Source organism: Cygnus atratus, chromosome 5, assembly GCF_013377495.2.
Source record: "Cygnus atratus isolate AKBS03 ecotype Queensland, Australia chromosome 5, CAtr_DNAZoo_HiC_assembly, whole genome shotgun sequence".
NCBI classification, from domain to species: domain Eukaryota; kingdom Metazoa; phylum Chordata; class Aves; order Anseriformes; family Anatidae; genus Cygnus; species Cygnus atratus.
The window spans coordinates 29,226,375-29,358,608 of record NC_066366.1 but is presented as its reverse complement, the minus strand read 5'-3'; the positions used below and the strand labels follow the sequence as shown (position 1 = coordinate 29,358,608).

The following is a 132,234-nucleotide window of genomic DNA, read 5'->3' as shown; positions in this document are numbered from 1 at the left end:
TCCATCAAGATGGGTGAAGTCTGCATCTTTCAGGTGAAAGGTCTCTGTTATGGGCTGTTTTTTGTGGGGGAAATATTTTAGAAAGTCTTCTGTAGCTAACTTGCTTTCTGCAGTCAAAAAATCTTATGATGATTAAGAGAGGGAAAGCTGAGAGCACTCTGGGATTGTCCTGGCTATTGCTTGTTTGTGAAGACTGATGTGATGTTCAGGAGATAGGCTGGCAGGCATTAAGGCAGGGTAGGGTTTAGAGAATGCATGGTCTGAAGGGGCAGATCCTTACCCTGGAAGGCGTGTTGCTGGATTTATGTGCAGGGCCTCATCTCCTCACTGTGATTTGAATGGCTTCAAATACCCCAGCTGACCCGAACTCTGTGGGGTAAGACCTGTTTCTCTTGTCTCCAAGAAAGAATGTATTTTTTGTTGTTGTTGTAAAAGAAAAGCACATTGCATGGTCTGGTCTGTAAGATGCCAAAAAAAAAAATCACATATGCAATATATGTATTCAAACAAAGAAAATCTGGTGTCTCAGTGCTTTACTTTTCTCTGTTCTTTGTTATTTTAGCAGGACATTGTTGATGCATATGAAGTTGTGTGTTTGCTCAGGGCTGTATTCCTGCCATCCGCAGGAGATAGAAGTGTTAGGCTGTTACACATGGTGTTCGTAAATCACAGAGTTTCGGAGCACTCAGGCCACCTGAAATCTTGCTTTGGCTTATCAGCTGCTCTACTGTAAAGAGAGGAGAAAACAGGAGGAACTTCAGGGACAGACTTGAGGTTTGGTGATCATATTTTGGCATTGGATGGCCTGTGCAGATGCGTGCAGTGACTTGCTTTGGCCTGCAAACCAGCTACGTCTGATCGCGTAAGGGCGGCTGTTCAGGCTGAATTTTGCAGGTGCAGCATGAAGCAGCTCGCTTGTCTGTGGCCTGCTCTGAACCTTTGGCTGGGGTGTACATGTAGAGCATGCACCTGTAGTAAGGTGGATGACTACAGCTTGATGCTGCTGTGTTACAGCCATCAGAATAAAGATACAGCAAGAAAAGGTCTGTCTGGGACAAATCGTCTCTCGTTAGCCCTTGACTGAATCTAGGTTCTCTGCAAGAGTGGAGTGTGTGGAACAGGCTAGGGAGGATGAGGAATTATAGAAAGGGGTAGTTATTTTTACTCTTTTCCCATTGAAGTAAGCAGAGAAAACATTTTTTTTTTCAGCTTTGGGATTTTGATGCTGTTCAGACATGATTGCCATCTGTTTTGCAGGCAGTTTATTAAATGATGGGGGGAGGATTATATCCAATGCCCAGACACTTCATTTGGCTTACTGAGCAGGAAAAGGCCTTTGTGGTGCATGCTATTCCTTTGGATTTCTTTTTCACAGTTATTTGAATAACTTTAATACCATGGCATTAACTTGGTGACTTTTCAGGAAATCAACATAGTTGTTCTTATGCAGAATTTAAACCAACTAGTGTAATCCTCAGGAGGTTACAACCCCACGCACTCCTGTGAGCTGTGGGTTGCATTTCTTTCTCTTAGCAGCTGGGCTGAGTTACCTAAACTTTCTCTGTTTTCCAAAGTCATCTCCTCCACTCAGTTTCTGTAGCATTGAGTTGTATCTTTAGCGTGAACACTGTATATGAATCTTCTGTCATTATCAAAAAAGTGAATTAAAAAAAAAAAAGGTAATGAGGACAGTGTGTACATGTAAATACTTACAGAGAATTTTAGCTTTTGTTACAAGATAATCCTGTGGGTTTGGGGAAAAAAAAAAAGTTGAAGTCTTGAAGCCAAACAAATAAGCATCCTAACTGTATAATTTGTAAGGTTTCTTTTAAGAACTCATTTGCCATTAGTGCTTACGACGGCTGAAACTCCTAAATCCCCATGTTTCCCTCTCATTCTCATCCATTCCCGCAACTTATTGTGAACTTATTGACCTGCTGAGGCCTGCATTTTCATATCCACAGTTTAAAGACAAATCCATCTAACTTGACTTCCTGTATGTTCCAGGCATTTCTGTCTCAGCAAGTTTCCTGAACTGTACGTGCTAAGAAGGTGTGTTTGATTTAGGCGTAACAGTGACAAAGAGCAGCCAGACGTGATTTGAAGATAGGGAGATGCACAACTTCTGGCACTTTTTAATTAAAATAAACTAAAAGGAAGTGTGTGGGAGGGAAAGGTGCCTTAGTTTCAGTTTGCCTTTAGGTTCCAGCAACTGGTTTGTTAGGTTGGTCTGTGCTAGATTAAAGAGGCCTCTAACAACTGATGGGTTCTCCCTGTGAGGGGATCTGTGTGTTGTAATTGCCTTACCTCCCAGATACGATTTTTAAGAATTGAAGCCAAGTGAGCCCTTTAAGATTCTCAGTATATTTTCTCTCTTGGACTGCTTGCTGAGGCCTTCTGCACCTTTTCTAGAGCAAGTAACTTAGTAATGGAACTGTGTCCCACAGGCTGTGGTCTCAAGGGAACATTTACGTGGAGAAGCCTAAAGGAGGACCTGAACTGTGCCCTTGTCCTTGGGGTTTTCTCCAGGACTAGCTTTAGGCAGAAGGATGCTGCACCCATGCTGCCTTCTCAGTATGCTTCCCCTTAGGAGCTCTGTTCTGCCACCCCGCATACAGCTGAGGGAGCCTCCCTGCCTTTCAAAGCTTCCTCGAAGACGGGCCCATGAGAGTGTGCACTGGTTTAAATGAAGAGCAGTGCTATGTGGACTTGAAACTTGGCTTTCCTTCTCAAATTCGAGAGCTTTTGTCCTTGCTGCTGCAGTTGTAACTGATTGTAGTGAACTTCACGGCAGAGAGAGCTGTGTCTATCTGCTGGCTGCTAAAACCAACTTTCCTAAGCCAGTGCTTTTACTAAAGGAGACTAGATTTCCTAAGTAAGCAGGATAATTATTCAAGTTGCCACGTGGTAATTGGCAATCTTTCACCAAGCTTTTGTGCTCTTGTTTGTGTGCAAAGTAAAACCTCTGTCGATGGGTGTTGTTTCTGCTTTCTCGCTCAATGCGCAGGTCTTCCAGCCACGCTTCCCTTTGGTAAAGTTCTCTTCCCTCTCGTCCCTCTCCATCACCTCTCAGCAGCCTAACATTTGTGCCTGTCTTGCATCTTTTGCCATGACACAAAAGCAATTGTCTTAGAAAAATTGCTGCTTTTGCTTTGTGTCAGCAAATACTGGTACTTGTTAATTCAGCAATGTCCCTTTAGGTGGGTAGAAGCTCTGTCAGATGCACTAGCAGATTTTGACTTGTGCTCTGAACTAACTGTCAGACTTGCTGTTACTCACTCCTTTTCTTTTCTCTCCCTTTTGGAAATGGCTGGTGGCACTTAGCTGTGTGACAGCCCTTGTTCTGACTGGTGCGTCAGGTGTTGGAGGACAGATCCCCAGAACGCCAGGCATGAGCAGGCTCTCATCTGATGTAGCTGAGGCTGTACAGTGAGAACAGTGACAGCCTTTGAGCACCTCGGGACTGAGCCCTGGGCTTCTGTGGATGCTACAAGTTCTTGCAGAGTATCAGTATTTTAAGCAGGGTACTCCACTCTCTGCAGCAATGGTGGCTGGATTCCAGTTTTGGGAATGTCACTGAGGACCTGTGGTGATGCCATGACAACACCATCTCTTGGAAGAGTGTTTGGGAGAGGCTTTGAGCAGACTGAGAAAAGAAGGGCTGAAGAAAACCTGTTTATTCTTATTCATAGTGAGTGTGGGAGGGAAGTGTTCTCTTAAAGAAAAGGAAATGGGATTTAAAAGAAGTGACAGCTGAACCTGGCTCAAGAGGACTCCTTGGGGTGGGGGACGTTGGGGACCAGTCAGAGCTGTTTAATTTAAACAGTGTTTTCTGGGAATGGAGAAGTAGCAGTGTAAGCTATAAGCCATGCAGCTTTTTCATCTTTGACACAGCTGCTTGCTTCAACTACTTTAATTCTAACTAGTAACAAGCACTTGATGAACCACTAGAAGTACTCTGGATGTTAATAACACCAATGCAAATAGACTGGACGCTCTGTCTCTTTGAAACACTTAAAATTTAGAGTTGATAGATGGTTTTCAAGGTATATTGCTGACATTAATTGAAGGACATTAAGCTGTTAAATTGGAAATAATCTAAATTAGGTGATGCTGTGGTTATTACACATTATTAGTGTAGGAGTAAACTTCTTATTTTGTATTTTTAATCTGTTTTTTAATTTAGAATGATTGAGATACTGGCAGTCTGATGTTAAATGTTGTTAGCATGAGGATTCCCAGGTGGAACTGAAGACTGTATGAAAGAAATCACGCAGTTAACAGGTAAAATATTTGCTAAGTGTCTCACTTAAATACTTAGACTGTATAGAAGTCTAAATGCAACACCATGAAATAGTGGGTTCACAGTTACCCAGATGGGTCTTTTGCATCTATTGCTTCTCAGCATGCTTTAATAAAGGTCAAAATCACTGAAATGATGAAACATGGAAGGAAAGGGGATAAGAGTTGTAGCTTTTAGGGCTTCTTTCCCTTCTCCCTTTTTTCTAAATACATCAAGTGTGATACAGAGTTTGGGAATATTGTTCAAAGATTTAATTACAGAAGGTGAGTAGTAATCCGTGATTACATAGATATTTTTCTCCTCCTACCGTGTAAATAATAGACTTCGGAAAGGTTTCTGCTTCATGCAGCTCTGCTTGTGCTCTGCCCCAGACTCCTGTGCGCTGATACACAAAAGGCATGCTGGTCACACACTAATGGCAAAGATAATCCTGTGGGCTGCAAAGTGCTCTTATGCAAGGGAAGTATTCACCTGATCCTGGCTCTGTCAGGGCAGTACGGGCAGGGAGCAGAAATCAGTAGAAAGTAAGGCCAGAAAGGGCGCAGAAGTCTCACAGAAAGAAGCAGGGAGGGCATCGGCATGACACGGGGCTTCTGAGGCCCAGCCGAGCTGTCCCCCGCCACGTGGCTGAACGGCAGCAGAAGTGCCACAAAAAGACAGTTTGTCTGCCAGCCTGGCACTTGCAGAGCACAGCTCTGCAAACAAACTTCAGTCTTGAGCCCTTGTTTTTCTTGTTTGATGTTTTCTTTTTTCCTAGCAGTGATACCAGCTTTGCCAGTTAGTTGTAAAATGCTGAGGAAGTGTTGCGCAGACAGTTTCAAGGAATCTGATCAATCTGTTAACTTTCTTCTAGTTGTAATTAAAAGGGAGTGTTTGAATCTCTACTGAAATTATACAGTGTGGTGGATTATGGGCTCTGCTGCATTTCACTCAGAGGTTGACACAGGTCTTCAGACATTCTTGCGTGAACGTTTAGACGTGCTGGGATGAGGAAGAAAAAAACCTTCCCATTCCATATTCAAGTTCTGCCTGCTCGGCAAGCCTTAATTAATCTCTCCTTGAAGTGCTAGTATGTCCTATTTTGGCTACTGAATTTGTTTGTGGTGTATAAATACTTCTAAAAATCCCAAACAGAGGATGTAAAAGCACTGATCAGCTGAATGAGAGCACACGGTTCTGAAGTTGTTGTATGAAGCTGAAAATAAAAACAAACACAACCAGCACAGGGACTTCTGTGGCTGTGGTAAAAAAGAAAAAAAAAAGTCAAAATGCTCCCTTCGGGGACACACTTTTCTTTGATACTTCTCTCTCCCTAATTGCTATTTTAAATGCAGGCATCAGAATAGGTATTCACGTTGCTGAAGGTGAACGCTGCAGTATGGAGATGTGGCCTAGATGTGAAAGGCACCAATGACAAATGATCGGCTGGAGAGGGAGAGAGGCATCCAACCCCGAGGACTCAACCACTACTGCTAAAGGGCCAGGTTTGGGCCACCTTGTTGCACTGTTCGCCTGTGGCTGGGTCAATGCCTTGTAACTAGCTGTGCTGCTTCTTTGAGAAGCAGGTCCTGCTTTCCCAACGTGCGGGTTTAGTTTTTGCATAAAGTCAATGTGCCCTTGATTTTGAAGTGGTTAGAGTTAAAGGGATTTGCTCTCAGCTGCTTGAACTGCCTGAAATTGGTTCTGACGTTAGTGATATTTAGCATTTTAGAGGTGAGATTGTACGCTGCCCTTTAGTAGGGGCAACCATTTCTGATGCAGAGCTTAACAACAGGGGATGCTTCGTCAAAAGAAAAGCGTCATTAAGTCTCTGTTCCTGCCACGCTTCTGCTGGGAGTGGGGGGAGCTGGAAGGAGGAGGGTGGCAGAGAGTTGTATCTCGTGCTTGTCAAACGCAGATCTATTTTAGGGCACCAAAGTGGAAACTGTTCTCTAAAACCTTACTTTGCTATGGCCTTCTAGTGTGTTTTCAGTGCCTAAAATACTTTGCTTTTTTGCTGGGCCTTCAGCAAAACAGATGCCACGTTTCTTTGCCTAATTCTGAAAGTTTCCTGCCTGTCATCAGCTCCTCCATACGCCGGGGAGACATAAGAACTTTTTCAAGCATGAATTGGAAACTTGCGACTAAATACAGGCTGATGCATCTTCTCTGAGTTTAGCTTTATTGTGTTAACCAGTTAGACAACTTGAGAGAGAAAAGTGGTTTTCCCCTGTGGACAAGAGATCTCTATTTGCCCTTGCTGCAAGGCAGAGAGGTAATTATCACCTATGGGACAGGGATGGGTTAGTAGGGGGAAAAGTCTATTGCGTCCCAAAGCTGTCTCCTTGAGAGTCTGATTCAGAGAGGGATTTGAATTGCTTGAATCGCCATTTAAAGTTATTCTGTATTTCTCCCTTATGGATTAAAACTCAGGTGTTTGAAACAGGAAGCTTGTTTTGCGAAACCACCAGTAATGGCATATTTCTGCCATTTAACAATTGCCCTGATGAATTATTTCAAATGTAAAGTATTTGGTTTAGCCCACAGAGTTTTCACGATGGCACTGGATACACCTTCATCTGAATCTATTTAGAAGCATGTAGTAGAGTAGGGCTGAAAAACTGATGTAATACTGTGTACCTGCAGCAGTTTCCCATCTATACAATCACTGCCTGCCTGTTAAGATATCTAATTACTGAGTGTTAGCGATTCATTAGCCATTCCCATTTCCTTGCTTCCCAAGATGGCAGTATTGAATCAGTGCAGTGTTCCTGGTTATGACCAGTGGCTAATCTAAATACATTTGATAGGTTGTGGTGTTTGTTTGTTTGTTTGTGATTTGAAATGGAGAAGAGTTAGAAAAATGTTCCTCCAAGTTGGGAAGCATGAATGCTAAGACCGTGGAGCAAGGAAGAATGAGGGATTAATGCAAATGAGATGTTGTCGCAGATGGTGAAAGAGATGAGTCAGACTCAGATGTGCTAATAGCTGTTATTGATGAAGGAACTCCTCAAGCAGTTGTTAGTATGGTTTAGGCTTATCATTTAGGGGCCTGTGTGTTTATCCCCAGACTTTAACAACACAGACTGTTCAAGAGCTCAGGGCTCATAGCTACTTGTTCACAGCTGCTTGTACACAGGACTATGGAGAGGGTGTCCAGCAAGATGTTCTCTGCCAGAATCAGTGACTGGCCGCATTGTTTTCCCCTGGCTAAGAGGATACATGTTGATTGTTGAAATAGCCTAAAAGAGCAGGAAGAGAAGGATGGAGAGCTTTAATATGTTACCAGCGTATCTTCAGCTTTGCAAACTCGCATAAAGGGCTGGTTATACATTCATAGCAGGAGGAAACTCCACCTGGCAGTGAAGTAATCTGTATTGAAGAGAGAGGATGTTCTTCCTGCCTTTCACTTCTTTCATTTTCTAAGCTGCAATTCACCTCTGTTTAGAAGAGGCTGCATTGATTGTGCTTCTTTCAGGATGATAATGAACTTTGTCATTGGAGGGACAAGCTCAGACTAGGGAACTAGGTCCAAATGTCATACAAATTCAAATAAACATGGCCAGACCAAGTGTTTGTTCAGAGTGGAGACTTTGAAAAGCTTATCTAAGTGGACAATGCCACAGCTGTCTAAGCAATAATTCATAGACGCCGGCTATGGTCTTTATTGATCTCTCTATGGCTCTGGTCTTTATTTGACTCCTTGCTCTTTTTTGACTTCCAGAGCTTCTGTTGAAGCCCTGCCCCGATACTGAATGGAAGGGACCTGCACAGAGATAGCTTTGCCTCTGGTCAGCTGTTGCAAAAGGTACATCAGATGCTTATGGGAGCTCAGGGAAAGGCACAACTGTCACACAGAAGTCCACACAAATCTGGCTACAATGGCACCCCTTAAATACTGAATCCTCAGAAGAGTCATCAATGTCAAGTATATTTAGGTGCTCTTTTGCCCATTGGTAGCACAGGCTATAAAAACCTACCTTGAAGATCTAGAGCTTTTGACGTCTTCTGAAGCCAAATTCCTACTCTGAAGACAAGACAAACAACCTTAGTTGGCCCTTTCATGAAACTCTGTTTTTATGACCTTAGAGGAGTAAATTTTTGTCTGGAATGGAAAAAAAAAACTTAGCTAGTAGAAAAGCTGCAGAAGGAATACACCCAGCTTTGCAAATGGCTCTCGATTATAACCCTTGCTATTACCAACACAAAGCTTTCTTGTGCATTCTGAAAGTTAATGGGGAAGTTTATTCAAACCTCTTGGATATTTGAACAACAATTTCCTGACAGGGAGACCTAGCGGTTGAACTAGCTAAGTGATACTTTCTGCTAGACTAGAGGCTTAACAGAAGGGAAAATTAAGCCATTAACTAGAAAACCTGCTAAGTGATTTTTATATTTTGAGCTTGCATGCAGTAACAGCTGAGTGTATTTTTAAGTCCCAATTATCACTTCTTGCTGTGCTTTTCTTTACTGAATTGCAACTTGACTGGTTGCTTAATAAAGAAATGAACTGAATTACTGAGCTGCGGGAATTCATATCGCAGTGAGGTACATCAGCGGAGAATTTGTTTTTCTGCTAAGGGGTGAATTCCTGTTTTGAACCCTGAGTATTTCTTCTATTACTGCCAAAACAAATGTGGTAGTTGAGGCACTTCTTGGGTAAAGTCTTCTTGTTATAAAGTGCTATTAAAAAGCCTATGTGAGAAGAGTCAGCAATCATCTAGGTAGAGTGCATATCATGCAAGTAACGAGGGGTAGAGTTGCTGCTGCTCTGTGTTGCTTTAGAGATCTTTCCAGTCCCAAGTTCCGGTTCCAGAGAGACTGGAACCAGTATTGGCTATTTCAGATGGACTCCACAGGAGGTGTTGAGGAGATGGTCTTCTTTATAAAAGTCTATAGTAGAGCTTAGTGATATGGTTTGATGGAGGACTTATTAGTGTGAGGTCAGAGGTTGGACTAGATGATCTTGGAGGTCTCTTCCAACCTAGATGATTCTGTGATTACCTTGTGTTCTGAAACATCAACATGCCTCTGGAAATCCTTCTCCTAAATACTGGTGTTGTTAGTACTGTCATAACCATGTTTATATACAAATACAAGTACGGCAAGTTTTGTAGGGAAATGTTAGTATCCTTTTATTTGGTTGGCTAATGGAATTAAGAACAGACAGGTGGGTCTGAGGATAGTTAGCATGCCGAGCTGCTGACTGTTTTCTACCATCTGTATCCATTAGTCAAATAAAAGATATCACCTTTCCGTATAAAATCTGCTTTTCTATGTAGTGGTATCACTTGAAATACCGATATCGTATCACTTTGTCTTCTCTACCAGTTCACTAGCATGTATTTTAAACAAAATACATCCAAGTACTAGAATTTGATGTATCTTGCTGTTGATCTTTCCTTACTGAGAGGAATTATTTTTTAATTGCTATTTTCCTGCTCTCAGTCATAGGTCAGAATGGTCAAGTTTTAATTCTTAAAGCTTAAACAATAATTATTACTTAACCATGAGGAGCCTTCCAAAAATAGAAGCTGGTCACTAGTTCTCTACTGTTTACTGTTTTGTTTGATACAATCAAGGAATTGTAATAGAGGTTGTTTTTAGTTTGCACTGTAATCCTGCAGGGGTGTCTTTGGAGTTCTGCTTTCCAGTAGCTATTCAGCTGATTTATTAAGAAGGTGAGCAAGGTCTAACTTGCTCAGATTACTATCTGAGCCTTTTAAAATTAGGTAAAACAAATTTGTTTTCCAATTCCTGAAAGAGAAGCAGGTCTTAATAAGGCTGCATGTTTCTCCTGTGTATTTCATCACCTGGAAGTTCAACATCCAGGCTTCATCCTCTGATGCTTGCAGTCCAGCCCCCTTTGGGTTGTTTATAGTAACTAACTTTGTGGAAAAAATAGGAATCTTTGATGTTACCTTCCAATTCGCAAAAATACTCAGTTCTTTTCTGCTACAGCAAGCAGTGTCTGTGTTGTCTCCTTGTCTCTTTCAAAGAGATGCCCCGATCTCACCCCTAGAGGTCCCTTGGCGATTGTTCCCTGAGCCATGTCTCTGCTTGTTCTGTGAGGTTTTCTTCTACTCTGTGCTGGTTCCCATGTTGTTTTTCCTGGCTCCTCTCTCACTCTTCTGCAACTGTGTACATACAGCCCTCTAACAAAAGCAATGTACACCTTATTCCCTTTTTTTAAAGTCCCTGGGCAGCCCCAGAAATGCCTTTTTTTTGGAGAGGCAATAATGTATGCTCAAGAAAGGAGTGGAGGCTGCTGAATTCTTTGAGATAGCTGCCTTAAATAGTAAGTCCTAGATTTTCTACTAGTTTCGATATGTGTTACGTTGATTTTGATAGGCTCTTACCTTTGCTATCAAGCTTCATGTCAACTAAACTTCTGATGAGCTTCAATGCATGGAGCTATCTTCAGGTGCTGATGTGCCTGGAAATGTGTTACTGAATGTAAAAGTTGTTCCAAAGTGAGACTTCTGGCCTGCCTTATGTAGGTGAGCTCTGCTAGAGAATCTTTGTTGTTCCACTCCACCATGGACTTCACTTGTAACTGGGTTTATGTGAATCTAACAAGCTCTAAAATTGTATAGCAGTCAAAGCCAACTCTTCAGAGATAGCCACAGTGAAAAGGATTCAGGAATTAGTGGTCTAATAACGTTTTAGTGAAGAAAGGGGAAGAGCTCCCAAAATTACAGGTAGTGGTTTTCCCTTGTGGACAATTTAATAAAGCAATAGCAACCCTGTAGTGTTGGGGAAATAATACGTGCATCCTTCAGAGGTAATTATTTCTTTGCAGAGCCAAGTAGGGCTGTTAGGGTTGTTCTAACAGTACCTTTCAATTTCCAGGTTGTTCCACTCCTATGTCTTGTTCAGAGTTGGAGGTCACTTAAGAAAATTGGCAGATAAAAGTTTTTATTGACAAAATGCCCTCTCCTTTCCTTGTCGTTTTCTTCTCCTCATTCAAAATCAACAGTTATGGCAACAGGGAGGTTGGAGGCAAATAAGCAGCAGGCAGTCTTCCTAACGGGCAGAAACACAGGCTGGAGTCTCTCCTGAATTGCGTGGCGCAGTGGTAGAATCACAGTAGAATTGCTGGCAGTGGCACAGAGTGCATGTGAGCTCGCAGGGTAGCTGGATTTAATGAGGTGAGATATTGCTCATGCTAAACCTTCTATGGGAGCTGAACAATGTGATGCATACAAATGCAGAAAATGTGGTCTACGGTTTTAAAATGGCTTTCCTTTTTATTTATTAATTTTATTTCCAGAACAAAATGAAGTTTTGCTGGACCGTCAGTCTGCAAACTCTGTATGTGATGTACCCATATATGCTTCAGTGCATTCTTTCTTTGTCTACTTAGAGTTTCCTTAGCCCGGACTGTTCCCAGTTACAGGACAAAAAAGTATTTTACAATCAATATGCCAATAAGGTGAGAATATTTGGTAACTGTTATCTTTATGCAGACCCAGATTTAGATTATACAGAAAGATTTTACCAGGTCTAATGGGACAAATTCATTTTTCATGTGATTGAAAGGCACTGAAAGGCTGAATATGTCCTTAGTATCTTTGAATGAAGGTGAAAACTCCTGATTTCAGATCTCAGTCCTATTCTTTCTCCTGAACTTTAAAGATGTTTTGATTGGAATTTCAGTCCAAACTTTGTTGCTTGGCTTTAACCACCTACTGGTTTGAAATTAACACCAAGTTGAAACACCCTCCACGCTTCGGGGAAGTTCAAATTTGAATTTCAAGGATGGGGAGGATCAGGAAGAACGGAGAAGGGGAACCAGCGGGGTTCCCTAATTACCAGCAATGTTTTAATTAAGTGGAACAGAACTGCATGAATTTGATAATCTGAGTTCCTCTTTAGAATATTTCTGTTTACAAGGAGATGCCTGTACTGGAAGAGGATCCTTCTCAGAGCATCACAGTTGTATGAGAGCCACTTTATCCTGTCACTTTTAATGAAAGTTAAACCAGGAGTGATAGTATTTGAAGTCTGTCACTTCTGGCTGACAACTACTACATCTCCATTTTCGTGCATCCAGCTCTATATGTAGAATTTTACCCTGCAAGGGTACAGCTTAAATATAAGGGCTTCTGCATGCCTGTACTGTGTACGGACAACTTGCAAAACCCATTTGTCTGAGAACTATTCAAAAGTCAATGTTTAGGTATGCAAGATACAATAGTGTGTGTCTGTGTCTATGTTTGGTGACAGACTTTGGATTTAATGCAAGAATACCCTCTGGGCCAAAGCTATAAACACGATTACTGTAAGCAGTCGTGGGTAAGGCCAGCTCAGCATGTGTCAAATTATGTGGTGGTATGTGTCAACAAAACAGCTCTTCTACGGTCACAACCTGTAGCACTGTTCTTGGCACTGAGGCATCCCTGAATACTGCAGCTGCTGCTGTCTGCACTATGTTCAGGGCTTCACTTTGGCCCCTGCTAGATTCTGCTCCTGGCATCTCTTATCTCTAAAGCCTGTTCTGCTCCATGTGTCTTTTGCATCTGCTCTTGCTTCCTGAAGTCAGCAGGGCTTCTGTCTGTAGTTTCAATGTATTAGGAGAATGACGTTGCCCTTAAAAAGCTAAGCAAAGAGTGAGAATTCTGAGCAGGAAAACAATTTTAAGGTGTGATTTGTTTTATGGCAAGGTGCTTTAGAGCTGAATGTAAAATTAAAAAAAAAAAATCCTAAAAGAAACTTTTCAACTACGAAAGGCAAAACAAACTTGGCACATTAAATAACGTGTTAATAAGCATCTATAAAATAGATGGTGGTTTCAATCTGATATGACATTTATTTTTCAGTCCTGTGGAGACAGCTGATGAATCATACATGGTTATGGCACTTGTGAATCGTAAGTCTCCTCACGACTGAAGGTAAATGTCAAAGATACCATGTGTTAGAACAGGATATTTTGCTTGGCAGGTATGGCTTATTCAGGAAATAGGCTTCTGTGTTATACGTATACACTGTACGTTGCTCAATTGAGTGTATCAATTCCTTGAGCACCATCCTGCAGCTGTCTCGTGTGGTTGAATACCTCCCCCTCATTTAGGTAAATAGCATTTTCTTTGGTACTGGAGAATTGAGAGGGTATGATCAGTAAATCCGTTCTCTTTGGCTCTCTTGTAGTAAGCAATAAGCAGAACACATCTGTCACCTATGCAGATCGGAGGCACAGCGTGAGCTGGGTTAGAACTGAGTTGCCAGAAGGCAAAACCTTTGTGGCTGTGTCCTCTGTTCTTGCTGACTGCGACTTCCTACCTGAGTGGGAGTGGGTTTGTCCTGTCAGGGCTCAGAGCTCCAGCCTGGCCTTTTTCCAGCAAACAGAAGATGTTTCAGCATTCAGGCTGAGTAAAGCTTTTATCCCCTGACCTTCCAGGGCTTTTCTGAGAGAGGTGAAAGCTTTCCTAGAGGACCTGGCTCTGTTATGGTTTCCTGGAGAGTTTTCACATCTCTTGGTCTCTTTTAGCCTCTCACTGCTACCAACACAGAGCTTATTCCTGGGATAAATCCAACAGCCATGACACTGATATTTGAGAGAGGAGCAGAGATAAATGGTGTCCCATCTTATCTGGGGCAGGAACAGTTGCAGCCTGCAAGCTTGGAAGTGAATATCGTTCATGCCAGGTAGTGTCCATGTGAATGTTGGCCAGTCAAAGGGAAAATGGGAAGAAGATGGAAAATAGCATCACCTCTATCAAGCTTCCAGCATTTCTAGATGAACGCTCTCCAGATAATATACTATATGCACCAGAAACAGGGCACAGAATTGTTCCTGGTGAGCCTCTGCTTCTTCTCCCTTCACATGAGCAACTAGTGTAACTCAATAAGAGTGTGGACTCAAGGTACATACCAAATGGACTGCCATAACGCTAAGACCTGTGTAACTCTGGTGTCTGAGTCTGTATGAAAGAAAAAGTATGCTTTGGGCCAGGCACCGTGGAAGGATGGGATTGGTGTGAATGAGCGTGAATGTACTGGTTTCATTGTAGCTTGGCCTTAGCAAGTCAGGCACTCGGTAGGGTGTGACCCTTGTTGAGTACATCTAAAGGTTAGATTACCAAAGTATTTTGTCTGTTCCAGTAAAACACGTATCAAGGAAAAGTGGAGCTTCAAGATGTGGCAGGTGTCTGCAGAAAGATGTGTCCCTAGTAGTCCTTAGTGGATGGAGGTAGATCTGCTGTGGATTCATTAGTTCCCCTGGGAATCATTGATCCCCTCATCCATTGTAGTCCCAGGGGAAGCGATCTGCTCTTTGGCCAGTGGTGAGTAATGCAGCAAGTATAAGGGGAAATGGGGATGCAGCCCGAATGAAAACTTAGTTGGAATGGAAGGTGGGGTTATTCCTGTGCTGGAGCACAGTGCACCCTGTGCACTGCACTGCATTTAGATATGCCCTGCATATCTAAAAGGCCTCATTTTAAAGTCTCCTTATTGCCAGCAAGGAGTTTCATAGATTCAAAATTCAGGTGTTCTGATTGTTCTGAGTTGTATAGTTGTTATGTGGGCAGATACAGCTGAATTGATGCAAAGGATATTGTTGGCTGTCTCTCGGCTGCTGGGATCAGGATATATTTCAGGGCTGAATGAGTTTGATTGAGTGGCAGAGGCAGGAGATACCACTAAGTAGATTTTAAGAAATTTCCTTTAAACCAACATTTTTTCAGAATCTGGCGTCTGAATCTCTCTTGTCATACCATGTACAAGAGATATGATTAGCAGAGAGATTTTGAAAGCAATGTAGTTCAAGATAATGGAAAACACCTGACCTGTATCTGATTCCATTTGGGATCTCAGTAACAGCTGCAAACAAGGCCAAGCTGAATTCCATCAGCATAGCAAGATCTCAAGAGCGCCTTTGGAATATGCCCGGAATACAAAATGCAGCTAACCCCCTTGTGTATATTAGCATGTCAGCTCTCTGAGTGAGAGAGATAGGGTGTGTATGTGTGGACTTGGTAGAGAAAGGTGGAGTTATGCTGCTTAAATTTGCAAGGATAGATTTGTTGAGGCCTCGCTGCTTGATGAGGCTGGGATGCTTTTAAGCTGGGAAAGGGGAAAGGTTGAGTGCCTGCTGGGATTCCATTTTGCAAGCAGTTCCTTCCTTTATAATGACAGGACTTGTTCTGCTGCAACGTGTTTTTAGTAAAAGCTGTTTTTTTCATTCAAAAGGCTGTTTTCTTTCTTAAGGAAACATTGATTTCCCTCTCCGTCTCAGTGGGATTTACCAAAAGAAGCAAATTCCCTTCTTCTCCATTCTTCCTGGGGAGACTTCTGGGATATAGAGTAAGGGGATTGTAGCACAGTGAGAAGAAAAATAATGCACTGAACTCCTGTCTAGAGCTGATTTTTTTTAATATGTATGTGAATCTGTATGTACATATGATTATATGCACCCCTTTATACTTAATATTATATATATATATATATATAAATATAATGAAACTCCTTTAAGGAAAAATTACAGAAAAATTTCAGTTTCATCAGAATTCCCTTTTCAGGATGAACTCTAGTGATCCTGGTTCCTTTAGGGATGGTCAAAATCTGCACCTGTGACTTCACTCTTCATTTGGCTTCAGGCTTTATGTTGGAGCCAATGCATCATGTAGCCCTCCTCTCCCTAATTTTTGAAGTGTTGGGCCTATAACCTTTGGATCCTAGTGTGCTAAAATTGGTGGTCTCGTGCATCTCAGAGGAACCTCCAAGCATTACAAATTCCAGAGCAGACTGGGAAGGCCTGAAGAATTCAAGCCATGTGCTTCTGCTTCATTACTCTCCACCCACCTAGTTCAGCCCAGCACACCTTCCCACTGTATCTTTTTTTCTTCTGCCTGCCTATTTAGGCTGTACCCTTGGCTTAGTCGCTCCATAGGGTTTCATTGTCAGGAGTGTGCCTTTGTGTCACAGCAGAGCCTTGCATGGATGAGCTCAGCTGGTTTGGCGCCGGGAAGAAGTGTCTCTGCTTTCTCATCCAGCTAGCAACATTTCTCCTTGGTGTAAATACATTAATTGCAGGTTCCATTGTTTCCCGCTTACAGAGGTGTGTGTCCCAGGCACTAGCTGGCTGGTGCGTCTGCGAGCCAAGGCTTTTTGCTAGTAGTGCTAAGGTGGCATAGCTATCATCTGTCACTTTGGCACATTTCAGCCAACAAAAGGTTTGCGCTGGTCTGTTACTGCCTGCCAGCCTATTTCATCTGTCTTATTTAATGGTGAGCCGTAAGTGATGTAGGACTTACCATTTAGGTCTTGGTATCCCATAAGGTTTTATTTTCATGAAGAATACAGGTGGTGTTGCTGCAGTGCTATAACTACACTTTTAGCTGTTGCAGAGGAAAGCTAGAAGCAGAAGATTTCCACTGATACTTTGACATGTTTTAGTTCCTAGATCAGTAAAGACTGCCCATTCAACTCGGTTGGTTTACAACCCAATCGATTTATCTTCCAGTCATTTGTTTTATCACATCTAAAAATAAAAAGAAATTTTGCCAGCAACCAGATCATTTCCCTGCCCATCATCAAATAATAGGTGTGACATGCTACAAGAATCACAGGTTTATCCTACTGGAGCAGATGAAAGAGCAGATGATTGCATAATTTTAGTACCCAGCTTCTTTAGACAAGATCTACTGCAGACTGAAGGGTAGTACCCTCATAGCATTGTAAAGCATGTCATAATCTTGGATTCAACACATGACAACCAAAATGTAAATCATAAAGCATGGAAGAAAAATTACACTATACAAGTAGCCATGTCAGATTTGAGAAGCTGGAGGATTTAGTTAGCTCAGTCTATTGTTGTCTTTCCAAATGCTCTCTTGTACTTACCCTGCCTCGGTCAGAATATGGATGTATATTGCTTTTCAATATGGAGTCATTTTCTAAGTAATGATCGTGTGGTAGCTTTAATTCTGGAAAGTCCTGTCCTTCAAAGTCACACCTTCGCCCTAGCTCAGAGCTGGGGATCCTTCCTTGCAGTTATTTTATACATGAGAGTTATTGTCTTAGAAGGTGACCGTGATTACTGCCGTGCAAAGATACAAGTAAGGGCAAAGCAGACACCATGTATTCTTCTTCTGAGACATGTAGAAAGATAAATGAAACCTCTTTGAGAGATACAATAACTGGAGACAGTAGGGGTGGGCACCAGGCAGTATACTAGACCTCATGTATGTTTTTGTGGGCCAGCAGGACTGTGCCTGCAGAACTCTTTTACTGATACCATCATTTTTTCCTAATAGAAACAGAGCTTGCTAGTATCAGAGTCCTATCTGCTCAGGCAGAGTGAGCAACAGGAAGAAGAAAGCTGCTATTTTGTATATTTATCTATTTATTTTATTTTGTTTCAGGGCTTTTACCAGAAACAAGTTAATATCGCTGTCTTGGTTAGGTTATGGCTGTAGGTCTGGATGTGTGTGCCTCAGTGTTCACGGCTCCTACAGTAAGGAACAGGCAGAACAGGCAAACTGTGATATATGTGCAAAGCAACACTGCCATTTTTATGTACTTATTCCGTTACTTCAAGCAAAGGTATGAGGTTGATCACTAATTCAAAAAAGTGGGCTCCTATCGACTATTAATTCCAGGCCTGACCTTGCAAAATTATATGCTTAGGCCTGTTGCCTGGAGTTTTTCAGTGACTGAGGGCTGGAGAAATCTATGCTAGCCACGGATCCAGATGCTAAGAACACCAAATTCACTTCATTAGTTCCCATAATAATGAGCTAGTCCATTAGCCTGCACTGCCACCTAGCCTCCTCATCCTTTGGAGAGCAGAAAGTACAGTGTGACTATTTAGAGCAAGATAACTAGGAAAATGTTCCTGTAATGATCCCTTTTCTCCTTTGTTTAAAGATATAATTTCATCTAATCAGAAGATTTTCATCAGCATTCTGAAAACTGTTGCCCCAGTATTAGCCAGTGGGGGGAAAGAGCAGGGAGAAATGGAGATGGTTTTCTTCAAAATGTTAGTTCCTTGCTCAGTGCAAGTATTACTCATAATTTGGTAAGGTCTGAGCTTGGTGAGGAAGCAGCCAAGCTGGTGCATGACTATTAAATATTTTAACAGTCTGATTCATCTCAAAGTGATTCAGAGACTATTGATAGTCGTCCTGTCAGGAGCTGCCATCTCTGTGGGGAGGTTGGAGCGGTTAGTGACACACCAGTAGTGCTTTGCGGCGTTTCACAGCATTCATGAGCTAAGGATATGGGGGAAAATGAAGGTGGCAAATGCAGCTCTGCTGGGACACTGATATTAGTGTTTCTATTACCAGAAGAAGTCATGTAACTTCTGACCCCCGCTGAGGGGAAAAATGACCCTAGGAAAGGGGAACCAAGGCTCTCCTGCTGAACCAGGGCTGCTGCTGTCCCTTTCCTTCTTCTCCAATTCTTCACTGGGTGGGAGGAAGTCAGGGTACTTGTGTGTGGAGACTAGCTACCACAAGATAACCATTTGGCTGTGTTTAGTGGGGAGCTGTTCCCCTGGAACTGGAGAAGACTGAGCCTTTAGCAAGGATGCAGGATGGGAACAGCAACTCAAAATCAGGTTGGATGCAGGAGGTTAGTGAAAGGTAAGAAACATGTCCTTACAGCTGTGAATTCCATCAACTTTGGAAGAGGCCTCTGTGCCTCTCCCAGCCTCTCTCTCCTACCTGTCAGCTGAACCTCTTTCATCACTGTTGCTAGACAGAATTGTTTTTTCCCCACCATTTGGGTGTCTGGGTTCGCATATTTTTACTTGCTATTCAGATGTTGATCTGACTTCCATCTTACAGGACTGTTAGTAGATGATGGGAAAAATACATTCAAATAATCAATTTCTGACCAATACAATTCCAGGACATCTGTGGTAGCTTCAGCCTTCCTAAATAACAAATGTATTTAATCTGAAGCTTTGGTTATCTGCAGCTCTGTGGAAACAAACACACAGCTTTTTGCTTTGGCACTGTTAACCTGTATTTAGGGTTGAAGGAGATTAGCACATCCGTCCTTTGTGAAAGACTGAAAATGGTGACTGGAGCTGGGGCTGCACTCATGATGCAAACAGAAATAGGCAGAAAGTGGAAATTGTGCACTGGCACAGTATGCCTGTGTGCCATGGACTCTTCCCATTACTTTGCTATTGCCAAGTAAGACCTCAAACTGAGCTCAGTGAATATGGGTGGAATGGGACACTATTACTGATTTTCTCTGATACAGATTTCAGCATACGTTATAGCAGTATTCAAAAACATTGGTAGCCAGATAATGTCAGGTGTACCACATCAGGCTTCTTCAAATTTGTGTGTGTGAGGAGTGAGAAACAAATTTACTTAGTTCCATCTCCAAGTCCTGCTAGATTTTCCTCCAACAGCAAATCTTCCTTCAGCGTTTGATGCTTTTATTAAATGTGAACAGTTTTGTCTGAGAAGGTACTGCAGTGATTTTTGGCTTGACTAAATAAAGGATCAGCTGAGTAGTGCACCCATGCCTAATGGTTAGCCATGGGACAAATCTGTATGTTTGTTCATACAGATAATGTGCAACAGCTTGTTAGAATGCCCAGGATATGTCTTACAGAGTATATTGGATTAAACAAAACCCATCGCTAAGCCTCGTAGATCAGTAAAATGCCATACATGTTAAGAAACCCTGTGAATGAACTTGAGGGTCTAGCAATGAGGCCATAGTCTTCTCTTGCTCTGAGGGAATGAGCTGCCCACTCTCTGTATTTGACTGAACAAGGGACGAGGTACTCCTGGGGTGATGGAGACCTAGCATCTCTGCTTAGGCTTACATCTATATCTCATTCTTTAAAATTAGCAGAGGATTTCGAGTGGTAGGGGTTAAAACTAGGAAAAAAATGAGGCGATTAAAGTTGGCATGGAGGTACCTATAGGTGGTGCTGGTCAGTAGAGCTTAGCAGTCAAACATATCAGAAGGCACTTCTAGATGCACTCACCATTCATTAGATGTGGGTTTTGGTGTATAATTCCGAAAGCTAGAAGGTTGCTGGTGTTGTTTGGATGCTATGATAGCTCCAGAGAATTCCAGCATGCTATTTTATCAGCTGGCTAATCATCCAACATGAGGCTATGGAAAGTAAAATAAGAAAAGGGAATTAAGTATTAATATTCTGAATAATAACCCACAAAACAACAACAAAACAAACGAACCCAAGCAATAACAACAACAAAACCCACAGCAACCGACAATAATTTGTAAAGAAATTAATGCAATCCAAATAAAGGCACTGGAGCAGTTATAGTTACTAACCACTGTTACCAAGCTGTAAGATTAGCTTACAAGTTGCATTTTATCCTACTTTGCACATAAAATAATAAAAAAAAAATCATTGGAAAAGTTGCAAATTAGGACTAATGTTGATCCACCTTTCAGTTTTGTTGTGATTTTTTTTTCACTTTCTTTATGTTCAGGTTCTGAAAGGACTGCAGAAAGAGGCTTAGATATAGAAAAAGGAATACCTAGATTCTATGAATAAGTTGTGATGCTTATATGCATCTTCTTAATCAATATCCTGTACCTCTACCTTTGGTAGCTTTACTAGGATGACCAACTGCAGCTATGATGCAGTTGCAGAATATGATACTCAGTCAGACAGAAAAAGAGACCTAATACCTGTGTATCTAATGCCTGGACACTAATCAATAGGCAGTCTGAAGGTGCTGTAACAACTTTGCTTAATGGCTAGTGAAAAGTCTAGGAGCAGGTGCCCAAGCATCCCCAGAAGGGTGCAAGGTGCCTACCCCAGCTCCGTAATCTGAAGTTCTGGGTGCTCTCCTCGTTGGAGTGAGCTTTAAATCTGCAGGAGCAAGAGCACCCCTATTTCCTGCTGTCTGTAATCTATCTGACTGGTGATATATGAAAAGTAGTCAGTGTCCCCAGCAGTGTGTTGTTTGAAGGAGCTTATCCTTTTCTTCTGAATTCTGTGTTCAGCTGGCAACATGTGGTAGATCAGAGCATGTCAGGCAGACTTCAGGTCAGTTCTCTTTGGTCCTGACTGTATGTACTGCAGATTTTCTGTCTGACTGAATTCTGGTCACTTTGATTCCCTGTACCTCTGTGATGTGGGGTTGATGGTGTATCTTTTCTCTTGCCATTTACCTGTGCCATCTCTTTAAACTGCCACCTTTCCTTGGGTAGGTGCAGTGTCTTCTTGTCTGTTCACATAGTTTTCAATAATCTGGGACCCTTCTTCCCCCCTGCAGCTTCTAAACATTATGCAGATAAATGATCTGAAGATGTGGTTGGTGAAAAACTCTGAAACTAAACCTGTTTAGCTCCCTAGGTATATTACACAAGTTACTGTTACTAATATTCCTCTTCACTGCATGCATTGGCTGCTCTTGAACCATTACTCAGTGCCATGAACTTGTATTAATAATATTCATAACTACTTGCCTAATCTTTAGTATCGGAATGAACATGGATGTTCAGCATTTCCGTCCCGGTTTCCAGGTTAAGTCTCTGTGTATATTGATTTGTCTATCAGCTGACAGCGTTGCTTTATGTAAACAGAAGTGATAGAGTCCAAACTGCCAGGGACCTGAGGCAGGAGAAGGCCCTAAAGATCCTGCCTCTCCTCTCCTGGGGCCTCTCCCAACCATGTCTGTGGCCCAGAAGCCCCATTTCAGCCCAGCCCAGAGTCATCAGCCTCTGCCCCAGCAATGCCTGCCCCTGTAGCTCAGGGGGAGGCTGTAACTCAGCTCCCTGTCCCTTCAGCAGAAGCCAGCCTTCAGCCCTGACAAACAACCTAATATTCAGACGTTGAGAAGTGTAGCTGCAATGAGATAGGAGACAAAATACAAAATCAAGAGTGGCTCAATGAGGAAATGAATGCAAATATTAACTTCGCTTCCTCCAGCTACTAACACACAGCTAGCTTTCAGCTATGGATCCCCACAGGCTTGGATAATTCCTTTAAATCCTTGACTTGACAGCTTATCCTGCCCTTTGTGGTGCAATCTGAAGTTAGTTATTTCACATATTGCTTTACAGAGGGCAAAGCACGGGCCCTTTGCCATTGCTGGAATCCTGTGCTGATTTCCTCTCTCTATTTTTTCCTCATATCCCATATTCAACAGCCAGACCAAATCAGTCAGCTCTGTCTTATATGCAAGTGTTTTGGGTGGAAGTGAGATAAAACTCTTTCAATCAAAATGCCTCCTGTGGCACTCCTGGAACAAGGCTACCCACCCAGGAGATGATTTATTGTAGATGGAGGAAGGGCAATGCAACTCCCTTTACATGCTAGAATATCCTCCACCATCCTTAGGGACTTGATAAAAACTATCTCCAGTTTGTAAAAAGGCCTTTTTATACTTCCTTTAAAAAGGATGGTCTTGGCTAATGTACTCAAAATGGGATAATAATGACAACTTGACGTGGGCAAAAGCACTATATACAATCCAAAATGACAAGTTGTCGAAAAGGATGATGGACAGCCAGGGGTGGTGTACCTGATGTGGAGATAAGACCATTATGTGTCTTGAAGTTTAAACTTGGCAGCCCAGCTGTGAAATGTGCCTGAAAGCCCCATTGTCTACTGGGTTGCTAAGGAGCCTTTGAAATTAAGGAAAAGTGTTAATTTGAACAAGAAATTCTGATTAGCAGCGCAAGTAGACAGGTACAACCATCATCTCTAATATATCCATGAGTGCTCTCTTGCACTGCTGTTCTTTCTGTTCTTGTCCCCAGTGGAATGTCATAGCACTATTTTCAGAGCCCAGCAGTGCCACTTTTGTCACTGGGAACCTGGAGGAGGTGGCTGAGGTGCTCCCAGCTACAGCCTTGGTCGTTGTGCCAGGTAATTACTGAAGGCTGTACCTGATTCTTGGTTTTCTATTTCATGTTTTTTGATGGCATTATTGTCTACTTTTAACCCTTTCACTGTAGTCTTTATTAATCTAAGAACACATGAAAGACCACATTGATTTACAGACAGTGATCCTTGAAGGTGCGTGCCCTTCTATGTCATGAATAGTAAGTATGGAAGGCCAAGGTTCAACACAAATGAATCCTTTCTAAGGGGGTCTAGGGATGTGGAGAATCTCAGAAAATCAGACCTTGCAGCAGGCTGTTTAAATGTGAATGAAAGTATTGTCTAGCCTTAGGCATATGTATGGGAAAATGCTTGGTTCTGCTGTTTCCTAAAATTAGCGTAAAAGGTTAAAAGAATTCAAAACAGATCCCAAAGCTAGTTCCAGCTGCTGTAATCAGTAGTAAGAATTTCCCTTTTCCTCTGTATTTACAAGTCATTTAAATGTTAATGCTTTTTAATGCTTTGATTATGGTGCCTATTAGCAGTGGAGCTATCTGCAGAATTGTACTCATGCACCTGAAATAGAACAGTTCTGCTTCTTGAGTGGAATCAGCCCGAGCTGTTGGTGAAACACTTTAACATAGCCCAAAGCAAGCCTTGTAAAGAGTCTATATGGCTGCTAAACAGCTTATATGGATGTTGGGACATTTGTATTCAGACTGATCCCTTCTATCAGGAGTTACAATAAGTCTCCTAGAATAGAATGGGGTGAAAAAAGGAATTTTCAAAGGATCACCTAAAAGGTGAGGCTGTGTCACTGTGTGGAACAGCTTCTTTCCATAAGCATATGAGGGAGCCTAGAGCAACTACATTCATAATGTAGCTCTTGCAGTTACATTTCAAGTTAGGTGGAGTGAATCCGGGTCTTCCTGCGCAAGTGACATTTACTGTATTTCCTACAGCAAAAGTCCTTTAAATAACAAATGCACATTTAGACTGGCTTTGATCTCCTAAAGCAAGGTGAATTTAAAGACAAGCTTTTAGCTTTAATTTTGTTTCTTCTTATATTTCTAAGTTTAAAAGTAGGATTTTGGTCTTACTCTTTCCTTGGGTGATTATTTTTGAAATGTTTTTTAGGACAAAACATCTAAGCTTGTGACTGTCACTTTTCTGAACTACTAAATATTTATAGATGTCTGTTGCTGGAGTGTGGGCCTGGCTTAAGTCTCTTCATTTATTTTAGAGAACTTTGGGCACAGCAGACATGGGAATTAATTCAGCAAGTAAGCATGTGGACAAGTGTGGGAAGAGCTTTTGTGCTGCTCTTCTCTTCCAATTACATCAGTTGGTCTAATATAAGCTATTCCCTCTCCTTTCCCTTTCTTGTGTTCTTAAAACATCACCACCACCAGAGCAGCAGAGATACCCCAAAGTAACAATCTCGGGATATCTCTGACAGTTAGCAGGAGCCCTGTGAGATTCAGTAGGAGGTTTGTTTTGCAAGTTTGGGCACAAATGATGGCGCTTAGCTCCTTATGGAGGGAGCCTTTCATTGCTTAGCAGTCTTTGAATGTTGCTGGGGGTTTAACCTGTCCTCTGGGCAGTGTCTGCATCTGCGGTGGCAGGGAGGAGGAGGCACCCTTTCCCACCGGTACCAGTACCGACTGTTTCTGCAGGCCTCAGACTGCTGCAGCCAGCTGGTTAAAGGCACCCAGCAGGGTAGCTGGGGTTGCTGGCTTGGAGGGCTGGGGGTGCCTGGAGTTGCCTAACCCACCCACGGGATAACTACCCCAAATACAGTTGCAGTGCTGGAGTGTCTGCCATGCTGCACGCCCAAGACGTGGCTTTCCCCTTTGAAAATGGAAGTGTGTACAGTTGGGGCAAAGCCAGCTCTCCTTTGGCACCGGCTGGGGGAAAAGTTTCCTGGCAGGCAGCTAGCAAGGCAGGACGTGGACGCGCTCTCCTTTCGTGCCGCCTGCCTCCACCACACGTCCCCCTGCACGCTGTGTAACAAGTCGCTGGCCAGGCTGCAGCTCTGTGGTCTGTCCTCCTGGCCCTGCCGAAGGGAGGTGAGCGTTTCTCCCCGCCGGGATGGGTGCCCTGCGGCCGGGGACAGCGCCGGGAAGGGCTGGGGCATGCTGGGCTTTGCTGATGTAACGGGCTCCCTGCGATTTTCATTCAGAGCTGGTTGGCTGAGAGCTGGCGGAGAGCCTCAGATACGCCTCCAGCTCAGATGAGGTCATCCCTGCTATTTATTTATTTATATAGATTTTTTTGGGCTGCTCCACAAAGTCTGCGGTGTCTGAACATCTAAGGTCACCGTGGTAATTTGCACGGCACCTCCAGTCCCTGCGTGCAGGAGCCCCCCCCCCTCTCCCCACGACTGCGCCCCTTCCCGGCTCCATCGCAGACCCTGCCCTCCCTTTAAAGAGAGAGGAGGAGCGAAGGGAAGATGAAATTACCGCAGTGGATTTTATAATTGACTCTCGCATCCAGGTCAGAGGGGAGCTTTTGCTGGCAAGCCACTGCAGAGCCGCCCGGCCGCGAGACGAGCGTAAAGTAGCTCCAGGACAGAAGAAACTCCGGCCCCCGCCGCTGACAGAAGTGCAACTCCGCGCCCTGCCCAGCGGCTTCGGCCCTTCCCCGCCCTCCCCCGTGCCGAGATGCAGCCAGCCACCACCAGAGGACGGGGTAGGACCCCCCGCCCGTCAGCCAGCAGGAGCTGCCCGGCCCGGGACGAGCCGGTCCCGAAATAAGAGCGGAGAGCCTACAGCTGGGGGGGCCCCGGCCCACCCGCAGCCCTCCTCCCTCCGGCCCCGTCGAGAGCCGCCCGCCGCCTCGGGCGCAGCCGCCAGGTCAACCCGCCGGGCCGGGGGCGCGATGGCCCTCACAGTACCCCGGCTTTGCCCCGGGGGCGGCCAGCCCCTTCCTCTTCTCCTTCCCACCGCCGAGCCCCGCGCCGGAGCCCCCCTGGCACAGCCTCTTCGCCGCGTCCTGCCGGGGGCCGAGAGCCCCCCTCCCCGGAGCGCCTGAGCCCCGGCCCCCGGATCAGGGGTCCCGGCCCCCCGATCAGGGATCCCAGCGGATCGGGGATCCCGGCCCTGCTCCGTGCCCGGCGTTCCTGCAGCCCTCAACACGCCGATCTGCCCAGAAGGACGCCGAGAGCTCATCTCCCCCCCCACACACACTCCCGCTGCTACCCCCGGAGCCAGAGGAGGGCTCGTCCCTGGGGCCGGAGGCTGTTCTCTGTGCATTGGGATTAACGGACCCGGACGGTGCCTGGCTACGGCCGTGCATGAGCCTACAGACCCCCGGGCGGCGAGCTACAGAGTTAGAAAGAAACCCCGTATCTGTCACGCTGTGGAGGGGTGAAATAAACCCTGTACAACCAGCAACACCAGCCCAAGCCTTCCTGCCTTCTTGCAACCAACTTTACCCCACTCCCCCCAGCCGTGAGATTTCCCTCCTTTCCTCCTCCCTCCGCTCTCCTTCCCTCGGAGGCTGCAGGATGAGGCTCTTCATTCTGTCTGCCTCAGGGTAAAAGCGTACCCTGGGGGCAGCACCACACATCTGGCAGGGACTTGAAAGGTTTTAATCCAGCCTCCAGCTGCAATCAACAATGGCCAATGAACCGGTGATCCTGAATGTCTATGATATGGTGAGTACGAAACAGTTTGGGTTATGGGGAGCAGAGGGATTGGGAGGGAGCTTGTGCTTGGAGGCAGGCATTGCACGAAGAGGAGCCAAGCACAGATCCCCAGAGAGGGTGATGTCCTCCCTCCTCTAGCAGTCTCCTCATCTAAATATGTCATGTTCTGGCTGACAGAGATGACACTGACCACTGTTTGCTTTTTTTTTTTTTTTTCTTTGGAATGTTTAGCACGTTGTGGCAGATTACAGGTAAAACCGTGCTGGATTCTCTGCAGGATTTTTCAGGAGCAGCAGTGGGTGAGGGGAGGACTTTTTAATTTCCAGTGTCCCAGTTAAGAAAGAAGATGTGATCACCTCTCTCTAGGAGCCAGTCGTCATTTAATTTTGAGTGATCAAGGACTGCCAGGCTGTGAGGAAGGGGTCAGGATATCATCCAGGGATGAGAAACATCTGTAGAATTGTATTAAGGATGTGGTTTCTAGGCTAATAATTTGGATCAGTCCCTCATATACATGAGATAGTAGTTAATCATTGTCTCTGAAGGTTAATTGGAACAGCAGGAGTAAAAACCAGTCTGAACAAATGAAGTTTCAGCACAGGGAGGAGCATAGGGACATGCTGCTTGGAAATGTTTCCTGGAAGTTCGTAGTGAAGCAAGTTGCTTCACTTGTCCTCCTTCTGCAAGGGGCAATGTCAGTGGAAACTCCCTGGTCTAACAAATCAGATGATCTCTGAATCCCATCCTTGGCGCAAGCCCGCAGAAAGAAGAAGGCTTGGCACAACCTGTTTGCTCTCTGGCCCGGCACAAGTTTAGGATAGACGTGTTAAGGTAAGGAACATTTTGATGGCAATGTATGAGCTAGTGATTTAAAAAAAAAAAAAAAAAACACTTTTCAAATCTTCCAAAGAATGGAGTGAACTTTATTGGGGAAAATATAACTTTATGTGGCCCATGTCCTGACTGGCTCTATACATCCAGCTCCATACTTTTAAGGTTATGGCATACATTTGCTTTTTGTCATCAAATGGTGACAACTTTCAATAGGAAGCCCACAGAGTAATGTGGGTTTCCCTGTTGGGAAAATCCAGAGAATAACCACCAAAGAGTGGGCTCTAGTAAATGCCAAACCTCTTCTTGTCACAAAGATTAAGTGATCTTTTGTTGGCTGAAACAGCTGGGTTATTTCCTGAGGGTAGAGGGAGTGGTAAGGACTCTTCAGGTAGGACTGTGTCTGTATTGAAGGACATTCTGGAAAGCACAACAAGAATAGCTTGACGCTGCCTCTTCCAGAGCTAGTATTGGCAAGGTTGACCAAGCTGGTGTAAACTCCTTCCCTAGACTTTGGTCTTGAGTATTTAACGGTCAGTTGCTTGGCAGCCTGAACTGTGAACTTCCCCAAGCTGTTCTTCAAGCATTAGGTCTGGAAACCCAAGCAGCTGGTGGCTAGTTCATGGTATCAAGAGGCTGACGTTGCACACGCACACTCAAGAGTTCCTAGCTAATAATTTGAAGGTAAAGGAGTTGCGTTGCCCTTTTGTTGTATGCACTGTCTTCCTTGCATTTTTTCACTTTGTTTTGCTGCAGGCTGTGGTCTGAACTTTCCTCTTGGTCACTGTTGAGCTGTCTCAAATCAGTTAATATTTTGGTACTGAGCTGAAGGGATCTGGACAGATTTGGTCTTTGCCTTCTCTTTAATGTCATTGACACCAAAGATGATGCCCAAAGGAAGCTGTGGAGAAGGGACTTGCTGTTCATGGTCACTGTGTGCTGAGACTCAGACACAGTGAACTGAATCAAGGTCATCAGTTTAATTCAGACTGAGTAATTTTTGCGTCCCAGCAAGCCATGCAAACCTTCCTGTGTCAGTACTAACTCCATGGGTTAACCACAAGTTAATGCTCTGTACATAGAAACCATTCTATTTTCATATAGCATCTGTTTGACTACCACTGAGTCACCTCTAGTTCAAATCCTACATTATGATTATTGAGGCTACATGCTTTTCCATTGCTGCTATGATTTTAACACCATGGAGTTTGGAATGCAGCCATGCAAAATCTGCACTTTGTTACACTGTGGTGGGGAATTGCGGGGGAACTGGGAAATGAGCACATTTGCTTGAATGACTGTTGGAAAACTAGTCTCAAAGAAAAAAAAAAAAAGACAGCTGGGGATAACAATTAACTGGATGTAAAGCTCTGCTTTCCTGACAAGGAACATGACCCCTGTATGGCATCTGGAAGCACTTACACTGCAGGAAAGCTTACCCTTCGGGCAGAAGTTCAATTATGGGCTTTGTGCAGCTATGAAATACCCATTCTGTGTAGTCTTGTGTATTCAAAGATTATAGCCATTTATCCTTTTACCCATTGGATATGTGCCATGCTTCTTTTAGGGAAAAAAAAAAAAAGCTTATGCTTAATGAGGTGTTTAGCACAAATATCTAAAGCAGGTAGATCTATTTATTAGACTTATTTTCTTCAGCGTTAAAGAATTGAGCAAAAATCACTTGTATTCCAAGTGTTCAGAATATCTTCATCAAATGCAATTTCCCTAACCCCCAGCATGCAGTGATTATATCCTGTTTTATCTGTTGCTAAAGAGCTTCTACACACCAGTACACACTTGCAAAAAAAGACAGGCAGGGAGGGAGAACTTTGCTGCTCAACAAGGATATTTTAAAGAGTATGCAGGATGCTGAAGTCTGATGTAAGCTGTGAATGTGAATACAGAATAACAACACGGATCAGGGGCTTGATTGTGGATGAATCTCTCCGAATCTGAATCCATCTCTTGCATGGACTTAACCTAAGCCAACAGCTGTTTGGAGACCTGCAGGAAATAACTCTCTCTATAAAATCTATGATAGAGTTTGCTCTGATTAGTCAGTTACCACTTTACCTTTGGAAAGATAAATCAATTTCCCCTTCATAACTTGCTGATCCCTTCCCTCCAAACCCCCTTAATAAGCTATTCATCGTGGATGAGATCTTACTTAGATCACAAGGTTGATTTTCTTCAGCCTGGATCACATTCTGTTTCCTTATTGCTTTAATTCTTTCTGTCTTACCTTAGAATAGGTAACTACATCATTGTAACATTAATAAATGTCACTTCCTGAAATCTGACATAAAGGTGACTGCAAATATTGCCTAGGTTTAAATCTTTAACAAGCTAGCTAAACACATTCAACTAAAAATAGTCAGTTTGGCAGAGATTCAAGCTGGGGGCTCCCATCATGTTTCAGCTTATTGCAAAGCACATTCGTGCTATTAAATTAAAAGAAAATATATTTACATCATTGCTGTCCCTTTTTATTGTAGGTATAGTTGTCCTGAATTTCCACTGTCTTTGCAGCTGATAACATACAAAGCTGTCATCTCGGTCTGCTGGTATTTTTGCTTGTACTTAATGCTGGTGAAAACGAGCCCCTGAGATGATCCTTCTCCCACCTTTATCCCATGGATTCCACTGACATTGCTTATCATCCTCTCTGGAGTGATGAGAGGTAAATAACATTTAGGTCACTGTAGGCACGCTAGCTCTGAGATTTCTCCCAATGATATCTACCTTTAGAGAGGTAGCCAAAAATGTAATTCTTTATAATTCCCAAACTCTTTTAGTTCTTTGTATCCTTTATGTCATTTGCCCTCTATAGGGCTGATGGGCAATTGCTGATAGCAAAGGGTGGCCCTGAAGATGACAGGTTGGGGTCTCTCTTGCTTCACTGATTAGTGGGTGACGGTGTTGTTTTGATTTCTCCATCGCACCACCGAGTGGATCAGCCAAGTAGCCCTGACAAAAAAATAAACACTGTACAGTTCCTGTCCCCACGGAAGTGGTAAAGGCCTCTGTTTTGTGTTTGTGGTATTACTGCTCGCAGCCTGTGTTGAAGTAGCAGTGGCATTTTGGCCAGAGGATCTAAAAGCGTGGTTATGTGTGTTGTTTCTAGGAGTTCCAGGAAACCTGAATCTCACTCCTGATTTTTATCAGTGTGGTGGAACTGAGCATCCTGGGAGGCTCTATCTGCACAGAAGGAAGCATTTCTGGGGAGGGAGGGAGGGAGGTGGTAGTACAAACTCACTGGGAGGGAAACCTCTACCTTTCACCAAAGTGGTGGACAGAAGGAAGTGCAGTGCAGCCAGCACTGAAATTGCTCTAGCTCCTCTCTCTCTCTTTTTAAATACTTGTGCGTTCATATTTGAGGGCCCAAACTTTCAATAATCGGCCTCAGAGATCACAAGTGTCTGTCTCTACTACTAAGGTAAGCTCCAAAGCTCCTTGCATTTTGCAAGTTGTCTCTTAGTTCTTTAGGAGCTGATGAGCCCAGAGGGGGAAATTACATTGAGTTCACTGTGACCACAGGGTGGGCTCCTGGCACCAGCCAGAGGGGCTGAGGAAACCCTGTGGAATGGCAAAGCAGCTCCCTCATTCTCTGTGAATGTCTCTGGCAAATGAGCTGTGGCTCTGGATAGTGACAGCGCAGTTGACCTCCACTGTCCTTTCTCTGGTGGTGATACCACGTCTCAGCAAGGCTGAGTATGCTGTAACAAGTCCGTCCTTCTCCCCGGGAGAGGAGAAGTAGTTTCAGCTGGGCCACCAGGAAACACGGCTCCTTGTAGCCAGGCAGCTTGTGGTCTCACAGCAGAAGCTGATCACAGCCTGCGAGTGGCTCAGGTGGGCAGAAAAGCTTTGAAGAGGTTGTTTCTTTCTGACTTTATAAATGCCTTCTGTGTGGAGCTGGCCTCAGGGAATAAGGCCTAGCAGTAGGATGTTGCTTCAAGGATGGGGAGTTACATGGAGCAGTCTGGCTTTCTTCACAGTCCCAGAAGAGAGGTAGGATTCTCAGATGAGCACGTTGTGGTGGGGAAACCTGCCTGTGGTATTCTGCAGCAGGCCCTGGGATAGGGTGAGAGTTGGGTGTTTATTTTATGTGCTCTGAGTAGAGGCTTGTGAGAGAGTCTCTTAGTAAAGAGGACAGGCCGGTGGTCTGTGAGGAAAGATGTAAAGCTAGAGGGTCTGTATGGCCACAGTATAAACACCCAATACTTTAGTGCTTTAAGCTAATTTTTCTGTCACAGAATAGTATTATGGAGATGGGAGCTCCTTTTCTTCCTGCTATTTTCAGCCTTATACTTGAACATGCATTGCTTGCATCTGATTTGGAGATGGTGACATATACAGGATTGAAAACCAGTGCAACCTTACCATTCTAGCATTCCTTTTTAGGCTTCCTATGCAGGTGGAACAGGCAGAGTGAGTCTCCTGACCACTATAATTATGTGCTTTGAGGCTTTAAGGAATTAGAGGTTCTTTGTTCCTCTAGCTTCAGTACATAAGGAGTCTTTAAATCTGCCTTAGAAGCAGCAGTAGGATTGCAAGCAGAACACTTCATTCTCTGGAGCAAATGTTTTAAGCGCTGACTAGATCATGGAACATCTTATTATCTCCCTGTTTGGAGGGAAGAGTGAGTCTAGTTACTCAGAAAAATGTCAACATGTTTGTGATTACTGCAAGTAGAGGTCTCGGATGCTCTCTGCTCACTTAGTCAGAAGGGAGAGGCGAGAAATCCTATTGCAGGTGGTGGTCCCCCTTCTGCACTACTCAGGAGTTGTTTGTGAGCTGCTATGTATAGAGAAATACTGCATCACCTGACCGCCTTTGGTATTCCGGGAAGCCAAATGGAAAGCAAAAGGACTCTTTCATCAACTAGCTTGATACCTGCGGAGTTTCCTGCTGTGATGAGCTGAAGTGATGCTTTATGTCGATACTGCAACTTGTGGTCTTGAAAGATGAAGTGATATAGAGAGTCACTGGGATCTCTTCTTTTTCTTTTCTCTTTCATACGTTGGCAAAACAATATATTTAACAAATGGAGAACAAAATGCAAAATATTGCTTTTGGGAGATTTTAATTAAATTCTGGCATCTCCTAATATATTTTTAAAAAATAGTTGTTCTGAAACAAAATCGCCACTTCTTAGAACACATTAAATGAAATGTTTTGACTCTTCCTAAAAATGTTTGCCAATCATCTCTGGCCAAAACTATTTGCCAAATCTGAATCACTTCATTTCTCAAAAACACACTGTTCACTGAAGTTTGCCGTATTCTTGGAAAAGCTTGGTAGGTGTATGATATCCTTATTTGTTCTGTGACCACTCTCAAAGCTTGTAAGAATTTCATGAATAAGCCCTGGCTGAGGAAGATCTCTGGTGTCTTATCTTCTTCACAGGCTTCTTGTGGGATGAGATTAAAGGTAGATCCTTAAATTGCTGAGTGACAAGGGGAAGATTATGGTCTCGGGATTTTACTTTGTCACTGACTCTTCATTTACACAGAACCTGACTCTGCTGCCTTCAGACCATATCCCGTACAGCATGCTGTGTAACAAAACAGACTGGTGAGATAGCAGTTGCCTGGTGTCTCGTAGTGGGTTTCCCCACAGTGCTGTAACATGTCCTACATAAGTGCTGAACTGCTTCTCTTTCTCTGAGCAACTGAACTTGCTGCTAGTCACAGGCGGTAGTGGGAAGGGAGGACTGGTAGATATCAAATGCTTGTTTTCTTTGTCTTCCTGGAGCGTTTAATTGGCCGCCTGTTGGCTTCTTGGTGAGATTGTTAAACTATGCTCATGCTGCATAGGTCTTGGAGTCACAGTAAGTCAAGTGAAAAAAAGGTCCCACTGCAAAATCTGTGATGGTAATATAATATTGTTATATGTTATGTATTATTACATGTTATTATGGATCCAGAGAAATCTCTGAGGAAAACTCTTCGTTAGAAGCCAGAGAGACTGGGTAGACCACTACTGCAAATGCGGGGAAGTAGGATAGTAGAGAAAGTTGCTCTACCAGGATGTCAGCAGAATCCTTAGCCCAAGGTATGAGAGGGCTATCCATGGCTTCACTTCTCTTGGATGCAACATCTCCCAGTGCAAGCGTTCATGGCTTTAAAAATAAATAAATAAGGTGTTATGGCAAATCTGCAAGCAGTACATCCAAATTTTCAAATAAATCAAAGCAGAAGCAAACCCTAGCTTCTCTTCTCTGAGTCTGCATCAATTCAATTGTAGTGACATCAGGCTGACCGCAGGCAGACCAGTCAGAGCAGCGTTGCTGCCTTGCTCTGCCTGAACGCAGGAGTGAAGGGAAGAGGAAAGCAGGTCAGTGATGCAGAGTGCTGTGGTGTAGTCAGTGCCTGAGTCAAGCCTGTGGGAAAATGGTGAAATGAAACTAGACATCCCTTCTTTCTTGCATCTTTGGAGAGAGGAAATCAATTGGAGGAAGAAGAGGTAAAGCAGCTAATACACTGAGCTGCAGCTGAGTCCATTATTTCAAGAAGCAGCAATCGGGATATGGCATCTGATCTAACCCAATTAAGAAGCTACAGAGTAAGTGGCATGGCCTGGGTTAATAAGCCCAGCGATGAAATGTGCCCATTTATGCATAATAAATGGTTTTTTTGTTGTCTTAGCAACAGCCTGGAGATGCATTTATCCGTCAGGAACAGTCTGGTTTGATGTTGTCAGGGTGACAAGCCGGCTACCTGTCCGCATTGCTGCTCATCTTCTCCAGCACCGCAGTTCTCTAGCTGACTACTCTAAGCTTGAGCATGAGATGTTCTATGATCTCTGTCTGCTGACTGTGCCTCCTGACTGTACACAGAGCGCTGCTCTCTCCAGCTACAGCGTTCACCCCATCAGCAGCTCGTTGAACCAGTGCTCTGCTGCCCCATGGGGTGACGTGAACTGGCTCAACCGGAGCACCGCGGGAATTCACACTTCCGTGAGTGCCACGTGTGCTAGGAAAGCTGCTCCACAACGCCCTCTCCTTCACATCAGCATCGGCAAATACACGAAACCTTGATGAATGAGGGAAAAGCTAACACAGTGCAATAAATGCATGAGCTCTGCTTCTGGAGCAAAGCCTCACAGGTCCCTTGTTAGCCCAGCTCCCACAGCAGTGCTCTTGAGTTGGCTCCTGCAGGTGCTAACCTCTTAGTGCCTCTAAAGGGCTTAGTGCAAGGCAGCCTGAATTTGTGGAGAGGCAGGAGTTGACTTGTTTATGGGCAGGATTGCAGATATACATCCAGGTTCTCAAGGCAAGGTCAGTTCTAACTTTACAGAAAACTTCTGTTGCTCCTGGGACTTGGCCTTTAACCTCATCTACAGGCAAAGTCACAACCCACTGACCTGTCTCTGAGCGTGGCTCTGAGGAGCTCTGAGAGAAATGGCGGTTTACTCTTGAAGCCGTGTGGAAGCTGACTTTCAGTGAATTTTCTCCAGTGCTTTTTGGGGCTTCCCCCAACACCAAGGCAGACTCCTTGTAGAATGTGACACTTTTGGCAGCAAGGTTTAGCCTATGGCACAGTAGGTTGTCAAGGTTCCTAACGTCACTCAGATTATTACTTTATTTTTTTTTCAAATCAATCTTAGTACTGATAGAAGTTGATGGGTTGACAGTACTGAAGACTGTCACTCTCTTAACCAAAAAGATCCATGCTGGCTGTAGCAAAGCAGATCCTTCTGCATTTTGTACTTCATCCCTGGTTTATGGGTTTGAGGCACTCTGGTGCCATGGCTCAGCTGGTCATCAAGCCTCCCAGCGAGGCAGCCCACAGGGACCACTTACACATGCAGGGGACTTCTGCTGCGGAGAGCTGAGCATCAGTGATAGAAACAAGGCCACTAAGTTGGAACAGCTGTCGGATCTATTTCTGAGCGTGGTGGTAGGCAGGTATACGCTTGTGCATTGGTGAGACGGACTGAATTTAAATGGGCGTCCTAGGACTGCAGGCTGCTTTAGTGACCTGGGTTGCCCTTATTTTGTGTTTCAGTCTCTGTTGTTCCTGTCATTGTGCCAAGATGACGTAGCTGAAGCTGGGGAGGGAGGCAGAGATCAATCAATATGCTAAATCTATATTTCTGCTGGGGAAGAAGAGAAACAAAATTCACAAGTCTGGTGAATCTTTCTCTTGCAAACTGACTCAAATTCCTTTGGGGTAAAAAAATTTTGATGCTGTTCTGGGTAAACACTGAAATGTTCTTGTGTGAGAGGTCTAGAGGAGTGAAAACATATTCCATTACTTCAGAGCTTTATCTAATAAGCACATGAATCAGTGAGATTTCTCATCTCAGAGCAAAATATGAGGCCATGTCCTAAGAGTGGAAAATTGTCTTAATTGGTAACTTAGTTTTTCAGCTTTGAATATTAAGGTGTCTGGAAAAGCAATGATAAGGGTAAGAGAAATGCTGTGGTTTACAATTGATCTTTGATAGACAGGGATGCTTATCTAAATAAACAAGTGCCAGGTGCTAGAAATGCTGAAAGCGTTTCAGCCTGTTTAGTAAGTGCCTTCATCATGTGGGTCAACACACAGGTCAGTATCTGTGTGGCTGCTGATAGATGCACATCTCTGGGAGATGGAGGACCTGGCACAGTGAAAGCTCTAATAACATGGTTTGCTGAACCTTCAGCCCTGGATCTGTTACTCTGCTTTACCTATAGTCTTACTTAAATCAACAAGGAACTACAGCCCTTTGGTGTTCTCTTCAATATCTTCTACTAGTGATTTATACTGGATATTGATGTAAGGAAAAAAGCTTTCCTGGTTGATGATTAGGCTGCTTGCATACCCTGGGGCAGCAGTGTTGCCTTCTAGAGTGAGCTACAGGCCGTGCCATCGGTTAGCTTTCCCTAGGTGCGTGGTGAGAGAAATCAGCTTGAGTTCTTCTAGACATCTCTTCTTGACTTGCCTGTGTGTCTTGCTCCATTTGGGGCAGGTGACTATAACTGCCCTATATTTGCCATCTCCCTCCAACTCTGGATTAGCCTGCTGAATGTGAGACGTGGCAGAAAGAGAGGATCAAGAGGTTAAGCATGGAACTAGTCCGAGAGGTTGTTCCCGCTTATTAACCTGCACTCTTGGGTGGTATGTAGGGCAGGAGCCTCAGCACGCTCCTGAGAAGAGGTTGCTGGTGTTTCCAGGCAGGGCTGAGGTGTTTTCTTAGCAAAGCCCTTAGCTGGAAAATGAAGGGTTCCATTTAGCTCCCTAAGCACAGACATCGGGGGCCATTTTAGGGTATCCATCTGATGTCTGGCTTCCTCTCAGTAAAGGCCCAGGTCTCCTTCCTTGTAGAACCTGTTTCATAGCTATCAACCTTGTAGAGATGTCTAGAGTATCCTGTGGTTTTGCAGATGGCATGACATGCCCAGAGGTTCTGACACGAGCACTGTTTATGTGTAGGGGGAGGAGCAGTGGTACTTCTACCACCTAGAGTGCTGATTCATCGAGAGTGACCTGGTTAAAATCCCCGAGGGACTCAAACAAATGCCCCTTCATGCAAGTCTGCCATAGAGGCAGACAGCAGGATGCTCTGGATTTGGTTGTTCTGGGCCTTTTATGTCAAAACATTTAATTTTTGTTTGGAAACATCCAATTGTCCACTATGAGAATATTTCAGTGGGTCCTGGCTGTTCCAGGAGGGTGTCCAGGCTGGAACCAGGCTATAGTGTTGTTCAAACTTGTTTTCTGGCCCACTGAACATGTATTTTTTTATAAGGAGTCCTTCCTTCACTTTATATAGAAGGAAACTGCTTTACCGTGAAGTGCTGAGAAGGCCTGACTCCATACAAGCTAATGAGAGCGTGGCCAGGTTGCCTCCCTCTGAAACAGGTGGAGAACCAAATCCCCTCTCGCAGACTGAGGAGGTTAGAAAGTTGGTCTGTCCTCTCCTGGACAAGTGTCTGAACTCCTCATTGTCAGGTACAAGCAGAAAGCACTTACTCTTCCTGGTAAATAGAAGTCAACCTTGCTCTTCTCTCCTCCTAGTGCTTTGTTTCCATTCAGGGCATTTTTAGACAGATGTCAGGCTTTGTTTGCCCTGAGAAGGATCTCTTCTGCCCTTTTCTCATTAGCTGGCTACAAAACCTGAAAAGTCAATTACTTGTGCAGCCTTTCTTCTGAGTCTGTCTCAGCACTAAGAGTGCACAGGCTAGTGCATCGTATGAAAGTACCCCTGTGACGAAGGCTCTGTGGGAAGGTGGGAAGGCAATGCTGGATGTTTCCAAATCTGCGGAGGCCAGAGCTGGAAGTACGTATCCCAAGCTGAAATCCACCCACTGGCTTTGGCTGATCTGTCTCCAGTTCTAACATCATTGTTCTTGATTGCAGTGTCATTTGGTATGCCCTTGTTCACTCTAATTTTTATGGCTGCTCATTATCCAAGGCAGCTGGCTGTCTCCTCTTTGGCAGATCTCTGGAACGTGGAGCCGACCTATTCTGCTGCTGGAGCACTGTGCCTTTTTGTGCTTGCTGCTGTGAGGATATTGGGGACAAATGCTTTGACGAATGGGTTTTACTGAACTAAACCAGAACAGAGTAATTCCAGTGTAAGCCAAGCAGAAACAGAACGGAGAGAGGCAAAATGAATGGATCCACTTCAAGCTCAGGTCTTCACGGGGCCAGAAGAAGGGAAGCACTATGAAACTTAACATTTTTGTATAGGTCTCATAAGCATAAGAGCTGTGGCTTGTCAAGAGCAAAAGGCTCTGTGAAGATAAACAAATGCAAACCATGTGGGTCCATGCAAATTTTGCTTGTTTTTACTGTCTGGGCCAAATTCTGGCTCTTCTCTTGGGCAGAGTGCTGCTGGCAGGTGACACCGCGTCATGGTAGCCAGAGGCATGGCAAAGCCTAGCCAAGCAGGCAGGATGCTCCATGGGGAGGAAGGGAGGACAGAAGGGCATCTGTCCCAGCACCTCGTTAATTGGACTGGGGACATGTCCTTCTGGCCTTGCAGCACCGCTGGGTGTCCTCTTCTGTCCCTTGTATTCAGACAGAGCTCACGGGAGGGAACATTTCTTCTGGGAATTGAGTCAGGAGGCAAGAGAAAAGGGGGCTGGAGAGGAAGATGCTCCTTATGCTTCTTTCCCTCACAGTATTTCTTCTTTAACCCCACGTGTCCAACCAGAACTCAAACTTTTTCAGCGTCCTTTACAACACACCCTATTTTTGAGAGGAAGGCAAGGAGGCAGGAAGCAGGCTGGAGTAAAACTGATCTCTTCCAAATCCTTCCCTGCAATGAAGTTATGCTAGGAGGCTAGCATGTCTATTTGTGTGTTTTTAAGTGCTGTTTTTTATATGGCATGTTATTGAAATGCTCCAAGGATTCCCTTTGTAATGTGTAATTACCGTGAGATATGCAGCTCAGTTCCTATTGCAGCTGTTGTTTTGGATAATCTCGATACAGTTAAAGCTGTTGCTGGATCAAACACGTTTATGCAGATAGAAATTTTTAAAGTTGTTGTAAAGAACAATTTAATAGTCTCTAACACATCAGGTGCTTAAAAATCCTGTACTTGGTGCATCTGAACTGAACTTGAATTCTGCTTCTCATACCCACAGGACTTTGAAGCACATTTCCAGCTGTCTGTTACCTCTCCTGAGGTCTCAGAGGTGTCTCATTAAAGCTGATGTTAAAGCCTATTAAATACACGAATGCAGCTTCTAAGGATGCATCTCATTTAGGTGAGTTGTCACCAGGAATTGGCAGAGATCGTTGCTGCTCTGATCCCCCAGTGACTAGGGTAGTGAAAGCTACCTCGAGAAGCACAGGATAATACCTTCTTATGTGTTGGGAGACAAAAGGAAAAGCGTCTGGATAAGGCTGCTAGCGTCCTAGGGGCACACCAACCTTGTCACCTTCTCGCCTTGCTGGCTCCCCTCCCTCCTCCTGCAAAGTGCAGCCTCAGCTCACGGAGCCTGCAGATGGGAGGCATCTGTCCTTGAGCTCTGTGTCTCCAGCCAGTTAATTATTAATCATCACAATATCCCTTATGTCAAGCTTCTGAACTGCCCGTGAAGCATGGAGAACCGTTTTATCAGTCGAGTCAGAAAGGTTTTGGTGCCCTGCCACTCATTATTTGTGAAGTTGTTGTTTTCTTAAGGACCGTAAGCACTCAGGAATGGACAAAGCCTCCCAGAAGTGATGGCCGTCTCGGCTGAGCCCCATGCCAGATGCCCTGGTGCTACCAGAAATGTGCCAGCAGGGGCAATGCATGTAGGAACAGGGAAACCAGAAGAGAAAGTTAGGCTTGTGTCCTGGATCCTGCAGCAGTCCTGGTGCTGTACCACTGGGTATATTTGGAAGTGTAGTGCTCCTGCAGTATAGCTATTTTGTCCTTCATGGGCACGTACTGGGACAAGCACTTAAATGTTTATCTCCCTTGAAAGGCACCTGAATGTCTCTTAAATCCCTGGGGGGCACAACTAATCGCCTGTCTCTGAGATGTGCTGCTGCTTACCATTGCTCTAGAAACAGTGGGGCATGTGAGCACACATGGGGCTCTAGGACGTGCCTGCTGTCTGTGTGCAGGTAGTTGGCTAGCCCGAAAGAGAGGGGCTGAACAGAGACAGACCTGAGAGCACATGTGAGAGGAGGAGGATTATCACTTGGCTTGCATCAAGATGTAAGGCATTTCTCAATGCTGGGAGTATTCAGATGTGAAAACCTGACCCCCCAGCTCCTTTAGCTGGAAATATTGGAAAGGGAATGACACCAGTATTTTATTTCTGTTTTAGTTTTGATGACATACATTGAAGCAGATCTGAAAACAAGCCCACATCCTGACTTCTTTCCATTCATTCATAGGGCGGTTTTTGCAAGCTTGTTTCTTTCTGCCTGCCTGCAGAAGAAGCATTTTAAATAATGTCATAGCGCCAGGGTCACCCAAATAAAACAACGGTCCTGCTGTCTGGTCCTGAGCAGTGTGGCACAAGGTACCTTTCCTAAACTCTCCTGAAGCCTTCAGCTGGTGCTAGTCTCAGTGGTAGCTCTACCTAAACGCTGCCAGCATCTGAACTCTTTGCAAAAGTGTTTTGGAGCACTCTGAGATTTCCCTTTGGTAAGAGCATGTTTCTAATAAGTTCCTTAAGCTGACAAGTGAAGGTAATGTTATACTTTCCTGCCACCATTTAAAATCCTACTGTGTGAATTCTTGGGTGATGCAACTGAATGGACCTACTAAAACAGACCTAACCTGTGCTCTTTACTGCCCCTGGGATATGACCGGGGCTCAGGTTCTCTGGGCCCTCCAGGTTCTCCCATCCTTCCTTCTAGCCCAGGATGCCTTCAAGCAGAATGAAAGAAATGATGTTGGGCCTTGCATGAAGCATTTTTTCTCTCAGTAAATTGGTGATGGATTGTCACTAATCAGCACAGATAGGGTTGAGTTCACTCATCTTTCATTCTCTCCTAAGACAGCGTGATAGTAGGAGACCAACTCGTATTTATGTGTAATAATAGATGGGGAGAGATGTTTTTTCCTCCTTTCAGTTCAAACATAACATCATGTTCAATGACACCACAATGTTTTTGTGAAAAGTACAAGTGCTTTGAACATGTGGGAATCCAAAGCTCTAAATAGATTGTGTAATGCTGCCAACGAAGCATGTCCTTGGACCCTCGCCGAGAACAACCAAACCTTCATTTTGAGTAAAGCACTGGATTTTGAGAAAGAAACACCGAAACTGTAGTCCTAGTTCCCCCCTCAGTCATACTTCTAGCAAGGCACTTAAATATTTTTGTCTTCTGTTGTCTCACCTGTACGAAGTGCTCTCATTGGGGTGGGTGGAGAGGCTTGTGGGATGCTGGAGGGGTTACAGCCCTAAGCACTGCTTGGTGTCTGAGGTGTAACTGCTTGGGATGGGCTGAAGGAAGGGCAGAGAGCAGCAGGGTGCCTGGTGGCAGCAGCCCTGTATCCTGCAGGTGGTATCAGCCTCGCCGTGTCAAGGTGGGTGCGCTCCCTGTTGTAGCCCTGCTGCTGCTGCCTTGGTGGCTGTCCTTGGCCTTTGTGTGGATGGGGAGGTCTCCTCGCTTCCTTCCCCCTGCCTGGGAAGGTTCTCTAAGTGATCAGCCGTGCACCTGCTCCTGGCCTTTGCTTTTACTGGCCTTTGACCGCATGTGGCAGATGAACTATTTAGAGGCAGCTGCTATTTCTGTCATTAGCACCCAGACTTCCTAGGAGAAAACTGCTGGCTTTGTGACAGCTGAAATCTGATTCAGAGGGAGCATTCCACTTTAGCATGCACAAGAGCAATGGGAGAGTGAGGTAAGGGGGAGGGAAAGGCAGCACAGAGTTTGCTATTTGTTTAATCCCGACAGGAAAGCCCCAGCAACCCAAGATGACGGTGTGCAAATCACAGACGTGCATGCTGCAGCACAGTGGATGTTGTTCGAGGGGTTGAGGGCGCAGAAGCGGTGGGTAAGAAAATAATGCAGTGCGAGGGGGCTGTGTGCCATGCATCTTGCCAAGATACATTAGCTCCCAGTGAGCAGCGCTCTGCTTCGGGGGCTGCTGCAGATACTTGCCAGCTTAAACCAAATTTGAATATCTCTGTGTTGTGCTGCCGTGGCAGGCACGATAACAGAAGGGTACTCGAGAGATCTGCTTAGCCTTTTTAACCCCAGCACGTGATCCTTGCTCAGTCTTCTCTCGTGTACTTCCCAGCACTTCCCTAGAGATGGAAAAAGCTGTTATTCTCATCCTCCAGCTGAGGAGCTGGCATGTGGAGAGACTGGCTCGTCTCGTTCTTAGGTGTCTTGTCGCTGTGCCGTCTCTTGGGTTTTCATTCGGAGTTATGTTTGTGAGACTGTTCTTCCTCTTGCCCAGCTGTGGCTGCTGAAAGTGCTCCAATTTTTTTTATTTTTTTAAGGACTGTGATGGATGTCTCTAAGCAAAGCATTTTATTGAGGCTTTCCAGTGTACCTGTGCTCTCCTTTGATGGAGTTCAAATAATTTCCAGCAGTGGAGGGGACTGTGGGTCAGAAGCACTCTTCCCATGTTCATTCTTCTTGAAATAATAGCAACAGAGAGCTTTCATGATTTCCAATTTGAAAGAACTCCTAGGATTTCATGTCATACCATGACACCAACAGGATCAGAGATGGCTCTTCCCAAACCAATTATCTTCCAGAACAGCTCTGGTAATATAATTCAAGAGGCTTTCTGAAAAAGATGTTACTTAATAAGCAGGGGTAGATGAGCTGGAGCTAGAAGAATTAATGCCCCTCTTGTTTCCTGTGCCTCTGTACAAGCCTTGGACTGCAGAGATGGGGAGAAACAGTCTGTCCTGGTTTTGGTCCAAGGCTAGGCAACAGGATTTGCTTGTATATCCATCTACCCAAATTCATCCTCTGCTTTAGAAGTGCAAAAAAATAAATTGGGCCAGCCTGAAGGCATGATGCTGGCCAGTTTATACAGATTATTGCTTAGCTTGATGGCTACTAGATTTGAAAGTTGTCTTATGTTTTCTCTGAGACTTGTCAAAACAGAATGCTGCCTAGGACTCGAGGGGGTTGGAAGAGTTACACTACACACTGGGGTTACTGGAGGGGATGTGGGTAGACACTGCGTGCACGTACATGCTCTGGGGACAGCTTGACAGGCTGCAGGCTTTTGGAGAGAACTTGTTCAGCAAAGGAGGGGAGAAAGCATCTGTCAGTAAATAGATGGGTAAAGATGCTCTGTGCTGCTCTTAAGAAGCACCAATCATCTTTATAACTTTGACAGGTGGCAATGGGGCAGGGAGGGGAGGAAGAGATTGAGAGAACTGTGTGGGTGGTGGAGAAATTAATCCTAATGAATTGGAAGAGCAAATCTACAGTGGGCAGAAAGCTTCGGATTTCTGCCCTGCAGGATATGGATAAACACAAGAGAATCCCTTTTACACGCAAGAGCTAATTGGGCAATTACCGTGTAATCTCAAAACCTTTGCTTAAACTGTATCCTGACTATCAAAGAGGGAGACAGATTCTCTTCTAGTAGCTCATAAGGCTTGCCCAGAGTCTTTCAGATAGAAGTTTGAAATAGGTCTCCTCTTTATCTTTCTTTTGGGAAATAAAACTCTGCTCCTTTTTAAAATCAGTGTTATGGTGGGAGAACAGGTTTCAGGGAGGCTTGCATCCTTTTAATGTTTTCACTGCTCTTCACACAGAAGAGAGCACATGAACATAAGAATGGCCAAACTGGCTCGGGCCAAGGGTCCCTCTAGTCCAATATTATTGTTCTTCCCCCAGTGTCTGCTGGTGGCCACTGCTGGAGATGGAGCAGGACAAGCCTATGATGTTTTTGTCTAACACTTTCCCTGCTTCCGGTTCAGGGGCCTCTCAGAGTTTGTAATCCCCAATGACTTGTCTTCCTTTCAGTTCTCTGTAGCAGATGCATCAATGTCCTTTGCTAGGAACTTGGTGGGTCTGCTACCTATTTGTGAAAAGCCTTCACTCTCCCCTGCCCTGAAATGACTTCTGCTGGCTTCCTTTGATGGGTCCTGTATCTGACAGTGAATAATTAATTCCTATCTACATTTTTTGTGCCACATATTATAGGACCTACGCTTACAGAAGTCATGTTGACCCTTATCCAGAAGATCATGAACTATCAATTAATGTTGTCCTTTATTATAGCTTCTGTTGGTTAATTCAGTCCAAATATCCAGTTTGCAGACTCGTAATTCCCTGTTTCTCATGTGGATCTTGTTTTTAAAGATTGGCAGTACAGTTGCTACCTTCAGGCGTTTGGGTCCAGAAGATGTTTTACATGAGAGGTTGCCCAAAATAATTACGCAGCTATTCTGTTCTTGTGGTTCCTCTGAAACTGTTGTGTGTGTATTGTTCTGGCCCTGGGATTCTTCACAGCTGATTCTGTCCATTCTGTCATAAACTCATCCACGTCAACTTTAAACAGAGCCTCTTATGATTTCCTCGCTCTTCCTACTACTTCTACAAAAATAAAAGTGGGAGGTTCAGGCATGGGACGCTCAACAGTTTTCCTTTGGTGGAAACAAGAAGGCTCTGCTGCAAAGATTTTATTTAGTTTCTCTGCAATAAACATGTCAGGTCTGAGTTCTCCTTTTACAGCTTTGCTAGCATTTGGCCCTACAGACTTTCCTTTTCTGACGTGTTGAAGGAAGGATTGATGGAATAGCTAGATGTTACTGGAGAGGCTATTCTTACCTTTTTCAGGTCTGTCTAGAAGTCTTAAGTGACAATGTCATTATCTGCTGTTGAAAGCCCACGCTCAGAGACAGTTTGAATGAGGAGTGATCCTTCAGAGAGCTCTGTCGGATATTTTGATATTTTCTCACCCCTATTTTGTGGATTTGTGCTGTCTAAATCTTTTACGTGATTGCACTTGATTAAAACCTGAGTGCTACAATGGCAAGTGATTCCACGTTCCACAGAATGCATTCGGGTGCTCCCAAAAGCTTGGGTGGTATTGGGACTTGAAAGCTCACTACTGACCCCTGTTTGCTTCAGCCATCTTCCAAAGGCTCACTTATGGCGTGAAGCGTGGTGTTCTCCATCCGATCTCTCTGAGCATAGTTGGTATTCTTTCTCATGGAGAGTGTTTTTCTTTAGAGCTGGCACCAGCGCAGTGATTCAGCCCTGGGCTGGTCTCGTGCGCATCCTTTGTCTATTGCTGTCTGATCAGACATGAAGAAGAACCCGTGCCTAGCTAGGACTGAGATGGAAGGGAAAGCAAAGAAGATGCTTGCAAACACAACTGCCCAAACCCCACTGGTGTTGGAGTGAGGTAACAACCATGGCTATAAGGCTGCCCAAAATAGAAATGCAGCTGACGTCACTTTTTTTTTTTTTTTTTTCCCAAAGAGGGGAAGATGATGCATTGATGGCTGGTGTATATATATATATATATACAGCAGTGTTTTCATGCTTGGTTGCCCAGAAGCTGCTGCTGCTGGAGGGAAGAAAACCAAGCTGTGTACTTGTTCTCATGGCTCACAATGTACAAACACACCAATGCATCTTTGGGAATGAAGTAAGCTGGGAGAGAGTTAAGAAAATGGCTTCTTTTGTGTTCCCTTGCTGACGGAGGCTGACCGTTTTGCAGGCTAAGTATTGACACAGCACAAGCATTTCCAGGGATTCACAGCACTCCTGTGCAAGTGACCATGTTGTGGAGAAGGTATAGTTAGGAGAAAATTGTTCCCATAAGGAGACTTGCCAAGGACAAATATATAGTGCTGCTCCTTTGGTGCAATATTGGGCCTGATTCTGGGCTTTATTACTAAAACATATGTGAAAAGAGGTTGGTTGTGAGTCTAGCTGTGGTTGGCTTTGAACACACTCTTAGGCATGTTTTCCTACCACCAGCAGAGCCCCTCATAAAAGCCAGAGTTAAAATGTTGCTGTTCTCTAATTCTTTGCTGTATAGGTGCAGACTGTATGTATGCTTGCATGTGTGATGCATGAGCAAATGTGTACAGTTTCTTGTGCAAGTTTTATCTATATTCTCATGTGGAATGAGTTAACGCTCTCCTGCTTACAGCATGCTGGTATCTGCCTTCTCCTGCTGTTAAGGAACTATTTGTGATAGTGACTGAGACCCAGCCATGAACTGGAATTCCAGTGTATTTCATGAAGACACTGTAAAAATCGGAACAAGAGAGTTCTGGCTCCCAAGAGATTGCAAGCTACTTGTCAACTAGATCTGGCTGCATGCATGCAAACAGGGACTGGTTTATAACCCCATCTGGCTACCCTAACCACTTGCAAGAGGAGAACTCTCAGATGCAAACATTCCTGTGGTCATAGTGTCCAGTCGGATAAAAATTTATTCCCACTGTGAAGTTCTATACTGATTTTTTTTTTGGTCTCTTTCACTGGAAGAGAGGCTGAGCAATATTTTGAGGTGTTAAAGGGAAGCACAGTAGAAGGAATTGTATAAATGATACCAAACTTACACTTCTTAGAGCAAATGAAAGTTTACCATAAGATGAAATACAGCAGCTGGGCTGCTGATCTTATTTGTTTGATGAATCTGTTTACCTCTTGCATGCATCCATCTAACTCAGGAGAAGGCAGATATATGGAGTGGGAACTGAATGGTCTCAGATCTATCCATTCATCACTTTCATGATCTCATTCCTGGAGTGTCCAGATACTTCCCTGCAATGTAGAATAAATATCTTTCTTTTCTCTTGGTCTGCGGGATAATTAGCTTAACTTATAGATTTTTGTCCACTTGCAGTCCCCAGCTTGCATGAGTGAACTTAAAGAAAAGCAAAGTGGAAGAAATGAGACCCACATCTGTCATACAAACCCCTTCATCTCTTGTGGGAGCCATGTCTGCACCTAGGTGAGGTCCAGTTGTATGGAGTTCTGCTCTTGTTCTCCTGCCTTACTGTCTGAACATTGCATAGAGCCAGTGGACCACTTCAGTAAGAGTGCAGTATTTTTTCAGGTCTCTGTCTCTCTGGGCAGCATATTTGGGTGAGCATGGAACTTGACTTTTATGGGTTTAGTGTCCTATTATTAAGAGCATGGGCTCTTATTTTTGGCAGTAATCGAAATGGGAGTCTGCTTGAAGTGTTCTTCCTCACTCCTAGAAATGAGTTAGCTTGCTTTTGAGAAAAGTGGTGGCCCATTGTCAGCTAGGACTAAGTGTGGTTTTTTTTTTTTTTTTTTTTCTGCAACACTTCTCTGGGCATCTAGAAGGTTCTTGAAAGTACTAAACTAAATAGGGATAATTTAATCTGAGAGCAGATGTCTTTGATGCTAGAGGATGTTGTGCGCTAGATGAGGCATTTATGGTGTTTACCTCTTTCTCCTATGTTAGCCTGGCCACAGTTCAGACTAGCTGTCTACCCTGCATGCAGGAGAATTTTTTGGCAGGCCTCTCAGGGATCTGGCAGATGGTACCCTTTGCATGCTGTGGTACAGATACACAACCATTTCCCTTTTAACTAAAATAAATAGGAGCCAAGATGCAGTTGCAGTATCTAATGGACTTTTATAGAGACAAAAAAAAGTTGGGGGTAGGGGATGTTCTTGGTGAAACCTATTATATATGGCAAATTCTTTTCCTTGATCTTTCTGAAGTATTTCCTTATTGCACCCTTCCCCTTCAGTCCCTGATCTTCTGGGTATGTGGCAGACATGGAGATTCAATAAGGTGCACGTCCATGAAGAAACCAGCTTGCTGAATCCCTGACGTCGTTTCAGGTCTGTTTTTAGGCACATGTGATACACAAGGGACTAGCACAGAAATTGTGTTTTGGCACAAGTCTAAAATAATTACTGTTACTGTGCCCAGCAGATGGGAATTACTTAGGGCAGCCTGAATGATATCCCAGCGCTGGTCTCATGCATGCTGTGCTGGTTTTGGGGTGGAGGGTAGGGTAGGTTTAATGTTTTCCCAATGGAGCTGCACATGTGGCATGGTTGTGCCTGTCCCTGTGCATGGGGGTGTGTGACTCTCGTGAGAAGCAAGCACAGAGGTTGTCCCATTGAAGGGCTACGCAAATACCCACCCTGTAATCTGAAATTATTTTCACCCAAAACAGTGTCTCCATATTACTAAATGCTGATGACTTGCTGCCAGGCTCTGCTGCTAGCCATAATCTCGGTCTTTCAGTAATGGATGGCCATTAAATGACGCCAGGTCTGCATGTCCAGTCCTTCTTGTTAAATAAAGACAGTGGGAATCCTTGAAAGAAAAATAAATCCCTCGTAGCCCCCAAACAAACAGGAGTACAGCGTGTTGCACTGGAGTCCTTAAGGTACTCCCACAGCTTTCCAAATCTTTCCCAGCCATCATAGCACATTGCACATGTTAATCATTCTGTTGCATCTTCATATGGGGCATAAAGTATCCTCAGAGCTGTTTGTCAGCATCCAATAGCTAAATGTCACTAACTAAAAATGATCACTCAGACTTCCAGCACTATTTGCGGTTATTACTGTTTTCAGCTATTTTATACAGTGTGGAAAATCAGACAGTGTGGAAGCCCTTTGAACATGGGTTATAAAGGACTATCTGAACTTTCCCGATCACAGTTTTTCTATCAGTTCTGTGCTTAGAAGAAGATAATTCTTCACAAACCAGTTTGGCATTGGGCTAGGTTCCAGGGCAACCCACTTTTTTTAGACAGTTTGATTCTCAAGGAACTGTTCCTTCCTCTACTCCTTTATTGCCTTAAGACCAGCAAAAACTGGCTTCTTGAGGGAAGGTGTATTTGAATCCCCATGGCACAGCAGCATTTCATCATTGCTATAGTTAAGTTCCTTGGCATCTGCTTTATCCCTTAAATTGTAATATGGAAACATCCCTGCAATGATGTAGTATCAGTAATTGTGCTGGAACAGCAGAGAGAGTGTGTATGACTCTGGCAAAAATGCACCAATATCCCTTTTTCTTGTAGGAAAACGTAATGCAGAGAGACGAGGCGCAGTGTGAAACTGGCACTGTTTTTGAAGAGTTATCCAGGACAGGACAAAGCACTGTAGGAAAAAAGGACAAGGCACAAACTGAGGGAATCTGTTTTTCACAGCATTTTCCTAAGCTAAGCTGGTTAGAAACACTGCCAGCTAGGCATGGCCCCTGGAATCTCTCCAGGAAAAATCTCAGCTCATGTTGTGAAAGGGTTTCCCCCGTCCATGCTGGAGAACAGAATCCCTTCTCAGAAGCTCCGAGATAAATATTGATTTTTGCAATAGCAAACTAATGTCAATGGCACCCAGCCAATTGCTATTGCAGGCACAGCAAGGTATTTTGAGCACGTGCCACTAAAGCCAGCATGAATATAGATTTCTTAGGTGCAAACAGCCCCCACCCCACTCTTTTTTTCCTGACACTGCTGCTGCTGGCTCCCAGGACAGGTGCAAATGTTCTTGGCAAGTGAGTGAGAAGGAGACAGGGAGTGAGGATTTATAGGTCTATATGACGTGTAAGCACTGGACTTGATTTTTGGCCTTGCATGGAACTTGCCCGGAGAGGAGATCTGGAGAGTGTTTTCCTTTTTTCTTTTTTTATATGATTATGGTATTGCCTGTAGAAGTCCAGATTTGCTGGTGGGTAGGCTTAACTCCTGGTTGTGAGGCGCTACTGCTGCCGTTGTGAACTCCGGGGTGAGGTCTGCATCCATGGACTTCCAGCAGCAAACAATCAGTGCTGGAAGGGAGAGGAGATCCTTATCTCTGTTGGAACTGTCTGAGTGTGGAGCCCATCTGTTTCAGCTGCAGTGGAGCAGGAGAGTCCGTTCAGGTTGCTGATGCTGTTGGCATTAGCCACTTCAGGGTAAACAGGAATTTGAAGAATTTGAAGGGTCAGTTTTGAATTTGAACGTGGTACTGTCCTGATGAAATCTTAGTTTTGACCTGGTCCAAAGTAAGTCTGTTGTATGCCCATAGCAAAGCAGGGAAAGTGAACCTCATGTGTCCTTGTTTCCTATCTACCTCTGGGACTGTCCATACAGTCCATCACTGGTTAGTCTATAGATCTCTGAATGTACTTCCCTCTCTGATTTGAAGCCAAAATATTTTTCCTATTTTCTTTTGAGCAATAATCTTATTTCTGTTCAAGTTGTTGTGCCTCTTCTTTTTCTTTTTCTGCTGAAGACATCACTATTTGTTTAATGAATTTGTCTGCTAAGCCTGCAGATTCATTTGAAGTTGTCGTCTGTCTCCCTTGGGTCTCTGTGCACAACGGGTCAAAAACAGTATGTTGTTGTGGTCTGTATTAATGGGATGGTACAAAAGGGCTTCTTACTCCACTGCCTGTGATGTTCTTGGTCCTTTGGTGACATCAAAAGAGACTTCTTGTCCCTTTGTGACAGCTGTAACTACTAGGACTTTGTTACCTCAGCCTTCTCCAAGTAGTTATCCACGCAGGAACCTGGCAGAATCAAAGTTGTTTTAACGAGTTTCTTACTCTTTGTTGGTGTGACAAGAGTAGATGTCTCTGCCTTGTATATCTAGAAGGCTGTTGTCCTGGGTGAAAATATTAATAAATTGAGTTGTAATGTAGAAATGAGTGAAGTGTTGTCAATAAGAGATTTCTAGCCTTAGCAGTCAACTCCTTCGGAGACAGTTAAAGCTGAAAAAAAAATACAGCTGAAACTTTTAAAAAGCCTCTTCCATGTTCTTTCATTCAGTTTGTCAGATAAAGTGCAAGCTCTTCAATAGGCTATAGTGCCTTTGGCAAACAAAGTCACTGCGATATCCCTTTTCAGAAGAGGAGATGCTGTGGGTCAGCCTCACTCCTTTCAACTTTAACAAACCTTGTGATAACCAGGTAGCCCACTTTTTTTTTTTTTGGTGGGCAGTATAGAAGCGTTGTTGGATTGTTTGAGCTGCTATCTTGAACTCATCTCTGCTCCTGATTCACTGCATAGTCAAAGCACAAGCTGTATTCTGGTATTTTTTGCCCCTACCTCTGAAATGAGGAGTGCTTTCCTGTTCCTCATAAATGCTGTGAGGCTTAACAATTCAATGCTTGTGAAGTGTTTTGAAATCCTAGGAAGAACTGCAAAATAGAGACGTAGAGTGTTGAATCACCTCTCCTAAGAGTGAGCATAACAACAACAAAGAAGCTCACCTTTGAGTAAATCTTTAAATTTATAGAAAGTGTATAAATCAATAGTTGCTTTCTCCACCATGCCTGTGAACAATCTTTGGCCTCTGGTTTCCAGAGCAGCAATTCCCGAGTGTTCTTCCCCTCCAGTGTTATGTCAGGGAGGCTCTTTTCTCTGAGGGGATAGGTGAACATCCAGATGATGATAAACCTGCACGTTGCTTCTTTGGTTCCTGGGCTGCTTTTTCTTTCTCTCTTTCTCTTTTGCTCCACACATCCATATTCCTGTTCCCCCCACCTCCATTCTTTTTTAATCCTTTCATGTTTCTAAATATTTCTAAATCTGAGTCAAGCTTACTACCTAATTCCTTCCACTAGGTAGTTTTTCCCCTCACCACAGTTATAACTCAGCGTAGGGTGCCTTCAGAGGGCAGTACTTAAGGGAATGTTCTTGCCAAAATAAAGTTGAAAGCGACCTGTGTGCAGCTGATCTAAATTATCAAGGGCATATCTCTGACAACAGGGGCTTTACTATTAGTCTGTTGCATCCCATCTCTACTGAATGGTTGCAGCTTGGCATTTTGGTGATGATTCTCCATTCTCTATGACATCTGACTAACGAGATATGGTCTGGAGAAAAGGCAGACCGATCTTGGCAGGTGAGCAAGGCTGATGTGAAATGGGGATGAGTATGTTGGTCTGGATCAGCTGGGAAGTCTAAGTAACTTGGCAGAGGATAACTGAAAGAAACACCATTCAGGAACAAGGCCAGACTTTCCAGTCCCCCCAGCAATGGATCCCTGCCCCATGTTAACAAGATGAGCAGACTTTTTGTCTTCATAGGTATTAACTTTCTCTCTCAAAGCCTCTGGCTAAATTGGATCCTGCTGAACTCTATTCCTGAACTAGTTATGAATGGAGAGTGTAGTGGAGGATAAGCAGTACTTCGTAGTTTGAAAGACATTAGTGTTTTTGATGTTCTCATTAGAAACTTGAGATCCCTAAAAATCTGCCTTACTTGATCAGACGTGGGCTGTTCATGTGCCTGAGCTAGCAAAAAAGTAAGTATTTGTGTTTCTGCCAGGCAGGTGCATCCTGACAGAGCAAGCCAGAGCAGAAGAATCAGTGTTGTATTAAGGCTTTGATACTATCAGGGAGAGATTCAGGTACCTGAGCAGGGCAGAGGGCAGGAGCCTCTGGTCAGAGAGTCTTAACTGCCTGTTTATGTGGTGGCATGGATCTCTCTCAATCTTTCCTGCTGGAGCTGTTTACTTGCACATGCATCACTTTGATGGAGAAGCTATAGTTAGTGATTAGGGTGTTCATCTTGGATGTGACAGGCTGAAGTTTAAATTCCTGCTACAAATCTGCCAGAGCAGAGAGATGAACTGTGCTTTTCAGCACTTTGGGGCCAAGCTACAGCTGTCAGGCAATTAGCTATTCTGTGGAGGGCTTGGGGTACGTGTCTCCTACAGTCCGATTCTCTGAACAAAGGCAGGTATTTTGGTCTAGGCAAGCTTAGTATGTAGACTGGAGTGCACATTTTCAAAGGATGCACAAAATGTCAATTTCCTCTTTGTACTGCTGGCTGTTGGGACAGGGCTAGTCTCCTCTTTGGAGAGAGAACCACAGAATTGGGTGATCTTGAGGATGTATCTGGTCTTGAGGAAAGCTGTTGCGTGGCAAGGTGAAGCACAGAGCCCTGAGACCATATTGCTTGGCTCTAGTTTGGCCCTCACTTGCCTGGTAGTTCCAGAGTCAGTGTCTACACTGTGCTTCAGATGTCTCCTTGTAAACTGGACCGTAGGGTATTTATGTCCCAGTGGTGCACAGGTCGCCCAAATGTCCTTTGGTAGGAAACCTGCTTTCTGACATGCTCCAGCAACTGAGCCGAGGGCTTACAATGCACACAGGTGTGCGGGGTCAAAATGTGTTCAACTGAGACTGTTAACAGCCTCCTAGATGTTAGCAGTGGAAAACACATCAGACCGTTCAATACTCTGTCATGGACAGGCACACTAAAGCTTTCCTGATGTAGCTTTCAGTCATATAAATGTTTCCTTGTGCTTTCTCACTGCCAAAGAACTTCTAAATGCTTAGCCTAAGTCTCTCTTCTTTTCAAACTGTTAACTCCTACTTGAATCCTTTTGTACCATTCTTCAGAAGTCTTCTCCCATAATTCATCAGCCCTTCAAATGTTTGCAAATTTGTCATCTGTAGCCATTACTTTGCTAAGTTCTTTTGAATTAATTCTCTTGTAATTCAGTCTCACCATTTCCGTGATCATTTTGCTGCCTTTCTTTTTGAATACCTCTCAATTTGTCATTGTGAACGCATCTAAGGCAAAGGTATTGGCACTTCCCTAAGTTCCTAACACACCTAAGTTTCCCAGCTGCATTTCCTACCTTTCTGCTCCTTGTAACCTCACTTTTCTTTGTCCAAGTGGAAAATAATGTCTAATTATCTGTGTGAATCATGCAGTAACTAATTCAGTCCTGCAACACAAGGATAATTCTACTGAACAAGTCCTGTGTACAGCTTGTATACAGCGTGTCTGGTATTTTACAGGAGAGTTCAGTTCCCTTTGAGCTGTACAAAAGGTTTGCACACAGAGCAAATGAGATGCATCCCAAAAGCAGAGGATTGCTGTGCATAGTAGCCTTATCAGGAAAACAGACCTAGTCCCAGCCGTACAGACCGTATCACTTGAAGCAGGATAAAAAAAACCTTACAAACACTATGGCATATTGGAAAAAAATATTAAGGCTAGTCTGGGAGCTAAAACACTTCAGTGTAATCCTGCAAATGGATGCTTTTTTTTTTTTCTGGCTCCATATACTTGAGATTACGATTGTACACAGAAATTGTCAAAACTAAGGAGATACAGCACATGAAATGGTGCGCAATAGCACCGCTTGTCCTTCTGCAAGGTTTTTTATGAGACCACTGTCTGGGTCAGGCTCTTAGCACTGGCACATGCTGTTCCCCTCTCCAGCAACGTCCCCCTTTAGTGGCTTCATTGGATGCCCCCAGTCCCGCCCCCAGTCCCACCCCTGCCTCTCCTTCAGGCACAGTCGGAGCTGAGGTTAAGGGAAGCAGGTGGAGGTTAGGAAAATGGCATATTGCTTCTCATATGGCACAAACAGTCTACTACAAATACCACGTTGTGTACACAGATGCCTGTGCTGGGCCATTAGTGTCATAACTGGTGTGACAGACCCTTGGGCTGGTGGATTAACTTCTGCCAGCTTCTTTGTGAACTTGCAAATGGAAGATATGGGGACGTTCATTCCACAGGAACAGAAAATAGTTGCTTAATCCAGCCAGCTAGTTGCCCTCTCTCTCCACTGATAAAGCAGGTCCTCACTCAAGCTCTGAAACACCAGTTGGGTGAACGTTTGCTCTCCTCAGCAGGAGCAGACTATATTTAGTGCAGAATATGCTACCTTCTAATAACAGGTTACAGATGTGTATGGTTGCAGGCAAAAGATACGCAGGGGCCAGCTTCCTCCCTGGCATGGCTGCAGGATAATGCCTGCCATCAGTGCAGTAGGGTAGAAAGCGGAATGGTGGTGGAGAAAGTAGATGGTTGTAAGAGACTTCAAGTGGTGTCATATTGAGCCAGGACTATGCCTGCCCTTTTGTAGGAGGAGGTGGTAAATGGCAACACTGAAGGTATCCCATTCTCACAGCTAAATCTTTTTTTCATAATTTAAAATGTAAAATAGTCAGAGCCCAGCCCAAAGTTAACTGCTGGAATGCATACTGTTTCCTTTCTGCAGCATGATTAATGTTCTTCTGTCCTGCTGTTCTTCCAGTAAAATTACATTACATCACAACACTGAAGCATAAGTAGATTTCCAACTCTCCCTCAGCAGCAGCAGTAGTTTTTAATCCACATGTGGTGTTTAGAAGCTGCAGAAATAAGCTCTTTGTTTCATGATTGCTAAGATTTTAGCATTGGCTCATGCGTCAGGCAATTCAGAAGTACATAATAATGTCTGAAAAAACACTGCAACTTCCAAAGAAATTCCTCCTGAGGAGATAGCTAAGGAGTGTATTTAACTAACTGGAGAGGAAAAGATCCTTTGCAGAGCAGAGCCTGGCTAAAAAGCAGAAGAGCTGCTGAGACAGGTGGCTCTCGAGGCCTATAGAGGCCTGGCCTGGCCTTCCTCTCAAGTTGGGTGCAGTTGGGTGTGACACAGGCCTCTCTGATGTGTTGGGTTGCTTTGTCTCTGAGCTTAGTGTTTATGGGGTTGTGTGAAGGAATACACTTAGCAGCATAAGCTGTAACACTTAGCAGAATAAGCTGTAAATTCAGGCTGTCATTGCCCAGGAAATTCCCAGTTTGAGGTGTATTGATGTGAATGATGGGGAACTGCCCTAGACAGCAGCTGAGAAGGGCTGGTCTGGGAGGTTAAAGCTCCTTCCATCCAAAATGCAGTGGAGCAGAGTCAGCTGCACACACAGATGCTTTGTCTTTCTTCCTTCTGTAATGTGACTACTCCATGGATGTCTCTTCTCCAGACAGTTCTTCTAAAATGTCCAAGTTTTAAGTGAGGTCCCCAAGTCCTGCCTTGTATGACCGCTCATCTCAGTGCTACATGGAGCTCTCTGGCTTTATTGAAGCTGCAGGCATCTCAGCACTTGGTTGCTCTCCTGTAGGAGACCCTGTGGTTCCCCAGGCGTTGATCACTTCTGCCAGTAGGGTTGCTCATGAAGGTGCCAGTGACCACTCTGGGAACTTTTCCTTGAGACTTGCCAGCTATTACCTTTTGCAACTGGAGACTGATCCTGTGGATTTGGTTTGTAAACAGAGAACTGCTTACTGCAGTATTACGTTTCTTTAGCATTATCTGGCATTTAAGTGAAAGTTAGCATAGCTGAGTAAAACAGGCACTTTTGGCTAATTGGATTTGGAGTGGCCTGATGGGCTGCCAGACCCTGGCCCATGAAGCAGAGGTCTTGCAGACTGATGCCTTTTGCCAGCAGCAAAAGAGCCTGGCATAGAAAGTGATCCTCCAGCTGGGAAGAGTCATGTTCTGCGTGTGCTGTAGGGTGAACACCTATCCAGACAGCTTTTCCCAGGTATGAAGTACCAAAGACAGGTCTTTGTCATCACTCCTCCTCTCAATATCCTGTTAGGCTGCTTGTTTTTTTATTAGTTGCTGTTCTGCCTGAATGCATTTAAATCCTTTCATGCTTAATCTGTATTCACAGTACATTAGGAAAATAGCATTTTAAACTTGGTTAATTTACAGACCTTGGAACTATGGAGAATTGAGTGTAAAAGAGACGCAGGTCACACTGAAATGAGCTTGGGTCTCATCCAATTGCTAAAGAAAACTTACTAACAGCAGCCGTGCTGTATAATTTGATGTCACTCCACGTGATAGTGAGTTTTTATTACTAGAGCTCTAGGCCAGGAGTGAACAGCAGAAGGATCAAGACACGTTGGCAGAACCGTGCACACGCTTAGGGCTGTGGGACACAAGTGAATACTGCTGCAATATGACTGAAACCCCTTGGCAAAGATCTATCGGAAGCCTGCTGTCCTGCATGTCTATAGTGAGATAATGCTTCCTTCACCACTACAAGCATTACTCATAGTCTGTGAGCTGTTTCGGGCTCTTTCCTTCCACCTATATGGGCCCAAGATCCAGGTTCAGAAAAATGTATTGGAGAAAGCGAAACTCTTCTGAAGTTGCTGAACATTTTCTACCTGACTGTACAGGGCTGAGATTTCACTGATGGATTTCCTGTAGTGATTTCTAACTTCACCTCTACGTTTGTTTTTTTTCTACTCTCATATTTCACATCTGGATCAACAAATCTCAGAAAATAATGCTGGATACTACTTTGATGCTTCCTGACTTGGTCTCTTGCATCAATCTGATGTTGCATTTAATACTGACTTCTGGTTTGAGCTTTAACGTTGCAGAGGATTTTTCTGGTGTTTGAGATGTGACTGATCAGTGCATTTATGACTACTCACACTCCTCTGCAAGTTTTCGTGAAGTTGCCTAGGTAAGTTAACAGCGGAGGCCAAGCACTGCAAAGGCCAAGACAAAGCCTTAAGGAAAAAAACATTTTGCATGAAGTTTGCATAGTGTATCAAAGGCAGAGGAGTGAAGGAAGGCTCCTTGTCAGTCCGACTAACTTCTTCAGGGAGCACACTAGTAGCAGCTGGAACCCTGAGTGTCCTCCCCTGGGATCTGTCAAGCCAAGGGTCTCTTCTGCAGTGAGCCAGCTCCCCCGTCCTGTGGACAGGAGATGTCACCTCTGCAAGGGAGGACTTGGTGTGATGGCATGTGACTTGGCTCTCAAAAAGGAGAGGATTAAACTCAAGCCCAGGAGTAAGGCAGATAGTCTGTGATGGGACTCGTGTTGTCAGGAGTGCTTCATGCTCTGAAGACTAGCGGAGTGTGAGGGGATCTGACCATTTCCTTCAGTCCCTTAACACTATACACATTAGTAGTGTCAGAATATTATCTGTAGCTCTGGTCCCCCATTACTGTTCTCTTGCTCCTAGAAGCAAAGTTTTGCCAGTTGATTCACAGGGAAAAGGAAGCAATCCTATTGAATTATATGCATATGGAGGAGGAGATTTGGTTATTTACTGGTTCATAACCTACAAGTATCACACTATCTGCTCCTCTATCCCAGACCTTCCAGCAGCATATCAATATAATGAAGCTTCTTAGTTTTTCTTCGAGTTTGGGATATGGTTCGCTGTCCCGGTAAGATTTTCACTTCTATCTCTGAGTATGAAAGATGAATAAATAAAGTGAATAACACAATAACTGACTCAGAGTATCCCCTAGCATCTAAACTCTCACTGGACACTTTGATCTCTGAACCAAACCAACTGTGAAATCGGAGATGGCTTGAATAAAAAACAGAAAACTTCAAATTCTACTTCATCAGGGACTTGCATGAAAAGCTCTTAACTGATATACTGCAAAATGAACAGAGCTTCCTCTCTGGGCTTAAATTTTGAGTCCTGGGCTCTCTCCGGCTTTTGTGAAGTCTGTCTAGCCTTCCTCTTTGCCTCTCTTCACTTCTGAGCTGTTCTCTGTCTTGGCTGAAGGTAGAAATAAGACAGATTGCTCCAAGTCCTTTCTGCAGGGTTTATGACACAATTTTGCAGGCAGCATGCAATGCAGCTATGAATCACGAGTCCCTTTAAGATACTGCTGAATTCAATTCCATAGCTCTTTCAGCTGGCTCAGAACAGGCTGTAGGTTTTTTTTTTTTTTTTTTTTTTTTAATCTAAGATACAGCCTATTTACTCAAGAGATGAGTATTTGCTGACTGTTGCTGCTATTCTTATGCTCAGAACTGCAAAGTCCTCGGAAAATGAGGCCAGCTCATGCATGTGTGTACAAACCTGGCTTCAAATCTGGCTTGGATTCTCTCTTCCAGCTCAGCAAGTGACTGACATGTTCGCTTCAGCACAGCTTCCTCCTGAGACAACCCGTGGGCTGTGCCAAAGTGCCGTGAAGCGTTCGTTGCGTGCTTGGTCACACACCAGCAGCAGATTCTGCAGCACCCTGGAGATGGGGGGTGAGATGAGGACAGCAGCAGCTGTGATTCAGAGCTGCTTTGCATTTTGGTTTTGCTAACAGTTCACTGCAAACAAAAATCCTCAGTATTATCTAAGATGCAAATCAGATCTCACTTCACTAACACCCCTGTGTTGTCAAGGTTATTTGAAAGGAAGCACTAAACCCATACAGCTTCTGTTCAGGTGAAATTCAGGTGTGGCTGAGGTTGTTACGGTTAGGTCCATAACAGTTTGTTAAAGGGATTCATACTGAAGAATGCAGCATATAAATATGGAGGAGTCCATGTGATGCTTGTAGTCCTGCAGTACCTGGTGCCAGCCAGAGAAATGCTGCTGTCCCTCTCTGGTGGGCAGAGGGTGGTTCTGGGGCTGTGGCTCTGCTGGGAACAGGAGCAGTGCCCGCAGGTAGGGGACAGAGGGCTTTGTGATCTGACAGCACTCTGCACACACGAGGCGGTCATGTTTAGTGTGTTATTTGTCCTGTTTTTCTACTTATTTGTTGTTTGGATGCCACAGAAGAAGGAAGAACTATAGCTGAAAGTGGCTTTCAGTTCAAGTTTCACGTTTGAAATACAAAGCCTGATGCTGATGAGCCCCGGCAGGTAGCCCTGACTTTGATAACTGGCAAGAATGATTCCAACTTAAAATAAATCTTGCTGTTAGTTACTCCTCTGAGCAAAGCAGCTGGTGTGACCTGGGCACGTTGTGGTTGGAATTTTCCTGTGAGACAGCAGCTCGGCCTGAGGGACGAAGGCAACCTCCTTACCTTGCCCTCTGGGAGCAGTTACAGCAGGACTTTCTGGAAACCAGTGCTTCTCTGAAGCTTACTGAGGCTATCTGAGAGTCTGAGGAGCTAACCCGTGAGACCTGAGGAGAACTGAAGAGAGAAAAGAAAGAAGTGGTCTGAGGGCTCTGTGCCCATGTGAGATGGGCTTTGGTCTTCTCAGGAGATGTGGCTGGTGGCGTGTGGGCTTCTCCATGCGGTCTCCATCTCTGTGTTGTCTTCCCCAGTCAGAATAGGGATGTCCGTGCTGCAGAGGACAGGCCAACAGAGGTTTGTGGGGAAGGGCAGCAAAAGGCAAGGGGACGTTTATCCCTAAATACCAGCTGTGGCCCTCAAAAAGAGGGTTCACTGCTAGTGCCAGTGCTCCATCTCAGCTGGCAGAGGTTGAGAGCTACTTGATCTAGCTCCAGTCCAGTGCTCTGATGTATCCAAAAACCCAAGAGTTTGTATAATTCAATGAAAAGATAAGTGGAGGTGATATGAGGGTTGAAAAGAGCAGTGGGCAGGGGTCTAGCCTGGGTCAGGAGGTTTGCTGGTGTCCTGCAGTAATGCATCGTTTATGATACCAAAACTCAAAGAACAAGGAGCATTACAGGATATCCTGAAGGGAAAGGAAACTGCTGTACTGCCAGAAGCGGGCATTTTGGGGGACACAGTTCAAGGTATCAGTACTGACCAACACCACGTCAAGTCAGGCTTGGGCCTTTGCTTTTCATGCCAAAACTACTGTGTTTTTCCCGAGTCGCAGTGGTCATGCAGAAACCATTTCCTGGTGATTTACAGAACTACTGCATTCAATGCAGTCATCAAAAATGCATAAGCAAGCAGAGTGAGGAGAGTAGATGGAGTATGCCAGACCTCTGCTTGCCTAGAGCGGGGGGTCCGTTCTCATACCGTGGCAGCTCAGTGTCGCCAGGCACCAGGGATGCTGCAGCCTATTCTGGCTCCACCAGAAGCTGTTGCCAGAGCCATAAGGGAATTTTAGCTTAATGAGCCTGTCGTGTTGTTGTACAGGGATAAGTGAACAACATTCACTTCCTTGCAATGCTTGATTACAATAGGAATTGTGCTGCTCAGAGTTACTAGAGATGCATTTTCACTGCCATAAGCGAACTGTAAATATACCAGGCGCTGGCAGTTTCCACTCATTGCCTGAAAACATCATTTCTGTGGCAGCACAGCTCTGCAGCTAACCTAATAAATGCTTGTGCAGAGCAGGGCTCGTTATCTCTAGTGCAGCACTGCCCTGGCATGGCTGTATGGCTTCCCACTCCAGAATTAGCTTAGCTGGGGTTTGCTTGGATGTCTGCACTGTCCTTCACGGTATGGTGGAAACAGGCCCTGAGCAGTGCTGGTGGAGGAGCGGTGCATGCGTGCTGTAGTATTCCTCTGCTCTATATTCAGTGAGGAGGAGATGGACTCCAGAACAACAAAGTCATTTAACAGCTCCTCTTGAAAATTTGTCTCACCCTTGGGTGAAGTTGTGGTCATCTTAGATATAATTTCGGAGCAGTGGACCTTTGTCTCTTCTGAAAACAGTGCTTGATACTGTAAGGTGCCTCTGAGCAAAATGTTGACTAGTATACTCAGAGCTTCTTTGTTTCTTTTCTCAGAGATCCTGTGTTTTTTGTTAGATGTCATATAGATAACTACTAAATGGTGCTTCTCTGACTAACACGAGGAATAGATTTGTCTCCGAGATCTCATTTCCTGAGTAAACATGCCTAAAAGTAACCGATTAAAAAGTAGATGTTGGGAGGTGTTGTATAACAGTGTACAGAAAATATTTGGGAATGCTTTAACTCAAGATCTTCAGTATCTTGAAAATAAGACAAGTAAATTGGAATGGAGGGGAAATGGTTAGCTAGTTAAGGGAAAAGAGAGATGAATAATCACATATCCTATAGAAGCTGGGTTTATGCAGGTTCAGGTCTAGTTGTATCTTAATATAGGAAAATGCCTTACATGGAAAGGATTAGATGAGCATTTTTTTGGAGATGTAATCCCAGCCAGCTGTATAAACACAGTGCCTACTTCTGTTGCTCTATAAGGAGCCTCAATTTGTCTCAGGAAAATTTCAGAATTATCATTGTCCTTAAGAGAAGCTGTCTTGAGGAAGGGAGATAGGGGTATATGCCCCAGGGCAAGATCGTTTTTTTTTTTTTTTTTCTTTTTTTCTGCTAATGCTCCCAAATGCACTTTTTTTTTTCTTACTGTAGTACTGGATAAATGAATACACCTCCACCTTGGGGATTGGTGTCTTCCACTCTGGCATCGAGATCTACGGCAGAGGTATGAAGTATTTCCTTTTCGTTACCTGTAGAACAGAGAGAAAATTGCATGGCTAGTCTGATACAGAAAATAATCCCAAATGTATAGCTTTTGGCAAGGAGTGAGAAACTCAGCCAGCTTTGTTTTAGAGTCCATTGTGGAGTCCAGCTGGAACTTGTGCAGTTCTGCCATGAATAAAGTAGTTCTTTGTATCTTCAGCATGTAATTGCAGCCTCTATAGCTTGTGCAGGTGTGTAGCAGGCTGGCAGATAGGGAGGGAGGACCAAACAACATTGGAAAGACCGGCAACAAAGGAGGAGGAGAGACTGGGGAGGGGGAAGAGAGATGCGGATCAGTGGCTGTCTTAAAACCTGCATAAGAATGTTTGTACTAATTCCATGCCAGAATAAACCAGCTTTGCAGTAATTCTTTATGAATGTCTGTGCTTTACAAGTCTTAAAATTTGCACCTCCAGATCTTGGAAGCTTTTATTTTAGAACAGCAGAATTGGAAAAAAAAATGTCTTGCAAGGCTTTTTGAAATGGTCTGGATGGGGTTGAAGTTGATTACAGCACCCAAGGGATGCAGTTAAGGTATCCAGAAAAACAGCTGTAGCACAGCGAAGCCAAAGGACAGGACATCATCACAGACTTTTTGTTTCCTTCTTCAGCTAGTGTTAAATGGGAATGACTGGGGTTACCTCACTTGTGGTATTTTTAGCTAGTGCCATGCAGCAGATAAAAATCGCTGGGGTGCTGTGTTCTGTCTTGAGCACAGCAGCTTTCACAGACCATGCAAGGTGGCCTGTATAACATGGAGGGGCCTCCAGGCTCAGCCCACATGCTAAGGCAGCAGTGTAATCTTTTTTTTTTTTTTTTTTTTCCTACAAACAATTCCCCGTAGTTGCCTGCCGTGCTGCCCTCTGGAAGAAGAGGATTGATTTCTCCCTACTTGAGAAAAGATTTTTTTCTAGCTCGGTGCCACCACTGACAGCCTCTCACAGTGTTTCCAGGTGCCTCCACCACAGAACTTTCCACTGGCCTTTATAGGCACAGAGACAGACCTGGAGAGCTTTCCTGGTGCTGAGGAGTAGATTAGCAGTACTAACTGCTAATTAGCTGTGCAACCACTAGTATTAGCATTGATGGAGCCTGCTCTGGAGCTGAGGCTGTGAGAGCATCGTCGGGCTGATAGGTACCTGGACAGAGAAACTGGCTTTTGGAGTCTGGCTGAGGCTGACTTTAGCAATAGCCCAGCCCCTGGTGCTGATGCTGAGCCATGCAGACAGCTGCCATAGACTTTTTCCTGACACAGCGTTCATTCCATTGCTCACAGTCTGTTTCTTTCCTTGTCAGAGTTTGCCTATGGAGGGCATCCCTACCCTTTCAGTGGGATTTTCGAGATCACACCTGGCAGCGCGGTAGAGCTTGGCGAGACCTTTAAATTCAAGTAAGGGCCCTTTTATACGTCTTCCCTGCTCCCCCTACAATGACAGTTACTAGAGGGAGAGGGGAAGTCCTCTCCTCTGGGTCCCCCTCTCCCTCTCATTAGCACCCTCACTGCCTCCTTTACATGATCCTGGTTCAAAGGCAGCCCTGCGGGGGTTCTGAAGGCAGATTAAAGGGTGTACAGCAGACAGGGAGCAGTGCTGAACTGTGTTTGGCAGAGTTTAAATGTATACAAATGCCTTACAAATGAATGTAGTTCTCTCTTCCCATTTTCTTTGCTTTCTGTGCTCCTGGTTTCATCTGTCAGCAAGAATGGGAGTAACTGTGTGTTATGCAGAGCCAGTGCAGAGGGGAACAGAAAGCTTGTCTTTTCACGAGCATCACCTATTTATGGATATCGCACGGAGTATGACAAGTCATCTCCTGGGTTTATTGCTACACTATCACAAAGGACAGGCCAACTGCTAGAGGAAACTGAGAGGATACTTCATTAAGGTGCTGTTCAAGATGTTCAGGCTTTGGGGCTGTGGTTCAAGGAACTGCCCGTGGCAGATGGGACTTGCCCTTCGCAGACTGCCAGTTTACATTGAGGGATGATGGGGACTTCTAGAAGAATGAACACTATTGAGTGAGTACTGGGAGAAACAATATGTTTATGCATAAAACTATGTCCGCTTCTTCCTGGCCCATGCTGTGGAAAGCCTCTCCATCAAGGGAAAAGCATCTCCTCTGTCCTACTGAAAGCTTCTGCAGAGGGGCTGTGGGCAGAGTGGGAAGCAAGCAGACCAGTAGAGCTGAGACTTCCCTGGTGTGAGCAGGAGGCTCTCAGGACTGGTCCTGTGCTGTAACCAGCTTTGTAGATAAACCTGAGGATATTAGTATACCATTTTGTTAGTAAGGGTCTCTCTGATAGCCCCAGATATTCATGCCCGTGTCTTACACCTGGCCTTCTTGCCATTGCTTTTTCTTTTCTTTTCCCTGGGTATGTATCACTCTCTACACTGTAGCTTTCCATGTTTTGTGTTGTATTTTGTTTTTAACTAGAGAATCCATTGCCTTGGGCACCACAGACTTCACAGAAGAAGATGTGGATAAGATTATGGAAGAACTGGGCAAGGAGTACAAAGGCAACGCGTACCATCTGATGCACAAGAACTGTAATCACTTCTCTGCGGCTCTGGCTGAGGTGGGCACAACTATCTCCTATTTTTTTTGCTGCTTCAGATTTGTAGTAGTGCTTACAGAAGGGGAGCTAGGATCAGCACAGCCTGCCACTTCAGAGTCAGTAGTCAGCTCTCCTGTCTCTGCTCTTAATATTTTTGAAAACCAGTTGCTGTTCAAAATGACGGGGTTAGGAGATGGAGATGCATCAGGTTTGTCACAGGTTTGGTCTAAACTGGGGGTAAAATTTGGACTGCCTGCATTGTGGCTCACTGAACAGGCTGCTGAGCAGGAATTGGAAAGGCAAACCTGGCTTGTATGCAGATGTGCATCGTTTTAATAGCAAGAACATAAAGAACCTTATATGATGTGAAAAGGAATAAAAGAGGCTTCTCGGTGTTCTGCTAGCAAAATGTTGTGGTGTTCAGGAAGTGAGTGTTCCTTTTCCTTATTTAATGTGCACCATCTAAAACTCATTTTACCAAAAAGTATTGATTTTTCTCATAGCTGTCTTTGGTGCTTACATATTTCCATGTTCCCAAAAATGCTGTGAATTTTAACAGAGCTGTTATTTCTCTTCAGAGATAATTGAAGCACAGAGAAATGCAAATTTACCCTCTTTCCTAATTTGAGATATTGATTATTTAATTTTTGAATTGACAAATATATTATTTTGGGGGAAAGCTGCCTTCCATCCTGTCCCCAGCTGAGATGTTTAAAGCATGTTTCCATTAAGGTATGTGTATTTCAGCACTTATGTAAATCTGTATTTGGGATCTTGACCCAGTGCCAGAAAAGAAATGAAAAGAAGGAAATGCAAGTGACCTTCCATTTAACAAAACAAAATCAAACAAAACCACCACCAACAACAACAAAAAAATGCCACTGTTCCTGTGTCTTCCATAGGCATTTTACGGCAAATGCAAGGATAGAATCTCCTCCATGTGGAGAAAGACCATTGGAAATCTGTTAAGACAAAACCTGTTTGAGCTGAATGCAATGGAAGTTTCTATTCTCCTTTCCCAACATCTGAATGCTTGATTAACTTTACAGCCTTGGTACTTTCTTTTGTTGTTGTAGTTCCCATTAAAAACAAACAAAACCCAAGCACTGTCCCTGTCCTTCCTCCCCAGATTAGACTGCTCAGATCCCCGCCATGTAGAGCTGTAAGGTACAGCCTTTGGCTGTTAAAAGCGAGCAGAATGCATTGACTACACAATGTGTGGCACTCAAGGTATGTGTCACCATAGAGGGTAGAAAAAAGAACTGAGATTTGTGCTCTGAGACCAATTCTGAGACTAATCTGCTTAGTGTTTGTATTGTCCTTTCCTGCAGACTCTTCATCTGTGAACCAGCAATAATAATAATTAGTATCTATTTATGCACAGCCATGTTATGTGGTACCTAAAAGCAGAAAACGGGGAAAAAGTATTCAAAGACTTAAAAGAAAGGCTGTTAGAAGCTTTGTTTTGCAGAATAAGTCTGCCCTGGAGCACAAGCAGTGTGGTGACTTCAGGTTGTTCTGAGCCTCCTGACTACTGCCAGGCAAGTCTCATCCCTGCTTTGTGCCTGACTGTCCCCTCTCGTGTGCTGGATGATCTCCTTCCTTTGAAAAGTGCTTTGAAATTTCTTCATAAAAGCTCTCATCTGCGAAGGTTAATTAGCTGGCTTGCAGCTTGTATTGCTCTATATCAGCAAGCCCTATCAGAGTTGGACCTCGAGAGCCGTGTGGTGATGTGTGGGTTCAGTTGTTCTCACAAATGCGTCTGGCAAGCCTCGAGACGTGGCTGTACGGCCATGTGCTTGAGGGCTGTGCCTGACCTTCCTAACTTCCTCGCTGGGCTGCGGGCTTGCTAATTCATATCCATACAGGACACCTGTAGGCCAGGCTCCTCATCCTCACACGGACTGCTTGAAGTCACAGGAGTAGGACTTTGCTTTCAAAGTTTCTGTTTTCTTGTCCTTTTTAATAGTATTTTCTCAGCAAATAGAACATATATCTAAAATCTTTCATCTACTTCTGCCTACGGACAGTTATTCTGTTAAATTCACGTTTAATATAACGATGCTTCAGGTCTCACCATGGTAACTGGCAGTTGTTGTCTTTAACAGTTATAAAACTTGGTGTCTAAGCAGGCAAAGCAGACTGACTATGTTAATGGTTAGGGGATGTCCAGACCTATGTCATGAACACTTAGCCATGCATCTTGAAAAATTCCTGGACGGCAGCAGGTCCAGCACAGGCAAATAAGCTCTACTCAACCACTGGGCTTGCCTTTTTCTTGATACTTACCTTTGGAAAAAACTCATTTAGCTGTGCTGTTATATGCCACTGTGGTGCTTGAGCCTCTCCCTACAATTCCACACATCCTTTCTGGGCCTTCTGATTTTCCTGCCCACGCTCACTTGTGAGTTACAAGGGGCTTTGTTACTCCCTTGCTGGTACTTAGCTCTGAATTTTCCTTTCTCGCTGCTGCAGACTGCAAAGCGTGTTTGGACTCGCTCAAGACTTAGATCTCTTCCCCACTTTGCCAGTTCCCCATGGCCTTCTAACGTGCAGTGACTGGATCAAAGCTGGATGGATCTATTAACAAAGCAACTCCTGTGGAAAGAAAACTGAGAGTGCCATGGTTTCAGCAGCAGAAGTTCAGACTTGAATTTCTCTGATGCTGTTCCGTGGAGAAAGCTTTCTTAGAGTGTGATTCAGTGAACGTGCTGTGTGTGATCAAGAATCTTTTCCTGTGGATTTTCTGAGAAGTATTTCCTCATCAGGGAACTTTAGAATGTTTAAGAAGTGAAGAACTACCCCAGATTGTAAATCTCTGCCCAGTAAGTGCTGCATACCATCTTCGCTACAGTTTTGAAGGAGGTTCTGCTGTAACACAATGCAGAATTTCCTGGTGGTTAGTCATCAGAGAGAAATTAGATGCACTCCCTGTGTATGTACCTGGCTTCAATTTAAGGTAGTTGATACACACACCACTTAATACCCCTTGGCGGTCTCCCTTTACCCTCACAATCTGTCAGTGTGGGAAGGTGAGGGAGCTTGATCTAATTAGTGAAAATCTAGTTAGTGTTGTTTCAGCCACTCTGACTGCTGCTACATGGTCCCGTGGTACCCATTTTTATAAAACCACTTAAGCAAATTGCTTGTGGGTTAAAATGAAGAGGTTCATCAAGCTGGAATTAGCAACTTGCCTATAAGGAGCTTGTTCATTTCATGTTGCTTATGTTGACAGTCACCAAAATCAAGCAGTATCAGTACCATGCTCTCTGAAGAAACTGTCCAGGAGGATGGGCATTCCTTTTAGGGGACTTATGCCTATGATTTCTGCAAAGAAAAATCAGGCCACCAGCAGCCAAGCCCAAGCTTTCCATGCTGTTCTGAGCTTCTGTGCCTTGCTGTGTGTCAGTATTCCAGGCACTTCAGGGAGGTGATGCAGCAGGCACACAGCAGGGATTTTAGCATTCTGATAATATTATGTGTGTGGGGAGAACGCAGTTAGGACCACATCAATACTGGGTGAAGTCCTTCTGTTTGATCATCTGTTGTTAAGTCACTGTGTTCCTAACAATTCCAGCAATACATACAAATGGCCTTCACGGAACAGCAAAATAAATATGTTCTTTATGAGTTGCCCTGGCTGATGAAAGAGGCTATTTAAACTCTCCCAGATGGAAAAATATTGGCTATTAAACATTAGGAAAAAAAAGCCTTTAAAAATAAAAAGAGAGGCTAAAATAATTAGTCCTTTCCATAATGTGATTTGTTAAGTTTCCTGGTTTTCAGAACAAGGACAGAAGTTACAAATTTCTGTAATGCAGATGTAAAGGGAAAGGAATATAGTTGCGCTTTCAGAAGAAAGCCAAACTCAAAGTAATGCCTGGTCTGGAAGGAAGGACCTGCAGGCTTGAGGTTGCAACCATGCCATTGCTTTTCAAGAGCACTTGTTACTGCAGCAGCAGGAAGCAAGGAAGTTTGCTGTGAATAGTGTGTTTGGGGTGCTGAGAAAGAGATGCAATTATACTATCACCAAGCCTGTTCTTTGGGCATAGATAAAGGTAGATGCACACAGATATTGAGAACTGTGAAATTGCTGCCAGAGAGCTCTTTTTTCAGTGCGGAGCATGGCTCTTGATTACTCTGTAACTCTTAAATACAATTTGGACTTGTGGAAGGCAGATACTAGGTAAGGCAAAAGCATATGGGCACAAGCTGTACTCCCAAATACATGTAGAGGTGAAAGGTTGACTGTCAGGGGCTTCAAATGGGGGCAAATAATAATGAGCCCTGTTCATGTGTAGGCATATGGAGAGTGTATGGTGCCCAAGGACATCTTTAGAGAAAACAGCCATAACTGGAGGATCGGAAGCAGGATGAACGTTTTCTCCTTCCAGGTTCTTCTCCAGTCTGGTGATATTCCACAGGACACTGTTGCTGTGACTTAAAGTCTCAGAGAAAGCTTCTGCTGCTTAGCCCATTCACAAACAGAAGATGACTCATTTGACTTCCCACCAGCAATCTTCCATGCTTCTGAAGTTTCCCATCTTAGATAAGCTATGGAGCCCTGTTCCTACCAGAGTGATGACAGTTGCTACAGCATGTCTCAGAAAAGGGCAAACCACCATGGGAAGGGAGAAAAACACCTTTGAATCGGTACCAGAACTGGAGGATAAGTGGAATGACTCAAGGAAACCACTCCTTCTCCCTTCACCAATGTGATTACTGCCAAGCAACTGTAATGTTTGCTATTTAAATAAATTGTTTAGCACCTTGCAATAGGACACATGGCACGCAATTATCAAAGAAGCGAGGCTTCTGTGAGCACCAGGGAAGATAACCTCTCTTATTCCAATTGCCACCTGTAGAACAGCAATAAAGTCAGTAGGTCGTATGGGCCCTTTTGGCAAGATAAAAGTCGATGCTCATCATAATTAGGAAATGAATTGAGAGGTACAGATTTGACTCACCTTAAAGATTATTGATGTTGGAACTTTACCTGAGGATAGCAGAGACAGAAGATTTTATTATTTTATCATTTCTTCTCTTCCTGTTCTTGAAAGGGGAATGATTTCTTTCTGACCTGTGTATGTCAGAGAATCATAAACTTGGGATAGATCACTTGGATTTGAGGGATTACAAACCCTCAAGGAAAACAGGTATCTCCTCCGGCTTTCTTTTGTACTCATGGATCCTTTTCAACCCTTTACTCCTTTAAATATCAAAGGATCTGTTTCCTTATTGATCAGCATTTCTTCATCCAAAGGATTGGATCCAGAGGACTGTGCTCAGAGATGCCATCTGGGAAAATATTTTTCCCAGAAGACATCCTCACAGAGCTAATTGTTAGAGCTGAACTAGGATAAAGACTTAACCACAAGCTTCCTGGATAAAGAGAAGCTCGCTGGGGTATGGGAGAGCAAGTTAGACCAAAGATTTATTTACCTTCTCTTCTGCATTCCAGCAAAAAACTCTCCAGAATATCAGCTGCAAGATGTTCTGGAGAAGGGTGTGTCCCTCAGCCTCTCCTGTGGGAACTGTCCTACTCTAATTATTTACATGAACAAGGAAATAACACATTCCAGGAGGAAAAGAGAGCGGCCTAAATCAGAATTAAGGTGCTTGTGGTTTTAGAAGCTCGTATTGAAGTGGTAGAATTTGTAGAAGTTTCCAGAGAGAAAGATGTTTGGGGGAACTGGAGGTGGTGTTCTTTAGCTGAAGTGGCCTTGGGAAGTAGTCCTGGGGACTAATGAAGTGAGCTTGGCCTATTTGTCTTCAACACAGGAGGGCAAGAGAATCTCCTAAGTATCTCAGGTTGCTTAGGTCAGCCTTGGAGAATTCTTTAGCATCCTAGGTGAGCCTGGCCCCTATTGGACGGGGATTATGGACATAGCCAAATGCTTTGTATCCAGACTCAACAATTGTGGTTGGAGCCTTGGCAGAAGGGAGTCATCTTTCTTTACTTCCCCACTTGCCGTGGGGCTGTGCTTGAAGTGACATGAGATGGTAGCCGACACATCTTTTCTCCATGGCTGGTTACTTGTCCTTTTTCAGCCAAGGCAAAACTGGCAGCATATAATAGACTTGCACCAGAATCTTGCTTTCCTTAAAGTAGTTTGACTTTCAGCAAATTTGCTGAGAAAGGCAGGTTTGCTGAGTCAAGGACCAAACGAGGGCAGCTTTTTAATCGCAATGAATAATTCAGCCCTAAAGCTTTCCAGGTCCATCCCCAGACACACGTGAGCTCTTGTAATGTTATTAAAAACTAGGAAGCTTTCCTTAGCCTGAAAGCTCAGAGAGAAGGGATTAAACATCAGAGAAGGGAACTTCAGGAGGCATTTGTGTCGCAGTTGAAAGCAACAGAAGCTTTTATAAACCAGTTTTCAGCAGATCCTAAGGAGCGAAGCGATACTCATGTTTTCCTTAGTCAACAGTTGCTTTTCAGTTGCCTCTGTTATGAGGAGGAGATGGGTGTTTTGTTGCACAAAAGTGTATGTGCTAGTCTGTTATTGGCAGGGGACAGAGCGCTCCAAACAGACAGGAAAGAGGGACAGAAATGAACAAACCAACCAACTGAAAAGCAACCATGGGCTATGAAAGAACATTAGGAAACCTTTGTTTCCTGGCACCTGAGCCAGTCTTCAGGAAAGCTGATGGAAAGACATGCTTCATTCAAGTAGCCTTTGAATGTCGCTAGCTCTTTGGGGAACAGGCTGTCTTGCTTTTCTGTTTCTTAAATACCATTTACATCCAGAAGCAGCTTATTAATAAAGACATCCTGCACCCATAAATTATCCTCATGGTTTCAGATGGATGTCATTTTTCTCTCAATTCTGCCTGTAAATATGCACAAGTGTATACTGTTAGTAATCTGCTAAATGGTATTACAGATAGAGCTTCTCTGTAGTGGCAAAATGAGATTTCTAAGTGTGGTTTGTGTATTAGTTGAAATTTGTGAAGTATTTGGGGAGTCCTTGGAATGAAGGCTAGTATAAAAGTATACATTTCTTCTTCCATCATTACCCTTTCTAGCCTTGCTACCCTGAAAGGGTATTCCAGCCCAACAAAAAGGGTTAATGGAATAAATCCTGCATGCATCTTCCAGGTCTCTCAGTCCATCCTCTTTCCTCTATCTACCTACTTGTGCAGGGGAATAGCGTGAGGTGGCAAATAATTGGAAAAAGAAATCAACCCCCCAAAATAGCAAGTTCTTAGCACATCATTCCAATTTTTTGAAAATGGTCTGGTTTTGCCACATGTGTCTCTGCAGTTATTTCAGGTTTTCCCTTTTTTCAGGTAGATCGATCACTTTAGATTAAATGTGAAGATACTTTAAGAGTGGAGGGAAAAAAAACAACAACAACGAAACAGAAAAACAAAACAACCAACATTTTAAGCTTCCTGGGACTGTTGTAAATGTGGGGGATTTGCACCACCTATTTTGCTTTATTTGCTTTATTTTTGCAGTTGTCTTTCCAAACCAAATGCCCTGTGGCCTACCCTGTTATAAATAAGCATAATAGCTTGGAGCCAAGTTAGTTCATACTCTCTGGGGAGTTCTTCTCTAGGCACACCATCGTGAACCCTTTGAGTCTGTGTGCGCGCACAAATGCTGAGGACATGCCTCCTTCACACAAATAAAGCTGGCAAGGAAAAACCTTGTCCTTTTCACCAATGCCTGTTGATAAATGAAAAGTGTCATAGGTGTAAATGAACTAAGAGTGTTGATAGGCTTTCGAGACTAGAAGCTTTTGCTTAGCAGTCCTGCCAGACAAAGTCTTTCCCTGTTCCTATGGGTTCCTGTATTCTCTCTTCTCATTGTCTCTCCATCCTCGTAAACAAGTTGCTTACTGAGGTAAGAAAACAAGGCTTCAGACTGAGACTGAAACACAGGATTTTCTTGATTAGCTATTCAGGAAAAAAGGATGCTGCTCATGTCCATCACTCTGTGGATGTGGGTTGGCCTGGTCGTGTTCAGGACAGCCATAACACGTGTGTGTGTATATATATATGTATATCTGTGTTATATCATAACATATGGATGATCATACTGGGTAACAGCGGTTCTCAGCCACTGGCCTTGAAGCAGCACCTGCTAGGAAAAGAGAGTTCCTTTCCATGCCATCATGATAATAGAAATGAATCACAGTTGTTTGCAGTATTTTAAATATCAGTTACAAGCCCAACTTAATTACACTCAGCGCTGCTGAAATGGTCATCTGTTAGGAGGCTGCTTGCTGCCTACCTTGTCATCCTGCTGGCTGTACTTAGAAGTGCTGGTTACAAGCACTTTCACGCCCAGAGGCATTTGGCCATGCTGCAGTGTTGGTACACAGCAAATCAGTGATGCCTCTTGTAATTCTGCCCTAAATGTGGTCCATTAGATGTCACACAGTCACATTTGCAGGGCAGAGCTAGAGGTATGTTCCCTGCTGAGACACACAGATTTCCTCAGCTCTGTGAGCACTGGGCAAAGGTGTCCTCCTGCATTGGGTTAACGGTTTATTCCATGTGTCTCCAAGTACTAATTTGATTGCATTGCAATGTTTCTCTTTTTACACATGCGTCTGGCTGCCATAGTGCAGCCTGCGAGCTTTGCCTGGGCAGGTGTGCTGGTTTGTATCTAATGGCCTTATTCTGAAATTCAGATAAGCGTCGTCTATGCTGTGTTGTCTAGGCCTTAGAGGAGCAAACACTGGAAAGATTCCCCTTGGACCCTGAAGGCTTTGCTCCTGAAGTGCTGTGGGATGTGTGTTGGACTCCCTCAGGCAGCAGTAAGCCCCTTTGCATTCTCTGAGATGTGCCAAGGGAACACTGTACAGCAGCTCCATGGATACGTGCCCTGTGTGGCCGCCACCTCATTCTAAGCAGGGCTGCTGAGGGGAAGTAGCCGTGGGTGGCTGAGCAGATGTTCAGTGCTGAACTCTCAGAGCCTCAGCACCATGACAAGGACTGAAGTAATTAGCACGCATTGCTTGAGGAATGTAACGTTGCCTCTGCACAGCTTGATTTTCATGGATCAGAGTATTGCATGGTGCCTCTGGAAGGGCTCACTTAAAAAAACATATACCGAAGTGTGTTGACCTAGACTTCTATGCATGGCCTGAATTTGCCCCAATTTGCACAATCCAGCACAGTACTGAACTTATTGTATTTGTGCGTTTTCTTTTAGGATCCACAACTAATCAGCCATTCACCCTCTTTTGGAAGGGGCTCAGTCCATTAAGCTACCTCAGATTATGTCTAGTATATTTTAATAGCATTCACAGAACGCGGCACATACCTTCTCCCTGTCTCAAAAGAGAAGACAGAGGAGGATAACAGCAGGCTGATTGCATTGTTCTCTGTAAGGCAGAAGACTCAGCTTCTTCGGTAGCTGGATGGCATACAAACCCGCGTTTCCCAGCTGCTAAATGCTCTCCTGCTCAAGGTAAATCTTTACACGGAACTGTAAGGTCTTGCTGAGAAATAAATCCTAGCTCTTAGGGCACTTAAGGGAGGGAAGGGTCATGAGTTACAGTCCTTACACCTGGGGCTGTTTGTATGTTTTAACTAGGGTCTGTTTACTGCCAAATGGCATGGCTAAAGATGCTCAGAGGCTCTTTTTACACCCTAAACGAGCTGCTTCTTGATGAGTTGAAATCCCGGTGTGGATTTGACAGCTGTGCAGAAATAGCACCCGAACTGCCGGGTCCCGTTTCTCCCTCACATTTGGCTTCAGCCACGGATGTCTGAACTGCTGCTTCCGTTTGACCCAGCTGCATCTGCGGAGTCCCCTGCAGCTCCTGTGCAGTCCCCAGGAGCAGCTGCAGCTGTGGGAGCCCTGGCTGGCAGTCACAAGGTGCCGCTCAGTGGAAGCTGTGAGTACACGCAGCCTGCGCGGGGGCTTCTGCCTGAAGTGGGGACTGGTCTCGGCCAGCAAGCAGAAGCTGCACCCGCTGTCCCGGGGCTGGATTTCAGTCTGTGGCAGTGGCTGGCTGTCTCTGTGGGGTGGGTGGAATAACTCGCCTTCAGGCACCTCACAGAGCAGGAAGATGAGGAAGAGCTACGCTCAGCAATGATAGCTGGACAATATTCACAGGAGGTCTGCAGAGCTTAGGGAAACCGTGAATGGCCTGAGGTTTGCTGCTCATAGTCCAGCCTCTCCTGTACTACTCAGGGTTGCCCAACCCAAGCACTTATATGCCTCAGGTAAGCTACAACCCCTGAGCTACATTTCAGGCTTGCATCTCACATAAGCTTAGCCCTTCTGTGGCTCTGGTTGTTTCTTTAAAGTTCCTTCTCCAGTCAGCTGCATACCAAGAGGCTCAGCTGTGCTTTATTCAGGTGTCAAAGCTCAGGCTCTGCTGTAGCTGTGGTAGGTTTTCTGGAGTGGCCACTGGGTATTTCTGAAAGGGATGGTAGCAGGACAATTTGATAGGATGGTGTCCTGGTTTCAGGTAGGACAGAGTTAATTTTCCTCCTAGTAGCTGGCAGGGTGCTATGTTTTGGATTAGGATGAGAAGAGCGCTGATAACATGCTGATGTTTTAATTGTTGTAGAGCAGTGCTTACACCAAGCCAAGGACTTTTCAGCTTCTCGCTCTGTCCTGCTAGCGAGCAGGCTGGGGGTGCAGCAGGAGCTGGGAGGGGACAGACCCAGGACAGCTGACCCAAACTGGCCAAAGGGGTATTCCATCCCATCTGGCGTCATGCTGAACAATATATAGGGGTGGCTAGCCGGGGTGGGGGGGCCGGCTGCTCGGGGATAGGCTGGGCATCGGTCAACGGGTGGTGAGCAATTGCATTGTGCATCACTTTGTACACATTATTACTATTATTATTATTATTATTATTGTTATTATTTTCCCTGTCTTAATAAACTGTCCTTATCTCAACTCACAGGCTTCACTTTCCCGTTTCTCTCCCCCATCCCGGAGAGGGAGGGGGGAGGGTGAGCGAACGGCTGTGTGGTGTTTGGCTGCCAGCCGGGCTAAACCACAACAGATGGCCAGGACAAGTGATTTCTGACCCACAGCAGCTTATCTGCTAAGTTTGACAGGACAGCTACATGACCCATCACAGGGAAGTTTACCCCTCTCAAAAGAGAAAAAACAACTTGGTTGTCAGGCAAGAAAAAACTCTAAAATGCCAAATTTCCAAGAACCTTAAAAAAATATATATATTCTTGTGGAAACAGTGGATGGTAAAAGGGTTCTGTAAGTTTATCATCATTCCAGTGTGTGGTTTTCAGTTGAGAATTGCCTTAAAGAGCTGCAGTAATTTTTCTTTGGATTCATACACAGTTGGAAAACACCCACTTCATCTTACTTGTGTTGTTTTATTTAAGTTCGGTTGGCTCAATCCCATCACAGTCAGGCTTACTTGATGCTTCTCCATGAGCCAAGTACGGCTGGATGATCTAGCATGACACACTCTATGGCAAGGAGCTGAAAACAGAGGAGAAGGTTATAGTGTTAGTGGAGTTCCCTGCAGTTGCCCTTTTGCTCCTGTTGAGCGTTGTGTTTTGCTGTGGAATAGTAACTAGGCTTTGCTGACAAGAGACAAGGGCAAACATGACTGAGGAAAGGGAAACCACTTTGACTTTATCATTATCCTTAAGCTTCACAAACAGCCCTTTGCTGATTGATGTCATGATGCCCACACATCTCTCAGTTCTTTTTATGGCTCCTCCTGGCCTCACTGATTCATTCTGGGTGATGAAGTTCCCATAAACAAACAGCAAATGTTTCAGCACCACTTCCACATTTGGAAGTGCTATTTCATTTGCTAGGGAATCTGCTTAGGAAAGAAAGACAAATTTTAAAGCTGTATTTCCCTTTCAAGCAGTCTTACCTTGTTCCGTTCTATCGTTTCTGCTCATTTTCTGAAGAATCATACCCTGTTTTTGTTTTTCTATTAATATCTGAGGGGGAGAAATCTTTAGTAAGACCTATGGTTGCTTGAGAACTAAATTCACATGTATGCATGCATCACAAGGAGTCTGAACTGAGTCACTTTCTACACTGGCAATATGTTGCCTGAGTTCCTGGGCAGGAAGAAAGAGAAATGCTACAAAATCTAGAGGCAATTCTGCTGCATTTGTTGGTTTTGGCTCAAGTTCAATGTTCGAGTAGAAGATATTGAATACAGTTTTAAAAATTCAGCAGTATTCTTATGAAAATGATCAGAGGCGTCTGATGAGAAAATCAAATAGATCAGCAAATTTTCTATGAATGAATCTTAAATGCAGGTAGAGAGTGCCTGTGCTTATTGATTCAGGCAGTAGTTCTAGCAATGGAAACCAGGAATCCAGATGGGGATAAAGAATTGCTAGTGAAGGAACTGTCCACAGATAAAAAAAAAAAAATATCAAAAATACAGATTCATATGGCTGTGTCTGAGGTTAAGTAAAATGCAGCACCATTAAGAACTGAATTAGAAGTCCTTGATTACCCTTGTAATTTACAGGGCATTGAGTAAAGAACAGGAGTCTGTACCTGAAAATAATTTAAGAAGCCAAATGGTTCTGCTCGTTCTCTGATGCCTAATGACAATGTCTTCATTTTCACACATTGATTTTTTTAAACAATGCATGTCAAAATAAAGTTAGTTCCACAGTCAAATTAGCATGATCACAGGTTTGCTGCCTTCTCTGCGCCTTACTGGAAATTCCACGCTGTTGGAGTAAGCTGATTTCCTTATACTCAAGGTGACTGCCGGATTGGAGCTTAGATTGTTCTGGCCAGACCAAAGTACTCTTGAAGGACCAGATGGCCATCAGTCCTAAGACCTGTCCAGCAGTATGGCCTATCCTATTTGCAACTGCTCCAGTGCTGCTCCCTGACAAATCCCTTGAAACCTCTAAGTTCCTGCATTTCTACTGTCAATAACAGACATCTCGCCAAATAAGCTCTTTAGTGGATTAGAGACAAACAACCTCTTATTTTTTGCAGTAATTGGTATTAAATTAAGTGTAGTTTTAGACAGGAAGAAGGTGGGAGAGAAATGAAAGGAGCTTAGTATTCGCAGAAGGTGCAGCGTGGACAGCCCTGGAAGCACTAATCCACGTAAAGTACGGAACGAGGTCTGTGGGGTGGCATTTCCTCAAAATCTGTCTTGGAGACAGTGCTGGGTGGGAAGGAGAATTCAGGTAGTATGACCTGCCACAGACCTCAGGCTCTAGCATGCTGGTGTAGAGGTGCGCAGGCAGTGTATTTACCAAGGACAGATCCTTGAGGCTGGTAAGTTCCAGGTGTCTCTTCTGTGTCTGCTAGGGGAAATGGTGAAATGCAAAGGGAAATTTTCCTTATGTGGCCTAAGCCAGATACTGCTACTAAAATCTGGCACCTGTATGTATATGTGGTCAAATGCAGCAGAAGGAAGGGTCTGTGGTATGCAGCAAGGTGTTTTATTGTGCTGAATATGATACGACTTAGAAAAAGCGTCTGTGCTAGCAGAGTGTAACCCAAGTTGGGGCCAGCAGCATGTATGATGAAACACAGACCTAATGAGAAGCTAGTGTTTTTACATTTGTAGATCTCTTCCCCGCATTTAGGAAATGCTATGCAAGGAGAAATTAAAGGGTAACATGACAATAGGAAAAGGACCCTTAGGTATTGTAACCGGACTGACCCGGTGTGTCGGCACAAGGAAGAAAAGTGAGCAGGAAGAGCAGCTTCTCAGGCATCTCTGGAGATCCGCCTAGTCAGGCTCAGCTTCTCGATTCCTAGAGTGTGCCCAGCAACAGCTTAAATCTTTTTCCAAAATTTCTGAACAATTTTAAAAATGAGTGTCATTGTCTTGATTGAGGGGCAGTAGTAGGCCTGTCCTTTAATCCATGGACTGCCTGGAGAACAGGCTGGCCGAAGATGTTGAGGGCCATGAGCTGTTTTCCCCAGTCACTGCTCAGATGCTGATACGGGCTATGGCTGTCAGGGTTGTGTGTGTGTTGAGAAGTCGCTGCGTGCTGTCGTTTGCAATTAGAGCTGGTTTTGGCTGTAGAGGATGCTCCCTGCATTCAAACGGGTCTCTTCAGAGCAATGGGGAGCACACCAGCTGAGGTGATGGTGCAGATGGAGGTGACGCTACCACCACAGATGTGTTTGGGTACTATTAACCACGCTCTTGTTTGGTTTGCTCCACAGATCCTGTGCGGGAAGGAGATCCCCCGCTGGGTGAACCGCCTGGCCTACTTCAGCTCCTGCATCCCCTTCCTCCAGAGCTGCCTCCCCAAGGAGTGGCTGACCCCGGCAGCCCTGCAGAGCCACATCAGCCTCGGGCTTCACAAGGAGGAGCAGGGGGACACAACGGATGAGGAGTCCCCCTCCACCTCCGCCGCCCCCTCAGCCTCAGGCACCTCGCGAACCTGTAGGCATACCCGGGTCTAAGCTGTGCCCAGTATGCTCTCTAATAACATTCTCCTCTCTCGTGTACTATTTCTTCCTCACTCACCCTTTCACACACCTTGGTTTCTCTCTTTTCTTCACCTGACAACGCAGGGGAAGGAAGACCCCTGCTACTGAGGAGGAGAAGCTTCAGACCCTTTTCAAAGGGCTGCCATGACAGTTGTTTGCCAAAACAATTGTGAACTCCAACACTGAGCTGAGGAGTGTGGCAACTAAGCTGGATTTTCCTCCTGGGATCCTCATGCTCCTCGATCCATGCAGAACTGCTGGCTCTCTCAGGCACGAGAGCACATGTAGGAGCGGGGGGCACCATACTGTGACGTTCCTCCTCTGGAGCAATTTTATCTTTTTATCTCTTCCCCCACCCACTTGAGCCCAGCAGCCTCCACTCTATTTTGGCTGGGGTTGCCATTCCCAAATGGCAAATTTCCTGCCCACACCCAGTGAAGGAGGCAGAGCCAGAACTCAACTTCATCTCTTAGACCAGCAACAAGCTCCACTCAGCCCCATCCCTTTTGTAATTATCAGGTTTCTAACTCACGTGAAGGACAAATGAAAGGTGCTGCTGTTCTACAAACACCAGTTTTCAGTACTCAAGTTTAAGAGCTCGAATGACAGTCCTGCTCTTGAAAATAATAACAAAGAGAACCTAGAAAATGAATGTGTTACTGTGGCTTTTCTTTGGGGTCAAAAAAAGGATGGGGCTAGTGCTTAAAGGCAGCTGCTAAGTAGGTGCAGAGATGACTGTTGACCATATTGGTGCTTTTTGGCACAGACTCCTCTCAGTTCCCCTATTTCTAGGCAGTGTTCCTGGTTTCCTCTTTTTCCCTTTCCCCAGGCTGGCAAATCTGTCTCCTAGCTGATGGTTGCTGGCTGTCTTTGGGGGAAATGGCCTTCTGGAGCAGTAAGGTGAGGAGAAGGAATCTGCTGGGAAGATCAGTACTTCTTTCAGCTTGTTCTGCACTCATGAGACCTAAAAGGTGTCTCCCAAGCCGCCCTTTCCCAGCCTATTTTAGAGCCAACCAAGAAGGTAACAAATAAGTGGCAAACCCAAAGAATGTCAATGTGTTTCCTTCTCCTCCCTTTCTGGAGGTGGAGGGGGAAACCTAGGGCCACATCAGGAAAGCATGGATGACCCTTCCCATGCATGGGCCACCATGGTGCCTTCTGTTGTGTGCACTATTTCAAATGGCATGAAAAATGGGCAGAGCTGGCTCACTAGTCTCTCCAGGCCAGCTCTTGGCAAAAATCTGGTCTTTGGATGTTTTTCTGCTCATTCTGATGGCTGACAAGGAAGCTGAGGAGGGAGAAAAGGACACATACGCCAACTCTTGCACTCAGTTACCTCACTAGGAGTTCTATTCAGATAATGTGGGAGACCATCAAAGGGGAAATCCAGACCCCACTTTCTCCCTTTTAGCTCCTCTTGGCCACACAAAGGAGGATGAAAAAGGAATAGGCCCAGGGTTGACAGAAGGTTTCCGTTTTAGAAATGCTGTTCTCAACAGCTGCTACCAAGTCAGGACTTCCTCCCTCCACCCAAAAAAACCTACAAGCGCTTAAGATGGGTTGTCTCCTTTCATTGGTTGCTGTAAGACCAAGAGTGTGCTAAGTCCAACTATCTGTTTCTTTAGCTCAGGTATACAGAAGTGTGTGCTTTCATGGCTGGCTATGCTGTACATTGTGTCTGCACGGGCAGTGCTTAATGGTTTGTTACATGTGCACACTCTTCATGAAGAAAGAGGCTTTGGTGAGATGTATCGTATGGAAATACAATGCACAGGATGGTCTCACTCCACTGCTTCCTGGAGTGATGTGTGTGTGTTTGGGCAACAAACCTTTTACAACACACCTCTCATTTTTATCATCTGAACAAATTGCTGCAAGTTCTGTACTGAACTAAAGTCATGTTCCTTACTAACCTTGGCTACTCACAGCCAACACTGCATTGTGAGCAATTCTGCAGCTCCTGGTATCCAATCCAGCACCAATCTTGATTACCCTGGCTCGTCCAGGGATGTTTAATAAGATTTCTATCCTATTCTCCATCCTGCTGCCCAGAAACATTACACAATGTACTGTTGTGTACTCTCTTCCCCTGGAGTCATGGTCACTGTAGCCTAAACCAGCAGCGCAAGCTCCATTTTTCTGAAGTTCGCAGGGTGCCTGCCAATAGCCAGCAGCACAGTACGTGCAGTGAATTTTCAAATCTCTTTTTAAAGTCCTTCTCTGGAGGGAAGTGCGAAAAGGCTTTTCCAGAGCTTCCATGCAGGCCAGGGAAACTGCAGTCAGAAACGCCTCGTTCCTGACGTGGCGCCAGCCAGCCAGCCAGCCCTTGGGTTTCCATTCAGCACCTGAGCTCCATGTAAAACTTCACGCACGTTTCATGAGGAAAGCGGCACGTTTCATGAGGAAAACCCTCTCACAGTATTTCACAAAGTAAAATGTTTAACTGGCTGTACTGTAACACAGACAAGAAAGCTGCACTCAACCTTCCTGGGGACATGACTATGTGCTTGAAGTGTTGGGAGTAACACTTGGGAAGAGCTGTCAGTGTCATAAAAAACAGATGTTTGTTTATCTACTTTTATGTTTGTCAGTCTGTTTATGGCAGTCGGGGTCATAACAAGGAGGCCTCTGTCATAACTGAAAAAAAAAATGAAACCTCTGTCATAATTCAAAACCAGAATATATTCTAGTCTTCAAAAAGGTTCCTCCCCACCCCTCTCTGTTCAAGGTGATTGACCAACAATGTCAAGAACAAAGGCACACTGTGGAAATAAAATATATATTGGTGATAGCTTTATCTCTGTAATTTAACAGCATTTTAGATTATTAAAAATGAAAACATTTTTAAGTCTAATTTACTGCTCATCTCTAGCACAGCATGTTTGGTTTAAGCACTCGTCTTATCCTTCTTAACACAGAATTATTGCTATTATTATGTAATTATATAATATTTGCATTTAGTTTCATATTTACTTTCTCTGACTGTTTTAGATTATAACACCATGGAAAAATTTTAGATATCAGCAATTATCAGTGAAAACAAAGAGCAACTTATGAGTCTTGACAAGAGCACCCAATGGCACCAGCACAGACTGTTAACCCTTCTACTTACTGCCAGGAATTTTTGTGCCCTTTTTGAAGCTGGAAAGGGAGGGCACCAACGCTGCATGTGGGCATCAGCAGCTGAGGGTTACTTCTCTAGCAGAGAACTAATAGTCCTCAGGTGAGACAGTAATAATGAAGGTAAGGTTAGCCTAATGCTGTAGTATTAGAGTTACAAGACAAACTGCTTTTATGGAAAGCTACAGTAAGAGAAATGAGGTAAGTAATAACCGCTCTTCTCAGCACTTCTGTATCTACAATAGCAATTCTCTTAATTTCAGATCTATCCCAGTGCTGATAGGAGTGCTCTGTGATGACTTCATCCCAATCTGAACGCAGCCCAGAGATGAACACAGGCCTGTTCTTTTGCTCTCTTCACTCCCAGACAAAAGTCAGCATTTCTGGAATTCAGGTGTTTGAGGGGATGGTGGAACACATTAAATTGCTACCAGGAATGAATGACTGCTGGTTCTAAACCTCAGTAGATGATCCATTAATGCTGCTGTATCCAGCTTTGTTTTGATCGGATTTAAAAGTTTCTGGGAGTGCAATATGATTGGGATAAGGGATCACAGTGGAGGAAAATTGGCAGTATGATCATGGTAGTTTTATCTCCTTGGGAAACAAAATGAAAGACACAGCTAACAGCCAGACCCTGAGGACTGTGTAATCAATGAGATTTGATTGTAAGTCCAAAATCACAGAAGAAAGCCCGCAGGAAAGAAGACGTGTATTCACCTACGGAACCTATTGGGGTTTACACATTTTCCTTAACAGTGTTGAGCTGACTTGTCTTTTGTTGTAAGTAAGATTCAGCTGGCTATGTAGTGGTCATCCACTGAGTGAATATTAGTATGTCTCACTGGGGAGGGTAGAAGCTGTATAAGTTTAAATTCAGCGGTGCCCTCAGTGCTTACCAATCTGAATGGCAATGTTTCCTGCTGTCCTGCTTTCCCTGGTACCCCACTTGTAAACTATGGAAGCTCTTTGTCTCTCCATGCCACCTGCTTTCCTGAAACGCTCCTGATCTCAGCTCCACAGGCTGGCTTTTGAGATGGCAGTAAAATCGCCACGTTTGCTGATATTCAGTGAACTAGTCATTCCTTTGCACTAGTCAGCATTTAATCATCATTCTGCAAAGTGGCACGTTTTGTTTTTGAGGTCCACTTAGCCTAGGCCAAGCCACTTTCCAAATGTCCTGCAGAAGCCCAAAAGGAAGTGCAGAACACAGAAAAATGCCGAGAATTTGAATCAAATCCCCTCGCTGAAGGGCTTTTTCACACATTCAACACCACACAGACAGGTGTGCTCAGAGGGGATTGTGACCCTTACAAATCTGTATTGGTGGAAGTCCTTACAAAGTGTGTACATATGCAGTGCTAAATCTTCCACGGTGCAGTACCTCCAGCCCTGCAGGCGAGAAAAGGCAGTCCTCACCTTGCTGGCAGGGGGACTGCTGCTCGCTTCCCTGCTGGGAACGCTGTAGCAGCTATCGATTTTCACATGGATTTTTCTTCGTTACACAGAAACACGAGCCTTTTGTTCCTTCCCAAACTATTCGCTGCAGGTTTTTCCTCTGCCTACTGGGGCAGATTTGTCTGCAGAAACACGTTCCTGCGTTTCACCCCTGGGAGTCGAGAAGGGAACTTCTCCCGAGGGACATCCTGCCACAAACCACCTGGCCACACGGTAGCTGCTCATCAGCCTCGGGGTCGTGTGGAGAGTTTTTCTCTGTAGTTTTGTGATGTTTACTCATTTTTGCAACTTCAAAGGTGTCTTTAGCGAGGGCAAGCTCCTCTGCCATACACACCCAAAGGGAATTGCATTTCAGCAGGGTAATTCAGGGCGAAGCTCGGGTTTGCTGCAGTTTTGGGGACAGTGCTTTCACCTCTCCCTAAGGACTATGCTGCAACGAGTAACTTTGAACGTCCACAGTCCTGGAAGAGAGACCAAACTGCCCCTCACGCATGCAGTTTCCCTCAGACAACGACGCGGTGCATTCACACGGCACAGCAACGGGAACCGCAGCAGGGGCACGGCTCCGCCATTTTAAGCCTCCCCGCGGAACTCCGCCGCCGCGGCCGCGTTGCGCCGCCGGAGGGAGCCGCTGTGGCGGCCCGGAACCGCCAGACACGGAGGGGAGGAGGCGCTGCCGGGGCCCATGGAGCGGCTCCGGCGGCTGTGGCGGGGCCGCACCATGACCTACGGCGTCCCCCTGTTGGTGAGCAGAGCGGGGGGCGGCGGGGAGGCGCCTGGCGGCGGGCTACGGGCGGCCCGAGGGGCCGGGGGTGCGGAGGGTGAGGGAGGGAGGGAGGCAGGCAGGCAGGCAGGCAGGCAGTGGGTGCGTTGTATGCAGCCCCCCACTCCGTTTCCGCATGTGCGATTCTTAAAAGAGAAAGTAAGCGGCTTTCAAGGTGGAAGAAGAGTAGAGCAAAGGGTAGTTCTGATGTTTTTATAGTTGTTTTAGGTAAATGAACGAGATCCTCCTTAAATCTCCCGCAGCACACCTCTGAAAAGTGGGGAGGTCCAGAGAAAGGCAGTGGCGCTTTTTAGAGTTAAAAGGATTAAGCGGTTTGAGGCTGTTTATTTCAGCGATGCAAGTAAGTGCCATTCCAGAGGTGTCCAGGGTAGGAGCTTTAAGTGGAAATGCTCATGCAATTGGACACGCTCAAGTAACGTTTTGTAAAATAATGATAAAGACATTTGTGAGAAATGAAAACAGGTCAAAAAACCCCAACAAGGTAATGTGATAATGACACAGCTGTATGAATCTTTTGCATCAGCCAGTCCAATCTCTGATACTGCAAACAACTTGGTGGTACACCTCTCACGAAGCGATCGAACATGAATCTAAAGCTGTCCAGCCACCCTGCTACGTGCGCGTGTACGTGGAGGGCTGTCCAGAGCTGCGCTTCTTTGGTGCTTAGACTGAAATTCTCTCATTTTTGAATGTTCTGATATTATTCTTGAGTTTAACAACACCTTTCTGAGATGTTTCAGGTTGGATGTATTTTTAGGTCACAGCGCTATTGTTTACCTGATTATTATTATTTTTTTTAAGGTTTGCTACTTACCTTTCGAAATGAAGAGAACTCAGTCTGCTTAATATTCTGCAGCTCAATTTTAACTCCATAAAAAGTTTAGGAAAAATACTAAATTATTAAATTACAGATATTTAGAAGTGGTACACTGGTGGAGAAAAATGTCGCCGTAGCTTTTCAATAACAATACATCTGGTTTGGTAGATTAACTGGCACAGTGAGTGAGGCGATGCAACTGATGTGCAAGATCTTGACTTTGATAAAACTTTCAGCATAACTTTCCCTATGAGAAGAAGGAGCAAGTATGGCAAAGATACGCTTGTTATCATTTGTGTTCTCAAAGGATTGAAAAAAAATATTATAAAATGTAGTTATCAGTTCTCTTCCAAAGTGGAAGGGTATCCTGGGTGGGTTGGGTCCTGCAGAACAAATATGGGTTGTGGAAAAAACAGAAATCTTATTAGAAGACACAGAAACAAGAGTAAAGTAAAACACTTGTTTAAATAAATAAAAAAAAAACAAAACATAGAAGAGCTTCAACAGCCACCTGTCAGCAACATCATATTTTCAGTTCTGCTTCAGTGCTGGAGCTAGGGCTTCAGCTTTCTGGGCCAGGGCAGACCTCTGATTGCCCTTCTGGGCCTTCTGCTGTTCTTGCATGGTTTGCCATCAGTCATAGCAGACATTTTAGAGATTTTTTTTTTTTTTGTCTTTGTACTGTTCAATTTCATTCCATTTTCCTTACCGCAGCGATCTTTCCTCCAGCAACAATATAATATTGAGAAATATTCTGTCATATCTCTTTCCAGGGTTTCATGTCTCCATGCCTTAAAATTAGTCTCCCCTGTGAATATTTCAGAATGTTTCTGTGTTGCTTCCCAAGGAGTAAGAAAAAGGAAACTTTTGTGAAGTTCTTTTCAGTTTCTCAGCTATCTATTGAACTCTGAAAGCATCTCTGAAGCTGAGCAGAATATTCCTAAAAGATGAATTACAGCAGAAAAGGTGCTGAATCTGTGCACAGTCAGAGAAGGAGCGTGCCTTGGTAACCCTTTAAATTCTGCTGAATTTGTTGATAGTACTGAAATGAAAGTTCTCTGTTAGATTCTTGCATCCTGTACATAATTTTTCACTATACAATGATGAGACTTTATTCTTCACTACTGCTGGGGGACACGAGCCCACTGCTGGACTTTTCATCAATACTATGTTGGCTTTTTAAAAATTCAAATTGATTTCATATCTTCCTTTCTTATACGGCATATTTGAATGAGAAGTCCCTGCACTTTAAAAAGAATCCAAGGTTGAAGAGATCATAATTTAAAAACAGATGAGGGTCTCACTATATACATGCATGATTTAATACATATTAAAAATATTTCTTCCTTTTTAGTGTAAGTTATCTTGACCCTTTTTTTTGTGTGTGTTCATTTGGGCTTGGGGCTGTTAGAATATTTCTATGCAGAAGGAATTTTCTTGGTTCATCTTTAAAACATCAAAATGACAACAGCTTTCAGAGTAAGATGCGTAAATCACAGTTTTCAGTCATGCTTTTTCAGAAGATAAGACTGTTTCTTTGTGAGGACCAGGGAGACTGTAGGGGGCAGGAATTAATCTGCAGGAAACTTTGATTTGTCAACGTTTTCTTTAACTCCTTTTTTTCTGTAAACTTCTCAGGTTCTGCATGGTGTAAAACTGTATGCATGCGGGAGAGAGCAAAGTAACCTGGCATGGAATATCTTAACAGCTTGAGCGCTGCAGGGTGCGTAGTCGTAAAGCACTGGTGAAGATGGCAACATCTGTGTAGATGCTGGGATGAGCTCAGTGACCTTACAGTTGTAGCTCTAAAGTTTGCTGTTATGACAGGAGGGCCTTAGTGTGGTAATTTAAACATCTTTGTCAGCTGTATTGATGTCTCTTTCCTATCATCGTAAGTCAGGCTTGACATTAAAAGGAAAGAGTCTACAAGTCTTTGGGATGCTTGGCTCTGTTCCACAATCAACTCTACCAGCCCCAAAGGGATGTGTCCGTCAGCGTACTGCAGCTGCTGGGATGATTCTGTAAGTTGTTGAGAGTGAGGCTCATTGGTACGACATCAGGTGGATCCATTGTCACACCTTTCTTACAAGACATGGATCATGTTAGGGTACCTCTGGTGCAGTTTGAACATTTGAAGGTTGCTGGAAGTAATTTTTTTCAGACAAGTGTAAGTGGTGATTCCAAGACATTGAGGTAGTGTTTGGACTTCAAAATAGCAAAGCAGTTACAGGTTTTAAACACATGTTAAAAAATGTTATTTTGTATGCTCACAACACTTGCCAAAACTTGCATTTCTGTTTCTGTCTTTGGCTGATTCTAGACAAGGATCTTTTGTACTCTCTAAGCTGCAAAAGGAATGTACAGATCCAGTTCCAGTTCTGCTGTCAACATGTTACAAGGGAAAAATTAAATGCTCAGGATCTAAAGCAGCATCTTGGCAGACAGGAAATATGGTCTGTGCCTCACTTGGTGATTTTCATTGCACACCTAAAATAAGTGTAATGCTCTATATATGCAGTATTACAGGTTTCAAACATTTAGCATGTAGTGACATTCTTCATGTCTATAGCTGTGGATTTTTACATCTTTTCATTCTGTTTTTTTTTTCCTTCTCTCTTTAATCTTCTCATCCTGTAATGACCATGTTTTTATAAGTACTTTCCTTGTGTATCTCCTCTTTCCAGATCTTGTCTTTGGTGTGCGTAGTGTTGCCAGAAGAGATGAAGGTAGCCTGGAACAGTGAAAGTTTTTCTCTGTGAATAAACATGTTCCTAAAATATATCTCCATCAGTGTTTATGCACACAGACTGTACTACATTGCCATCTACATTGCTGCCTTGAACAGTGCAAGTTTACTTTGATAAGCACTTTGTTAAGAGACAGTGAGAGTGCCTGTCACGTACAGGAGGAGAAAAAAGGTCAGATTAGAGAGAGCTGCTACCAGAGCTGCAGCAGTGCGGTCAGCACTCCCAGGCACCATTAGAGAATGTCAGGGGTGTCTCAGGCCTTGTTAATGAACCCATTTTCTCTCAACTTTATTGACCTCCTCTGGCAAAGGAAAGAAAAAAAAGGAGAGGATATCAGGATATGAATTCACATGTATGCGGATTAGTTTTGTTCGCTGGTGAAGTCAGGGTCATCTAGAAGCCAAGACTGATGCTCAGAAATATTTTGTAAATTCTGGGAAGTGCTGTCTTGTGCTGTGACTCACCAATATTGGAAGTTATACTGGGCTAATGGGTAGGGAAAGTACATTTTTATCATTTAAATGTATTTAAATAACCAAGTGTCCAAAGATTCCTGTAAATACAACATTCCTAATGCATTGCATAAAAAGCTGCTGAATTCTGAATCCTGGCATAAACTCTACGCTAGGCATGCTTTTTTTTCCCTGCTGATTTTGGAGGATCTAGCCATAAAAGATAATATGAACACTTAGAAAAGTGAAAAATTCTTCTTGGGAGTAATCATGTTTTTGAGATCTATTGTTGCCATCAGTGTCTCTGTATAAAAACTGTTATTAAATTATCTTTTGGTATTGTGTGAAAAAGAATGACTACAATTAGCATTTTTTACTTCCAGGTATATCAGTGTTATTGTTAACATCATTTACATTATCACCTTGAACAATTCATAATATTGAATTGCAGGATTTTTATTGGTATATATTACTTCATGCAACGTTACATTAAAATTTGACATATACAGAACAGTTCATTTAAATGTTAATATGCTTTTGAGAGATGGATAGGAGTTTACATTTATCCATGATAAAAGAGTTCTGACTTCTAATATTTGTAGATAAATTGTGATTGCCTGTAAAAGCCCACAAGTATTAAATCTGTAGCCTAGAAAAGCAATAAATACAAAACAGTTTTTAGAGTTTTAAATTGGTAGCTCCAAATCATTGAGTTGGATAGTGTCATTTTTATGCTTTAATCACTTGTATTATAAATATTGTGTCTCTAAGATTATGATGGAATACGTCCATGACTTGTGCTGCACTTCTTTGCATCTCCTGTTCATCTATCTGAGTGTGTGTTTGAATCCACAGCAGAGTGTGGAGCTGTTCCAGATAAAACCACCCCCAGAACCGTTTGTGCCGGAGTGGAAGCCAGCATGTTCAAGCTGAATGGGCTTTTGTGGACTCCAGTTTGTGCAATCTGAAATAGCTGACATCCGTCTTTCACTTGACTGGCAGATCTTAGAGTTTCTGAGCTCATCTTCTCAATCAATGCCTTAAACTTTTATTTTTGATTCTAAATCTGAGTAGTATTTTCCAGATAAATGTTAGGTACTCTCTTGTACTCCAGGCTTGCCCTCTGTTTCATTTTAAAATAGAGGAGGTGTGCTTACATTGTTCAATGCTGTTAGGATGGACTAATCTGGCACTCAGGGATCTGCATATCCGTGCTGAGCCTAGGAACAGCAGCACAAGTAGAGATTTGCCTGTTCTCACACTGTGTGTGTAGTCCTGCTTTAAGATCCACCTTCTTCAAGGGGTGGTGAATGTAAGCGGGTAAAATTAACCCTACTCCATTGAATTTTCAGTCCCCGTCCAGCATTGTTAACCAGGGAAGTGTTTCCTTACTAGTAGTGGTTTGTTTTTATCTTCTTTAATGTAGATTTCGGTTTATTTTTCGTAGAGTGATCAGGTGACAAGAACCCCAGGTTGCCATAAGGTGTAAACAGTTTCTCATTATACTGTGCCTTGGCTAGATTTGAACATCTGAGTAATGGGAATACTAATTTTAATAATGAATCCAAATTTTGGCTTTTAGAAGCTTTGGAAGAAGGAGACGGTATTCAGCAACTGCAGCTTGGCCACCGTGGCAGACTCAGTTTTCAAACAGCTGCAGCTGCTGAATGAAATTCCTGTGTCATCTGCCCAGTCCAAGCAGTGGGTGTAATGCAAAGTGACAATGCTGGGGCTGAAAATGCCCCTTTTTTGCTAATGCTCACACTGAGGAACCTCTGGGTTGCTGTCCGCCCTGCGTTGTTTGAAGATTGGTTTCTACTAAATACGTTTTCTATGCTTTCCAACCTGCCATGAAATGGGCATTTTAATGAACCAAGTTTTTTTTTTTTTTCTTCCTAAGACAGAATAGTAGCGCTGAAAGTTTGCAGACCATTTTTGTTGTGCCCCGCCTGTAGCCATTCATATTTACAGTCTTTAAAATCATTGCTTTGAACATACTCTATACTGAGCCAGTTCACCTGATGCAGTGGGTCAAGTTTAATGCTCTGCACAAAGTTCCACGTTCTGTGAAAGCTACACCTTGCTGCTTTATCAGTCAGTTATGGCTGGCCCCAGCTGATACCAGCTGCTGTCCAGGTTGCCAGCGCGGTACTGATGCGGTCGGCTATTGGCATGTTTCACCTGTTTCTGGTTGTAATGCAGTTCAGTCTGCAGTTTGTGAGTTCTAGTATACGCATAGAATTGGTGCATGCTCTTACTTTGTCATGCTTCTGAATGAAATTAAGGAATTTTATAGTTTTGTTTTTCCCCCAGAGGATGCCTCTGATCTGACCTGAAAATGATTTCCATTTGTTGCAGATGAGAAGAAAAGGCAGACCATGTTTTGCTCCCATTGTGAGTGAGGAGAGGTTTTGGTTTCTGAGAAGATTCTGCCCTGTTTTTACCTCTTCTCAACAATTTCTGCGTTAGAGCCAAGTGCTGAGTTGCTCTGGAAAATAAAATATTCTCGAGAGCTGGCAGAGGGGGGCGCTTCAGGTTAAGATGATCTGCCTGGCTCTGCTGTGGGGCTGGCAGCTTGAGCGCTACTTTCTTCAGGAACAAATAAGAGACTTCAGTCTTCTGCGCTGCCAAGTTGCTGTCTTTCACCAGTTCTGCACCGCATATATGACAGTTCTTTAAAAAGGAAACCCCCAAAACCTTTTGACTGTGATCACTGCAAACTAAAATAAAACCATTCACGACTGTTCTAGTTTTGAAGCTCATGATGAATAGCTGGAGGGTTTTGCTGCAGTGTTCTTAAAGAAGAGGCTAGAAAATTAGCACATTCCTTCTTCAGTGATATTTATGATAACATTTTCCTGCTTTCTTTACACTAGTGTGTAATGTGTGTTGCCAGCACTAAATATAGTGATCTGATTAATTTAGGGATCTACAACAACTGTGAAGTAATTTAGTAATCTGGCTTTCACAATTGTTGCTATAGCAGGAATGAGGTTCTCTAGCAACAGGGATGCTTAGGATACTGCAAATTGCTGGTGCTGCCAGAGAAATTGTTTCCTGTTAATTTGTTATGCTCAAGGGACCGAAGGTTAATCGTGGGATCTGCTCTTAAGGCCTAACTTCTTGTGCTGTTACAAGTCCTCAGTGAACATCTCGCTGTTGGTGGTGACAAACACGAATATTACCCTAAGATGCAGTTAAGTGATCAGGCTGATGCCATCCATAACTAATTGTGTAACACACTTCCCAATGGAGAAGTGAGCAAATAGAACTTTTAAAAGAATGGAAGAGAATTTTATGTCATTTTTTTACATAAGACATATATTGAGGTTGCTGAGTATATGTGACAGATGGTGCTCTTATGTCACATCCTATCTTTCATTTTGTTTTGCAACATGCAAGTCTTCCATGCATGCATAATTGCATTACAACATCATAGGGTTTTTTGTGTACTCACTGAAACATAAAGGAATAATCCAGTGCGAAATCTTTAATGGGGGGATCGTGCTAGCTGTGCTGCTAAGCTGATTGCACCAACGTGCCGTAAGTGCTGGCTCACTGGGATGTCTCCCAGTTTTGCCTTCTTAAGAGTAAACTTCAGGTGTAAGTAAAGGAAAAAGTGAAATGGTAGCATCGTTTCATTGATCTGCTGAAGGCATTCAAGTGACTAGACAGACAGTGTTTACTGTGTAGTAAAGTTTTTGCTCCACGTTCTGCCACATTTAAATCTAATAGTTCCTCACAATGAAAGAATGCAGGACTGCAGGTGGAACGCATGGGACTTTGCTTCTGGCCTTGGCTTGCACTGAGCATGTTCATCCGTTGCACTGCTTTTTTAACATGCAAGGAATGTGGAGATTATCTGCATCACAAATTGCAAAGCTAGAAACATATGTGAGACATACAGAATATGGAAGGCCAGTAAGCGAATGACACTGATGGAATTTTTAACATCAATCTTGTCCCACTTCTGATTATTTTGATTGCTGAATCTTGATGTTTCATTGTTGTTTGTATGTCTGTATTTTTCTCTTTAAATAGAATTAACTTAAATGAAGATGGTGAGGGCACCTTCCCTCATAATGTAAAAGAGAAAGGAGAAACTTAAACCAAAGCTAATATTTCCATTAAACCAAAGCTAATATTTCCATTCAACACAATGTCAGTCGCTGAGTCCATTATTACCTCTACTGCTGTTATAGTTGTGTAAACTCATTGATACTTCCTCTATCATGGCTTTTATTGGCTTTTGAACATGGTTTAAAAAATATAATTGACTGAAAAGCTGCCCATTGCTGCTGTGGCATGTGTAGATAACGGGAATTCATGCTCCGTGCTGTTGGCTAACTGTATTCACATGCTGTTGGCTGATTAAATAAGTGCTGAATGTGGCTGATTTAGGTCTGTTTTTGCAATGAAGACATCATGCTTGGTTCTTTAAAACATTGATCAAATATAATTGTAAATATCTTCTTCATATTTTATATATATTCAGTGCTTTTATATAATCTGAATCCTAACCTTCCAGCCTTACGCTGTGTAATATTTCAGTGTCAGTTATAGTTCCTTACAGCATTGATGGGCTTTGACGCTGACACAGCTGAGCTGATGTTTCATTGAAAGATCAATTCACCATTGCAGTATTGGAAATGTAAAGGCAACTGTGTTGGTAAGGTCTGGCAAGCAAAATGTCCAACTGGCCAGGCTGGCTATACTGCTTATGCTGTATGAAGAGCAAAAGTAGATCAGAATCCAAGTGTTTTCTTTCTCTTTTCCTTCCCTTTAGCAGCGTAAAGGAGTTCTGAGTAAAATTACAGTTTCAGGCCAAAACATGTCTTAAGGAGGAGAGATGTGTGTGAGTATCAAATTTTTTAACGTGTATAGCTGCAAACATAAAATGCAGTGTATAATGGACGTTTGCTGTCAAACAAGTGATAGAATGTGATGAGACAAAATGCAAAATGAGTAGCATGACTTATTTCATGCAACAGCTATCTACCCGATTTCCCCTAGCTATGATGTACATTACATAGTTTTAAATTATCAAAGCTAAAAAAAATATATTTATTTATTTTAGTTGGAGCATGGTTTTGTTCATGTTGCATCTCATAACAACATAGTTTATGCAAGCCTGTTGTTGGATAAATTAATTTTGAAGTGATACCATAATTTCTACCTACTTGAACAACTGTGCACTGAACCAGTTCTAGTGCAGCTGTTTTTGCTCTACCACAGCCCCTCACTGACAAGACAAACATAAGCTGTAGTTTGTAACAGCCATAATCTTGTCTATACTACTACAGATTTCTGTTTGTTAGGACATGAAGTTTAAATTAACTCATAGGCTGTTAATTAACAGAATACTCACTAGGACTTAAAGAATCAGCATAGATTTTCATTAGCTGACAGGTGTCAGCCATAGTAACATTCAATTATTGTCTGATCCTCGAGACTTCCAGCATATGGTATGAAGATACCATACCTTCAGCTGACAAACCTGCTTTGACTGAATAAATCTTAATATTCACATTCTTTTTAACCATTTTGAATACTTTTTTTTTCTTGTTATTCTTTCTTACCAAAGTAGTTATACGTGAGGAAGACATTATTTTCCCTTTAACACTTTCTTCTCTATTATGTATATTGATGATTCAGTATCTGCAAGAGCAGCATTAATTCCTCAAACAGTGGAGGTTTGAGGTCCCTCAAAGTTGCTTGTTACTGCGTGATGATTTTCTTACCAGCTTTCTGAAATTGTAGCTTTGTGGCCTAGCAGCTGGATACTCATATCACAAAACTTTGGTCTGTTTGTTTCTACTCATCAGCTGCATTTGTAAGGTTGTCAAAAGGGCCAGGCCAGGAGACTGGAGCCTTTACCTCCTGGCTGTTGGCGAAGCATTCCCCGCACAGAGCACCTCTGTTCCCAGGAGCCCAGTCTGTAACCCACCTCTGCTCTGGGGGTGTGGGGATTACATTCACGTGCTTGTTTCTGAGTAGCTTTATCTGCTTGATGGAAAATCACATAGTCCTGCACCTTTTAGAAAGAGTAAATGGAAGGAATAAATGTAGAAGGCTTGTTTGTTTGTTTTAATTGAATGCGTATGGCTTTGTGGCTTCAATGGCCTGAACTTGGGATAGCATACTGTCTGGAAAGCACATACATTTTTAACTACCTGTGCAGCATAATTATAACAATTATTGGACACAAGCCATTGCAGCAAGCCTGATGTGTATCAAGAAATCAACCATCATTGCACAGAGAATGGCTACCAGCAGCAGCCTCTAATGAAGGACTGTAACAGTTAAAGGAGTTAAAATAGGTTGGTCCTCTCCTCTTCCTTTTGCTTCTGCAGCCTTCCTTAAGATGCTCATCTGTAGATGTGAAGCCTTTCAGCCTGAGCAGAGAACAGCAGAAAAAGTCTGTCAGGTCAGAGCAGCAGTGAAAAAACCTGATTCTTCCACAAAGTAGATTTCTAAGCTACTTTTTAAGTTCTTCATGGTGTTTCTTAACAATATTTGATCTTTTGGTTGATCTGTCCATTTTCAACGATAAAAATACATAGGCAATTTTATAATATCCCTCTGCCATAAGAAAGAATAATAATTTTTTTAATGCTGCTATGAAGCACGACCCTGCCCCCCCCCCCCCCCCCCCCCCCCCCTTAATCCCTGTATTGCTCTCTTTCATAAGCTTTGCAGGTGTGGAGGGAATTGCAAGACAACTAAGGAGGCAATAATAACGGTGCAGGTGTGCTGGATATGATTTCTTAGCTTAGTTGATAATGTATCACTGAACCACAGTTCCAGTGAGCCGGTCTGTTCAGAAGCGTAATTAGATCTGGAACACACAGACATCAGAGCCAGTCAACGCCGTGTTGTTACTTCCCCACAGTTTGAAAATGATGGGAATAAATGCTGTGGCAGTAACAAAAGGTTCCATTGTTGCAATTATGTCAGGAAGCCATATGGGGAGGTAAAAAAGGGGTAAGAGGAGACAAAGTTCTTAGAGAATGGGAGTTGTGATGCACCTGTTTGTATATGAAGGAAGAAATTTGTGAAATCCTGGCCCAAAGAGTGGAAGAAAAATCTCTGACGTTCCACATACTCCTGCTCCTAGATGTATGTTCCAGTTGTTTGTTTTCTTCAGTTCCTAGTGTTTCTGCTGGAAGAATAGCAGAGCACCTCGGTAAATGAAGGGGGTCAGTATGTGGATGTGCTTTTTCGTGTTAGTCCTAACTCGTATTTTCATTTTGTTGTTTTTCAGCTCTATCTTGTTGGGGGATCTTTTGGACTCCGTGAATTTGCTCAGATAAGATATGATGTCCACAAACTACATGGCACGGTACTTGAAATGTTTTTTTTCTTTACTCTTCATTTCATTTTGCGTATGAGCTGACTTATAAAGGGTAGTTTGCTAGGACAAGCAAACTGTTAGTATTGGGACACGTTAATGCCTTTCACCACTGAACCCTGAGCTACACTTGGGGCTCTTAGGCAGTGAGCAGCGTAGATAACAAAAGAGGCTGAAATAATGACAAATCTTTTTGCTGTCTCTGGAAACTGATGAAAATAAATAATTTGCTTCCTTATATTGATTATAAATGGCAATTCTGAGTCTGGAGAAAGGAAGTATAGCACATCTTCCTATTTCTTCTCTCCTGGGGCTGTTCATCCTGAAGAAGAGAAGGCTCAGGGGTGACCTTATTGCAGCTTTTCAGTACTTAAAGGGGGCTTATGAAAAAGATGGAGAGCCAACTTTTTGCTCGGGCAGATAATGACAGGACAAGGGGGAATGGCTTTAAACTAAGGGGAGATTTAGATTAGAGGTTGGGAGAGGTTAGGTTAGGAAGTTTTTATACCTAATCTAGACTAAGAAAGCTTGATATTTTAGAAGGTGCACAATAATCTTTTGGTTCTGTTTTCAAACTGTTTGGTGTTGAGTAAATAGTGTTAAATTTTTGGGGAATGATTGGCTTCAAGTTGACTGAGATAAGCAGATACCTTTAACATTGTGCTACATCCTATTCTTTAAGCTCTGTGATAGAAACAGGAGCTAATCTTTACTCCCCATGGCAAAATGTACTATGTGGAAGAAGCCTTTCTTTAAATGTGCTGGAAACCTTTTGAATGAGAGAAGTGGCTTGTTTACCAGTGCTGCTTATGTCTTCAAGTGTACCATTAGTTCCAAATTATGTGTGAAATGATCTGAAAGGAGCATGCCAGTTAAGTAGGAAGTAATACTGATTTGCTGTATCTAACTTTGTAGTATGCAAACCTGCTGTTGCAATGCAGAGAGGCTTTGTGGTCTCAGTGCTGCTGACTTGCAGGTGACATGAAGCTTTTTTAAAGACTGTGTAGCACTTTGTGTAAGAAGTGCTTGTGTAAGACTCCAGACACTCTGCTTAAGAGGTCCATGACAGAGTTTGTAACCTAGGAAAGAATGGGCTTACAGCGGCTTTCTGCTGTGACCAAATCTTTCAGAACTTCATCTGTTCAGGGTTTGGAGACTCCCTCGTTTTGTCTTAGACCTTGTTGTGGGCCATTTAAATTACGTCAATTGCTCTCTGTTGTTCCTTGTGTTGCATACCTGATTATGGCCTTTGAAGCACCACGTGGCCCACTTCTGCTCAGTCCCATATTTGAGGTAGCCCTTAAAACAGGGGAGGGTGATCTTACAACTCTTTTCTACAGGGCTGTGTGCTGGGTAGTTATTTTCTCTCAGGCCTGGACTTTCAGGACCAGCTGTAGCGAAGTTGTCCTCTATCCAGATGGGGATCACAGCAGAGGCAAGAATTTGCCTGTTGTTTCTGTCAGTTTCTTGGTCAGATTCATACTCAGTGATTACATTTGGCCCCCATGATCTGGACAGTGACCACAGCCCAGAGAAAAAACACGGTAATAGATGTGTTTGTTCACATCTATGGGGTTCTGTGTCCCAGCATGTATGATCAAGGGAAGCGTCACTGAATTAGGCAGTACATGAAAGCTCTGAGGGGAAGCTACTGCACCCTGGAGTTCTCTGAAAAGTTAAGAGGCCATCTGGATTCTGCTCCAGCCTGTACTAGTTAAGGCTGCAGCATCTCTTTTGTATTTTCTTCTTCCTTTCGTTATGATTTTATTTAGGAATACGTGCAATTTAGATAAAAAGCAATGCAGTATTGGCTGAGAACTACCAACACCAACTTTGGGCTAGTTGTAGACAGACAGATTAAAGCAATGTGTTTTATTAGTTTTTGTTTCTATGCCCATAAAGAGTTAAGAACCATTCTAATTCACTCAGACAGCATAAGAGATTAGAATGTAGGCTTGTTTTTCATTTTTAGTTAAAATACTTTAAAATCTACATGAAACTCAGGAAAAGAGCCTTCATCTGAGTAATTTAAAAATGCTATTAAACATTCTGACAATCATAATATGTTTGTCACTGGTCAAAACCATGGTTTTTATGGTAGAGTAGAATATATTTTCTTAAGTAATACACTTTTAACTAGCATAAGCCTTTATCAGAAAGGGGACAAGTGCTCCTTTTGGGGGTTGGGCAGTTGTATGAAAATTTCAATAGACAATAACAGAAATAGGATATTTTTTTTGGTTACAGTTGCTCCTTTTGAATAATAATGGTGCTTAATTAAATAATGCTTTTCCTATAAGGAGCTCATAACACTTTCACAGAATTTAAATGAGTTAAGCTTCACAGCCTTAGTGTCAGAAAATTATTTTATGATTTTATTTATTTATTATAATTATTTTATTATTTCCATTTTACTGCTGAAAAAAATTGAGGTTGCAAAAGGTTAAACAAGCCATCCAGATGTAGGCTAGGATTTGTAATACCTGAGTGGCTATCTTTTTTGATTGTATATTAAGGATGTTGAAACTCCAGTACACCCCCTTTTGTGAGCATGACTGCTAGATAGACAGGACTTAGATGCTCCTTTTGTGGTATATCTAGTACATTTAAAATGCTAAACTATTATCCCTTCCCTTTAAAACTATTCGTCCTTTTCCTTTTTCAGCAAATTAGTTCCTATGTTTTCGTGGCTGCCACTTTCTCTTTGTATACTTGTAATTCAGTGAGCAAAAGCTGCATTAGTGATATCACCTATGTTATTAATGTCAAACTGGTTTATCGTATAAAACAATGTTTTCAAGAGCATTCCTTGATAAAGAAATGAAAACTCAAGAGTGGTTTGGATTTAGGGGAGAATATGGTTTGGTGATGATGCCATGGGTTGGGAGTAGGATTAGGGTTGAGAGAGAAACAGAGTTTAGAGCTGTAGCAGGAATGGGGCTGGGAAGGGGCTACCAAAGGGTGCATTGCAAAAGGAGTTCTGTCCTCTAGGTCATCAGGGCCATGCCTTGGTATCTGGGGCTGAGGCTCGACTGATGACTGGGGTGAGGGTTGGTATGGGGACAGAGCTGCAGTTGGAGAGGGGCTGGTAGCAAGAAGAGATGTTTTATCCAGTTAGATATCAGGGCATTGTTCGAGTGCATCTCTTTCAAAAGCCAAAACAAAACAAAAAACCAACCAGACAAACAAACAAAAAACCCAGCATTTTGGGTATACCTTAATTTACTTGGGATACCTAGATCAGCTGCATTCCCTCAGGACGCTGGGTGTCCTGCATTTAAATCAAACTTGTGCTGAGGCACTTATTGATATAAATGCCTGTTTATGCCAGTCAGAATTCTTCTGAAGCTAATCAAGGATTTCTACATTATCTATTGTTGCCAAAATGTCCATTAATGGAGAAATCATTAGGTTAGGTAATTGTTTCTTTTCTGGGAAGAATTTATGCAAATTGAAATTGGGTATAGCAAACCAGGTATGCTTATGGGAAAATCACATTGGATTAATGGAAGAGAAATGAGTAGTTTTGTATAGGCGTCTTTCCAAACACCTTTATTCTCAAACAGAAAACCAGGCCCTTTCTTTGTCCTACTTTAATGTTGTGTATGTAATTGACTAGTGATACTTTTTTAAGAAGTGTTTTAAAACAGAAAATGTCACTTCTATTTAATAAACAGAAAATGTTTCAAGTATGTAATAATTTTTGTTTGCTTGTTTGTTTACTGTTGTCATTCAAGGCATGGTAGAGACTTGCTGTTTCAGATCTAATTCTGGATATAAGAATCTTGGACAAGAGTAATGACTTCATGGTTTGTATCGCTAGCTGATTGTTACTGTGAAGGGCTGAAGAGAAGCAACGTTTTAACTACCTGGGGAAATTTAGGCTTTCTTCAGTCCCTCAGCAAACCCTTTCGACTAATAAAACGGAATTTATATTTTTAAGTTGGTATGGCTTTGTTGAAGTGGAGTTATTGTGAGTCAGGTTCTCAGAGTACGGGGAGCAGGTAGGACCAAGCAAGTTCCTTCAGGGCACATTCAGCAGGAGCACTTCTAGGAAACCTAGAGTCTCTAGATCATTTTGTCAGGAAGCAAAACATCAATGGGCCTTTGAAGTCTGCAAATAGTTCCTATTGTGGAATATATAAGAGCATTACAGTACTGACTGACCTCTTCATGATTATAAGCTATGTAGATTCTGATTCATTTTTCCTTCTATTTTGTCCTAAACAAAGTGAGTGCACCTCTAAAGTAGAATGCTAAGAAATTCTGATAATGTTTTCTGTTTTATTGAGGTATTAAATGACTGTAGAAAGCAGTCACTGAATTTTAGTAGGTCTCACTTTCTCTGTAAAAGGAAGATAATTAATGCTGATCTAATTTACATAGAGAATAGGGTAGTTAGTTAATTCAAATAGAATTATTTAAATTCAAATGAGTATTTTTTTTTTTTAAAGTACTTAGGTGAGATCAATTAGTTCAAGTGTTTTGGGTCAGGGTGAAATATTTCAGGTGGAAATGGGAGCAGAGAAATGACCTGTTTCCATGAGACCTTTATATCAGGTGAGATCATAACTGGCATTTGCCTCAGGAATGTCCAGGAAATCAGTCCAGCATTTTCTTCTTATTGTAAGTGAATATTCCAGAAGGGGGATCTGCCAATTTGAATGCATTTGTATGTATGTTTTTGTTTTTTTTTTCCTTTTAAATAATATGTTTAATGCTAGGTGAAGATTTAAAAATAAAATTGCTTAAGACCCTGAATGGGTCTGTAGCATTTAAAATTCCAAAAGGAATGCAATCTTTTTCGAACTTAACAATTGTAGACTGTCAACAGAATGTCCCCATCATTAAATGTATTGTTATATCTACCTGAGCTAGATAGAGCTGCTTTACTGTAGCTGTCCTGTTCATCTTATTTGAGGACCTGCAGCTGTGTTAGAAAATACTATTTGCAAAGCTATCAAATATAGTAAGGATTTACTGGGATAGCAAACAGTATTTTAGTAGGATGTAAAGGTGTGATTTTCACATTTTTCTCCCAAATTAGCCAATTGACTGCAGATTGCAAGGTGTTTTTATTGCAGTTCTTAATGAATAAATATCTGTGCTTGAAATCGTATTATACCTTGGTGTTCCCAAAGATCATAAACTCTTGCCAAAACTTGAGTGACTTCACGATTTCAAGGAATAATCTGGATAGGTGAAGTCCTTGTAATTGGCTGGACTGGAGAAATACATGATGTTGTAGTTCTTATGGTAACTAATGGGAGTGACTATTGCTGCCTGCTCAGGTCATACCATTTGCTCAGTTGTCTTTTATTTTCTGCAGATTTTCTGCTTGATTTTATTCCAAAATCATCCTCTAGACTGCCAGGTGTGTCAACACCCCCTTCCAGTGTTAAGGTCACGCTAAGTGCTAACAGTGTTAATTTAAAATAGTCTAAATTGGATTATTTGTATTATTAGAGTTATGTAAGTGAAATTAAAACATTCGGTATCTGCTCAGCTAACTCTAAATGTATGTTTGTGATGCCGTGCACTGTCTAGGATTCATCTTGCTTGTGTTTCCGTTGTCTCGAATGAAATGCCTAGTTTGAAATAGCTATCCAGACAGCTATTTCAGATAGCTAGGTGGTTTGAGACAGAAGTGCCTCCGCAATAAGCTTACTTCCATTTTCAGGTAGATGCTTGAGGAAGATGTTCTGTTTTGACTGCAGGAAAAGTAGAGGGATTGAGCTCAACGCTTTATTGTTGCCACATTTTAGTGAGGTGAGTTGCCATCCTTTGCATGTGAATATATTTAATTTGACCAGTGAATGGTAGGTGATATAAACATTTGCACGACTTCAGATGCGGAAGAGTTAGTTCAGATTTTGGATGCATATCTTAAAAGTAGCATTTCTTGCCTCTAGAAATACCTATCTATCTCTATTCAGTGAACTGTAGGAGGACTTTAAACAGAATCTTCATGCTTTAGAGCAAAAGTTTAGATAGTTACAACTAGGTAAGATGAGGCTTGCCATAAATGTTCTTTCCCTGGAGCTTCATTGGCAAACCAGTAGAAATGGGCTGGAGGTGAAGGAACTCTTGTTTCATCTGCTGATCCTGTTTGAGGTATAATGTGATTCTAGAGAGTTTCCTTCTGCCTCTCCCGTAATGCTGTAGGAGGTAGCGTTAAAAAGATCCTGTTTGATTCGAGTGTGGAAAAAAAAACAAACATAAAAATCTCTTTAATTGATGCTTGATGGATTTTTTTTGGATGGGGAAGGTATCTTTTCTAAACGTGTCAGCAAGGAAATACGGAATCATTTTAGTGTCCATGTCTGTCACTGAACTTGGAGGAATAATTAAGTCTTCTCAACTAGCATTTATCTAGTATTTATTTATTTATAATGCACTTTCATGCATTTAATTGGTTTCAGTAAGCTAATTACACGAGCACAGGGATTGATTTTTTTGTTTTATACTTAAGCAGGTCAGGGTGGCCTGAGTCACAAGTTTAATGAAGACAAACTAATTTGGCTAATTTCCTTGTGTAAGTTGATTTAGGTGATTTTCGGAGACTAAATTAATTGAAGAGCTTGGCCCTAGGTCCTCTAAAAATTAAGAAAGTAAAACACTGAAGTGTTGCTTGGTTCTTTAGAGAATGCAAAGAGGCATACATTTATGATTGCTTATAGCAGAAAAAAATCTTTGCCCGTCATTTGTCTTTATGTAATGAAGAACATTTTGCTAAATTAAAGCAGACGTTGCTTTTAAGCATGGCCTGCTTAGCAGAGGGTTTTAGAATTGGATGTTAAGTGAAGCAGCCTGGCTCCTGTTGGCAAGGGGGAATTCGGAAATTGCTACATCTTTTGACCATGGTTCAGAATTATCCAAGGTAGTAATTTCAGTCCTACAATATGGCACAAAAATGAAGGGGTAGCAGAGCTTTTCATACTCTGTACTGTGGTGTTACCAGATGTTCAGACATCAGTTTTCTGCTGTTTCGGTTCAGTCCAGAGGGACTGTATGGAAATAAGCTCTCTATCCATGCTGTTCTTGAAGATTTTGAGGTTCAGCTGCTAATGTTGGGCTTCATGTATTTTTCATTGATTTCAGGAAAAACTAATCCATTTTGCTTGAGCTCAGATTACTTTCCCACTTCATCTATAAACAGCTGCTTGCTGAATTTGCTGTACCAGACAGGCACGTATATTTTCATTTTTCAGACATCCTTTTGGTTTAGCATATTAACAATCCACAAGCCAGATATGTAGTCAGCCTGATGCTCAATAACAGTTTTGTTGCTCCATTCTGAGGCTGATATTGTGTATATGCTTTAGAATGGCTTCCAGTGGTTGGATCCACCTAGTCCCACTGATAATTGTCACCACAAACAGCTTAAAGCACTGCAGGACAGCCTGGAGATAATGTATTGCCTGCACCTGCCCTTTTCATATCATCAGGTTTCAAGCTGAAGAAAAATGAGACCCAGCCCATCTAGCCTGTTCTGATGAAACCAGGAGACCTGTCAATACCAGAAGACTTCTGCTAATAACCAGAAACAGCTATGGGTGCTCAGAACCTCACTACGGTTGTTAAAAGTTGGGGAAATCTCATTAAATCAGGATGTGATGATGATGATAATACAGTATTATTTCGTAATATGTGTTCACTGAGGAAGAATTAAAGTGGTACTAATTTTTAACTTTGAAATAGCTTTTTTATTTTAATGAATATTTTGTTTCAGTCTGGTAATATTGTGCCAGCATATTTTTTGGCAATGAATGTGAAAATGTATTGTTAATGATACTGAGTTTGGCCACAGACCCTAAATAATAATCTTCAGAGTTTCCATGATAAATTATTTCACTGAACCCTTGTCAAGCTTTTTTCATGGGTTTCTTTTGTGAAGGAAAGCCGTTACCTATTAGTGTCTGTGTATGCAATGACTACTACTAGTGTAGAAATCACTTTTTTTTTTTTTTCTACCTAGGATGCTAGGATGTCATGCTGTCTCTCATTTGTAAGGATACATTAACAGACATTATTTGAATGTTATAAAAATGTCTTTGAGAGGTGGAGAGGTGTTGTGTCTTTAACTCAATTTTCCCACTCTGCATAAAAGATTGAAGGGCTTAGTATCTGTCTAGATCTAAAGGTTTTTTCCCTAAAACTTCCATTCCATAGCTGCCTGTGTATCACCATTGGACTGAAAATCTGTTATATCCCTAATACTCTGCTTTTGGCCAAGCTCTCTAGTATCAGAGCTTTCATGGTGCTGCATAGCTTGGCATCTATTAAATCTTTTAGATTTCATTAAATAGATATTCCTCAATCTGCATTAGTGAGATGTGATCTCCGCAAAGTGAGCTGATGATTACAAGCTATGAGGCTTCATGCAAAATGCCTGTAGAAGTATGGATGCTTTCTGGTACCTTCTTGTTCAGTCAGAAGGCCCTCGCCCAGGACGTGGACGAGAATTTAAAGGCACATTTAATTTTCCTGGGAAGCTCTTCAGCCTTTCCTGTTGTTTGTCTGTAGTTACTGCTGCTCCAGTTGCTGCCTAGCGTGTATCCCCCTTCTAGGCATCTCAATCTCGCTGCCTTTTTTATTTTTTTATTTTTTTAAATTTCCAAGTTTAATTCATGCTGCGGATTTTGCTGTGCAACCGGGTGCTAGGTCCCTGTAAGTCTAGTTCTGAATCTTGAGATGTGTGCAGCAGCAATGTGACCATTGCTATGTTACTTGTCCTAACTAGTGAATATCCTGGTGGCCCCATGTGCTGTTCCAGATTTCTTGTGTATGTATGCGTGTGGGTGCACTTAGAAGATTGCTGCAGAGTGAATGCTTCACGTAAGGGCTTGCTCAGTTTTCTGTCTAGGAAACTGGGGGCGCATTTTGGATCCTATCTGGCATATCTTACTCAGGAGTTCTCTGTAAATGCAGCATGCTGGGTGTGTTCTGCACAGCTGCACACAAGGTAACTCTGTTTATTTGGAAGTGTGACAGTCCCAGCACACGCACACATATTCTGCAGGATTTCCAAGCATCTAGCAACCGCGTCAGAGCTACTGCATGACTATGCTGCCCAGCATCTGGAAATTCCAGGCAAATGGCCAATTTTCTCTTTTTTTCTGTCTGGACAGAATTTCTGGGTGGAAAAAAAGGGCTGCGTCTGGAGAAAGCTGGACATCTGGCAGCTTTACCTCAGATTACTGAGCTTCTCTGTGACAAAATTTGAAATAGAGTGCAAGTATTCTGAGTTCCTCATTTTTAAACAGAAGCCATTTTTCCATTTCATAATTCTTTATGGTGTTTCTTTTCTGTTGTCAAGATTAGATTCAGATGAAGAGAAGGCTATTAACTGGAGAAACTCATTCTGCTGCCATTGTAAGTGGAACTAATTTCAGTTTATAAAATGTTGATAGATTTCAGATTTTTACATTTTATACAGTACCAAGAATTCTGTTTGGTTGTTTTAAATCCTGTCACATTGACACAATTAATTACTAGTATTTCTGCCTTGCAATTGAAGTGATTACAAGTGTGCAATTTAGCTTCAGGCAGCTTTTAGCCAAAACATATTTAATATCCAGCTGTTTTTCCCCCTCACCTCCCTCAAGCACCAGAAGACAACTAGCTTTCCAGACTCCCGTTGTGAAGCTGATGGCACTGGTCTCAGCAGATTGGAGCTCAAGCTCAAGTACCGAGGTCCCAGTCCCTAGACCAGGATTTTCTGCTGCTTTTGACTTGAAGATCTCTATGTTTTTTACCAAGAAAGTGTTGAAAACACTTTGCCTGGGAATGAATGTTTCCATTTTAAGCGTGATCTCTGTCTAAGTGCACCTTTCCTTTCTTCTCCTTTGTGTTTTGAGGCTGGAAAGTCTCAAGTCAACTGGTTCTGTTCCAAGCTACGGTTACGTGGCAGTCTGAAACAGCAGAACCCAAACTCTTGTCTGGAGTGCAATCACTAATGAGAAGGGAAAACACATAATCTGTCTCTCTTCAAGTATCTGCCACTGCACAAGGCATTTATAGTTGTGCTTGTGATTCAATAGGCGATATATTTTCCCTGGAGTCAGCACTGAGCCTCCTGTAAGTTGTGTCAGGCAGTGCTTAACTGCCTTCTTTTGATGGGGCATAAAAATGAGACTTTGCTTTTAGAACCTTAATGAGTACTGAAATTAATGTTGTAGCTGGTGTAAGAGAGTGTCTTGCCTCCCTGGAGGGCAGCTTCAGGAGGGTAGAAGGCGTTTGAGTTTGTTGTCCCTGTGCAGGTAGGCTGGCAGCTATGGGGCCAAGAAACTCATGAGCTCTCTTTAACAGTCTGTCCACTTTTAAACCCTCAAAGAATATGTATGCTTTTCATACAGCCTTCCATCCTCTGTGATGATTCAGAGCAGGAGGCTAATTTAGGTATTCCCAAAGGACTCTTTCTTTCTTCAATGATTATGGAGAGAATGTAGGAATGAATACAAGCTTTGCAGATACTGCATAGAGAAGAGAGAGAACTTGTCTTATTAATATCTTAAGTGTATGAATTAAAATGTTTTTTCATTCATAATTCACACTGAACTTAGTAAAGTTGTGGGTGTTTTTTTTTTTTGTTGTTGGATGTTTAGCCCTTAAAAGTACAATAATAGCCAGAGGGCTTAGGGATCTGCTTTCTGATAGCTGTTGCTGAGTCTTACAGTATTTTTTTTATGACATATTTGTTTTATGGTGTTTTTGTTTGTTTTCTACAAATAGATATGTTACATTTGAAACAATACCTTAAGCAACAAGATCCAACTGATCAGAACACCTACTGGGAAATGGGAACTGCAGATTTTCACTTGGCATAATGAAAAAACAGTAACTTTGTTAGACATGTTTTAAGTTTAATTATCCCAGATCTTATCTTTATAACTTCCTCTAATATATCCCAGATCTTATAATGATAACCTCCTCTCATCAGAATCAACCTATACTCATCAGAATTTCTGGGACTCTGGCAGGTAAATGTGTTATTTAAAAATAGTGGCAAAATATCTTTTAAAATAAGAGTGCATAATGTACAAATGTGCTACAAATTCTAGTGATTTTATACATAAGTTAGTAATTGAAATATGGCGAATTTGGAAGATGAAAAGCTTTCTGTGGGTGCAAAATAGAACAGGATTTTTCTTTTTACTGTAAAACTTCACTAGATGTCAGTGTGGAAAGTATTTTTACTTAAGTGCTATGTAAGCTGTAGAGTGAGAAGCTTTCTTAAAGGCAATAATTCCTTTAGAACATGGAGATTTAGGATGGCAGTTATAAAAACTTGGTAGGTTTTTTTTTTTTTTTTTCCAAAACATAATTTATTTGCAGAGATGCAGTTTCAGGACAACCAAAGCAAATTTGCTAAGTTCACAATGAATTCCCCAAACTCTTTCTGTTTAAAAGTGCCTTTAAAAAAAAAAGTCAACATTGTTTCACTACTTAGAGTTTTGAGACTTGTATTGTCTGTGAAAGTGGCCTCCTAAAACATAACAAAAAACAATTTTATAGGGTAAAAACCCTACACATATATTAATATTGCTGAATGTATTGAGTCAGCAAAAGACAATGTATATTTTCTTGCAATTGGTTTGTGAAAGCTGGAGTTGTTTATATGAGGGTAGCTAGTATATTTTCTCTTATATATAAAGTTTGATTAAGGAAAGCATTCCTAATCTCTAAGTGTGCTTGTGCATGTGTTTAACTGTAGTATGTGTTTGTATGACATTTGAAAGTCAGCCCGCCTGTGTTCCTACAAGGGAAAGTTTGTTTATTTGGTTGTTTTTCTGTTTTTATTGAAACTTTGGTGCCTGTTAAAGCTTCTCCTATGAAACGGTTACAATTTTTTTTCTTTAAATGAGCTTCTTTGTGTTTCTGAACTGATACACAGTGCAAAAGAGGGCAGTATGAGTATTGTGCAGTGCCTTTGGTTTGGCTATATTATTTATGAGACTGCTACCAGAACTGGGTTACCAGGACGCATATACTTGAGCAGTAATGAAAGAAGAAATGAAAGTAAGAAATGTACGTGGGTATGGGTATTTCTCCTAAAGTACAGAACTGAGGAGGACACCCTCTTCCATCCAGATCTGACTGCAAGTACATTGATGGAAAGGTTGAGACCAGAGGAACATAGACTGCTTGCATGCTGCCTTTAACTACCAGTTCACAAATTCTCTCTTGAAGTTGCTTGCTTTTAACAGAAACTTAAGGGATCTTCCTGTTTTTTAGAGTTACCACAAAGAGGCTGATTTTGTCCAAGGCTAGCATACGACTAAGGGAGTGGGGAGGAAGATCTTAAACTGCATGTGTGGTATTTTCCGAGTTTTAACTTGCAGTGTAGGCACGTAGCTGTCAAAAAAGAAATCTTTTCAAAATAAGGTCAAACATGGTGACTGCAGGAGTTGCATCCAGAAGACGTATCTTGTTGGTTTTAGTTCCAACCATTAAGTATCCTTCCCTTCACCAGCATCACAAACTCATGCTCTGTATGAGTTCTTACATATACCGTAGGTGCACCTTCAGTAGGATGTCTGTTGTGCTCAGAAACCTGGTGCAGATGGAACCAATTAACCCTATAATTAGCATATGGGAAATCAATTTTTAGTAAATATGCAAGAAGTCTTATTAAAGTTCTTTTCATATTTGTGCATTTTTTTATTCAGTGTGAAAGCTTTTGCTTTTGTCAGTAAAGACATGACTCTCAATGCAAGAGATCAATGTTTTCAGGTTAGAATGGAACGTGCCTTTTGCATATGCTAGTTAATTCTGTATTAATAATAACTAACACAGTGTTGGGCTAACCAAAATAGGCAGAAAACACACTCAAAAATGTAAATGTCAAATTATGTATTAACAGCAGAAGCATTGTAAAGAATTTTGACAGGTTTGTTAGGACGTTGCAAAGTGCTCACAGGTAAGTTAAGGTATGATGAAACCCATATTTAATGAGTTGAAATTTTTTAGTAGATCTTATGAATTTTTCATAAATTATACCCACTTTGAGGAAAATTGTTAAGTACTGCTTTTGTAGCATTTCCTTTTTCTGGACTGATACCTTAAGGGCATTTAGTTTGTGTCTTGTATTTCACAGTGTTTAAGTGGCTGTGACAGGGCAGGTATAGCATACTAAAGAGGCTTCACAAAGGCACCTTGAGAAATTATTTTAATATTTTTGAAATAGATGCCTTACTTCTCTTGCTGTTTTCCCTGGCAATGCCTTGTAATAGCCAATTCAACAAATCCTGCAATTCCATTCTTCCGGGTTAAGAATCTCTTGTTAGTGACCACTGGTCTGCATTTTGGCCCAGAGGCGAGGCAATGCCATTGCCTTGCTTTTCACCTCTTTCTTTGCTGATAGGTTAAAGCATTAAATCCTTGGACAGTAAAAGCAGGCTGAGCCATTTTTGTCTTTCTTGCATAGTATAGTTTACGTTGGGGTCTTAAACATGGTTTTCCAATTCACCTGGAAGATCTTACACTTTCGTTTCTTGTTCTGAAGGAGCTAAAAAGGAGATGTGGGAAAAACTGCACACAATACTTGGCAAGTTCCTCCCCCTGTACTCTGGCTACAGGGGAACCAAGGCATAGCAAAGCTCAGGAGTGCCAGCCTTGAGATCCAGTACCAGAGAAATCTGTCATTCTGACCTCAAGGTGATAGCAGAGGTGGTTGGGTCTATGCCTAGAACTGATTCATCTTCATGCACACAGCAAGATGCCTGTTTTCTTGCAGGAACCTTTCACAAAAAAAAAAAAAGGGGGGTCTTGCTGTTACTTCTAGAGTTGTGGCCTTGTTTGTTTGTTGAATTTCCTGTGTTGGAATACTCAGTTTTATACCAGAAAGAACATTTTTTGCACTGAATTTCAGTGTGAAATGAAATTAATGGTAGCATATGCAGAGCCAGGGTTTAAGGCACTAATTTATGTTTTATAAATCAAATAAATAAATGTGCACCTGCAAAATCAAGCAGGATGTGAAAGCATACAAATCATTGATTAAGTGCTTGAGTACTTTTTTCTCGGAAATGAGAGCTAGAGAACCCTTGTTAGTTTTGATGATCTTATATGAAGAAATCTAGATATACTTAAGTGCTTGCTGATGAAGGGGATGGTTTCGTCTTTGTATTAGCCTTTAACATAATAGCTTGCATTTCCCTCGGCATTATTACGTGAAAATGTGTGGTCCGGAGTTTGGGATTGTAGGTTTTTTTTTTTAATCCATCTGGAAGCAAGTGAAAGAGTTGGATTTTGAGAGATCACTGGCACATCATGTACCATAACTGTGGGAACTGCTGCTGTAATAAGATTTTATATTGCTCCTTTGGAAATGTCTGCATTGATTCCTGTCAGAGGCTGGATGAAATATTTTTTTGTTTAACTGTCTGTGTTCTATGCAGATCTTAGGGAAGAGTCAAAGGACACAAACCTGAGTTGTAGATTTGGTCTCAGATGTCTCCCCAGTATTCAGAAGTATTCCTGTCCAAGCTTATGCAGCAGCCTTACATAAGTGTTTTTCATGTATTAAATATTAGGAATAATGTAGTTAAAGAATGCTGGGCATGAAGTTACATGTAACAGTATGTTTTCTCTTGCACTTTCCTCTTACTTACGCTTTGACCTTTATTTTCTTAATTCATTCAGCAGAATGACACTTAGTTTAGCTTTTACGTGGCACTGCCCGAGTCCTGGGATTTATGCCTTCTTGTCTACAACTTCTCAGTCTGCTCATAAACCACAAGTTGCAATATTTATGACATAGACTTCTGTAACAACTTATGGGACTCTCTTCTCAAAAAGAAGATTTAAGTTGATCCACGCAAGATTGCTGATTTTCCATTTAGAGGAGCAGGCATGTGATAAGCGTATTCAAAGAAGATGTTGTATTGGGACGGCCCAAAGTGGTGGTGCTGGTTCATGCTCAATTTAAAAAATGGGTGGGGAGAACAAAATGCAGAATTTCACGTAAACAGTCATTCTGTGGACTGTCTGTGTTGTGGATACTGCAGGAGCATTGTGTCCCATTGTTCGTGCTGGTGTGAGCAGGTGGGGGGGAGAGGGAGGAGGCTTAATTCACGTTCATTAAAGCCAATCCATCGTCCTTCCTCATTTCCCAAGTAAAAGCTGAAATCTTTTAGTGGGATATTATTTTGTGGGGGTTAGGGTGTAAGAAAGGATACTCGCGTGTTTGTAAAAATAACTTATTTGTTTTAGGGTAGAAACATCTACTGTCTTCTGGAAATGTTTGTTAGAGGGAGGGTTTTGTAAGACTTTGGTGTACAAATATTTGGTCAGGACATGCCAGTCTCTGGACACGAGTATACAGTGTACTGCACTGACTGATGTGAGAGGAGACTGTTAAAGCACTCCTCTCCTCATGACACGGTTGTCTCCTGACAGTTTTGTTGTGTAGCATGAGGGAGCCCATAATTTTAGAGCATGTAATATACTCAAGGCTTGGTTTGTACTCAAGCCCATGGCTACAAATAGTAAGTACATACAGACAAGTAAAGCATAATGGTTGTAACTGAAAGAGTGGCTGCTTGTGAAGGTGGGCTACTGAACTTGCACACCCAGGCGTGATAGGGATGCTACCCTGAAAATCAAAACATGAGTCAACCTGTTCCTCCTTTCTGAAGACTGAATGGGAGCGATGCTGCTGATCTGCTTCATATTCCTGTGCTTAACATTGAAAGGGGACAGTGGTGTTACTCTCCGGGCCTCTTTGTGAAAGAGCTATCCTTTACCTATCCTTGAGGTAAAATTGGTGACATTCACAGATTTCACAGTCGCTCTCTGTCTACATTATTTACTTCTAAACCAAAATGAACTGTGGTCACTGAAGACCAGCGCAAAATTGTTAGGCAGAGAATTTTTAGTAGCAGCACATTCAGGTCTATAAATATGCCAGAAATATTTGGGTCACAAATAAAAATTTCTCTTTACCCAAGAGAGCGAAGGGAGGTTAACAGTTCTTCGCAGCACGCTGCAGGAGTGCCTGGTCTGGTGGGGGCTTCAAGCCCAAGGTATTCCTGCTTCGTTCTGCAGTGATGCTCCTCGTATGCACCCAGAGGTCTGCCTTGGAGGGAAATATGTCAGCTGGTTCTAATGGAAAAACCAAAATGTCAGCCTTAAAATGAGAAGTGATGGCCACGTTTTAAAAGGATTTAGGATGCTTACAGCTTCAAATAGCTGCCTACTAAGATTTCTGAGAATATTTTTGGGCTTAACCCATATTACCTTTAGCCACCTAAGAATATTTTTAAAGTCATTCTCTCTGAGAATTTTGAGAACCTTTTGAAGTTTAGTAGGGGTAAGTCTGAAAGAACAGGAGACAAAAATGGGACAAAATTGTGATTTGATAACTTTTAAACTTTTTTTGAGGTTTGTCTGTGTACTTGCCCTTGCACTTCCAATTGTCGTAATGTGAAGTAAGCCTGTATAGAGCAAAATACTCTGAGAATGTTTCACTCACTTTTTCTACAAGTGCTACACAACTGAAGTAGGGAGGGGAAAGTCTGCCTTGGAAAATGGTATTTTCAGTATTGGTGTCCAGGCCTTGCTGATGGCTTCTCATGAAAGCTGTCCAAATACTTGCATCAAGTATTCCAATAGATTTTCAGTAAGAATTTAAATTAAAGTTATGCTGTAGTTGAAAGAACAACATGGGTCTTTGAATTCCATATTTAGTGACAGAGCTTGAATTTAAATGGATCTTAAAGGAGCATCTGAGATTTTGCCCAACAAGCAGTAGTCCCCTAGTGTAAAGGGATGTTGTCTTCTGCTCCTTCCTGCCTCCTAAATAATGGTGCAGAGGGCAATGCTAAGCTGTGAGGGCATTTGGGCTTTGTGTGCTTCCCCCATCAGCTCTCATAATGGGGATTTGTATTCATAAGGTAGCTGATGATTTGTTTGCCAGCACACAGCTGAATACTTTTAGCTCATTCAGCAGTCTGCGTGTTGGCGCAGCAGTCCTAGTGGAAGCAAACTGTATGTGCTTGGGTTGGGATCTTGTGGCAGGTGTGTAATATAGAGAAGCTACCCCTTTGGGACAGGCACTTCCCTGGCTCAACCCACACCGTGTTCCCTGGTTATGGTCCGGGATCATGGCTCTTACTGATGTTCATCTGCCTTGTCAGAAAGAAAATAGGACCATTTTGCTTTCCTTTTTTTGTTGTGATGTCGCAAGGATAGTGCAGCATGGTACAAACACCGTGAGAACAGAGCTTTATAACATACTTTTCATCAACTGCCATGTTAGTTCTAAAAATGATTTGTAACCTAGATTTGTCTAGATTTGGCAACTGAAAAGCGGGGGTTTGCAACCAAGGCTTTGGAACATGCACATGACTCAGTTTCTGTGCAGAGTCAAGTGTGTTCAAAATATTTTTCGTGGGTAAGAATGTACAGAACAAAAAAGGTAAAGACAAGAGGAAATACATATTTGTTCTCTGATATTTTAGTGCAACTTGAAGCAAAGTAACATATTCTGCAGATTGGACTTAAGTCTTTTGTGTGCTTGTATAGTAAATATTAAGAGCTTACCAACGTGTGCATAGTTTCCCCTCAAGATAGGGTTTAACTGCTATTTTTTCAGTAAGTTAATTTGCTAGATAAAGTTTGTGCTTCTAAGGAAGTACTTTCTCTTCATTTCTCATTTATGAGATAACTTTTTTTTTTGAGAAATTTAAACTAATCTCCTTCATTTCTGCATTTTTGTCAATATTACAGCTACAACATGAAACAGCTATGAGTCCCAGGATGCTGGGTCTCAGTTTTAGCTAGTCTTTTGCCTGTATGCAGGCAGGGGAGAATAAATACGCAAGGAAGTATGAGGACAGAAGGACTTGGAGGAGAAGTGGCAATAACTTCACTGCTTGTTTTCCGTTACCTTATACAAATGTGGCCATGCAAACGCCACGCACTAAAAATTGCTGAAGTAAACCTTGATAATGGGAATATTGAGGTGCCTTTGTAAGCTAAATTATAGCTGTGGTTAATTAAGTAAAAATGGTGCTCCAACTGTGTTATCTTGGGCACCATCTTAAATGGAGAACGTAGGAGGAAATAAAACTCCCTCTCTCTTGCTTCTTTACTTGCTGGAGCATTTATTTCCCCTTCCCCATATGTGTGCTGTGAGAACACTAAGCATAACAAATAGTGTTTGCATTTAGTTCTGAATACACTGAGGTCCGTGATCACTCTTATCTTTGTGAAAGCAAGCTCCAAAGCATGTCTGGCTCCCCGAAGAGGTCTCGTTTCTGCACGTGTGATGGATGGGTTCATTGATCTAATGAGGCATGGCTGTTGTTGGAGGTCGTGGTCACAGAAAGAGGGAGGCAATCTGTCTTTAATGAAGGGCACTTCTATGGAGCCCTTGAATACCAAAGCAGAGATGTGGCATCTAATTTTTTATTTGATGTAGGGGGCCAATATCCTGTTTTACAAAAGTTGTTATTGCAGAGGATGTGAGAGCTGCATCCTGTACAAACTTTAAATGTTTTAGATGTTTTGGCTTAGTTCCCGACTATAATGGGTTTGTAGGTTGCAAATGCATGCGTTGCAGAGGCCAGATCTCTGGTTGGATAGGGAAATGCACCCTCTGGCCATGCACGGGTGGTGCAAGGCTGGGCTGTCTGAGCAAGCTTGGGAACAGAGGTCTCACATGCTGCGTGCTACCTGGCATCAGCAAGGGGGGCATTATGGCTCAGGGAAATTTCTCGGAGCAATACCCCGCATTGTAGATGGTACGTATGTATTTTAAGTACCACTAAGGGTCACGAGCTAAGTGACTTTCACGTGCTTTTGTTGGGGTAGGATCTGAAGGTGGATTCTTTCGTAGCCCAGACGAGTTGTATAACTTGTGTTCCCTCCTTTTTCTTTTCTAGACTGCTTATAGACAAAGTTGACAGTGGCGGGGACAACTGAGTACTTTTCACCCAGATCAAGAAGCAGCAAATTAAGAATAACAACTTTTGTTCATTGAGCTGGTCATAGTTGGACTAGTGAACCATAGAAGTAGAACTAAATACATTACCAATCCCCTTACACATCTGATTCATTTAGCACTGCTTGCATTTAAGGTCTAAAAATGAGAATGGTTTGTCATGGTAGATTTATTTGATATTTTAATTGATTAGCTTAAAGACTGTGCCTGAATACTGTATATTTGGCTGTTTCTCTTTGAGGAGAAGACGAAACACTTTCTCTGAGGATGAAGAATGCTAGTTTTTTCTCCTTGCTTCTGCTCTAAGGCCTGCGTGAGACAGAATTAGCAAGGGGAGGGATGACTACAGCTTCCTCTGGGCTCAATTATGTAAGATTCATCCACTGTGGTTCATTCAAATTTCCATTCTTAGGTTTGTTCTTTGACCACCTGAAAGGTGGCAGAAATCACCAGTGTTGTTGGTACAGAATCAAAACTAGGAAAGAGCAGTGTGTTCACCTGAAATTTGGAAGTGTGACTCACGTATAGACTTTGTAAAGCAGAGTATATTGTGTGCCTACTCACTGAGCATACCATTCAGCAGTAAAATATGTAAAGTGATGGCAATTTTCTCTTTACTGGTCCTCTTTTGTTTGTTAAGGCTTTGATTAGTTTGAAATCGCCAAACCAAATGCAGGTTTAAATATTAGATGTAATGCAGGTACAGGGCTAGTTATAAATGTTTCCTTTTTGATTTGCTGACATGTCTCTTTTGAGCCCAATTCTTACACTGTGTTCATCATACTGGTGTCTGAACAGACAGCACGTATACTCTTTTAGAATAGCGGAGGATTTACATATACCAATACTTTGTTTATCCGAGGTTAAGGTTTCTTTTAGAAGTTCTTAAAAGCAAACGTTTTTTGCTATGTCTTTGTTTGTTTTACAGGTTGATCCTGCTTTGAAAGAAAAATTAAAACAGAACAATGTGACGCTGGAATCTGAATATAAGGTAAAATAAATCTATTGCTTGGGGATCATAACCTTGACTACCCTTGATTACACTGGCCGCTGGCGGGGTGGATCTGTCCCTATCTAAAATTAGATCAGCCATCTGCCTTTGACTCACTGATGTCCAATAAAAACAAGGTTTTATGCAAAGAAAGGTTTTTGAACATGCAGTGCTTCTTTCTGAACACAGCTTTGCTTTGATGTCCAGGTGTCAAGTACAGTGGTACAAATAAATTCCACTATGTCCGTGGTTTACCTAGTCTATAAAAGTAGAGCTGATGTTGGACTCGGATGGAATATGTATATGTATGTATCAACACTTCTACCACATAGATTTTGATGTTCTGTACTTCAGGCTAAAGATCAACGTACTTGATGTGCTGCCTGCTACTATTTCTCGCTTCTTAAAACTTCTATGTAGCTTTGAAACAATTGCCATTACTTTTTCATAATTTCAGAAAATTTTATAGAGAAATATTTCCTTCTTTTTTCAACAACTTTCTTCAAAGATTACAAAGCTCCAAAACAGCTATTTTGGCCAGTTTCATATCCAGAGTTTCATAAAACTTCAGGCCTACAAAAATCCTTGTTAGGAAAACTGAAAAAAAAAACCCTCCCTGTATCCAGAAAAAAAAAGATCAGAGGTAGTTCTGATAATTTTTAATGTTTTTAAATTACATGGATCAAATATCCAGGTAACATGTTATCTATCCCCATGGTCTTTATGTTGATCACAGATTTTTCTTTGTCTTCCCATACAACATTCCTGTCACAGGCCTTTCAAGATCTTGATTGTGATTGCATCCATAGCTCTCATACTTAAGCGTCTAAAGTACATGGTCTTGCTAATAAAACTTTTCTTTTACGTTCCTCTTTTGTGATTCGTCTGTGAAATAAAAATAAATTTTCTCTTGCACTTTTATGTATGTAATTTTGCAGAACATCTACCTACCTCCCAGGTTTATGATAATGTTCTACCATTATTGCAAATAATTTTGGACCATCCTCGCTCTACAAAGAACTGTGTTGTATGGTGTTGGAAATCAAATAGTTGATCTATGAGTACATGTGGGAAGCTCAACTGGAAACACAAAACACACACATCCATTAAGTTCTGATCACCTCTGCAGTTACTCTGTATCTCACTTCCCATATAATGTACTATAAGGCTATTCTGATTTATTTATATGGAAGAACCACAAGCTGTAAAAAAACAAACAAACAAACAAAAAAAAACCACACCCCTCTGTTTAACTCACTACCTAACCACAAATTCAACTGATCTGTATTCAGATATGGTTAGCTTTCTTTCCATCAAGATAAGTAAATAGTTGAAGGGTAATATTTAATGACCATAATTGGATCTGCTTTATGGAGAAATCGATGGTAATAAAATACAAGTAGCATAACAACATATTACAACCCTACTTGGGTAATGAGGCTCCTTCCTGATGGACAGAAGTGACAGAAGCAATCTGACTTTTTCTTAATCTAAATCACAGAGAGTTGCCATGCTGCAACTCTTTTAAAGTAGTGCTTGGGTGTTATAGAGGGTAGACCAGTTCAATGAAACAAACGGATTTAAATTTCCACGCAACTAGAAGAGATTCAGATAATTGTTTTGACTCTAATCTCAATGTGTACTGTACTGTGGGCACCAACTTGCAAGCACTAGGCATACTCATTTCTTGCTTTAGTGAAACTGGTGGAATCAGGAGCAATTCAGCAGTCAGACAGGTACTCCACAGGCCCTGTGTGAGTCTTTGACAGATTTTATCGATATTACCTCTCTATTCTGGTAGACAAAATCTAACCAATCATGGAGTTACTGCTGACATTAGGAGAGCAGTTTTCTGTGGACCTCGTGTACCAGTATAGGGATTTTTTTTCCTCCCCCTCATCTTTATTCCTTTACTTGTCAAAAATGCAGCTCTTAAGAACATCTTATAATTCTATATTTAGGTCACAGTGGAGGATAACACTAGTGGCTGTTACTAAATGTAGCATAGTAAGAGATCAAGGGCAGTTAAAAAAAAAAGGTTGCTGTTTTGATATGTGAAGCATTATTTTACAATATTATTAGCATTATATCTGCAGCTGTTACTGAGGATACCACGCCAGCTGTTTGGAAGCATGATTGCATGATGCGTGCCGATGTCCATTGCCTGTGCCCCCCCAACTCAAGACTTTAAAAATTATCTTATTGTCCTTACAGAAATGTTTATGTTGAATAAATACTGGATTCTTTTGGAATGTCGTAATTTCTGCTAAAGCATACATCTTTATGGCTTATTACAAAAGCCAAAAACATTTCTCATATTTCAAACTTTGAAGTCTGCACTTGGTCTTCAGCATGATGGTGATGAACAAAGATGTAATCACAGGTATCATCAATTTACTGCGAGGAAATTAACGTTAAGACATTTTTACCTTCTGGTTTACTAAATACTGTTCTCTCAAATTATACAAAATGTACCTTTTTCATAGAGGACTGTTTCTGGAAAGTATACTGTTTTGAGCAAGAGTGAATTTGCATGTATAATACATACTGCTTTTCTTATATCTCAGATCTGTTAATAATGCTATTTATCTTGTGTCTTTGGATGTGCCAAAGGAGCAAGCTACCTTTGCATGTGTTCTCTGTTGTTTATGTATTCCTCTCACATGCTTATGTGTCCTCATACGGCCAATTAGTCCTTGCTGCTCCCCTTTGCCTAATAAATCTTGGCTCTGTCCACTAGTGACACGGATACTAATGGGAATGTAGTTCTGCTGCTGAGCTGTGCCTTGTAGAACACATGGTAAAAAATGTCAGGTGCTTGACCTGTGACAAAAGCCTAGAGTATTTCATTTGAAAGCACAAAAATATTGTTTGAAAGAGGGAGATAAAGGACTGATTCTTGTGGTGAGTAACAGACTTTCTCGTGGATGTCTAACAATCACAATACATTTGTTGGTTTAAATGTGTTGTCAAATGAACGTTCCTTATTCTAGCACTTCGTTTCTGTACTTTTGTGAAAATAATGGTCTAGTACACTAAAAAATGTGGCCTCAATCAGTTACAGCAGACCCTAAGATAAAAAATTGTTTATGGTTTTTCAAGCAAATAAAAACAATTTCAAAAAGAATGTATTAGTAATCTACAGAATTAACATTTTGCAATGGAAAAATCAGTTAGGTTTGAATCAGATATGTTTTTAACCAATGGGAATTGAAGGCAGAGGGGTAAAAAATGTAAATTATAAATGTAAAATGATTTCTATGGAAATCGCAAATGAGAAGTTATAAAGTAGAGAAGATTGATAAAAGGACATCAGAGAGTTTTCTTTTAAGTAAGCTGACAAGTTGACATATCTAGGCAATATTGAGTACTTTTTTCAGTGGTCCGGAAGAAACTGTGAAATCATTACTAATGTACAAGTGACACAAAAGTATTGAAGTAGTTAAAAGTACAGTCAGACAGATGCAGAGACCTGTTTGTATTACTTGTTAAGCAGGGCGCTTTAGGTGAGCAAAGTACCTGTTAAAATAGCCAGTTATTTGTTAAAAAAATGGGAAATGTTAAAAAAATAAAAAATGGAAAGATACCAGAATGTTAAAAAAAATTAAAATGTATCTTTCCATTTTTTTTCCAGAAAGAATGTTGATTATATTGTGTATATGTATATACATTCATAAGAAAAAAGTACTAGCTATTGACAAGTTTTCTAATGCAGCAAAAATATTAAAATTAGAAGTAATGTCCATTATTAACAGAGAGGAACATCATTTGAACATAACAGCAAGAAAAAATGGGTTCTCTGTCTTACAGAATATCAAATCTACAAAATTTTAGAAAGTTTTCTTCAAGTGGTTGTGAGCTGTTGATCTTGGCATTGGAGAAGTGAATGAATCTGCTGCTCTGTGCATAGCCAGGCTAGAGAACCCTTTTCTTGACTTAAAGTATATGAATATGTAGCAGGCTTTTTTCTTCATAATATGATAGATCACAGAAGGTCAACATTAGCTCTGGACAAACATGTAAATGTTTGTCCTGAGAATTACAGCAGAAGTGTTGTAATTTCAGTGTTAAAATGTTTATCTGGGACAGTTCAAAAAGTAAAAGCAGTGTATGGAGAGGTGGTTTGGGAACATAACCTGTGTATTTGCACTCTTAAGAGTAAAAGAAAATAGCATTTGAATAAGCTCTTGTAAAAATGATTCAAAATGCTTAATGCTTATTTGACTTGACTTGGGGGATTGTAGTCACAGCAGAATGGGTGAAACTTTTTTTCACAAAGTGACACTGTAGTGACATAGTAATTTTTAGTAATCAACAGATATAGTAGAGTATATGGACACGAGGATGGTTCTGGTAGGTATTTCCTGAATACCAGTGGCTGAAATCTGCAAGCACCTTGTTGCTGCCGTTATCAGTACCAGAGGATTACTGATTTTGTTGTTTTGGAATTAACAGATCAACCTGTTGGACTAATTAACTTCAATGTCTGAGCTAGATACTGGTGGCTAACTGCCTTGAGCTGTTTGAGAGGGGTCAGAGATGGTGGTGAAAAAAATCTGCCCAAAGTTGTGACACTGAATGAGGATGAGATACTGTTCTTTCTTCCTTTAATCACTCTGACCCTCCCCACGCTCTCTTTTTCGTCAGCATGTTGTTAAGAAAAGCTGCTTCCAGTCAGCCATGGGTTCTGTCTGTCCTCTGGGTTGTGTCTGGGACAAGCCCAGGGTGAAGTTGCTTGCACTTCACTTTACTCACGTGTAAAATGGTCTTGAGAATTTTTATTTCACCATAAGTCTTCATCACTTCTGTTTTTGTAGAGACAAACAAAATGGTGTTAGTTTGTCATCAGTGGGGACTGCCGTGGCCAAGAGAGGGAGAGGATTTTAGTTAAAATAGTTTGTGCTACTTGTTTTATTCTGAGTGGGTATGGCATAGGATCTTGGGAAGAGTTGTGGAAGTTTCCAGGAAGCAAGACACATAGCCTCCTGAGGGACATGCATGGGACATCACTTTTTACCAGTCTTATTTCTGGAATTCATCTCTATTAAACAGACCTGTAAATTCTTTTCTAGTCATGTTTCTAGCATATCTCTTTGCACAGGATTTTCTGTAGCCGTGAGCTGTTTCTTTCATGTGTGTTGCATCTGCACTTCCCTTATCCCCATAAGAAGACACTGATTTCTCATAGTTGTAAAAAGCAAAGTGAAGCAGCTAGGAGTGCAAGCAGGCAGCAAACCTGATCGAGACATGCAAATGCCTGTAACAAATAATCTCTGCTCCTCGCCCTCTCTCCAAAATAGACATCTTTGCAGCTGTTGCACTCCTTGGATGGTTTTTTAATCCCAGAGGAACTGAGCAGCTCTTAGCATGTTGGAGCCAACTCTGTGTGTTGTCTGTCTCTCTCTCTCTCACACACACACATGAAGGGTTTGACTATGGAAAGTGTCATCGACACAGCATGACTGAATTCTTTCAGTTATTGTCCTAGGGGATGCTGCTAGCTCCTACCAGGCAGTATTGGGAACGTTTCCCTATGCAGCTGACTACGTAGATGGAGATGTTAAGCACATCTCTCATGTTAATGGGCCCCTAGTGGTGAATCATTCGATCCTTGGTATAAAATATCCAAAATAACTTTCAATGTATTGTATGGGAATTTAGCTGCACAGTTGAGGCTGTGTACATTCCTTGCACTGCCTGCCTCTAAAGAGGGTGCAGCAAAGCAAATAGTTTCTAAGGAAGCTCTTGTCTTAGCGATGAGGCAAAGCAGCTTTTTATAAGCCACTTCACATTTGTTTTGCTTAGCCCTTTTTTTTGTCCATTCTGTAAACACTATGTGAAATATTCTGTGACTGCAAGTGTACTTTCTGCGATGCTCACGTAGGGACACAAGCTATATTTTGAAATACTTCAGAAGATTGTTAAACAATTCTCACATGTTCTTTACTTGGTCTCAAGTTATTGTTATCTATCTTTATTTAATGCTCAGAACTGTACTGTACAAATGTACTCTGCAGTGGCAAGTTACTGTCAGAGAGTGGGATGCTGTCTTAAGAAGTGACAGGTCTTCTCCAACCAAAGAAAGACCCCAGACTTTACCTTCTAAAATCTCCTCTTCGTTCTTGTAAAAATTTAGTTAGGTGCCTCAATCCTTCTCAGTACAGCAGTCTTGGTTATTTAATTTTGAGGACCTGTTGGTTCAGACAGAATGAAGGTAGATTTGTAGAATGAAGGTAGATTTATTTGCAAGTTACTTGTTTGCTGTGGACTCAGCAGTATTGCTGAGAAACAGCTTTACTGTCCTTGGCAATACAGTGGGGGACTAACACCTATATTACTGTCCTCATCAAACAGACAGGGGATCTTAGTCACAGAGAAAAAGGGAAGATTTTTTTTTCCAAAATGAATTTTCCCAATAACAAAAGTCAAAAATGTGACATCACCATTGATGTCACTGAAAAAACTATTTATGGCTGAAAGTATTGAAGTTGCTCTGATAACAGCTAGCCAAAACCACAGTTTCTGCAAAGAGAAAAGCATTCTGCTTCAGCATATAAATTGACAAGCAAGTTCTGGAAGACGGACGAGTTGAAAATCAGCAGGAAAGTGTAGATGAGAAACGAAGTTCTAACCTACAATACCTCTGTATGTTACCTGAGCTAGTGGAGGCCAGGACAGAGGCGGCAGCGTGTGAGAGGCAGAATATTTAACTCAGCTTCTCAGAAAGATAGACTAGTTAATACGGTTTGCTGCTGATTTGAAGGAGTATGGTTACTTTGAAGTAGTCCTTGAGTGGCCTGGATTTAAGTTTAATCTGACATTATTATTGTAAACCTGCTCTAGTTGTTTCTTTTCTTGTACCCACACACTTCTGTTAGGCGTTTCACAGTGGCAACTGATCATTTCTTGTTGTGGTAGTCTCTTAGCCTTTCCTCTGATATTCATCACAGCTTTTTTTTTTCTCTCACATAAGGAACCTGTAAAAACTTATTTTTCAGATCTTTTCATAGGGAAAAAAAAACCATGTGTGACTCACAAGTCTGATATGTTTTGATCCTTGTAAATCTCTTTTTTGATTACTTGTTTGAGAGTATATTTTTTAAATTATTAGAAGGATGTATTGTGCCAAACTTTATACACACAGTGAAAACAATTGTCCTTGCTTAAAAACATTCAAGCAAGATGTTTGAAATAAACCTTCTCTGTGTTGTCAGCCTAAAAAATTCAGCAGGCTTTTGTGGGCTCCAGACAGGGAGCCGTAGACATCATTTCAACAAATGTGCTATAGAAATCCGTATGCTCTTCCTCCTAGCCACAGAACTGGAGGTTTCAGGTGGTGTTTGTTGCTTCTTCTGTGCTCCTGCACTGCAAAAGGTCTCACATCCCCTTCAACCAAGCTCAGCTTTATATAGCTGAAAAGGAACCTCCACACATCCCAGATGTACATCCCTGGCTGCTCCTCTGCTAGATGGATCTGCTGCAGAAATGAGGACAGACCTCTTCAGATAGCTCTTCTCTTCCTGAGGGGTGTTAACCATAGATCAGTAAAACTTCCAGGTACACGGGAAATGGAAGCTATGCTACATGTATTTCATTGCTTAAAATTAAAAGTGGAATTTGCTGAATTTTAGATGTTTGATCTTGAAGGTGTAATATTGCACTCATGCTATTCTTTATAGGTTGACTCTTTCAGAATTTCATTTTTGCTCAAGAAAAGAAGATAAGCTAAAAGTAACTGACCAGTGCGATTTGAGTTTTCTTGACTTTACCCATAGAGCTTGTGAATCCTTTGAATCCAGAAGTTCATCTTGGATGGTGTGCAGGTGTAATGCATAAATGGTATTGGGTCATCTGTTGAGATTTAGTGCAGTTTTTAAGACTTTCTCCATTTTAAGAAGGGTGGAGATCATGGAAAACCCCAATTCTTTGATAAAAATCTGTCTAGTGCTATTTTCTCTTACTTTAAAAATTCAAGACTGTGTAACCATAAGGGTCTAACAAAGTACCTTAATTGTTTGGTTTATTAAGTAATTTGTATCACTGTAGCACCTTCACACAAGGCTATGAGGGCACTCTACAAACATTAATTAAACTCTATGACACCTCTGAGATGGAGGCAAGTACTGTTTTCATTCTTCAAATTGGGAAAATGATGCACAGAGAAATTGGTGGTGCAGTTCTGTGATACAAAGCTTTGCAACGTAGCCAGCAAAAGATGTTTGTTTGCTGTCTGTCTAGTGATTCCTTCAGCTGTGCCAGTTCAAGTGTTTGCAGTCTTATGCTTAAATAGAGTTAATTCATAAACAGTATTTATTTGTTCTCCTAATCTAGTTCACTTTCTCTGATTTGGAGCACAGCCCCACACAGTGCAGAATTGGTCTAAGGGGAAAGTAATCTAAGGAAAAAGAGTCTCTTAACTGAGTTTACCATAAATTAATTAGTTGTGCCATAGGTGAGTGGCATTGGGTCCCACTGAAGGCAGCAACAAAAACTCTGTTGGTTTCATTGAGTTTCTTTGCCAGTCTTTAGCAAAGCCAAAAAGAGAATCAAACCTGTGGATGCTTACATGCAAAAAAAACCACCCTACATTTCTTCCCTTACTGAACAAAACTAATTAATTCTAGCCACAGCATTCTATTTCGTAACTTGCTTATGTATTAATAACATAAAAGCTAAGCATTCTCTAGTTGGAAAAAAATACATATTTTTGATCTGAGGAGCACTAATCACAGATAATTAAATATACAATTATGTCACATCCTGTGGAAAGTGAGTGACATTAAGTTTTTATTAAGAAAATGATATGTCAGAGACATGGCTCTGGGAAAGAGCTGTAAGAAGAGAATAGTAACAAGGCCAGATCATAAATGATGATAAAGTTGTGATTTGCAGTCCCTCACAAGATAGCAAATACATTGTTAGCCTTCATTCTGCACCTCTACATCTGTGTGTCAGAACAATTTCTCGATCTATCTTTTATGGTCTTCAGGCTGTTTTGACACTGCAGCAAGAACAGCCGGGTTTAATGCACATCTTTCATTGTCTCTCTCAGCCATGAGGATGTTCCTCCCTGGCTCAGCTTTTATCTGCAAATGGGGTTACTTACTACAATAATGGGAAATAATTGTCTCTTTGAATTGGAGTCATTTCTGTCTGCGGTGCTCATTGCACAATTTATTGCATCAAGCCAGGCAGTAAACAGGATTTTCTTATTCCCCCTTTCATATGCAGGAAACAGATGAAAGCCAAACAGTTCTTGCAGGTGGCAACCTTGAATTAACTCCACCTAAACACCAATAGCTCAAAGTGAATTTCTGCAGATTTCAGTTTGTTTCTTGTGGCACGATGACTATCCTGCAAAAGTGGAAGTCAAACTCTTCAAAAAAAAAAAAAAAAAGTATTTTATTGTAAGGCTGACAGGGGATTATGGCTTATACTTACTAACCAGCAAGGCATTTGAACCTGCAGTTCCGCAGTGATCTTTCTCTTTCTCTCTTTGTTGGTGCATTTGTGCCATGCAAACTGTTTAACAAAAGTCTTTAAAAGTCAAGTGTGTGGCGAACAGTTGAATGTTCTTTTTTGTTCACTCTGCCTGCCTGCATAGCTGCATTTTTTCTTGGATTTACAGCTTCTGTCAGTCCTGTACTTTTAAGAGGCAGTTTAGCTGATTTAGGAAGTGAATCAGTAGATTTAATGGACTACACTGATCTTACTTTAAACAGCTAATTTTCAATATCCCTTGGGCTATTTGAGACAAGTAGGGAAAATTGTACTGGTCTGATCTGATTACATTTCATTGTAGTCTCCGATGATTGACTATTTAGTACATTTGAACTGGGAGGAAAAGGTTTTCACTTTTAAGATTGCCAGTTCATATGGATTTCAATTTAGTAGAAGCTGAAGTAGTTTTACCATATTTAAGTGATGTCTCTGTGAAACTAGGTGGTCAGAGTCCAGATGGTTAAAATAAAATAATTAAAACAAAAAATTAAAAACGTCCAGTCAGGTTGACTTCATTTGGAAAAAAAACACTAATTTCTTGCCTGAATTCTCACTATACAGCATAGTTCAGTCAATCTAAAGGAGCTTTGTAACTTTGCAGCATGTGCTGCACCTAATTGGTAGAGAGAAAGAAGTACCTTCATTTTATAAATATGAGAATAAAAAGGAAAAAATAGTTTCTCTCTGTATTCTTTAGACTCTTCAATTCTTTATATTTTAATTGACAAAAATTAGCTCTGTAAATAGATTCATCTGTTCATAGTTTGAGGCAATTCCGTTTACTGTGCATAACCATGGTTGTTTTATTCTGTCATATCACAGTGTGTTTTCCAAGTACCTTTATTCTTTCAGTTGGAAGCTGCCAAAATGCTTTCTTGTCTTTGTTTAGATTGTGCAGTTTTGATTGTGCAGTTTCTGTTTTGAACAAACCTCCTCTCTGCCTCCTCTATGCCTCTGTGAAGTTTCAGGGGCAGATTAATACAAACTTTTGATAAAGACCTCCAGTATACATATCTGTTCTGATAGACTTCTTTATGTAGTCTATCTTTGGGTACTACAAGTTTTGTTGTATATATTTTAAATGTTGTTTCTTGTTCAGACTTTGTGAGCTGAACACCTTTGGGAATAGTTTAGATCTTCACAGCTGCGTGGTACCTTTGTGTTTAATAAAACCAGCATGCCTTCCTTCTGTTAAAGCACAAGGTTATTTTCAGTGTGGTTTCTTTGAAGCTTCCATTTGAAACAGGTGTTAAATTTTGAATTTGCACAGTGGATATTTGCTGATGCAGGGGATGATGTGTACCTTCCCTAAACACCCTCCTTCTCCCTCCTCCTATAGCAGCTCAGATCCTTTCTCATTGAAGTCAAATACCGGCTAATCATAAAATGTATAAAATAATGAAGGCAATTCTTCAGAAAGATCTGTGCCAACTCCATTGTATGAAAAATTCAGTTGTTCCTACCTTGTGAAAGTCTCCTGTGTTTGTGCATGTGTTCTCATATATCTTCTGTTGAACGTTGCCTAATTTCTTTTGATATCTGATTAACCTTGTTGCAATTTCCACAAGTTGTAGAAGTGACAGAAAACTTTTACATAACATGAACTAATAGTAGCAGGTCTGTTATAGCTGTTGAATTATTCTGTGACTGTTATTCAAGTCCCTCAGTATTTGCCATTTGTTTGGATGACTGATAGTAGGCAAATTAGATCACAAGTTCAGGCCAGGGTTAAGTATTTTCTGGTGTGTTTTTACAGCACTTGTGGAGATGAAACCCTAGTGACGAATCAGAGGTTTAAAGCCCACTGCAGTGCTGGTAATACATTGCATTACTGGTATGCAATATTGCCCTATTCACTAGCATGCGGAATAGCCCTGGTTCCAGCAGAGGTGTGCAACCCCTCCTCAGTCTCCTGTCTGATGCAGCGTCCCATGCTGCAGGCTGGTATGCAAGACTTGAGGTCTGTGCCTGCCGGGAAGAGGTTTCTGCATCTCTGCTAGTAGGATTGTGGAGGTGAAGCATAAATTTGTCTTCCTCAACAGCAGCACTTGGTAGGTAAAATCAGGAGGGCTCCTGTTCCTCCTTTTTGAGTACCTCTAAGGCTAGATAAAGACTCCAGTCACTGCCCCTTCTGACTGGGGATGATAGGAATAGGCAAGGATTTAATTTAAAATCTAGCTAGTTTTTAAGTATCTGACAGCTTGGCCAGTTAGCATATCCCATGTATGACCTATCTCTGACAGTTAGTTGCCTTATTAAACTAAATAGTAGAAAGCATCACATAGCTCTCTCAATGTAAAACCACATGGGTTGGAGGGGATTGCACTGTTACTGGCTCTTAGTGCTAGATGATTCCTCTTTTCCAGTATGCTTTGTGTCTGTGCTGACAGAAACTTCAGGTCACTTATAATGATCTTCTGTTTGAGCTATGCCAATGCTTTTCACTCCTACCTCAATAGTAGGCAGACTTGCAGGTGAAGAACTGATCTGGAAACGAATACAAAATACCTCCTTCAGTCATGTTCAGATGTCGGTATTCCTGTTCTACATGTTTCTTATCTGTTGATAAGCAGTAATGCCTACCTTAGTCATTGATGTTGCTGTGTGGATAATTCCCAATTTTTTTCCTTGTTGAATAACTTTTGGAGGGTGGATGAAAGTTCATCAGCCCAGTGGTGATGCTGTTTCTTGTGCAAAAAGAACACAATTTATAATAATACCTATTTTAAATCATGGAGCCGTCAAAGTGACGCAGCTGTTTTTTATGTTTATCTGCAGAAAATGGAAAAATCTGACTTGGATAACTGGGAGAACATCAGAGGACCCCAGCTGTGGGAAGATTCCAGAGCTGTTCAGAAGCAGCGGCGGGAGGCTGCCCGTCTCAAGACAGAGTGATCGAGCAAGCCTACTTTGCTGCCCACAGAAAAAAGTCTCAGGCTGGACTATCTTTTTTTTTATTCCACTGTCAGGAACAGACATGGGAGGACAGTATTGCTCTGAGCAATTCATGGCAGTGTGTATAACTCTGAGAGCAACCTGAAAGGCACCATGTTGTATGAAGCTCTTTGTTTGCATCCATTTGCACAGTTCCACAGGCTGTATGTGAGAGTTCTCAATAAAAAAAAAAAAAACACAAACAGAAAACAACAGCTGATTATTTTACTGAGTATATCAGATTTTTCCTTTTCCATTTCAACAATTATTGTTTAAAACTGAGGTGCTTCAGCGAGAGATATCATTTCAAGAGTCACTTCTCAGTACCACAACGAGAACAGCAGTGCTGTCATCTAGATGTGTGTGATCAGACAAATGTTGCTTCAGAGAGCTCCTGCATGACTTCAAGCTCTTAAGCTTGGAAGGGACTCCACAGGCATATCAACTGTTCAGGAACAGTGAGCCCATTTTTGGCTAAATAATATTGTTGTGTTTCAGTTCCAGGAGCTTGTCTGTGCAGAGGCATGTGCAGAGTGTCAGCTGGAAATTGGTCAAATAATATTTTTTTAGCTATGGGCAGATATTTGTGATTGGTTTATTGATGCTTTTGTGCAGGCAGGACGTTTGCATTGGAGCTTCTCAGCCTAACTTGTAAAACTCCTTTTCAAGGGAATGGAGCAGTAGAGCACAGATGAACAGATTCTAGTTTCAGAGCGTCCAGTGACACCCATGTGTAAATCCCTTGGGAACTCACAGAGGTATGGTCTTATTTGTCTCTGCAAGATATATGTCACATGCAATCTAAATGCTATAAGGAAATGATTAAAAAGTTAGAATATAGGGGCATTAAGCTCTGCTAGAACTAGAAAAGAAGGAAATTAATTTCATTGTTTTGTTATTCTTTTTTTACCTAAAAGGTAAAATAACATTCTTGGGCAAATAAGATATAAAATAGGACAGGTAAGGAGCAGCTGAAACTACCTACCTTGTTAGGCAACTTTTCAACTCTTAAATTCAAATTCTGGTGCAGTTCTACTGGCAGCAGCAAGATTGATTGCTCAAAGGATGTGAGTGCATTAAGTACAGTGACGGAGTCTTTTCTGAGCTAGGGCTCCTGCTGATGCTGGCATCACGGCTGCTGTTCAGGTACTGGCTGGACCACTGGAAATGCTTCTTTATGTTCCTGGGCATAGACCCATCTTATGATGATTCTACAAATTCGTTATCTGTTTCCCAGAGGATACAGATCTTCCTTTTCCCAGCCTTGACTGAAGTTGCCATTACTTTGCATATGGAGAGGCATGATTAGCTCCCAGTCTTGCAATACTGGCTCGCAGGGTGGACCTATACTACCCCTGAAACAGGCATGTGGCTTTCTAGGAACGATGTGTAGGAAAAGTTACCCCTTCCCCAGGGGAAGAAGAAAAGATATTTCTCTCTCATTAAGCCCTTACGCATAACACTTTTCTTGATGGACAAAACACTTGCTGCCTATATACAGATCCTGTGTATTTTTACGAATTTGATATTCTACAAAAAGTATTTGGTGCACAGCAATCTTATTTCAACAGTTTTGGAATGTGGTTGTAAGTAATTACTTCTTTGTAGAACACTTTTTATGTTGTAATTTAAGACTCAGTTTTGACTTTTGATATTTCTTAGATGGTCGCTTGCTGATAGGGGGGCCCCCCACTTCTCTTTTTCACAGGCACTACATTTCCTGTAGTTTCCATGAGCATATTTGTAACTACCTTTGAAATGGCATCTCTGGAAAGTGATGGAATTATTTCAGCATCTCTGAGCAAAAGTGACATGCATTTGGAAAACTTTTTAACTTGTCTCTTCTCTTCAAGTTATATATATGAAGACATAGTCCCAATTAGAATATTTACTGATAGTCCACTAAAAAAAAATCCAATCCCATTTTTTTTTCAGCATTGGTGAATCATTTATGAATTTCAAACAAAAACAAAAACAAAAAAGCTTTCGACAGGTACAGGAGCTGTACTGCTGTACTCTTCATTAAATGGGGAGAGCTGCCTCAGGAATTTCTCTTTATTGTCATGCATTTGGACAACAGCTTCATGTTTTATATTGTGCTTTTCTCAGCCACAGAATTGGAAGTAATGCATATGAAGGGGCCATGTTGAGAGAGTCAGTTAAAGTCTCTTAAGTTATCACGCATCCCAAAGTAGAAGGCACTCCAGAAATGTAGAGATTTATAGTTCATAACAAGAAAGAGAGAGGCAAACATCAGTTGGTTCAGGATTCACGCTTAGTTTGGCTGCTTATTTTCGAATTACCCTTTGGAAAGCCATGTTACAGCATTTCTGATGATCTTCAAGGCACCTGGGGACAACCCTGTTAAGTTCCTGAATCATTATTCTCAGCCTCCAGAGCATGTGGCTGAGGGGCCAGAGGTAATGAAACACAACTGTCTGTCCGAGACACTGATTGACGGTTTTGAATTCTCTTTGGTAACTGGAATGTACTGGTCTTAGGAGAATGAAAACAAGACTTTAGTAGGAGGTGTGAAGTGTTAAAGGGGTAAAAGAGAGCGCTGAAGAAACCAGGTCTTCTAGTCAGTTTTGCAGCTGAAATTGAAAATAAAAGACAAAGAAGTCTGGCTGAGTGTCCATGTATATATATACTACAAACAAACACAAACCACCTGGAGGAAGCGTTTACTTCTCAGAGAAATTGTGAAGGTTGGTCTTTGGGGTCTTCCATAACAAGAACATGAGTGGGGCACAGAAATGGAGCTGTGTATGTGGGATATATGTGTATGTGTGTATGTGTTGAGTTCTACAGGCAGCTGGCAGAAGTTGCAAAATCATCAGCGCTTATTCTCATGGGGGACTTCAACTTCCCAGACATATCCTGGAAGCACAACACAGCCCAGAGAAAGCAGCCTAGGAGGTTTCTGGAGAGCGTGGAAGATAGCTTCCTGATGCAGCTGGTTAGAGAGCCTACCAGGGGAGGTGCCCCGCTAGACCTTCTGTTCACAAACAGTGATGGACTGGTGGGAGCTGTGGTGGTCGGGAGCTGTCTTGGGCAGAGTGACCACGAAATGGTAGAATTCTCTATTCTTGGCGAGGCCAGGAAGGGGACCAGTAAAACTGCTGTATTGGACTTCTGGAGGGCTGACCTTGAGCTGTTCAGGACACTGGCAGAGTCCCTTGGGAGGAGGTTCTGAAGGGCAGAGGAGTCCAGGAAGGCTGGGCACTCTTCAAGAAGGAAATCTTAACGGCTCAGGAGCGGTCTGTCCCCACGTGCCCAAAGACGAGCCGGCGCGGAAGAAGACCGGCCTGGCTGAACAGAGAGTTGTGGTTTGAGCTTAGGAGAAAAAAGAGGGTTTATAATCTTTGGAAAAGAGGGCAGGCCACTCACGAGGACTATAAGGCTGTTGCGAGGCTGTGCAGGGACAAAATTAGAAGGGCCAAAGCTCACCTGGAGTTCAATCTGGCTACTGCTGTTAAAGATAACAAAAAATGTTTTTACAAATACATCAACACCAAAAGGAGGACTAAGGAGAATCTCCATCCTTTACGGGATGCGGGGGGAAACTTAGTTACAAGGGATGAGGAAAAAGCTGAGGTGCTTAATGCCTTCTTTGCCTCAGTCTTTAGCGGCAAAACCAGTTGTTCTCTGGATACCCAGTACCCTGAACTGGTGGAAGGGGATGGGGAGCAGGATGTGGCCCTCACTATCCACGAGGAAATGGTTGGCGACCTGCTACAGCACTTGGATGTACGCAAGTCGATGGGGCCGGATGGGATCCACCCGAGGGTACTGAGCGAACTGGCAGAGGAGCTGGCCAAGCCACTTTCCATCATTTATCGGCAGTCCTGGCTATCAGGGGACGTCGACTGGCGGCTAGCAAATGTGACACCCATCTACAAGAAGGGCCGGAGGGTAGACCCGGGGAACTATAGGCCTGTTAGTTTGACGTCAGTGCCAGGGAAGCTCATGGAGCAGATTATCTTGAATGTCGTCACGCGGCACATACAGGGCAATCAGGCGATCAGGCCCAGTCAGCATGGGTTTATGAAGGGCAGGTCCTGCTTGACGAACCTGATCTCCTTCTATGACCAAGTGACGCGCCTGGTGGATGAGGGGAAGGCTGTGGATGTGTTCTACCTTGACTTCAGTAAGGCTTTTGACACCATTTCCTACAACATTCTCCTCAAAAAACTGGCTGCTCGTGGCTTGGACTGGCGTACGCTTTGTTGGGTTAAGAACTGGCTGGATGGCCGGGCCCAAAGAGTTGTGGTGAATGGAGTCAAATCCAGTTGGAGGCCGGTCACTAGTGGAGTCCCCCAGGGCTCAGTACTGGGGCCAGTCCTCTTTAATATCTTTATCGATGATCTGGATGAGGGGATTGAGTGCACCCTCAGTAAGTTTGCAGATGACAC

At 42.5% G+C, this 132,234-nt stretch overlaps 2 protein-coding genes and 1 long non-coding RNA gene across 6 annotated transcripts; all 3 read left to right on the top strand.

Annotated features, from left to right (window-relative positions):
• Positions 1–18,493: 18,493 nt before the first annotated feature.
• LOC118244497 (deubiquitinase DESI2-like) lies at positions 18,494–78,730 on the top strand. The gene is made up of 6 exons (XM_035539534.2): positions 18,494–18,870; positions 25,557–26,718; positions 61,659–61,731; positions 63,066–63,159; positions 64,203–64,344; positions 78,446–78,730. Exons 2-6 carry the CDS (start codon positions 26,680–26,682, stop codon positions 78,686–78,688), a joined length of 591 nt encoding a protein of 196 aa, XP_035395427.1. The 5' UTR covers positions 18,494–18,870; positions 25,557–26,679; the 3' UTR covers positions 78,689–78,730.
• A 5,172-nt stretch (positions 78,731–83,902) lies between these two features.
• On the top strand, positions 83,903–128,031 carry LOC118244500 (cytochrome c oxidase assembly protein COX16 homolog, mitochondrial). Of its 3 annotated transcripts, none has more exons than XM_035539536.2 (4): positions 83,903–84,038; positions 95,358–95,435; positions 115,322–115,384; positions 127,664–128,030. In XM_035539536.2, the coding sequence occupies exons 1-4, from the start codon at positions 83,979–83,981 to the stop codon at positions 127,778–127,780; spliced, it is 318 nt and encodes a 105-aa protein (XP_035395429.1). In that variant the 5' UTR covers positions 83,903–83,978; the 3' UTR covers positions 127,781–128,030. The 3 variants fall into 3 exon arrangements, with proteins under 3 accessions (XP_035395429.1, XP_035395431.1, XP_035395430.1); XM_035539538.2 differs by lacking the exon at positions 83,903–84,038 and adding an exon at positions 84,397–84,417 and having other exon boundaries at positions 127,664–128,031; XM_035539537.2 differs by lacking the exon at positions 83,903–84,038 and adding an exon at positions 92,880–92,948 and having other exon boundaries at positions 127,664–128,031.
• LOC118244502 (uncharacterized) lies at positions 101,131–114,732 on the top strand. 2 transcript variants are annotated; one of them, XR_004777547.1, is made up of 3 exons: positions 101,131–101,213; positions 104,764–104,819; positions 106,358–106,426. It is a non-coding gene; the product is annotated as an uncharacterized LOC118244502 (long non-coding RNA). The 2 variants fall into 2 exon arrangements; XR_007708328.1 differs by lacking the exon at positions 106,358–106,426 and adding an exon at positions 114,635–114,732 and having other exon boundaries at positions 101,159–101,213.
• Positions 128,032–132,234: the final 4,203 nt, after the last annotated feature.

Coding starts and splice junctions, on each gene's coding strand:
- LOC118244497 (XM_035539534.2), top strand. CDS start 26,680: ATGGCCAATGAACCGGTGATCCTGAATGTCTATGATATG. Junction 63,160..64,202: donor GGCGAGACCTTTAAATTCAA/GTAAGGGCCCTT, acceptor GTTTTTAACTAG/AGAATCCATTGCCTTGGGCA. Junction 64,345..78,445: donor TCTCTGCGGCTCTGGCTGAG/GTGGGCACAACT, acceptor TTTGCTCCACAG/ATCCTGTGCGGGAAGGAGAT.
- LOC118244500 (XM_035539536.2), top strand. CDS start 83,979: ATGGAGCGGCTCCGGCGGCTGTGGCGGGGCCGCACCATGACCTACGGC. Junction 84,039..95,357: donor CCTACGGCGTCCCCCTGTTG/GTGAGCAGAGCG, acceptor GTTGTTTTTCAG/CTCTATCTTGTTGGGGGATC. Junction 95,436..115,321: donor TCCACAAACTACATGGCACG/GTACTTGAAATG, acceptor TTTGTTTTACAG/GTTGATCCTGCTTTGAAAGA.